Genomic DNA, 137,758 nt, shown 5'->3' on the forward strand with positions numbered 1-137,758 from the left:
CGAAAAGACTTTGAGCTGTTTTAAGGAGAATTTATTTACGTGTGCGAAAAATTAATCAATAGAAAATGAAAGATACGAGCATGAATGCGTCAAGATGTTATTTTCAATTACTCGAAGGAAGTATATAAATGCATCGATACATGCATTTATATATTTAAGAGGGAGCTTGCCATTTCTCACCATTTTGTCTCAGCAAAAGCTAAGGCAGAATACAAACGTCAGGGTAAAATTTGTGACGACGATAAAAATAAGTTGGGTACTGATGGTCAGGAGGAGATAACTTCTAACGATAACAAACATAAGTAGGGTTCTGATCGTCAGGAGGAGATAACTTCTAACGATAACAAACATAAGTAGGGTACTGATCGTCAGGAGGAGATAACTTCTAACGATAACAAACATAAATGGGGTACTCATCGCAAGGATATAACGTCTAACAGTAATGTCTGAAAAAATAATTGGAATACTTGGCCAGACACAAACTAGCCTTTCAGTGTACTAGGAATAATTTTAGTATCAACCTGCTGGCAATGCCTGAACTAAACCACAGAGCCAAACTTAATGAAATTAATAATTCTCTAAAACACGGGCATAAAAGAAGAATACATGTATTAGATAAAATCACTTTGATAAAGTCACTTATCATTCCCAAACTAACATTTATTTACAAGCATTCCAAATCCTGACGATAAATGTTTGAAAGAATCGGAAAAGATTTGTTTTAAATTTGTATGGAATTCTAGAGATAGAGTTGCCAGGAGTCAAATTGTACAGGACTACAAAGATGGTGGATGTAGAATGACACATATCTCTTCATTCATAAAATCCTTGAAATTAACTTGGATACGTAGAATTGTTAACTCGGATGCCAGATGGAAAACATTGCTGTTAGATGTATGTGGCACAAATATTAACAAGTTGTTAGTGTTTGGAGACAAATAATATATAAACCTTTCACGGAAATACAAAAGTCCATTCTGGAAAGAAGTATTTTCAACCTATGTGGAGTATATTAGAAACATTGAGATTAAGCCACATGACCTAATGAAAATGCCAATCTGGTATAATACCAGTATCAAAGTGAATAATACATCAGTTGTTTTTATCAAACTTGGTTTGATAAAGGAGTAAGATATCTGTCGGACTTGATTTGTAAAAATAATAACTGTTTTTATTCTTATGAAGAGTTTTGCAAAATATACGATTTTCCCCCACCTCATACACTCTTTAACGGGCTGAGACAATATATTAGAAATATATGGTCTGAGTTTAGTCAAAACCATACAATAGTCGACTTTGCACAACCTTTTATTCCAATTTATTTGGAAGCTATTATAAAAAAACAAGAAAGGCTGTAGAGATATGTACGACATTTTTATTTCTAGACTCAAGTTTAATACAAAGTACATTGAAAAATGGTCCAATATATTAGAAACTTGTGAAATTGAACTAAAAAAATTCAAATAACAGTGTTTAAAACAACGAATGATGTCTCGTTGAGATGGCTCCAATACAGGCTTATACATAGAATATTGGCAACAAATGACTACCTTGTACCTTACTAAGATAAATATATATGATGATCCGTCTTGTACATTTTGTAAAGGAGAGTGGTATATATTAATCGGGAGAGTGTACGATTTTGACGCAAAATACGAAAAAAGTTACGAACACCTTTAAAGAGGTATGGTCGTTTTCCGCCTATCCTGACCTAGGCCACGTACATCGATAGTCTGGGCTAAAAATACAGGTAAAATATCACGTGACCCCAGTGATTCCCACACTTCCAAAATACATCGTCATGGTCCATTGGCGCGCTGTGTGGTGTGAACGGTTACATGTATGTAGTCAATCAATACCATGTGAAATAAAGTTAAATTGAAATGTTAAATATGAATTTTACACTACTCATCCATGAAATAATATGCCTGTTGTCGACACTGCAGTTCATTTACATTTTACTTTGAATGATACCGAGTAAATCGGCTATGATTTCACTCAGGCTTTTTTTTATCTAAGTGATTTTTTTTATCTCATCATTTCTATCATCTTAATACTAAATATTTTATATCAAATATGCATTTATTTATGAAAATATCTTTCAAATATGATATAAAAATTTAAATGGTATTACTTTTAGAAACATAACAAAATATGAATATAATACCTCTTGGTGATTCGAACTCCGAACCTTCGTGTAGCTTAGGAATGGTTTTATCATATGAGCTATGCGGACTTACGGCAATGTGAAGTTTATGTTATCACTTATAGTCAGTCTAGTTAATGCTAAAATTATAATATTTTATCAACTACGTTTTTTCAATTTTTCGATACCAGCGCATCGGAGGACCACTTTTTAAGAATAGGATTTTAGTTGTCTTTCTGTACATAGAATAAAATAAGACATTGTAAAAGTTGGTCTTCCGATGTGCTCTATGTCAAAAAATGATACGAATGCGGGAAAACCCCCCTCGAAAGTTGCAAATAGTCCGATGATGCAACTTTACGGTCATTTAATGAAATATCCATTGCAATGAACAAGCAAATTTTTCGCAAATAATAATTTTTATATGTTATAGATATAAGGTTTGTATTCAAAAACTGAGTTTTAAACATTTATTTTTTTATTTGGAAAACGGTCATCGTTAGGTCGAAACAGTCCAATATGCGCCATACCTCTTTGTAAAAAGGATTTACGAACTTCGTAGTTTTTCGTAACTTGCTCATTATCTTACTTATGTGTGAATGCGAGGGTGAAAATGTGTTGTATCGTATCAGGTCTTTTTGTGAATTAATAATCAGAAAGGATCACCTAAGATTTTTCTAACCGGTGACATAAATTCTTTGTTGTTTTCCAATCTGTTTATTTACCAGGAAATTGCAGGCAGTTTTCACATTGCCTTGGCTTGCTTTTGCCTCATACCGGATAAATTTTCCGAAGTGATTTGGCAACTTAGATTTTACACAGTCTGGTCAAATTAAAATGACTGTTCTTTCTAAAAGGACAATTGTTTTCGCTCATTTCTTATTCATTGTTTTCATTTATAAAACTGCTGAAGAGACACCATCATACAGACGGCCCCCATCTGGGAATCCTAGAGCATCTCCAGTACTCCAATGGAGAGAACATGCAAAAGCGAGAACAGAGATTTGGTTTTGTGAAGAAAAAAATGTCTCACCTTATTTCAGCCTTTATGTATATGTACAACAATAAAAGATGGTAAATCTTGCTCAGTTTACGGAAGGTCACAGAGCTCTTAAAGGTTATTTCAAAGTTATTGTCCAGACAAAAAGAAATTATTTGGACTAGAATACCACAGTGAAAAGATCTTGTCCTGACAAGAAGAAATTATCTGGGCTAGAGTACATGTGAAAAGTTATTTTCAAGACAAGAAACTATTTGGGCTAGAGTGTCACATTGAAAAGATAATTGTCCAGACAAGAAATTGCTTGGGCAAGAGTACCATAGTGAAAAGATGGTGTCAAGACAAGAAATTATTTGGGATAGAGCACCACAGTAAAAAGTTATTGTCAAGACAAGAAATTATTGGCACAACAGTGCATAGTAAACAATAACATTTCCAGAAAAAGTCCAATCAAAACGCCTTTCATTGAAACAACTATATATATGTAATGATTATAAAACCAAAGTTTCAAAGAAATTGGTCGAAAGAATGCAGGAGCTAAATCTTGAAATAAACAAACACCAGTAACTTTTGCAAAATATATATTTATTTTTTTAGGAAAGCAACTTCATATCATAATTAACATGCATACAGATTTTCATACAATGTAAGATTGGTAAAAGATGTATATCGTCTGCAGACAAACAGAAAGCATTGCTCTTCGTCGATGGAAGATATAGAGGTTACACAACGAGTGATTGTTGGATATGGTATTTATTTCACACGAGTTAGTTATTTTTAAAAGTTAAAAAAGACACGAGCTTTAGCTTTGAGGGAAAGTCAAAATACACATAAACTGTCACCAATTTTCAGGTCCCTGTGGTTTATCTATCATCTCAGCAGCAGTGAATTGATGACGTCGCAATGGATCGATGGTCTCGGCGCAATCGGAACTCCTCGGGTATTCTTTTCCTAGCTTGCCGGAAAGGCCCGAGGTTATCCGATCGGGTCTCGGCTGACACAACGTCTCACCGCCAAGACGATTAATATACGTGCGTATAGCCAAGTGATTCTGTATGTGTATTTAGAGAAATTAAAAGAGGGGTGGATGAGTACCGTATTATGATATACAGTTAAGTGTATGCACAATTCAAGTCCGTCATTTAACGATGTCAGGATAATTTAGTTGTCCCGTTTTAAACGACGAGCCGTGTACAGCATTTAGAATGATAATTTGTGTTGAATTTACCTTACATGTATTTTGCACGCTTTGAACATTTTTCATAATGTCAATGTGTTCAATAACCATACGTACATTATCACACTCCATTGGACAAAGCAATAACTTTCCTGTGGGAAGGGCTGTTCAAGAAAGAAATCAAAGCCAAAAACCTGAAATCCGTAACGTGACGTTTAAGGCATCTTCGCTGCGTTTAAGGATGACCACTGCGACAAGGGGCGATACTTTCATGACGGCATGTGTAGATAATTTATTTATATATTTAGACATCAAAGTACAGTTTAGGTTATAAAAGTTCCAGAAAAAAATGAATTTAATTTAATAAAACTGATGCTTTCAACTGTACCGGTGATCATGATATAGCACATGTTTTCTAGGGTTAAAAGTTGGGATTATAATGTTTATCATTATATTCAGATAGGGGTCAGAGTTCAGAAGCTTAAATACTAGGAATCTTTGTTCATATGACAACCCATGCCTTTTTTAAGTTTGATAAAAAGTTTATTTACATATTTACAAGCAAAATCAAAATACAAACAGAAAACAAGTTTAACTAATATAGCATCAAAGGTAGTGCATGCTGAAGTAAGAAAGGTATTACAAGAAAGTACAATATTACAAGATTACACATGACATTACAAAGGAAGTTTATTCTCCTGGATAGAGCATAAAGTACCTGCAGAACACCAATACTCGGAGAAAACGTTCTCTGGGAAACAGGGAAAAATCAGATTGCATAGGCATAGTTACATTATTGAGAAAGTGGCAGACAAGTGATTCAGAAGTAAAAGACTTTTTATGTAATTTCCTGGAGCAACAGGTATACCAAATAGACGATAGGGATTCTGACACCAAATACAATACAAAGGACTTTACTTTTAGAGTTAGACTAACAGGGGCATGGAAACGCCAAAGTTCCGAATCAGTAGGGACCTTTTTATCCGAGATATTGTGTATCCAAGAGTTCACTAAAGATACTAAAGGCTGAATGAAAGAACATTCATAAAACAGGTGTGGAATGGTTTCAATACCATCACAAAAAGTACTTTTTTTATGAATCAATTCCAAATTTATGCACCCGGTAATTCACCGGTAGAATATCATGAACAATTTCAGGCAAGCCAGGAAAATCACACTAAGCCTCGTTTGGAGACGTTAATTTGACCACTGTGTAGCAGCCTTGATATATAAGACAAAGGTTTCGTGACAGCGTTGGTGGTGCAAACCTATCGATTTAAAAATACATTAATTTACAAATTCCATCGAAGATCAGACAAAGGGTAAATATGTAATATCAAAATTTGTACATTTGAAAATTTGATTCCTGTGTCTTTCTGCGTTCAGAAAGCTATGTTTCATTATATTCAATATCATTCCTTAGCATACATATATATTATATATGGACCATCATTTGGAAAATCGTGCCAAGCCCCTGTGGTAATGCTCACTTTACGACTTCCTTAAAAATATAAATTCATTTGCATCTTACCAACTGCCAGGTATTGAGGAAAATTCAAATAGTGTAGTTTATACTCTGTGCGCATATATAACTCCGGACCAGTTCTTTTGGTAAATATTTTACAATTTATTTTAAGATAACAGTAACCAATTTTTAAATCAGACTTCACCCTGGTTTCCGGTTGTAAGTAGTCCTTTATAGGAATGGCACCAGTGGGAGGATGGTGGGCTAGATCAGACCACAGCAAAAAATATTTCGACGTTACTATGCCCAAATTGTACATCATATCCAAATGATCAATTTAAATATGTAAATGAGATATTATCTCCAATTTTCCCTATTCGCTCATTCACTACATGTACGTTTAACAGTAGATGATATAGGCCCTTAATTCAAGTATCGGTATTTTTTCTACAAGTTTCATGCAATTTGTGCCTCGTGAAATACGCACAGACATATTTGAAAAAAAATGTTTTCGTTGTGTATAATTATTATAATAGAATGAGTTAATTTCTAATTTTATTTTGTATTGTGTTTCGGTATATTATTATGATTTGAACATAATTTATTGTTTAGACACAATTGGATTGGGCACAAGTTTTTAACAACTTATAAAAGCCCTCTCCACAAATGTATATTACAAAGATTGTGATAGCGACACAGTATACTTATAATTATTATGAGTATATGTCTTATATGAGATAAGCCCAGTGCATTTTTAAATGGATAGCAGGTCTAACAATGGTATATAGTTTAAATTCAGCACGTATCTGAGTATAGTAGCTTAGAGTGACTGATGTGTAAAGAGATTTTCAGATATCCCATTTCCCCATGGAATCAATTGAAATCTGCTTTTACCAGAGGCTGAGATGGTTTTACATGTACGTCTAACTGCAGCAAAGCAAATACATGTACTTGAGACACATTTTGAAAAATAATCTGTATTAGGAGGTTGGAGGGTAGGAGGGTAGGAGGGTAGGAGGGATAAATAGGATAGCGAATCTTGGGAGTTTGGAGAGAATGCCACCCCAAAAGCCAGAAGAAAATTAAGAGAATTTAGAAAAATAATTTGCTCTATTTTGAAGGTAGACCGATATACCAAATAGACTGATTGATCAAGGCAATCCGAGATGACCTTCTGTCGGCCATTTTGTTTTCCACTTATTCTGACTCAAAATTGAACGGATACAACAAGGGACGCTTAGCTTGGCCATTCACAACAAGGGGTCGAATTGTATCGTCTTGTTCATGTAAGTGAATTTACTAGAATAATTGAGCGTTAATATAAACTTTATCTTATTTATTCAATTCATACATATACAATACACAATCATAATTTGAATGGTATTTGTAATCAAGTATAAGACTTATATTAATCCGTCTCCTTTTATGACACATTAAGTAAACGACAGCAAGTGGGAGAATACATAAGTGAGCAATGTTATACGTGTATAGATGAAAATTGGGAAAATTGTGTACTGGACAAGAAAAAAAAACAATCATTCAAATCTTTTAGAAATAATCATAAATTCTTGAACACTGGGGAAAAAATCAAAAGATTTTCATCATACGTGAGTTCGTTATCACCGAAGAGTAGTATTTCAGTTGATAAGGGATAGTTTAGAGCACTAAAACAACGTAAGCGAAACTGCGCGAAAAGTGGACAACGTAATAGGAAATGTTCGTTGGTCTCATCTTCTTGATTACACGTGCATAGAGGACTATCTATAAGATTTTTATGAAATAGATAAAATTTTAGTGGACTGCACTCCATCCTTAATCTTTGAACTTTGAACTAGATCTATTACATTTTTTCATTATTATTTTTTTTCTTTTGATTTTTCCTATGTTTAGGATTTAACGGTTTACATCAAAGTTCATCTTAAAGTTATCGAGAAACGTTTAAGTCTATACCCAGATAGCATGACTACGTTGGGCCAACGTTGGCCCACAGATGTTGACTACGTAGGGCCAATGTTGGCAAACTACGTTGGCCCAATGTAATTTTGCTCATCGGCCCATCGTTGGCCCAACGTGTTGGCCCATCGTTGGACCAACATTGTATGTCAGATAGCCAATGTTGGCCCATCGTTGGACCAACATTGTATGTCAGATAGCCAACGTTGGCCCATCGTTGGTTTCAAGTGTGTATTTCCAACTATTGGTTTCACCTTCATAGGCCCAACACTGGCCCAACGTAACAAACAGTAGATAAAGTGATGCTTATGTGTAATGCTGGCAACATAAAAATTAATCAGTTGTCATATTGGCAAGTGCTTTACAATTTATTTGTATATGATGACAATACAGTGATTAAATGTACATTATTCTCTTTTACAATCAACAGTTTTAAATACAGTATGTTATTGTATCATTATAAAGAGTCAAAACTGATAAATGATTATCAGATGTTAATTTTAGTTATCTGTCCCAGATCAGTCATGTTCGGAATTGTCACTAAGCATAGCATTGATAGTTGCAGTAGCTGCCTGTTGTGTCCTTTTTTGTTCCTCTCTCCTTTTCCTGCCACCATCGCGATCACAAACAAATCTGAACCAATCTTTTGCAATTGCTGCAATTTCCGAATCTGTTGCTGTCGCACACAGGCGGTTCTTCCTTACTGTAGCTGTTGGAATAAATAAACAATATATCAAATCTACACAGAATGTAAAAATCAAGCGGCACAGATGGCCTGAATCGCTAACCTGGACATTTCTGCAGTTATGGCATTATGGCATTAAAGTAATTTACATTATTATATATAGATTATATATATATATGAAATTTATCAAGTAGTAATAACGACAGTACAGACAAGTATTTTCGAGGCAATCTGCCCCTTTATCAAGAAACAAGGGAATTACAAACGATCTGACATTGAACATGGAACAGCTACACAAATTTTGTAGATAAATATACTTAGTATATATGTGTGTGTGTGTAAGAAATGAAAAATAAATTCTGAAAACTTTATGACCCCGATATCTAGCAAGCAAAAGTGTACGTACGGTAGTGTACGTACGGCAGGTGGTCTTGTGGAATTAATTAATATACTAAAATTACTTCAGGAATTGAAACATATAATTAAAAAGCAAATCATATAGCCTACTTACATTGTCTTTTGATCAAAGAAATGCTCTCTTTCTTCTTCGTGATTAATCCAAATATCTTCTTTGTAAGTCGAAATAGCACGTGTACTGTGTACAACCAGTTGAACAGCTCGGACAAGGTCCCTGATAAGAATGTAACATCTGCAGGCAGCTTGACCATCCCTAGTATCAGATGTCACGGTTACCAAGGGAACTGGTCCGACCCTTGCTGTGAGAAGCGCTGACCCAGTTTTGTGGGCAGTAAACATGCATAGAAAATGGTATCCTTAAACCGGCCACTAAAATATTTACCAAAATATGTATGTCCTTGTTCCTGTTTTACTACAGTATAAAAGACTTTAATGTATGATTAGTTATTCTCACGCAAACAATACATTTTATTATATAGTGATTTTGAAAAAAAATCACTATTAAAAAATCTTATGAAGTGTATTTTTAAAAATGATTGATAATATATATATCAAATTTGATTACAGATAATCACTTTTGTTTGAATTTGTTGTAAACCTGCTTGGGCTTACAACATCAGGTCAACGTAGGACCAACGTTGGACGAACCTAGGTAATTCAGCACTGAAATGTACTAACAGGGGGCCAATGTTGGGCCAACGCAGTGTTCCCAACTTATCTTCACTTGCTGTCGAGTAAAACAAGTTGTTGTTGGGCCAACGTCGGGCCAACGTTGTATGACCAACGCCAACCATTGGCCAACCGTACAACCATATGCCAACGTTGGCCCAACGTAGTCATGCTATCTGGGTATTAAGTTTTTAAGTCTATGTTAAGTATATACCTTGTAGATCTATATCTGTTTTTTTTTTATTATTATTTTGATTGACATATTGACAGCTCTATCTAAGTCAGTCTGATTCTATAGTTAAATAACTAGTTTTGAAATTATTTGGATTTGTTTTCATTTTCCCATATTTTGTGTAAACCGTTGCAAAACTAATTTTGTGTGTTATTTGGAATTTGTTTCAACTTCTCATATATACATGTACCTTGGAAATTTTGTATATAAAATGCATAATTTTTGCATTGATATTTTATGTCCTGAATGTTCTAAAATGTTAGCGGAAGGCAGCTAGCTACATGTATAAGGCCTACTGAAACAGTACAGTAAGTTCTATGACTAACGGAGTTGTCTCCAGTTTGTTAGTGTTTACGACATATCCCGGAAGTGTACACATTCATGAACGACCAACTTTTGGGTGGAGGTGATTTCGTGTAACCCGAGCCGAAGCAGATGGGTTACTTTCGATTTTTTCTTTAAGAGCTAAATAGATTAGATTTTTTCCCTACAACCATTCTTGTTGATGTTTTATCCCGCACTCAAGCGTGTCTATTTACGTAGTATTAGCGGTTTTCACGACTTAATTTATATAATAGATGGTAGATCTATTGATTCCTAAATCTTGATTATGGTGTTTTTGGATGTTGACACCTTTGATTATCATAAACCGTGAAATACTGAAAACTTGACACTCAGAAATGACAATTTGCAAAGAACACGCTACAATTTTTTTTCTGATTACTCGAGATACAGTAGAGTACTGTATAGATCTAGATCTACATTTTCATTTTTTGAAATCATTTACACCAGAGACCTATATACTAGTATATAGGTCTCTGTTTACACATACAACAAGTTAACCTAGCTGGTTTCAAAAATATAAATTTCAATATAATGCAAAACAGCAACAAGAAAAGCTGTAGAAAAAATGACTTCAATCTTTTAAACCGTTGAATAGAAAATCGAAAATAACCAAAGCCCTGACTCGGCTCGGGATACACGAAATCACCCTCGCCCAACTTTTGGCATACTCATGTTGAAAATTGTTCGTCGGGTTGCCGTCATAAAATCGGCACTTAAACCCATTTCATCAGGTAAGTCACAGGCTTGATCATTCTTTTGGTAACGTTTTTCTATTTGTCAATCGCTTATTTAACTGTCACGAGGAAAAAGAACCTGAGAAATTTTTGCATAGGCCATGGTCTGACAGACAGTGGTTGTAATTTGTGTGCGATGTAGCCATAGACACATGTGTACCTCGTAACTAAGGTCCATGTCCACACTTCTTCTGACATAAAATCTCCGTTCAGATTTATTCTACGTGTAAACCCAGAGTTTCTTACGAAGCGACTACGGTAATCACACGCCCACAGCTACTGAGACAACGCTCTCGGTGAAGGTCCCCGTGATTTCGTGTACGCCGTACCCGGACTCATTTCCGTACCAGGAATATTGATATAGTTTTTTTCTCAACAACGACTCAATAAATGATTATCATTTTTTCTTATAAATTCATATTTGAAAAATCTGACAGTTTACAATCCCAAAAACTTTAGTAATCGTCGATTAAAAATTTCAGAGCGTGGTTTTGTGTACTCCGCAATCAACTGTGAAAAAATAAAGTTTTTGGCTATCAATTCGTCAACAAAAGGTTTATTTTTATGATATTTTCGATTCCACTTCTTCAAGTAAACCGATAGATGTTGATACCAATATAATTTTTTCTTTTAAAATCTTGCTTTTTTCAAGATTGCAGCGAAGATCGCGGGGGGTTTTGCTTATGCTTTTGGTTTGGTTTGTTTTTTGTTTAACGTCCTATTAACAGCCAGGGTCATTTAAGGACCTGCCAGGTTTTGGAGGTGGAGGAATTTGAAAGCCGGAAAACCTGAAGAAAAACCACCGGTCGGCCTACGGTCAGTACCTGGCAACTGCCCCACGTAGGTTTTGAACTCAGACCCAGTGGTGGAGGGCTAGTGATAAAGTGTCGGTACACCTTAACCACTCGGCCACCGCGGCCCCTTTGCTTATGCCCGGTCTCGTACCAATGCAAGGGCAGATTACTCCCGATCCACCGCCCCGTGCTAATACTACTGGTTTATGTGTAGCTTGCATTGCTTGTGACATTGCTCATATATGAACTACAATAAAGACAATACAGAATGTCATTATTATATAGATAATTTAGATATATAACAATTTATATATATATCGCAGCAAATACCTGAGGCTTAATTGACTAATAAAATTCATATTAAAAATATTTTCCTCATATGCTGACGGTACCTGTATTTCTAAAGAAGCTGACAAATGGCCCTTATGTTTATAATTAGTTATACTTCGTTACCATCTACCTCTATTAGTGACACCACTCAATGGTCCTCACCTGTATGATGGATTTGTGCTGCTGATGCTGTAGATGGTTTAATTCAAAGTGCATACCCAGCAAACACACAACATTTTCGCAACGTTGCTGGAAAGTTGTATAAACGTTATGTCGGACACAACGTATGGTCGATGCAACGCTTCTCTTGGAATGTTCTTTAGATGTCAAAATATGTTTTTATCACCTTTTTACCTCCCTTTGACAAACTTAAGGAAGAAGTTATCTTTATCATGGGCCTCTTGCTAGCTCACCTGGTCCGAAGGACCGGTGAGCTTATGCCATAGCGTGGTGTCCGTCTGTCAACAATTGACTCCTTCTTCATAACCGCTGAACAGAATTGAACAAAATTTGACTGGTAGCATCATTATGGAGCGGGAACTAGAAATTGTACAAATAGTGGGGACGAACCCCTGGGGGCTGAGGGGCAGGGGCCAAAAAGGGTCAAATGGCTTAATTGATATAAACGACTTCTTCTCTGGAAGTCGTAGCTTTGGATATCGCTCTAATGTCTAAAGTCTAATTTTAATTAAATTGTGATAATATTGACATTTAATTATCTCACAATGCAATAATAATTTGATTTGATAACTATACAATTCAACGATCACACGTTTTAACAATTAATTGATCAGATAATCAATTGATCACATTATTTAATGATTTCAGCCCGCCTTTGTAGCAGCTCTGCTCCACTCGAGTATCACTCCAAACCACTCACATTTAGTCAAGTCGACATGAAAATACTCCTCCTTCCAGCTCTTAAAGACAACTACATGTACCTCCTTATAGATGAGGATACTAAGGAATGTGCGTGTGTGGACCCCGTAGAGCCAGATAAGGTTAATACCCATAGGCGGGTGACACCTGACAAGGAGTGTCACAGAAAGAATGACGTGTAGTGAGGGGAGATAACTCTGTTTGAGCATGAAACACAGATAAAACAAATACTCAAGATGATATACGGTGTATTCAGAATGTCCGTCTGGAGTTCAGAGGTTCCATGCACGAGTCCTGGTTTTCATCAGAATTGCTCTATGTCAGTATTTTGACCAATAAGAAGCCTAAGCGTGGTTCTTTGGCAACAAAACCCATGAGGTTGAATTTGCATCTAAAATTTGACCAATTGGATGCCTCTATGTGGTTGCTATGGCAATGAATCCCATGTGGTTGAATTCAAACACCCCTATTAAAAACACCCCTATATTTGCCATTTTTTCATCCAAATCCAATATCTAAACTTCAACCAATCAGAAGCATTGGTATGACTGATATGGCAATGATACTCATGCAGTGGAATTTGCAATCCCCTAATGCCTCTTTATACCAATTTTGATAGAAATCAAACAATATCTAAATTTTCACCAATCAGAAGTAAGTATAAGTCTGTGACGGTCATCTTGGTTGACCGATAGGAAAATAAAGGGTCAGTTGCACACCCCATGATGTTGATGAACACTTGCGTCAAGTTTTTTTAAGTGGGGGACTTAATTATGTGATGGTTATCTTATAACTTTACTTTACCTTAACCTTACTTTAGCATTAATAACCTCACTAACACTTAATAGCCTCACACAACATTTATAACCCTCAATTACGTTTAAAAATCAATACAGGCGCCAGGAAATTGAAGGTTTTGGGGTTACCAGTGTGATAATTCTCACAATTCTACAGTTTTCTGGAATATGACACTTTAATTAATTATGAACCATCCTTTGGCATCTTTCTAATCATAAGTTCAGGGCCTCTTGTGTGTTGTTCAATGAGGTAGTTACCAACTTCTGCATGCAAGAAGACCCAGCCTCAAAATGATCCTGACTGAACAATATACACTTGGTGATAAAACAAACAAACAAACAAACAAAACTAACCTTAGTTCAGCTTATTAACAAGGAGACCCAGCCTCAAAATGATCCTGCATGACTGAACCATATGTGTGGTGATAAAACGCTGGTTTTAAGCAAACCATCCTAAGTTTAGCTTAGTAACAAATGCACTTGCAGTGTTCTAATTGATAAATAGTGACATGCCATCAAAGTTTGAAAAAAGTCATGCATCATATATGACGTCAAAATCATCCCCCCTGGTAATACAGGTCTATAACAAACAGATCACGACACAAGATCATCGCACAACGAAGGACAAAGGGCAATCGGGCCTAAATCATAATTACGAGTGTGTTTCCGCTAACATGCCTGAAAAAAATAATGGAGATAGGTAGGGAAATCTTGTTATTTCTAAAAAAATTTTACTATGGTTGTATAGACAAGAAATCTTGACTTTAAATTCCTTCCTTGAAAATGACCAAAAAAACTTCGAGGTAGGCACACAAATACAGGGTGGGTTGGGTAAATGGAAAAACAAGATTTTTTTGTTTTAGGCCTTAGAATAGGTTCAGACTCTCAGGTGACCTAAAAAGATTAAGCTCTTGCTGTAATAAAATGATTTATAATTTATGCATACCGGTATATTATTGTGAAAATCTGTTGAAAATAGTGGTTTCATCAGAAAAAAAAATAAATAGAAGAAAAAAAAAAGCTTTGTTTTTTAATTTGTTTCCATGGATACTGTTATGGGTTAACAGAGCGGGTAAAATAAACCAGGATTCAGTTAATAGGGATTGTGCGATACCCAATCAGTTATTTTGGGTCTGTTATAAAAAATTTAATAATTATTCAATTATCACTTCATTATAATCTATCTAATATCAATGTTTAGCAAGTTTTAAATTATTTTTATGTGATTTTGAGCAATAGTTTAGGTAAGTGATTAAGTTTTTAATACATTTTTCAACCTCTTATAATTAAGGAAGCAGGGTAATATTTTGGCCTGTTTCTGAAAAGCAAGTGACATGTCTTACTCTTGCATATGTTTAATTTGTTATGTTTGCTTGGTTTATCAATCCTTGAACAGCCAAATATATATTTGTAATTAACTAATTCATGAAATTTCGAAGAAGACTATTCTGTAAAATTGTGATAGCTAAAACCTATTAACTCTTCGATTTTGTCAAAGAATTTTCCAATAATTCTCGAAACACTGCTATTCAACATAAACAAATATCACCTGATCAAGATATCAAAACATCAACATGCAACGAAACAGTTATTTCCTTTAAAGAACAAACAATAAAGAAAATGAATATTACATATTTAAACATCGCCTGTCTAAAATGAACACATAGGCGAATTAGCTCGTATTATCATTACGTTCCATAAGGAATGATAACTCTAAAAGAGTTATCGCCCCTCACTACACTTCATTCTTTATGTAGGAATCATAGGTCTTGAATCTAAGGTAATTCTAGACCAGTTTTGATAAATACTAGTAAAAAATTCCACTGACAATACTTCCTTGATTATACCATTATAAGTCTGTTGAAATCTACACCCGACTTGTTATTGGTGGTCATTACTTATATATATATACAATGTATGAGTAAAAGTTTAATGTTACATACATTTGACTTGCTCGTTTCCTGTATTTAAGTCTTATTGCATGAACTTGGTTTGAAATTCAACTGAAAATGGTCAAATGCTTAATGTATAATTTTGAAATATATATTTTTCATTACAATCTGCTGTTAGGTTGTGAATGCGGCTATTATGCTTTCCAAATCATTACCGGTAATCAAAAAGATTTGCCAAAATCATTTTATATGTGTATCTAGATATTTACTTTTCAACATCATTTTAGGTTCTAAATGCGGTGAAGGAGCAAGGGGTCAAACTGACGACAGTGCTGACAACACACCATCACTGGTTTGTATACGTACTGTCATCGTAATTTGTTCATATCAAACTTCACAATGTTGTAAATAAGAAGTCTTACAGGCATTTTAAAACATTGCCACCATGATAAAGCATCAGAAAAATGCATATAATTCTATATTTAGATTGCAGTCCTTTAAAAATAACTTTGTTACTTTAATCAAAACATCAATGTGTTCATCGAAGTCATAGATCTAAATTTCATTCATTAGTATCTTTGTATACAATGGAATTGGGCCTTGAAGGGCCGGTGAGCTTATTCCATGGCACAGCGTCCGGTGTCCATCAACATTTCCTTTAAAATCTTAATAGTGGTGAATGCTTGTTGATTAAACGGAGCATTATTTAGCTAATTAGATCAAACTTGGTATAAATGGAAGGTGCAGCTCCCCTGGGGTTGGCCGGCCGGGGCCTAGTAAGGGATTTATCCACATGGATTCAAAGCATTCATGGGGGAGGTAGATCAAATTTTGCATAAATGATGACTGCACTCCTGAGGCACAAGAGTCAGAGCCTAATAGGGAAAATAGTCCTTTGCTACTTGTCCTAATGGATATAATGGATATGGTCTAGAAATGGAATCAATGTTGTTTAAAATGACTGTGCCTGTACGGAAAATATCAAATTCTCTGAAGTCCTTAATAACCCTTATACATTGTAGATACATGTGTGTAATCTATATCATGTTGTAATTTTGTGGTTACCATGGTAACCAGGTCACTATACTTCGTTTTTTGGGTGAGGGGGAATTTTGTCCAGTCAACTCCTCATAAACCTGTGAACTGATTCAAGTAAAACTACACAGCAGTGCTAGGGACCATGTGTAAATGTGCATGCATGATATTTAACTCCTATATATATAGCTATCAACCGATTTCATTTGTGTGCGTGCATGTGTGCGTGCGTGAGAGAGAGAGAGAGAGAGAGAGTTATGTATTCTACATTGTATTGATGATGAAAAAACTGAATAAAAAAGTAAATTATAAAAAAAAATAAAAAACACAAGTTAGTGAACACACTTGTTTCTATGGGACATTGTGGTATTATTTTAGCGAGGAGAAATTCAGAGAAAATATGGAAAATTTGCATGGTAATTTGGTTATGACGTCATCATCATAGCTCATATTCAATCAATATCAATGATAATTTGTTCAGGTAAATGACCTGTTCAGGTTAAATAAGGTCTTCTGCCTGTAGTACACTGTACATGTACATGTAAGAGTTACGAAATTATTAAGCAAATAAGTGATTAATATTTGTGTTGATAATGAATATTATTTCCTCACAGGGATCATGCTGGCGGTAATAAAGATTTGATTGAAAAGGCTGCAGAGCCCAAACTCAATGTTTTCGGTGGGGATGAGCGTATTGATGGCCTTACCAAGAAAGTTGTTCATAACGACAAATTCAAGGTTAGTCGGCTATATATGAATCAGTACCTTCAGGATAAGACTACATGTTACAGTTTATCCATCAAAGATGTTCTGCAAAGCTTGCTAATGTTTCTTGTTCACCAAACATATATTTGTAATTTTACTCCAGGAAAATCTGACATCAAGGGGTCTTTCCATTAGTAGTATGCCTTGATTATCCACTATCATCAACTACAGTTTTTGGTCAAAGTAGCAAATATATGTGTAAATATTGATTTTAAACACTTTAATCATGTTTGTTTAATCTCTGGTTTTATTTCAGGTTGGCAATTTAAACGTACGCTGTTTGTATACACCATGTCACACAACCGGCCATATCTGTTATTTTGTCACCAAAGATGGTGGCAAAGAACCAGTGGTCTTCACAGGTAAATATCAATAGAGTTCACAGGTGGAAAAAAACCTTTAAAAAGTTTTACTGCTAATTGATACAAGAATAACAGGTAGAAGAATGTATTAATCCCCTCAGGGGCCTGACAAAGAGTCCTAAATCTATAATATAAATATATGTATGTATTATAAAGTAAATGGAGTATGGGAATTGGGGCTAAATCCCTGTGATTATAGTCCCCAACCAGTTCAAGGGGGAGGGCAAGGGACTGTTTTGTAGTTTTGCATTGTGTCCGTCCGTCCGTCCGTCCGTCCGTCCCTCCCCACATGATCTTGTCCCTGCTCTATCTCCTACACTACTTGTGACTGGAACTTTATACTAGGGTCATATATATATAGCTACATGAGGCAATGCGATAATGTGTAATACAAGGGATGATTGATATGTTGTGATACTTGTTTGAAGGAGATACTCAAGGATGTTCTTTTTAAGTCCTATTATTCTCTGACTAAGGGCCGTGTACCCAAGGACTGGTCTCATTTGGTTAGTTATTATTGGCAAGGTAGCACTCTGAAATAAATAAGACAAGCAGCTTTTGCAAAATGGACAAAATCGGTGAAAGAGCAGTGATCCAACATTTGCATAAAGAAGGTTTAACACCTAAGGATATCTATAATGATATGGTAGCAACACTAGGGAAAGATGCCCCGTCACAGTGAAAATGTCGGTGGCAAAATTTTAGCGCAGCCGACAGAGCCTTGAGGATGACCCCCCCCCCCCCCCGTCCTGGAAGGCCTGTCAATGTGCAACCCTGGAAATGGTCAATAAAGTTCATGATATCGTTATAACTGACAGACGAGTCACAGAAAGATATACATGTATAGCCAGTAGAGTTGGCATTTCACAGGAGAGAGTACATTCCATTCTGACCAAGGATCTTGCAATGAGAAAACTTTCGGCCCAAAGGGTACCAAGACTTCTGACAGTTGATCAGAAGCAAACCAGGTGCACTTCATCGCGCGCTAATCTGAACCTTTTCGAGGAAGATCCTGCCTTCTGAGTTTGTCACTATTGATGAAACATGGGTCCATCATTGTACCCCAGAAGCCAAACAATAATCAAAACAATGGAAGCACCTTGGCTTTCCCCCACCAAAGATTTAAGCCAAAGATTGTTCCATCAGCTGAGAAGATTATGGCCTAGGTTTTCTGGGATGCAGAATATGGGAGGCTCACAACATATCAATCAGCCCTCGTAAATGTTAATATACAATGTTCTCTCAGGTCTGAATCGTTTTTAATGCGTTTGTTGAGGATAGTAATTAGATGTTGACAGCAGAACAATTTCATCGCTAATCTGGTCAATCTCCCGTAGACTTTAGGTTCAATGTAGGTTGGAATATTTTGATTATTTTATTCATTTTCCGTTCTTGGTTTTTTCTTGTAATTGTAACCATGGTGCTGTATCGATTCCCATACCATTAAGGGATATATAAAAAGTTTACGTGATAGTACATTTGTAATCCCAGAAATTACATAGAGAATACCAAGTAATGTCATTTGTAATACCACTGTGGCATAGCATATAGTCTGAAGCATTATTGGGCAAAGGAAATCCAATGTTGTATAATCGGAGGATGTGACTTGCCTGGGGCCGGAGGGGGGCTGGGCCTAAAGGGGAAATATAGCAAAAAACTTCAAAATCTCTCGTCTTCTTCAAGAATGACCGAATTTGGTAGACATTTGGTTTCAAACATGTTTGGGAGAGACAGTACAAAAAGTAGGTAATATTTTGTAATTAGTAATATAACTTATATGAGAGTATAATGTATTTTGCCATGATTACGGGAATATCCAGGTTAGTGATGCAGGCCATCTGGGCCTCTTGATAGATCAGTTATGCCATGTATACTCAGAAAATTGTTAAGCTGCACTACATATCTCAAGTCTATCATGAATTTTTCAGGAGACACCCTATTCGTGGCAGGTTGTGGCAGGTTTTTTGAAGGCACACCCACTCAGATGAAAGAGGCTCTCATCGACATACTGGGAACACTGGACCCCAAAACTGTAATGATTTCATTTATCCAGTAAACAGAAATATTTTATTAATTTTAGTCTAGTATGGCCACCATGCAGCTGCCATCTTCAAAATACTTTTTCTGTCAACTTCTAAAAATCACGACTAGTCATGAACATGAATTTTACCAAATTTGGCCAGAAGCAAAACAGTGGGTCTTGTGCCTCAGGGGCCTAAGGAACAAGGCCAAATAGGAGAAATTGTTAAAAGCAAATTTTTCAAAAATCTCTTTTTCTGTTTGAATGAAAGGAATTGGTCCAAATTTGATGTAAAGTATCCTTGGGTGAAGGGAAATCAATTTTGTATTAACCTTGGGTTTAAGGTCAAAGGCCAAAGGTCGTGGTCAAGGTAACATTTGTCAGTATGACCTATAGTCATTGTGTTTCATCCGTTTTCTGTCGTCTGTGAACTTTTCATGTTTCAAACTGCAGCTCAAACTTACCTGAAATGATCCTGAGATGGTCCTGACCAAGTGTTGTTATTTTCGAGTCAGTCCGAAATCCAAGATGACCGCCATGATAACCATCTTGAATAACACATTTTAAGCTTTCCATTCATTTTGAAATTAGTGTTAGCTCTAACTTACCTACAATGATCTTAATATTTAAGTTGGTCTGAAATCCAAGACGGCCACCATGACACTGTTCATGCCCATGGGCCTCTTGTTTTCAGTGCTGATTGGAAATAAATTATGGTACCAAGTTATAACTTCTGATCTTCTTACCCATTAGTGTTTGCTCTATATGAACATCGGTTTAATTTGTTTTCCTCAAATTAACGGTAATGACATCATGTCTTGAACTGTTTTTTTTTACACATGTTTTTCTTGTCCTGACAGAAAGTTTACTGCGGCCATGAATATACTGTAAACAATCTCAACTTTGCTCTCCATGTGGAACCAGACAACCAAAATTCACAGGAAAAGATGGCCTGGGCAAAGGTAAGTGAACATTTGAAATAAATGTTGAACACAGGAAGGTTAAAGGGAAGGAAGGTCTTTGATAAATGGCTTGGTCACATGTAGGTCAAGGTTGAAAGGTCATTGTTAATAGGTCATTGTTAATATTGCCTGGACACAGATCATATATGAAATTATTCAGACATTATCCATTGGGTTCTGGTACATACATGTATGAAGGTCAAAGTTTAAAGGTGACAGAATAGAAAGGTGAGATTTCAATGAAAACTTCTGTATCAGTGATACCTTTTAATTGTTTATAATTTTGGAAAAATCATAATTCAAGCAGAAAAGCAGTCATCTTCTCCAGTTCCACTGGTGCCATTGAGCTGGAAATGGGTGAGGGTGTTAAGGGAGGGTAGCCAACAAAGTGTTGTTATTTTTCAGCCTTGTAAAACCTTTTGACATGGCAGCCATGGTGGCCATTTTGTAACATGATTGCGCAATCAGTATTATTATGAACATCATCTATTTCAAACATCTTCTCAAGTTCCACTTGTGGGATTGAGCTGATACTTGCCTGGAATGATTCTGAGATGGACCTAACCAAGTGTTGTTATTTTTCGGATCGGTTCAAAATCCAAGATGGCCGTCATCTTGAAAAACCCTTTTTTAGGTCACCTGAGACAAAGTCTCACAAGTGACCTATTCTAATCGCCTTTTGTCCGTCGTCATCCGTCGTCCGTCCGTAAAAAATCTACATTTTCGACTTCTTCTCCAAAACCCCTAAACCAAATTCAAGGAAATTTGGCAGGAAGCTTCTATGGCTACAGGTCAACCAAAAGTGTAAATTATATGGTCCCCAACCCCCAGGGGCCTGAGGGGCGGGGCTAAAAAGAGTCAAATTAACTAAAACTTCAAAAATCTTCTTCTCTACTCTCAGATATGGTGGAATCAAACACTCTTCATAGATGGAAGGGTCTTAAGGTGCTTTACCAAAAGTGTGAATTTCATGACCCAGGGGTCTTAAGTTTGCCCCTGTGGAGGCGGTAAACTTTACTATAGTTTATATAGGCAAATCACATTTTTGACTATAACTTGTTTGATTTCTATTTGAATTCAATCTAATTTGGTTAACATTATCAGCATGGGTTGACAGCTTAATGGTATGCACATGCTGGTCCTGACTGACCGCTTGTGGCTGATGGGCGGGGCCAAAAAATGTCATTTAAATTAGCTGAAATATTTCAAGCCTGTTAAGACCCATGGGCCTCTTGTTTAATTTCTTCTCCAGTTTCAATGCTGCCATTGAGCTGGAAATTGGTGAGGATGTTAAGGGAGAGGAGTCAACAAAGTGTTGTTATTTTTCACCCTCGTAAAAATTTGTAACATGATTACGCAATCATGGTTTTCATGAATATCATCAATTTCAAACATCTCAAGTTCCACTTTTGGGATTGAGCCCTAACTTACCTGAAATTATCCTGAGATGGTCCTGACCAAGTGTTGTTATTTTTTGGGTCAGTCCGAAATCCATGATGGCTGTCATGGCCAACAGTGCTACTATACTTGCTACTGAGTATGTATACTACAATGTTACATGGGTTTTTAGAGTCAGATGACCGTCTAGGCCCATGGGCCTCTTGGTCTTATCATTAAATGTAGTTGTTTAATTTTTATCTTTTCAGGAGCAAAGGAAAAATAATTTGCCAACTATTCCATCCACAATTGAAGAAGAATTCAAATACAACCCTTTTATGAGAGTTAGGTATGTAATTACAGTTAGAAATAGATACATCTCTCATCCCTACTAGTAAAACCAGGAAAAATAGTCAATATTGGTTCAAAGTTGATAAATAACACTGCTCAAATTCTCTACAGGATTGAGTTAAAGTTGATATAGAGAACACCTCAAACACGATGAAAAGATTGAACAAAAGTTGAAAAATAGAACATGTGAAACTCTCGTCAAGGTTGACTAAAATTGATTAATATAATACATGTAATGATCAGCTGTCCTCAAGGTCATCTTCGCTAGCCAAGGCTTCTGATTACGTTACACTCCACGAACCCTTGGCAGATATAGGCATCAGTTCTGGCCCTCTAGCGGTGATTCGAAATTACCACCCTTCACGCATGAAATTTTCGACCAATCAAAACAAGCGTTACCGATTTACTTCATCCGTGATGTTTACAAACACACATCGAGGTTTGGTGTCATTTCGATGAGATATGTGATCAATGACTTATATGAATTGATCAAACACTGCGAATGTTCCCCAAAGATTGCGATTTTTGTATTTAGGTAAAATGCCATGACACAGTCGGCAATGTAGCTCTGTACTGGGTGCCGCATTCTTTGTTTACTGTGAAACCAAGCCAGAATGTAAAACGCGATTTGATTGGGTGCCCTGGGATTCCAGGGCGCGACGGTTTGAACACGACTATATCCGCCAAGGGTTCGTGGAGTGTAACGTAATCAGAAGCCTTGGCTAGCGAAGATGCCTCAAGGTTGGCTCCAAGTAATTAGAATAAATTCCAAAAGATTTTAATAATGTTGACATTTACTACCAAGATTAAGGAGACTTTGAACATAACTGTTTTTTATATTTCCTACATAGGGAGGCTGAAGTAATGAGTTTCACCCGTACATCAGAACCAGTGAAGACTATGGGCTTCCTCAGGCAGACCAAGGACAATTTTTAGTGTCAATAAATTCTACTCAATTACCTCCCTTTGTGGTTCTATATTTTTAGTCATCTTGCTTCATGCTTCTCCCTCCGTCATGCGTAAACTTTTCAAATTTCAACCTTCTCAAGTTTTTGATAATGTTCACATTTACTACCAAGTTTAAGGTGACTTTGTACATTGGTTTGATGGACTTTGTACATTGGTTTGGTGGACTTTGTACATTGGTTTGGTGGACTTTGTACATTGGTTTGTCGGACTTTGTACGTTGGTTTGGTGGACTTTGTACATTGGTTTGATGGACTTTGTACATTGGTTTGGTGGACTTTGTACATTGGTTTGGTGGACTTTGTACATTGGTTTGTCGGACTTTGTACGTTGGTTTGGTGGACTTTGTACATTGGTTTGGTGGACTTTGTACATTGGTTTGTCGGACTTTGTACGTTGGTTTGGTGGACTTTGTACGTTGGTTTGGTGGACTTTGTACGTTTGTTTGGTGGACTTTGTACGTTGGTTTGGTGGACTTTGTACGTTTGTTTGGTGGACTTTCTACGTTGGTTTGGTGGACTTTGTACGTTGGTTTGGTGGACTTTGTACATTGGTTTGGTGGACTCTGTACATTGGTTTGATGGACTTTGTACGTTTGTTTGGTGGACTTTCTACGTTGGTTTGGTGGACTTTGTACGTTGGTTTGGTGGACTTTGTACGTTGGTTTGGTGGACTTTGTACATTGGTTTGATGGACTTTGTACGTTTGTTTGGTGGACTTTGTACGTTGGTTTGGTGGACTTTGTACATTGGTTTGATGGACTTTGTACGTTTGTTTGGTGGACTTTCTACGTTGGTTTGGTGGACTTTGTACGTTGGTTTGGTGGACTTTGTACGTTGGTTTGGTGGACTTTGTACGTTGGTTTGGTGGACTTTGTACATTGGTTTGGTGGACTTTGTACATTGGTTTGGTGGACTCTGTACATTGGTTTGGTGGACTTTGTACGTTGGTTTGGTGGACTTTGTACATTGGTTTGGTGGACTCTGTACATTGGTTTGGTGGACTCTGTACATTGGTTTGGTGGACTCTGTACATTGGTTTGGTTTGGTTTGGTTTGGTTGGTTTTGGTTTGGTTTGGTTTGGTTTGTTTGGTTTGGTTTGGTTTTGGTTTGGTTTGGTTTGGTTTGTTTGGTTTGGTTTGGTTTGGTTTGGTTTGGTTTGTTTGGTTTGGTTTGGTTTGGTTTGGTTTGGTTTGTTTGGTTTGTTTGGTTTGGTTTGGTTTGTTTGATTTGGTTTGGTTTGGTTTGGTTTGTTTGGTTTGGTTTGGTTTGTTTGGTTTGGTTTGTTTGGTGTCGGGACACCTTAACCACTCGGCCACCGCGGCCCCTCTTTGTACATATTAAACTGTTTTTATATTTCCTACATAAGAAATTGCAGCCATCTCGAAATACACATGTTAAGCTTCTTCTCCAGTTCCACTGGTGCCATTGAGCTGGAAATGAGGATGTTAAGGAAGGGGAGCCAACAAAGTGTTGTTATTCTTCAGCCTGGTAGGAAATTTGACATGGCAGCCATTTTGTAAGAAGGTTGTGCAATAATGGTTTTCCTGAACAACTATTTCAAACATCTTCTCAAGTTCCAGCAGTGGGATTCAGCTCTAACTTACCAGAAATGATCCTGTGATGGTCCTGATAAAGTGTTGTTATTTTTTTTGGTCGGTATGAAATTAAAGATGGTTGCCATTCCAGCCATACCAGCCATTCTATTGAGCGGGCTGAAGTTAGTAGCGGATTCGTTATTCCTTATTGGGGATTCGAATAACGAGATTGGGAATTCGAGTAACGAATAATGAATCTGCTGCTGATTTTAGCCTGCTGCTATATATAGGAATACCTTAGTGAACGTCTATACAACCTAATGTGTGTGACCAATCAGACGAATTCTTTTGTAATAAATTGTGTAGACATGAAAGTACATTTTATGTATGTTTGATATTTTTTATTCAACATATAAATACTAAAAAACATATATTCATTTTATGTTGCGAATTAAACCATATATACAAGCCCTTCCCAATAACCACCCTTTCTCCTCGGCAGTGTTTGAGACAATATTCAAACCTTATGGTTAATAATAACAGAAATGGTTGTCCGTGTCCGTAATGATGAAGTATAGTCCATTGCACCGCCAATAATTTACGAAGTACATGTACGTGTTTATGTACATTACGTCATGAGAGGTCACTCAGTCGGCTCTGACGACGAACATTTTCGATTTGACGTCATCCGACACCTCGGTCCTTTTTGTGAGAACGGCGAAACTGAATTGGTCTGTTTGGTAAGTTATACTTCTCTGGTAGTCTTCGTCATCGTTTTTCCGGATCAGCTTGTCAATGCTGTAAATAAAATTATGAAAAGTGGTTAGAATTATTTCCCAAGTAATCATTAATTCCATCAATGGGGTAACTGGGTAAATACCTCAATATTGCCCTCTGATTTTTGAATATGTTAACTCTTACTTTCGAATATGTTACTAGTGCCTTAATAAGATAAATATTGCCTGTAATTCGTTAATTGTCACTCCTGGATATTACATCTTTCGCCCTTGGATACGTCATCTGTTACCCTAGAATACGATAGATATTGCCTTAAGCTATTGTCTTAAATAAGTTTTCAATTGCCTGGAATAAGTTATCTATCATCCTGGAATATTTTTATTATTGCCTGGAAAACGTTAACTATTGCCCTTTAGTACGTTAACTATTGCCCTACAGTACGTTAACTATTGCCCTATAGTACGTTAACTATTGCCCTATAGTACGTTAACTATTGCCCTATAGTACGTTAACTATTGCCCTATAGTACGTTAACTATTGCCCGATAGTACGATAACTATTGCCCTATAGTACGTTAACTATTGCCTATAGTACGTTAACTATTGCCCGATAGTACGTTTACTTTTTTCCTATAGTACGTTAACTATTGCCCTATAGTACGTTAACTATTGCCCTATAGTACGTTAACTACTGCCCTATAGTACGTTAACTATTGCCCTTTAGTACGTTAACTATTGTCCTATAGTACGTTAACTATTGCCCTATAGTACGTTAACTATTGCCCTATAGTACGTTAACTATTGTCCTATAGTACGTAAACTATTGCCCGATAGTACGTTAACTATTGCCCTATAGTACGTTAACTATTGCCCGATAGTACGTTAACTATTGCCCTATAGTACGTTAACTATTGCCCTTTAGTACGTTAACTATTGCCCTATAGTACGTTAACTATTGCCCTATAGTACGTTAACTATTGCCCGATAGTACGATAACTATTGCCCTATAGTACGTTAACTATTGCCCTATAGTACGTTAACTATTGCCCGATAGTACGTTAACTATTGCCCTATAGTACGTTAACTATTGCCCTATAGTACGTTAACTATTGCCCTATAGTACGTTAACTACTGCCCTATAGTACGTTAACTATTGCCCTTTAGTACGTTAACTATTGTCCTATAGTACGTTAACTATTGCCCTATAGTACGTTAACTATTGCCCTATAGTACGTTAACTATTGTCCTATAGTACGTAAACTATTGCCCGATAGTACGTTAACTATTGCCCTATAGTACGTTAACTATTGCCCGATAGTACGTTAACTATTGCCCTATAGTACGTTAACTATTGCCCTTTAGTACGTTAACTATTGCCCTATAGTACGTTAACTATTGTCCTATAGTACGTTAACTATTGCCCTATAGTACATTAACTATTGCCCTATAGTACGTTAACTATTGCCCTATAGTACGTTAACTATTGCCCTATAGTACGTTAACTATTGCCCTATAGTACGTTAACTATTGCCCTATAGTACGTTAACTATTGCATTGGATACGGTTACTATGGTTATTGGTTGCGTTAACATTAACCTGGCGATGTGTTTGCTTATTTTGTTATATTCTTACAATTCCTCATCCATAACTTTCTTTGTGAACAACATTTCACTCAGTCCGGGTATAACTCGATCCAGGAATTCGATCATGGCGACAAACAAATCACAGCTGTCCTCCAAGTCGATGAGGAAAGGTTTACCATACCTGAAAAATGAGGCATTAGTATATAAGTGGTATGAATGCAGTGGTTAAAACCAAGTTATCTCCCCTGTATCATTTTACGAAAATCAAATTACTGCCGTTGTCAAAGTCTGTCAGCTGCTCTCTCGCTCTCTGACGACCCATGAAAAAAAAATCTTTCAATTTGGAAAGTTTGTTGTTAAATTAATTAATATATGACTATGATTTGAAGAGTTGAAGAATGGGCATTTAATGCTAAAATCAGATATAATTTTTTTAAATTCATATAATAAGGTTTAAACTTGATTATTTGTAGACTGTTGATTAATTTATTTTCTTTCCTTTGATAATATCTCTGTGAGTTATAGTCCATCACATTCTTTACATTCCTTTCTGTTAAATATCTTCAAAAGTTTTTTCTCATCCCTTTTAAGCTCCCTGATTTCAATACACAGATTTTATTTTTAGATCTGTCAACCCCAATTAACTTCTTACAGGTCAAGGACCTTTAATGAGACTAATAAATGAGTAAATAGATTTTCCTCTGACACCAACACCGGAAGTTAGACACTGACAAACTTGGGGTAAAAAATGCCATATTAAGGTAAATTTTCAGAATTTGTTGTTTTCCGAAATTTGCTTTTTTGTTTTGCAATACATTGTACATCAATGTTTTGCATGTCTCTATAATATACACAGACATGCTCTGCCACTTTATTCTCAACAATAATTTTAGTTAATTTTCGAGTTTGCTTAAAACTTCCCATACTGACTATGTTGGGCATGCAAAACATATCGTTGTCAAGTTCTTTATAGCTAACTTGATGATCACAATGTTTTTTTAAACTTGAGGTGGAGCATTACTTGGCTAGACTACATGTTGTTTAAGAGATTTGAGTTTCTCTCGTACCATTCTGCTGGCTCCCAAGGGGGGAAGGGTGGGACCCAAAAGGGGGATTCTACAATGCACATTTTGAAGTCATGATCCCAAATCATGAAATGTGGTGCCCTAAAGTAAAAAGGGTTCATGTCTGTCTGTCTATTTTGAACTCATTCGCCTGCCCGAAAGCTTAAGGATGCCAAGTTTGTTTGAATGAATGACCTTTACCTTGATTAAAGGCCACAGGGGCCAGACATGCAAAAATTTTGAAAATTTTCTACTCAATAACCCAGAGGCCAAGAAACATGATATTGGGACATTAGTATACTGTAGTGAAGTGATACAAAGTTTATTTTAAAATGAACGACCTTGACGTACATTCAATGTCACAGAAGTCAGACATGCTGAAATGTTTAAACACTTTTTTTCTAAATACCCAAGAGGTCCAGAGAAGCAGGTGATTGATGCAGGCCTATAGAGCCTCATGTTTGGTTGCTGCACGATACCTGAAGTACTCTTTCAGGCCTAGGGTCAAAGGTCAATTAATGTCATTATTTCTATCAATTGAAAATCAGTTTAAATAAGTTAATATATAAATACTTATAACCGGTTAGCTTGTTATAATGACAATAATAATAGTAACAATGATTTTATTAATTTATGTCCCTTATATTATATTGATGAGTCGGAAGACCCAAAGTTCGTGGAGAACTTGACCTTCAGCGGCTGTAATATGAAAAATGTATTTGTGTCCTGAATTATGGTTGGCACGGCATTTGATAGAGTAATGAACACATGATACACATTCTTGAACCGACTTTATCTATTTTCTCTCAAAGACTATCAGTTTTACGTGAACATGTAAATTCGTCTTTGATATGAAACTGTTCGCGCATGTGCATTACCGTTTTGAAGACAGTGATTATATCTTTCAATTTGGATGTTTAATATTTCAATAATTTTGCCGACCAAGTGGTCCATTCCATAAAAAAACACCACTTTTCACAAGTTTGAACAGAAGCTAAATTTGATAATATTTTTAGGGAAATTTTGTGAATAAACTTGAAGTCATAGGTAAATCACAAAATGTACATGTACACTAGCAACTAATTTTACCTGAGCGCCCCAAGTAACGCCTTTCGGATCATTTCGGCCTCCATCTCATGTTGGTCCATTACTCGGAGAACGTTGATATTCCGGTACTTGACAAACGTACTGAGGACCCCGGAGGGATTCACAATATAAGGCCATCTGTAGAAGAACAATGAAATCGCTTTTAAAATCACTGTGATTCTTATATGTTTAAAAAATCTTTACTCGTCATTCGGACCAAAGAAATCACCTTGTAATGAGTATAAAATCTAGTTATTATCACTTTAAATGTCTGAACTAAACCTTTACTGTGATCACTTTTAAATTGAAACATCACGGTAAAACTTGTATGTAATACTTTGCGTCATATATGATAACTCATGCGCACAGCACTTCCAAATTCTGTAAACAAAAATGTATGGAAGCAAAATATGTAGAAGATGGGGCCTGTTCAAGCAAGCCGCAGCTATCTCGACGATGTACCTTCTTAAGACGCATATTCCAGTAATGCCTGGTTAAGAGGTGTCATTATCATTACTGGAATATGCGTCTTAAGAAGATCTCCCATAATAAGATATGTAAAGATGAAAGGAAGTAAAACCCTCGAACGTCATTTAAACTGTTGCATATCCTACATGGCTCTTCTGTCAGGGAAAGGTTAACACGACAGGTTACTCTGCTGAATTATAACTTGAGGTCTTAAAATGATGATAATTAGTACATATTTAGCAGAATCCGTACATCGTCGAGATAGCTGTGGCTTGCTTGAACAGGATATTGTAACATATTGTTCTACATATTGGTCGGATGTACTCCCGACCTCACTAGAACATGTCCCATTGGTCGGATGTACTCCCGACGTCACTAGAACAGGTCCCATTAGTCGGATGTACTCCCGACCTCACTAGAACAGGTCCCATTGGTCAGATGTACTCCCGACGTAACGAGAACATGTCCCATTGGTCGGATGTACTCCCGATGTCACTACAACATGTCCCATTGGTCGGATGTAGTCCCGACGTCACTAGAACATGTCCCATTGGTCGGAAGTACTCCCGATGTCACTAGAACAGGTCCCATTGGTCGGATGTAGTCCCGACGTCACTATCCCATTGGTCGGATGTACTCCCGACGTCACGAGAACAGGTCCCATTGGTCGGATGTACTCCCGACGTCACTGGAACATGTCCCATTGGTCGGATGTACTCCCGACGTCACGAGAACATGTCCCATTGGTCGGATGTGCTCCCGACGTCACTGGAACAGGTCCCATTGGACGGATGTACTCCCGACGTCACGAGAACATGTCTCATTGGTCGGATGTACTCCCGACGTTACTAGAACATGTCTCCATTGGACGGATGTACTCCCGACGTTACTGGAACAGGTCCCATTGGTCGGATGTACTCCCGATGTCACGATAACATGTCCCATTGGTCGTATGTACTCCCGACGTTACTAGAACAGATACCATTGGTCGGATGTACTCCCGACGTTACTAGAACATGTCCCATTGGTCGGATGTACTCCCGACGTCACTAGAACATGTCCCATTGGTCGGATGTACTCCCGACGTCACTAGAACATGTCTCATTGGTCGGATGTACTCCCGACGTCACTAGAACATGTCTCATTGGTCGGATGTACTCCCGACGTCACTAGAACATGTCCCATTGGTCGGATGTACTCCCGACGTCACTAGAACAGGTCCCATTGATCGGATGTACTCCCGACGTTACTAGAACATATCCCATTGGTCGGATGTACTCCCGACGTTACTAGAACATGTCCCATTGGTCGGATGTACTCCCGACGTCACTAGAACAGTTACAATTGGTCGGATGTATTCCCGACGTCACTGGAACATATACCATTGGTCGGATATACTCCCGACGTTACTAGAACAGGTCCCATTGATCGGATGTACTCTCGACGTCACTGGAACAGATACCATTGGTCGGATATACTCCCGACGTTACCAGAACAGGTCCCATTGATCGGATGTACTCCCGACGTCACTAGAACATGTCTCATTGGTCGGATGTACTCCCGACGTCACTGGAACATGTCCCATTGGTCGGATGTACTCCCGACGTTACTAGAATATGTCCCTTTGATAGCAATAAAATTTACTTTGGAATACGATAACAGTGTTTTAGGTTGAATAAAAAAACAAAATGAATTTAAAATGGCAATATAACCATGAAATTCCATGTTTTGAAAGTTTTTGACATTCTTAAGGACTACAGATGTCTTGAAATGGGGTATGCTACACACGAAAATACACTGTCACGACTAAGTCACCTTGGTGTTTTCTTTATGATTCCATCTGTGTCCTGCAGTAAAAGGAAACCAGGGATGTCTTTCACGCCCATTTCTATTTCTGGTAACGGTTTTGGTTTTGCCGGCTCTGGAAAATAAATCAGTTTAAAATTATAATAATGTCAACAATTTCACACAACGATAAGATTTGACCAACTAGAACTACTATAGCACAAACACGCATTTTCTGGTTTTATTTTGTTGTTAGGTATATAAATCACTATTCATAAACTGTTAGTCAAGTGTGATATCGATTTAAAATGATTGAAAATGGTTGCCCTCCCAAAACGCGGTAACATGTATGCATGTATATATGTAACAGTATATTTAGCTGAATCGACTGTGTCTCTAACATATGTCCACCACCAGTTTGACTTTCTATGTCATTAAATGATGTTGCCTTTTCGAATAAGTGGAAATTGCAGAATTACTTCGTACTATTTGAGTAATTTATATCCAACGAAATCAAAAGGAAGAGTAATTTAGGCGGTGTTGTAAATTGTTAACGTTTTTCCATTTATATTGTTTCTAGTTCTTTGTTTAGCTACAATAAATATTTAACAATCGATATTGTAAATTATTACTAGTCTTTGTTATATATAAACTGGATATCGAACCATTTACACTGTAAATGTTTTCTCTTCTCTGTTTTGTATCAAATGGACATCCTACTATTTATACTGTAAATGTTTTCTCATCCCTGTTATGTATCAAATGGACATCCTACCATTTATACTGTAAATGTTTTCTCTTCTCTGTTTTATCTCAAATGGACATCCTACCATTTATACTGTAAATGTTTTCTCATCCCTGTTTTATCTCAAATGGACATCCTACCATTTATACTGTAAATGTTTTCTCATCCCTGTTTTGTATTAAATGGACATCCTACCATTTATACTGTAAATGTTTTCTCATCCCTGTTATGTATCATATGGACATCCTACCATTTATACTGTTAATGTTTTCTCATCCCTGTTATGTATCAAATGGACATCCTACTATTTATACTGTAAATGTTTTCTCTTCTCTGTTTTATCTCAAATGGACATCCTTCCATTTATACTGTAAATGTTTTCTCATCCCTGTTATGTATCAAATGGACATCCTACCATTTATACTGTAAATGTTTTCTCATCCCTGTTTTATCTCAAATGGACATCCTACTATTTATACTGTAAATGTTTTCTCATCCCTGTTTTATCTCAAATGGACATCCTACCATTTATACTGTAAATGTTTTCTCATCACTGTTATGTATCAAATGGACATCCTACCATTTATACTGTAAATGTTTTCTCTTCTCTGTTTTATCTCAAATGGACATCCTTCCATTTATACTGTAAATGTTTTCTCATCCCTGTTATGTATCAAATGGACATCCTACCATTTATACTGTAAATGTTTTCTCATCCCTGTTTTATCTCAAATGGACATCCTACTATTTATACTGTAAATGTTTTTTCATCCCTGTTTTATCTCAAATGGACATCCTACCATTTATACTGTAAATGTTTTCTCATCCCTGTTTTGTATCATATGGACATCCTTCCATTTATACTGTAAATGTTTTCTCATCCCTCTTTTGTATCATATGGACATCCTACCATTTATACTGTAAATGTTTTCTCATCCCTGTTTTGTATCATATGGACATCCTACCATTTATACTGTAAATATTTTCTCATCCCTGTTATGTATCATATGGACATCCTACCATTTATACTGTAAATGTTTTCTCATCACTGTTATGTATCAAATGGACATCCTACTATTTATACTGTAAATGTTTTCTCATCCCTGTTTTATCTCAAATGGACATCCTACCATTTATACTGTAAACGTTTTCTCATCCCTGTTTTGTATCATATGGACATCCTACCATTTATACTGTAAACGTTTACTTGTCACAGTTATAAGTACACTGTATATTTATACATACTACCATCCTTTAAACACAGGAATTTGACACCATTTCCAACACATTGTCCGTATATGCATGTACATGTACTTGAATTAAATTAGATTCCAAGTTCTAACAAGCCACTATTACCATAAAAAGGGCAGAATCATGGGGTTTTGGTACATGTATAAATGTTTAACCAGCAGCTATATATGTATTATACGTCTCCCACAACGATACTTTCTAATAGGATTTTTATTAAACAGATCGAATCACAGGGACGCTAAATCTAATCATGTTAACCGGTTCATGGCTATATTGTACACATAGATAAGACCGTATCGATTGTGGATGTTTTCAAATACTTCGATATCTAGGTAAATCTGCGGTCGTGGACTACATGTATTTATTCTTTCATTTAATAAAATAACAGTGAAATCGTCTTTTCTGTCAATGAAGTAGCTGAATTGATGTTTCGGGAAAGTCTTCGGTCAAAAATATTCTTAATTTAATGATATCATCATCAAATTGATACAGTAGATTGTACAGGATGCCATTGCATTATTTAAGTGATATATATATATACTTTAAGTTTTGAGCTACATCTTACCATCCACTGGCTTGATTGGGGGTGGGGCCTTCGCTGCCCCAGCGCCCTTCGCACCCTTCGTGCCCCCCGTGCCCTTGGCTCCTCCCGTAGATTTCGTCCCGCCAGCAGCAGGAGCTTTGGTGGCGGGCTTGGAATTAGCTGCCCCTTTCGTTGTCGCCGGTTTTTTAGGTGGCATGGTTCTATGTCGTCTGCTCTGTGACTGTGTATGCTTTCTACGAGTCTTCAACACATATATATATATATCTAGTCAGTAAGTGGGTTTCCCGATAAAGTGAATCTCCCTGTATGACACCAGTGGAAGGTTATTTTGTGGTATTTCCAGAGTGACCTCCCAATATACCAGTCCGTTCTTATTATTGACCAAACACACACATGTCTACGTGTGTAGGTATATTGAGGTATACATATAGGGGTTTCCATTGTAGGTGATTTAATTCAAAAGAAATACGACTGAGTCAGTGAACGGCTAACGTGTAATTTGTATGACGGCCTTGGAAAGGTGACAAGGGTATGAACATTTCCAGATTTAAACTGGCCATGCGTTACGCATGAAAACACGTCAGACCCTAATAAGAGTGTGTTTACCCGTAACTAAGGACGCTAGCTCACAGTGTAAACATACTTGGGGCTAAGTCGTGTCAATACCTACCCTATTTATGAGTCATATTTATCTTCAGACTTTTAAAAGTGGAGTTGTGACGGCAGTCTGCTATAGGTCAGGAAGGTTTAGTGAAAAAAACAATGACAAAAAGTTTAAATTTCTCAGAACTAAACAGTACATGGTAGAATAGAAATAATCAACTTTGACTCGTGTATTGTTGCAGGATATACAACTCGGACTCGGATATTTTGCAATTTTAATCAATAAATTTCTCAGAACTAAACAGTACATGGTAGAATAGAAATAATCAACTTTGACTCGTGTATTGTTGCAGGATATACAACTCGGACTCGGATATTTTGCAATGTTAATCAATAACTCAGGCCTGTGGCCTTCGTTATTAATTTAATTGCAAAATATCCTCGTCCTCGTTGTATATCCTGCAACTATACACGAATCATCGTTAATTATTTCTTAAATAATCACACGCGCTGGCTTATTTACATGTACTGTAGGTGCTAAGGAATCGGAGTATACGGGGAAACCAGCGTGGTCGGATAGGTGACCCCAACATATACAATGACAGGGAATAGTAAACAAATTGTTAATTGATAAACGAGACAAGTGAACGTTGAACAGGAAACAAATACAAAACAAAAACAAACAAGAAATATCTTTAAAAAAAATAAACGGCATAGTTTTAATGCTGGTGGTTATAATGTAAAACTACTGGTGAAATAAGTTAACGAACTACATTGTAATTAATAAATGCGCAGTTTCAGCACGGATAACAAAATTATATCAGTTTGAATCATTTTTGGTGATAATAAGACTGCAAATGTATCATTTGAATAGATGCATCCACTTATTCAGCTTGCATTCAATTTAAAAGGGACATCACGGTAAAAACGTTGGAAAAGAAAATAGGAACGGAAAATATCAGATCATATGCAGATTCAGAAGTTGGAATGTGAAAAACGAGGTATTTAAAAGCAAAAGAAATCTGAAAAATAATAGAGAGAAAATGTACATTACTGAGGACCTAACAAAGACAAGACAATCAATCGTGCAACTCCTAGGAAGGGCAAAATGGAGTAAAGAAATTGACTCTTTCTGGACGTCAGATGGTAGAATTTTCGCAAAAAAGTCTCCATCCAGTGACAAAATCTTAATAAAAAACATTCCTCAACTTCTCCAGATCGTCCCGTCCCTTGGAGCTGAGGATTCAGCAAAAGTCCGCAATTAAAAAATGAACAAATTAATCTCCCAAATTAATGAGAGTCATCATATAATCATGAACAATTGGCGTGTATCCTTAATAACAAAATAGATCTGGTATTATATTGATACAAGTATGGTATAATAAACACATACCAAATTAATGTCAGGTATTAATTAATGTCTGGTATACATGTCATACACACATGCCTAAGTAATGTCTGGTATCATATACACATACCTAATAAATGTCTGGTATCATATACACATACATATTAAATGTCTGGTATCATATACACATACCTAATTAATGTCTGGTATCATATTAATGAATGTCTGGTATCATATACAAATACCTAATTAATGTCTGGTATCATATTAATTAATGTCTGGTATCATATTAATTAATGTCTGGTATCATATTCAAATACCTAATTAATGTTTGGTATCATATTGATTAATGTCTGGTATCATATACACATACCTATTAAATGTCTGGTATCATATTCAAATACCTAATTAATGTTTGGTATCATATTGATTAATGTCTGGTATCATATTCAAATACCTAATTAATGTCTGGTATCATATTCAAATACCTAATTAATGTTTGGTATCATATTGATTAATGTCTGGTATCATATTCAAATACCTAATTAATGTCTGGTATCATATTCAAATACCTAATTAATGTCTGGTATCATATTAATTAATGTCTGGTATCATATTGATTAATGTCTGGTATCATATCAATTAATGTCTGGTATCATATCAATTAATGTTTGGTATCATATACACATACCTAATAAATGTCTGGTATCATATTCAAATACCTAATTAATGTGGTATCATATTGATTCATGTCTGGTATCATATTCAAATATCTAATCAATGTCTGGTATCATATTCAAATACCTAATTAATGTTTGGTATCATATTGATTAATGTCTGGTATCATATTCAAATATCTAATCAATGTCTGGTATCATATTCAAATACCTAATTAATGTGTGGTATCATATTGATTAATGTCTGGTATCATATTCAAATATCTAATCAATGTCTGGTATCATATTCAAATATCTAATCAATGTCTGGTATCATATTCAAATATCTAATCAATGTCTGGTATCATATTCAAATATCTAATCAATGTCTGGTATCATATTCAAATATCTAATCAATGTCTGGTATCATATTCAAATATCTAATCAATGTCTGGTATCATATTCAAATACCTAATCAATGTCTGGTATCATATTAATCCATGTGTGGTATCATATATATTCAAATACCTAATCAATGTCTGGTATCATATTAATCCATGTGTGGTATCATATTAATTAATGTCTGGTATCAAATTAATCTATGTGTGGTATCATATTCAAATACCTAATTAATGTCTGGTATCATATTGATTAATGTCTGGTATCATATTCAAATACCTAATTAATGTCTGGTATCATATTGATTAATGTCTAGTATCATTTCAAATACAAAATTAATGTCTGGTAATATATTAATTAATGTCTGGTATCATATTCAAATACCTAATAAATGTCTGGTTCCATATTCAAATACCTAATTAATATTTGGTATCATATTGATTAATGTCTGGTATCATATTGATTAATGTCTGGTATCATATTAATTAGTGTCTGGTATCATATTCAAATACCTAATTAATGTCTGGTTCCATATTCAAATACCTAATTAATATTTGGTATCATATTGATTAATGTCTGGTATCATATAAATTAATGTCTGGTATCATATAAATTAATGTCTGGTATCATATAAATTAATGTCTGGTATCAAATTCAAATACCTAATTAATGTCTGGTATCATATACACATACCTAATTAATGTCTGGTATCAAATTCAAATACCTAATTAATGTCTGGTATCATATACACATACCTAATTAATGTCTGGTATCAAATTCAAATACCTAATTAATGTCTGGTATCATATACACATACCTAATTAATGTCTGGTATCAAATTCAAATACCTAATTAATGTCTGGTATCATATACACATACCTAATTAATGTCTGGTATCAAATTCAAATACCTAATTAATGTCTGGTATCATATACACATACCTAATTAATGTCTGGTATCAAATTCAAATACCTAATTAATGTCTGGTATCATATACACATACCTAATTAATGTCTGGTATCAAATTCAAATACCTAATTAATGTCTGGTATCATATACACATACCTAATTAATGTCTGGTATCAAATTCAAATACCTAATTAATGTGTGGTGTCATATACACATACCTAATTAATGTCTGGTATCATATATATATACCTAATTAATGTCTGGTATCATATACACATACCTAATTAATGTCTGGTATCATAAACACATACCTAATTAATGTCTGGTATCATATACACATACCTAATTAATGTCTGGTATCAAATTCAAATACCTAATTAATGTCTGGTATCATATTAATTAGTGTCTGGTATCATATTCAAATACCTAATTAATGTCTGGTATCAAATTCAAATACCTAATTAATGTCTGGTATCATATTCAAATACCTAATTAATGTCTGGTATCATATTAATTAATGTCTGGTATCATATCAATTAATGTTTGGTATCATATACACATACCTAATAAATGTCTGGTATCATATTCAAATACCTAATTAATGTCTGGTATCATATTCAAATACCTAATTAATGTCTGGTATCGTATTCAAATACCTAATTAATGTTTGGTATCATATTGATTAATGTCTGGTATCAAATTCAAATACCTAATTAATGTGTGGTATCATATACACATACCTAATTAATGTCTGGTATCATATATATATACCTAATTAATGTCTGGTATCATATACACATACCGAATTAATGTCTGGTATCATATACACATACCTAATTAATGTCTGGTATCATATACACATACCGAATTAATGTCTGGTATCATATACACATACCTAATTAATGTCTGGTATCATATACACATACCTTATTAATGTCTGGTATCATATACACATACCTAATTAATGTCTGGTATCAAATTCAAATACCTAATTAATGTTTGGTATCATATTGATTAATGTCTGGTATCATATCAATTAATGTCTGGTATCATATTCAAATACCTAATTAATGACAGGTATCAAATTAATCTATGTTTGGTATCATATTCAAATACCTAATTAATGTCTGGTATCAAATTAATCTATGTGTGGTATCATATTCAAATACCTAATTAATGTCTGGTATCAAATTAATCTATGTGTGGTATCAAATTCAAATACCTAATTAATGTGTGGTATCATATTGATTAATGTGTGGTATCATATACAAATACCTAATTAATGTCTGGTATCATATCAATTAATGTCTGGTATCATATTCAAATACCTAATTAATGACAGGTATCAAATTAATCTATGTGTGGTATCATATTCAAATACCTAATTAATGTCTGGTATCATATTGATTAATGTCTGGTATCATATACAAATACCTAATTAATGTCTGGTATCATATCAATTAATGTCTGGTATCATTTTCAAATACCTAATTAATGTCTGGTATCATATTCAAATACCTAATTAATGTCTGGTATCATATTAATTAATGTCTGGTATCATATTAATTAATGTCTGGTATCATATTAATTAATGTCTGGTATCATATTCAAATACCTAATTAATGTCTGGTATCATATTAATTAATGTCTGGTATCATATTCAAATACCTAATTAATGTCTGGTATCATATTAATTAATGTCTAGTATCATATTCAAATACCTAATTAATGTCTGGTATCATATTGATTAATATCTGGTATCATATTAATTAATGTCTGGTATCATATTCAAATACCTAATTAATGTCTGGTATCATATTGATTAATGTATGGTAACATATTGATTAATGTCAGGTATCATATATACATACCTAATAAATTTTAGGTATCAATAAGTCACCCGCTAAATATTAAATAAAATTTTTTAACAAACTGTAGTTAACCGAAAAATATGAAACATCTTATTTCATAACTCATGTATGTTGTTTTACTTGATATGTTCTTATCTTACTCTTCCTTTCCTACTTTTGACCTATGCTTCTCTGACCTTTCTCAACCTCCCCATGAGACTGAGTGTTCTAACTATTATTACAAATATGCTATGGTAAACGCGACCGATTGCCCCTCTTCATGTAACTTATTGTTTGATGACCATGGGTAATGATTTAGTTCAGTATCGGGCGGCTATCGGTTGTTTTTACCAACGTACTCACGGTTTATTGATTTCACAAACGTTTTTCGTCTATATTAAAATGTCCCATGTTCTCAATGGCTGTAGGTCTGGCGTGATGTTTATGTTTACAAAACTATTTTTAGTAACACGTGTTCTATTATGCAGCATAACAGATAACTCTAGTTTTCTCTTGATACTTCAGCTCCTCCTCCTGTCCTGTAATGATGTCCATCCTAACCCAGGCCTCCCAGATTATAACAACTGTATATCTATTTTCCACTTGAATATTCGTAGTCTAAGAAATAAGTTATCACATTTAGAAAATTTGGCTTCTGATTATGATATTGTTTGCGTCACCGAGACTCACCTTGATCCTTCTATTTCTGACGCTGATATACTCCTGGGTGGTTACGAGTTATACCGTAAGGACCGGGGAACCCCGGGAGGGGGGATAGCAGTATTTACATCCAGTCTCTTGTGCACCCGTCGTAGAGCTGACTTAGAATTTCAGGTGGGTGAGGTTATTTGGACGGAGATCAACTTTCCATATAAAAAATATCTTCTGTGTACTCTGTATAGGCCTCCTAACATCGCACAATCCTTTTGGAATCATCTACAGAATTCTATAGACACTGCTATTCAGGAAACCCCAAATATAGTATTAGTTGGTGATATAAATGTTGATCTTTTAACTGTAGGAAACACGCACGTTGTGAATGATATTATCCACACCTTTCACCTAACTAATGTAATCGACAAACCGACACGCATAGGACGCACGAGCTCTACCTTACTTGACCCCATTTTACTCTCCGACACGTGTACTTCTAACTTTTCTGACGTAATTGACATTGGCGATGAGGTATCTGACCATAAAGCGACGACTGTAGAACTGACTGTAGGCACAGTAATTATCAGGACGTTTAAACGAACCATAAGATGTTACAATGAAGCTAATTACGAACTTTTTAATAGTAAACTTGACGATACAGACTGGGTTGATTTATTCTCTACCTCGCACTCCCCAGATGACATGTGTGTTAAGTTTACAGAAAAATATTTGGACATAGCTGAGGAGTGCATTCCTACAAAAACTGTTACAATACGACCTAATGACAAGCCTTGGTTTAATTCTGACCTTCGACGTGAAATAAGGAAAAGAGACAGACTTTTAAATTTTTTTAAATCTAATCGCTCTATAAGAAACTTGACGAATTTTCGGAGACAACGTAATCACGTTAATAATCTAAAAAAGCACATAAAAGAACAGTTCTATGCGTACATAAATGGTATTTTAGACCGTTTTTTCTGATTCGAATCCTAGAAATTTTTGGAAAGTTGTCCGCAGATTAATAAAATCTACTGAAACTGTTAATACTATACCACCCCTTGTAAATAATAACGGAGATCTTGTAATGACAGATGTAGATAAAGCTAATATACTAAATGATTACTTTGTTTCCATTTCTACTATTGACGATACAAACATCGACGAGCCAGGGGTCGAACTTAGGACGGACGCTACTATATCAGACATACAATTTGAACTCAATGACATAATCAACATACTTAAATCTTTATCTATATACAAAGCTGTAGGTCATGATGGGATTAGTCACAGTATGTTAAAAAATACTGCAGTATCTGTAGCTTATCCTTTATCATTAATTTTTAGATACTCGTTGGATACTGGTGTCTTTCCAGAACATTGGAAATTAGCAATAGTTATGCCATTATTTAAGAATGGGGATAAACATGTTTCTTCAAATTATAGACCTATATCATTACTCAGTACTTTTGGTAACGTTTTTGAACGCTTAGTTGTGAAATTTTTGAAAAATTATTTACTTGAAAACTCACTTATATATAAATACCAGTCAGGTTTCCAACCTGGTCACTCTACCGTTCATCAAATGATAGAAATTTTTCATACTGTTTGTGAAAATTTGGAAAAAAAGCAACCAACGTGTCTAGTTTTTTGTGATATCTCCAAAGCGTTCGATCGTGTGTGGCACAAGGGACTAAATGTAAAATTAGCTAATTATGGAATAAACGGAAAACTTTTAAAATGGTTAAATAATTATATCAGAAACCGGAAACAACAAGTTTTCGAAGGAATTAGTAAATCTTCCGTCAGAACTACTAATGCTGGCGTTCCTCAAGGGTCAGTATTGGGTCCTCTTCTTTTTATCCTATATATAAATGACATATCAGATAACCTTGAAAGTCTTTCTAAATTATTTGCTGATGATACCTCCTTATTATGTTCTGGTCGATCGCTCTTGGAAATTGAAACGAAAATAAATAATGACTTAGTTAAAATTCAAAATTGGGCAGAAATATGGCTGGTGAAATTCAACCCTCTGAAAACGGAAGCTTTACTTATATCAAACAATGAACACGAACATGTTGTAGATATAAGCTTTAATAATGTGGATGTAGAATTTGTTGATAACCATAAACACCTAGGAGTTACTTTAGATGCAAATTGCAGATGGTCCACTCATATTGACAACATTTGTAAAAAGGTATCAAAACAGGTAAGTATCCTCCGAAAGCTCAAATATCTTTTAAACAGACAAACTTTAATTAAAATTTACAAGTCTTATATTCTGCCATTATTTGAATACTGTTGTGAGGTTTGGGACGGTTGTTCTCTCGGTGATACAGACAAATTGGAAAAACTTAACTTAGAAATAGCAAGAATAATTACTGGATTACCATCTTTTGCTAGCAGACTTTCGTTATATTCTGAAAGTGGTTTAGAACCACTTGCTACTCGTCGTACTAGGAGAAAACTGCAACTTTTCTATAAAGTCACAAATCACCTAACACCAAATTATTTATCCACTCTACTGCCTCCTTTAGTATCTGAAAACTCTCACTATAACCTCCGAGACGCCAATAACTACTCTTTACCAAATTTCCGACTTCATTTGACCAATATTTCGTTTTTCCCGGCTACTATTCGACTTTGGAACCAATTAGATTTAGAAACTAGGCAAAGTAACTCATACTTAGTTTTTAAAAAGTCTATCACTAATATATCAAAAGTCCCTTATTATTACTCTGTTGGAAATAGAAAATCTAATATATTGCATGCAAGATTAAGAAATAGTTGTAGTACTTTAAATAATGATCTTTTCCGATCTCATCTGATTGATTATAGTTACTGTCAATGTGGTCATCCTATTGAGGATACATATCATTTCTTCTTCGTCTGTAATAATTATGTTGAACAGAGAATCGAATTGTACCGAAATCTGAACAATTTCATACCGCTAGATCTGCAGCTATTACTGTATGGAAGCAGTGATTTATCCATAGAGGATAATGTTACAATATGTAAAAACACTCAGAAGTACATTCTTGATTCGTATAGATTTTAATTCCCCTTATCTTTCTATATATATCAGTGTAAATTTATGTGTGCTTATCATATCTATTCCGATGCCGATGGCAAAAGAGAATTGAATTTCCAGGAGGCATAGAAAGCGAACGGAGAGAGCTAACCATGGCACAGGATGTGATGAACTTTAGAAACAGCAGAGTGTTTTGAAAAGTGAATAGTGTGAACTTCTGCTATCGGCATCGGAATAGTTTATTGGAATAGTTTACTTGAATTGTTTATTCATTTGATAATCTATAGTCATAATGATTTTTTTTCTAATTATATCTTCATTATAACTCTCTCTCTCTCTCTCTCTCTCTCTCTCTCTCTCTCTCTCATATGTAAATATATGTCATCTTGTAAAATAAATGTATTATATGTATGTAAAATTATATAGGGAAAGGGCTTAATATAAGTTTGATAACGTGTGCCCAATTCCCATGTATATATTAAGATACAATAAAATATGTTTAAATCAAAACGTTGCAATTTTCACTGAATATACGCGTTTTGTTCCTTTCCAGTTATGTTTCTGTGCTGTCCCAATGTTCACAGTCAATCCCTATGTCCAGCTTGACCACTCGATTTAGTTGGGAATCCCCCTCTAAATTTAGCGCGGAAATTATTTTTAAATCATTACGTGACTGTTTTGAAATCGTGGCAGCACAAACACACGATAACCTGGGTTAGTTGGATAACGATATTATACACAGTGGTTTAAATGTTAAATAACACGTTCTGTATATATAACGGCACACATATTTATGTGTAAATAAGTGTAAACATTGTTCATATAGTATAGTGACAGTAGCGATGTACTGGTACAGATTAGGACGGATGTCAAGGGGGACATCATTTCGGGAAATCCAGACAATAGCCCGGTTAATATTTAGACGGGTGTCGAAGGGGACATCATTTAAAGAAAGTCAGAAAACAACCCGGTTAATATTAGAACGGATGCCAAGGGGACATAATTTCAGGAAATCCAGACAATAGCCCGGTTAATACTAAGACGGGTGTCTAAGGGGACATAATTTGAGGAAAGTCAGAAAACAACCCGGTTAATATTAGGACGGGTGTCAAGGGGACATCATTTCGAGAAATCCAGTCAATAACCAGGATAATATATCAGTGGGAAAAACCGCAAATTTATTTTCGATAGTTATTATTTTACCTGATCCTGATCATAGCTCTCAAACAGACTATATAGTGACAATGCCAGACAAATATAAATATTTCAAATTAACAGATATCATTTACAATGCATACATTCTTGAAATTGTCACAATTTGATGAAACAATATAACTACAATGTAATTTATAAATTATACAGAAAATAAACGATATACAATTAACATAATATTCAATTGTCTCACTTTATACCGCTCTTACCATTACTGTAATTCACTTACAGGGAGTATCGCTGTCAGGTGCTTATACAACTTAAATAACAATGAACTGACTGTTATCGATCGGGAAATGTCGGCGACTACCGTACATGGAACTCGTTTACGAAAACTGCCGATGATCACCATCTATTTGTTCCTGATGATATACGACGATAACACGTCATGCAGTTCTGTGACATCATTCACTCCACCCTGACCACCAGCATCTTCGATTTCATGTCATCTGACACTTCCTCTTTGGACGTTACAAAAGCTAAACTGAATCCGTCCTTCTGGTAAAACATGGCATTCTTGTAGTCCGGATCGTCTGTTGATTTTATCAGCTTTTCAATGCTGAAAAATTAAATGCAGAACATGCTTCTAGATTATCTTAAATTTACACATAAATATTTCTTAGCTTTATATTGTTAAAATGATAAGAATATGAAAAGGACGCCCACCCCACTCTCACCTCCACATCCCCTCCACCATAAAAAAATAAAAACAAAAACAAAATCCAAACATCAAAGATGTGACGTCATACGTACTATTCTTCTTCAATCACTTTCTTTGTGAGCACCATGTTGGTTAGATCGGGATGGATGCGATCCATAAATTCGTTAATGGCGGAAAACATATCCAGTTCCCCCATATCAAACACGACAGGTTTACCATACCTGTAAATAAAGCAAAATGTCAGTATATTAATATTATGAAGCCAAATATTTCTTATTTCTTATTTCCCCTTTTTCTTCTCAAGAAAGCCTGCCAGGCATACAATCGACAATCTTCGTAAAGGAACAGATCCTGTTAGACCCCTTATCAGTCCCAAAATTTAGAGAAATTAAACTGTGGCCTATTCGTTTGAATGTAATCCTAAACAAGAAGTTGAATAAACGTAGTTCTAGCTGAGATTTTGTTTTCTTTTTGTCAAAGTCTGGCAAAAACACGAACTCACCGGAAAGTCACAAATGCCGATTGGTCATGCTTAGCGACATACACATGTGTTTATTTCATAAATACCTCAGCGATCCTAGCAATGCCATTCGTATCCTTTCGGGTTCCATGTGTTCGGAGACCATTACTTCGAGGAGATTAACGTCACTATATTGGAGTAATCTAGGAATGAGTCCATTGGGATCGACAATGTATGGCCACCTACAAGTAAGAACAGAGAGTGTATGGTTAATTGGGATACCTCTTTCTTATAAACAAACAGATAATTATGTAATACGTTTCCCTGTGTGGCTATACAGACATGTTTCGTGAGTGTCAAGCTCACCTTTGAGATTTCTTTAGGATTTCCTCTGTGTCCTTCGTAAGTAGTGGCATGATCTGTTTCGCCCCCATAGTTACTTCTGGTAGAGGTGGTCCTTTAGGTGGCTCTGAAGTATTAACAAATAATAAGATTATTATGCAGCAAATAAATAAGTTTATCAAAGGGACATTTTAATCCAGTTAGGGGGACATGTATTGTTACAGACATTACATTGTTGGGCATTTTATCTCTAGTCGCAGTAAACAATTCAACCTGGGGGTGGATGTATTGTCCCAAACGGCGTAGGGCGTTTTTTCTTAAGTCGTGGTAATCATTTTAGGACTACGATAAACAGCGATTTCGGGGATTCAACTGCCAGCGGCTGTAATGCCACGTCAGATAATGATCCAGCGCCCAGAATTAGGCGTTTTTGCATTTGAATCGCCCCCATCATACGTTGGAGTAGCATCTTGTTTAGGTGAAAACATGCATGGAGCCTTGACATAAAAGGTATGGAAAATGAATATATAATATAATAGAGAAATGAACTAAGACATTCCTCATTTTTGCCAGTTTCTACATGTGTAAGTGTCCTGAAAGGCACCAGACGTTTTTGAAATACACGAGTATTGTCAGGTTCACTGCTGAGCATTTTGAGGGTGTAGGATGAAAGAATTTTGATATGCTGATTCGATTGAAACAAATACGCAAGCGTATTTGGTTTTGGGCCATTATAGATTCTGAGTTGTAGCAGCTTTTGGTATCTAGTTTACCAAGATGTACTTAAACAGTCATCAGTAAATGCTTCAGTTTTAATTACCAATGTCAGGGTAGAAAAAATGTTGCATGCATTAAGCGTAGTGGCGCTGTGGGCTTTGTTATAAACCTCTCCGCATTCATTGGTTCTAAATAGTAGTGTAACTTGCAGTATCTAAGTTACATTGTTCTAAATAGTAGGGTAACTTGCATTATCTAGGTTACATGGTGCTAAATAGTAGTGTAACTTGCAGTATCTAGGCTACATGGTTCTAAAAAGTAGGGTAACTTGCAGTTCTAGGTTAAATGGTGCTAAATAGTATGGTAACCTGCATTATCTAGGTTAAATGGTTCTAAAGTCGGTTCAGTTAATGATATTTAGTTGTCTGTGACACGCATTCAATTAACTCTGCACACGCACATGCTTGGGGTTTATTTCAAATCCTTATATCGAAAATCATTGAATTAAAATATTGGGTTAAAGTTCCTTCTCATCACGAAAATCACACTGACATGATATTATTAAGCTAAAGCTTAAATCACTTAGTAGTTGTATATTATAACATGAGTTCATATATCTACCAAGGAAATTGTTTCGCCTTCAAAATTTTACCAGGTGATTATGTATAACATGTAAGTGTATACCATTAGGCTGTCTTTTGATGTAGATCATGGCTTATACAGTGCATATACCTTGTCGGGATTTAAAGTGGAATGATAAGGTGTTAAGTTAACGCTTAATTTCTGTATGCATTTCGATAGATAACCACTAAACATTGGCAATGAGAGATTTCAAATTTCACATGAAAATATATTTCTTTCAAAATAAAGCAAATTCATGTTTTGTTTGATGCTCATTTTTAACGTTTTCTGTATATACAAGATGTATTAACTAAATGTGCTATTCACTCGAGATTGTCTTTAGTACATACCTTTTAATCGTGTTTAAATTAATTTTCATTTTGATGGAAGTATTTTTTCGACCTCAACTTTATCACCTTTTTAAAAGATTAAATGCGATTATAACTGATTGCAGACTGTATGAGCATTCCCCCAATTAGTTTTTTTCTAAATACTATTAGGAAGCAGGATGACACTGTATATGAAAAAGCAAATAGTGCTGACAAATTGTTACTGAATGTGAAATGGAATAATGATAACACGGATATGGTTTTACAAAAATTGGCAGAAAATGTACGTAATTTGTTAGAAATTTGTGAATCGCCAGACCTAAGTGAAAATAACATCATTTATGTTGTTGCCACATTTTCCACTGCACTTAACATTGTAATGTTACCATATTGTAAATTAAGATACAATAGCAAAAGTTTGTATACTTGTAAAACAGATTTCAAAGAAGACAAACATTGGTTTACAAAAGCATGTAAAATACGGTATCGAGATTATAAAAAAAGGAAATCTTCCTTTAATTTATGTAAATCTAAAGAGAATCGACTGGAACTCGTTAGAAAGAAAAATTTGTATACAAAACTAATACAACCAAAAACGAGAAGATGCAGGGTATCGGGGTAACATGCTAGAATATATGAGAAAACACAGCCAAGGGAATTTTATAGACATTTCAAGGCACACAAGATATACAGGGAAAGCGCCTGAACTAATGACGACTTTTATAATCATTTTAATTCATTAACATGGACTGAACAGGACGTTAATACGGATTGAACATAAACAAAGCATGTGGACATGATACTATTTTAAAAGAATATTTTAAAAGGTGTAGGTTGTACTTTTACCATGTTTACGAGTTTTATTTGATAATGTATTTAAATAACAGACTGGTTAATTGTGTTATCACCTATAACGTCATTACTGACGCGCAGTGTGGTTTCAGAAAAGACATGTCCACCATTTTCGCATTACAAACGTTAATTTAATTCAATGTTTGTTTACCATCATAATGCTGTAAAGTATTCTTAAGGATTGGTCGTTGTTCATGTTGAATGTTGAACTTGTTGACCTTATGTAACTTATCAGAATAATTGTAAAAGTAATTTGATGAAAAAAACCTGTGTATTACATAACCAGTAGCTAGCAACTAACATATGTGTTGTGTATAAAGTCAAGTTGAAACAATTTTTTCATTTAATGAAAGGAAATAAAAGTCTCGCCTTATAATATTAGTCTTGACAAGGGACGCTGACAACACCTTAGAAAACCTCCCTAATTTGCCTGTCATTCTTATTTCATATATTTGAAAGAGTGTGTCTCTGAACGTCAACATTTTGAATTTACCTGTAGGACAATTTTGTTTTTAGAGTGATGATAGTCTTTTTCTTTTTAAATTTCAAACAAGTTAAAGTTACCTGTTGATACTTACCTGTAGGTTAAATTAAGGATTAAAATGTAACATCATGTATTCATATGTATATCTATTATGTTTTATTATTTAAATAACGACGATTCAATATCATAATAATGCATAAAAATCATTTTCAGGTCCAAAATTATGATTTAATTTATCATATTAAAGTCTTAAAAACTCATTTAAACTGATTTTAAAAAATCATTCAGATAAATATAATGGTTAAACATATGCAGCTGTATCAATCAAAATTGGTACAAACAGCAATTTACTTGTGAATGTAAATTCCCATGTTCTATTACACAGCCAGGTACACATTTAATTACTAATCCATGGGGTAAATCTGGACTAAATTATGTCTTTAATCCCACGAAGAGTGTACATTGTAATTAATATGCGAATACACTTATTCATTTTGCATACAAAAAAGGTAACAGGTACGATGGGACCGGCTATACTTTTAATTCAATTATCAATAGTCTTTATTTATTCGCTTAGATTCTCTTTATGGCATATATTCATTAACACTTACAAGTTCTTTGATATACGGATACGAAATGACTTCCTATTAGAATATCACTGAATTCCCTTAGAAATCTGTATTTTTGTTTACATTTTACCCTCGTTTAATCGAACTTCAGTTTACATTTTTATCGCAATTCTTTGTTTTCCCTACCTGCGGCTGACTTGGCCTTCGTGCCCCCCGCGAGCCCCGCGCCCTTGGCCCCTCCCTTAGACTTCGCTCCACCAGGCGTAAGAGTTTTGCCGGCTGGCTTGGCTGCCGCTTTCGTTGTCGTCGGTTTTTTAGGAGGCATTGTTCTATTCCGTCTGTTCTGTGTGTATTCTTCTGAGTGATCTGTGTTGTGGACAACACACTATGATACCTGGCCAGTATGACGTTTTTACGTTAGAATAAAACTCCCTGAAAAACTCCAGTGGTATTTTATGATACTTCCAGAATGAAATTACCTGTTTCAGTCATTACAGGCTTATAACAAAGAAGGTAGTGGTGCAGGGGGATTAACTGGCGAAAGATTAATATAAACCGTAAATTAACAATATGTAATACACTGGTAATAAAGGCATTGGGGGTAGTAAGGGATTTCCGTTCGAAATATCAGTACGACTAACTAGCGGATTAAAGTAATTCAGGGGTAAAAAAAATCATCGATGCCTCAAGAATTGTAAATATCATATGAAGATTCGTAATTCTGACTTTAACAGTAGATAATTGATTACATTAGGTGTCTGCATGCGCACGCATTATACATGCACGTCTCCATGCAGACGACATATAAACTTATGTAGCTTTACTAGAGTGGTATTTTCGTATACACATAATTTCTGGTGGAATTTATCGCTGTAATTGGCTAAATTTACAATTGTGATTGAGCTATCGGAAGCAAGTGTAAGATTCCAGTGAGTGGATTATTTAGATCGTTGGATATAATGCCGGCATTTTAACGTATACAGGAAGACTGGTCTCTATTCTTTCGACCAATGATGTCATCCGTACAAGTGTTTTTTTTAAATCATAACTATGTCATACCTTTACCAAGAACGAGCACAGACCATGATATTCATTTTAAAACGCATTTAGTTTGTATTACCCGAGCACACTACTGTCTTTTTACACATGTTCTACACGTAGTTGTAGAAAAATGTCCACAGCGGCGTAATACTTTTTTTTTTTTTTTACATTATTTCTCATGGATATTAACACCGATTTATTCCAAGTGACAAATCTTAATATCTTTTTTTCTTCTTTTTTTTTTACGCTTTATTCGCGGTCATTACATATTTTCGCGCATGTAATTACCCAGCTAGTGGTAATATATATCCTGGAGAATATTTTTAAGGAGGCGTTGTATTGAATTAAATAATCACGAACTAGTTAAAACTGAGGCATCCGCGACATATAAGCCCCGTGCATATGGTATATGGTCCTTCGAATCAAATCAACCACGGAAGTGTTGCCATGCATGCGTAACATCAAATTGCACCCTGCGACAGTGATAAACATCGTATTGCTCGCTCGTGCGAGTGTTCCGTTTCAGCCAATAAGATTCCGTCAATATTCGCGAAGCTCGATATGGTGTTTTATAAAAGATACGGTATTGATGGCGTTGTTATGAATATTGCGAAATAATATGCATTTTTATGACACGGGACCATACCGTTAGCATTCTCTAGTCTGAGTTTCATACCGAAAAATGATAAAACAGTAATGGCGCTTTGTTTCTATCGATATGATATTTTATAGAGCGAAGATAACGAATATCGACCGAGCCCGGTATTTTTGGCTACGGGTTCACTGAGTGCATTTTCAAGACTGATCAATTCATAATACTGTTAGTCTAAATTTGACCTAACATGGCAGCAATAATACCCTGCAGATAGGGCTTTGAAAAGTTGAGATGGGGCTAGGTGGAGTGAGCTGGGGTGGAGCGATGAGAAGCCCTGGAAGGTATCTAGTGCTATTTGGCTTTTAATTTTCACAATATGGATCATGATAGTAAGACGATGCTGCATGTTCTAAGGAATAAGATCATGTCGTTGTCTTTCAAGCCCTTATTCTTGAAAAGAGGCCATAAATGATATCTGACTATATTAAAACAAGTGGGCCTGTTTGTCTAAAGCAAAGCCCCAAATAAACACTATATGACCTTTCTGGGACCCCTTCGAAACCCTTTCCACCCCAGCCCCATCCCTATCTAGCGAGCAAGGTGTGCCATATGATGGGTTTAGCTTAACCAGATTACTGGATATATACTCACAGCATCACAACCAAAAGATCATTACTACCTTGTTTGATAAAAATTAATTAGACTTGTGGTCACACAAATGAAGTTGATTTAATCTGAAAAAGCACATGACCTCGTTTGAGGCCCTGTCAATAGACCACTAAGGTTTTAAAGGGTCAGCAACTTGCGAAATATAGATTTGATCCCATTGCGGGGCAGGATTACTGTTGAAAAGTTACAAGTGGGTGATTTTTGGAAGTGTCTTGGTTATTTTTTAAAAGTATTTGCCACCAAAACTGACCAGACGTAAAATTCGGTCACTGTGACCTACTTTTTCAGTTTCTTAACATTTTTGTCAACTTTTGTTTCCAAACCCGACACCTATTAAACAGAAACTTCAATAATATCATTTTTACTCCAATATTGAATTTGTATCAGCCCGAAAAATGAAACTTGCATTTTACATCCTGTGACCTTTGACCCCTGAAATTTCTATGAACCCAGACAAATCTGATATTTTGAATAGCATACCACATGCAGCTGACTTTAAAATATCTTCTTGCAAAGTATTTGCAAAGTAGCCTTATCACTGATTGGCACCCCTCCTTTTTTTTACATCAGGAATTGTTTCATTTTGATAACACTACTTCATCGTGTCTTATTGTGCAACACGATTCGTATGTAACGCGTGTTTTGATTGGATATACGGACCTTGTTCTAATCTGCGATAGAACCAATTATGTCCTTAAGTTCGCCTCTTAACGAAATTTCAGATCATCGTTATGAGTCGTCACTGAAGCGTTATAAGAAAATGCAGTACCAACTGGAATGTATTTTGTTCAATGAATTAAATTTTGTTTCATGTATTGAAACGTTCATTCCGTTCTCGTGGCGGCATACAAAACTTCTCATAACGATTGGGTCTATAGAAACACATCAACGCTGTTTTTTTTTGTTTTTTGTTTTGAATGCACATATCGCTATGCATAATGTAGAGTAAATCCAAATATGTCGCTAAATCTTCGGTAAGATAACTTTCACAAGAATCCAATACACCGCTTCGTCAACATACAGATCGTAATCTCGCCAGCTTCTTTCTGATTGGTCAGTCCGCCACAGTCACGTCACTAGCGGGGGTGACAGTATACTGTAGAGCGTACTTGTAGCGATATAAATAATGTTTCTTAATATATTTAACAGTAAAAGGGTTGGAATGGGGAAAGTAATCTGTTTAAATTTTTAATCGTCAGTATATTTACTCAAAACAACGTACTTTCCCCTAAATATACACAGATATGTGTACATATATTAACCGTTGCCGTCTACCTAGTATAGAAAGGAGAGTATTCCAATATACACAATGTATTTTAAGTTTTAACAGAAGGTCAAATGTCACTGTTACTCATGAGTATGACCACTGTTTTGTAAAAACGTTAACTTCACTGTCTACGTATTTGAGGTCCGCTGGACTTGGTTCTGACTAGCTATAAAATACATACTTTGAGCCTGAATATATTGGCATCGTCCCTCCAAACCCTCCCAAAACACATTAGGCAAGCTAATATGGAGGGACCGCAACGCAGTCTGGGAGATAATGATACTTAAAAGAAATCTGATGATTGAATGAAAGCTTTCTTTAAGCGTTGATGGCCCAACTCTAAAACTCTTCTCCCAATAGTGTTAGGAGCGTAAACACCGAGATGAAGACATGCATGCTTTACTCTTGCCTAATTGTTATGCATAGGTTTTGATAACTCTTGGAAATTAACAAGCCGTTTGTTCACATTTATACATATCCATGTTCCGATGAACGTTCAGATTACATGCCGTCTTACGTTTAGCATCGTTCAGACAAGAACATTTATTCAAACCAGTGATATAGTTCCGTTTTTGATAATGCATTAACAAATTATTCTGAAAAATGTACATATTCAAAGAAAACATTCTCCATTCGAAATTTCCGTTGATATATAGACTGAGAAAACAGGACATTACGATTACCGTTTTTAGCGGCGGAATCTGTAAAACGACACATTTTGTACAATGAACCGGTTTCCCTACTTCTGTGTCTTCATGAGATTCCTTAAATCTGATGGACGGTGTGAATGTTTGCAGAGTGGGCCTTCCTCTATCTAATCACCACCGGTTATCAGCTTCATCAGGTGCATTTACGCAAGTCTTCAAGCTTTAATACCCTATGACTCGAGATTACCTGATACCGATAACGGATAACGGGCCTACCCTGATTGTGTGGTTAACGCGATCACAGTACACAGACTGACGTCCAATATGGCCGCATCATCTCCTGCCGTTCAGTTGCTGTGCCTGCTATGTTCTCAGACGTATGACACTCCTAGATCGCTTCAGTGTCAACACACATTCTGTAGTGGTTGCCTCCAAGACTATATAGGATCTCTTGGTATTGTAGCTGGAGACCGGGCATTTCCTTGTCCCGCGTGTACACTGATGACGAAAGTACCAGACTGTACAGTACCCTTGGATGAATGGGCAAGTCTATTCCCGCTAAACAAACTGTACGAGTCTTTAGTGAAAAAGTCATTGCCGAAGACGACTTCACAAAATGATACTTTGTGTGACCCGTGTAAAATGCTGAATGATAAGAATTGTGCGTTCTATCGGTGTTCAAACTGTTCTCAATTTCTTTGTAACTCTTGTGAAAGCTATCATCAACGAAATAGATTCACTGCCAGTCACACGATTAACCCTATCGAGACAAGGAACGGTCTGTCAGAAAGTTTTAATGTTGATATTTTCTGCGAATCGCACCCTAGAAAAGTTATCAATGCGTTCTGCCAAGATCACAAAGCGCTTTGTTGTTCTACTTGTACATCAACAATTCATAAAGGATGTAAAGGTATGACGCCAGTCGATGACGTCACACCGGATAGTGCCAGAACCGCCGCCGAAGCAACGAAGCGGAAATTGACTGAAATGGGAGAGCATGCAGAGGCTCTACGAAAACTCAAAGAAGAAAACATCAAAACACTTGACTGCGAAAACGCAAAACTTCTGACGGTTGTGAAGGCAACAGTGGAAGATGCGAAGACCAAGCTCGATGACCTGTTATCAGATTTTCAGGAAAACCTTCATTTGGAATGGGAAGACAACCGCAGCAAACTAGTCTCAGATTTAAGGCAAACAGAAATGTTCACGTTGGATATAGACAACAGCTGTGCCCTTGTTTCCGAGCTCCAAAAGAAATCATTGACAAGTCAAATGTTTATTGCACAAGAAATGGTGAAAGGCAAAATGAAATCTCACGTCCATGACATGAGAAAAATATTTGAAAGGGACATTAACGTGACGGAAGTGGATATGGATATGTATATAGATTTACTCGACGAAAAAGCGGTCAGCATTATTCGTAACTACGGCGGTGTTTCCGTCGAAGAGACAAGATCTCATCGTTCAGTAGAACTGACAAAGAATCTGGAATCAAACGTTACAGAAATTGACGCCACCTTTGACCTAATCGTCAAGGAGACTACAAACCTAACCGGGCGATCTGTATCAAGGGTCGTCGAGATGCTTGGTGGTAAGCAGGCGGCCAAACTGACAGGGGGGACTTATCTCCCTGGCGGTAAATGTCTCATGGCCGACCAGAAGCATCGCCGTCTGCTACTTTTTGACAACAGTTACAAGATCGAGAAATCTATGTCTATAGACAAACCTCCAAGTGATATCGTTTACAGCAAAAGACACCAGAGTGTCTTCATCGCTGTAGGATATTACTTCGATAAGGAAATATATCGCTACATCCTGGACAACGATATCATCCAGTACCAAGATAGAATCAAGGTTCCAAAAGGAACATGGGGTATATCTGTGATTGATGACGTTCTACTCGCGGGGTGTCCTAGCTCCATCGAAATGATTTCTGTAGACGGTTCGTCTCTGAATTCATTTCCAACCAACGGAGTGTGTACATACGTTGCGGCTTGCCCACAATCTAACAGTTTCTGGTTCAAAGATGGCGACAACGTTGTATGCATGAAACTGGACGGCACATCCGGTTTCCGTTACCAAGACAAGGATCTCAAAGGTGTGTCAGGAATCGCTTGTGATCAGTTCGGGAACGCGTACGTGTGCTCACGCGAGACTGGACACGTTCATCAGATATTCAACAACGGAACAAGTGGGCGTATTCTTATGAAAATGCATCATAACATAAGTCGCCCACACGGTATTGTGTTCCATCCGACAAGACACGAGTTCGTCATTACTTCGGACGGAGAATCTACAGCGTTCGAGGTCTATAAATTTGACTGAAGTGAGCCTTAGTCGAAAGACCATGTGTGTTTGTGGCACACTTTAATTAACATGTCCATAATATACATGTATAATCAATGAGCGTGGGTGTGTGTATACTTTTGGAACGAAAACATCCAAATGAAACAATCTCATTGACCATGGCAACTTAAACTAAAGATCCGCAATTCTATCGTCGGACTAAAGGACGTATATCGGTAACTGTGTTATTTCTATAGTAGTTGTTTGTTGTTATATTTTTTTTGTGGGGCATTGACGTGGCGAAAATTTGATCCGCGAAATAATAGGATACGGGTAAACATTATCCGTGAAATAAACTGCATGTAAGGTTTATTAATTATTATTAAGTCACATTGTATCGTCATTAGCCGACTCGGGAACCTCCAATCATCCAAAGTTATTTTGACAAATATAATTATTCTTTCTGATTGTGATATACTTTATCAGCACTCAGGGCCAAGTTGTTCAAAAGGTGATTAGGCTAATCACATTTTAACAACATCTTTCAAATCCTAATATAAAAATTTCTGCAATCTCGGCATATACAATGTACCTTTCGCCATTCAAAGTACATCCCGTAAAATATATTCAAGATATAGATAACATTTTCAACGTTTAGGTTTTCTTTTAAACTGTTATTTCGTTATTTCGGCGAGCTTAAATGAAATTTGGCTGACCACAGAGCTCATATTTGAGAACGAAAATTGTTTCATTAATAAGGCCCAAGTGTTCTGAAAAACAAACGTCTTCACCAACTAAACACCATGTAAGTCTAGGTCAAATTCAAACTCATACATATTTCAATGTTAGGTAAGCAAATCAAATAATCGTTTGTTTTTGGAAAAATTCTATTTCAAATGTATGTTTTGTAAGGGTTGCATTTGAATGTTCCTTAAAGCGAATAAAGAATATTTCTACCACAATAGGTGGGTGTTATTCACTCCCAGGGCATTAAATAATCATTACAACTATTGAATAACATTCAGTCTATACCACACATAGAATAAACTCTAAATGCGTTTTGATTAGTTAACACGGTGACCTTTGACCGGGATTTTTTTAAACACGTAGTTCAATGCAATTTGATAGGCTAACTCTTGAATGCCGCTTCACGATGCCCTGGAAATGATAATGCATAAGAAGTAGTTCGCAGTTGTGTTGTTATATTCTTGAAAATATATATAGATTCTGAACGATTTATTGCTTTGAAAAAACAAACCTACTAATAACTTTGTTATGATTTGTAATAAATTGTAATATTTTCATACATTTCCTGTCAGCTTTGCAAATTAATTAGCGGCATTTCAAATTGGGTCATATCCTTACACCGCACCTGATATTGTGAGAAGAACACACGTTGACACAAAACAGGCCACTTAATTCTCAAAATAGTTTTTTTTCTATTTTGGTATTAACAGGTCACTCAAACTCGTGGTTGGTGTATATGGTATTTCTTTTACTATAGTTAGTAATTTTTCAAAAGTTACAAAAACACTCGCTAAAGCTAGTTTTTTGCTGTAACTTTTGAAAAATAACTAACTCTAGTGACAGAAATACCATATACAACAACCAATCGTTGTGTAACCTCTATTTATACAATTTTATGCATTAGTCTCAATTTAGTAAAACAGCCACGTTTGAATTTAAGAGATATATAGGTCTTTTATTTCACAGGGACTTAGTTCCAATTCCTAACCCAATGTCTTCATAAACATAGGATGCTAGGCCCCTGTGGTTTATTAATATCGTGGACAGTCATGAGGATCGATTAAAAAATTTTTTTACTGTCGTTGATTTTATGCAATGACAACAATTTCATACTTCAGGCTGTTATAACATCCAAAATTGTGAGGGTCATTTTATCTTTAAAATTTAAAATGAATAATTTCATCGCCGAATCAAGGCTATCGCAATTAACCTCTGTATTTGGTATGTAACTTTTTAAATTATAAGCGACAGTTTCAGGACGCTGTTTTAATTTTTTCGTCCCATTTATTGGCAGTAAATTTATATATTTCTATACCGTGGGTGTCATTTTAAAATTGTGTGTGATAGGCAGTGTATACGCTGTCGGGGACGTAGCCTCTTCAAATATACAATGTGTTTTTTTTAAAGTGTTGCAGAAATCAACCAAAGAAAATCTGTTGTTTATTAATTACAATCAAATAATTAAGAAAGTTGTAAGCGAGGGAATTTAGTTTAAAACAATGTTCTGTTTGGCTTATCAATGTCATGGATAGATGTGTTTGGCTCTTTGATGAAGTTAATCGTACACTTCAATATTTCCTTGTTGCATACCAGTCTTCCATAGTGCATAGTTTCAAAATCACTTCAAAGTAATTTCGCCATACAAATTAATGTTATCGCTTTAACTTCATTCAGGATTTACAACAATCAAACACACCGCATGATGATACCGATGTCACCTGCTAAAATATTGTCTAGAGACACATTTCCAAGGAAATTAAGTGAATATAAAGATTTCATTCAAATATCGTCGACTTTATAAAGTACCAGGGGCTTATAAGTTCGAATAAGTCTAATACCGGGGTGGTCTTTCGTCGGTAAATACTCAGTGGGATACAGCCCCTTTCATACTCAAGGAGATACTGTCCCTCTAATACTCGAGGAAATACCAACCTTCCCATCCTCGGGGAGAAACCAACCCTCCCATACTCGAGGAGATACCAACTCGCCCATATCAAGGAGATACCAACCCTCCAATACTCAAGGAGATACCAACTCTCCCATCCTCGGGGAGATACCAACCCTCCCATACTCAAGGAGATACCAACCCTCCAATACTCAGGGAGATACTAACCCTCCAATACTCGGGGAGATATCAACCCTCCCATACTCAAGGAGATACCAACCCTCCCATACTCAAGGAGATACCAACCCTCCATACTCGGGGAGATACCAACCCTCCCATACTCAAGGAGATACCGACCCTCCAATACTCAGGGAGATACCAACCCTCCCATACTCAAGGAGATACCAACCCTCCAATACTCAAGGAGATATTAACCCTCCCATACTCAAGGAGATACCGACCCTCCCATACTCGGGGAGATACCAACCCTCCAATACTCAAGGAGATACCAACCCTCCCATACTCAAGGAGATACCGACCCTCCAATACTCAGGGAGATACCAACCCTCCCATACTCAAGGAGATACCAACCCTCCAATACTCAAGGAGATACCAACCCTCCCATACTCAAGGAGATACCGACCCTCCCATACTCAAGGAGATACCAACCCTCCCATACTCAAGGAGATACCAACCCTCCAATACTCAAGGAGATACCAACCCTCCCATACTCAAGGAGATACCGACCCTCCCATACTCAGGGAGATACCAACCCTCCCATACGCAAGAAGATACCGACCCTCCCATACTCAGGGAGATACCAACCCTCCCATACTCGGGGAGATACCAACCCTCCCATACTCGGGGAGATACCAACCCTCCAATACTCAAGGAGATATCAACCCTCCAATACTCAATGAGATACCAACCCTTTAATACTCGGGGAGGTACCCACCCTCCAATACTCAAGGAGATACCAACCCTCCCATACTCGGGGAGATACCAACCCTCCCATAATCGGGGAGATACCAACCCTCCCATACTCGGGGAGATACCAACCCTCCAATACTCGGGGAGGTACCCACCCTCCCATACTTGGGGAGATACCAACCCTCCCATACTCGGGGAGATACCAACCCTCCCATACTCAAAGAGATACCAGTTGACCATACCGCACTGGGGAAGATACTGCCCCTCCCATACCCGGAGATATACTATCCCTCTCACACTGAGGGAGATACTGCCCATCCCACACTTGGTGAGACACTGCTCCCCTCACCCAATACTAAAGGAGATACTGCCTCTCCAATGCTCAGAAAAATACTTTCCCCTCTCACACTCGGAGAGATAATGTCCCTCCCTCCCAGAAGAAGATATTTCCCTTACATATTCAGGGTGATGCTGTCCCTCCCATACTTGAGGAGGTACTGTTCCGCCTGCACTCGGAGAGATACTGCCCCTCCCACACTCGGAGAGATACTGCCCCTCCCATACTCGGGGAGATAGTGTCCCTCCTAGACCATACCGGAATATACAAGTCGCAAGAATGTTTCAGACTTAATAGAATGATGATGTATCCATACAAGTCTGGTCCTGGCTTCCAACAAAACAATGGCAGTGATTGTATCAACCACATTATTATCACGTTATGTTTTTCAATAATGATAATTTGGACACGTGCAAACCAACAAATATTCAATGGGAAATTCACATGTGTCAAGACATAAGCGAACATGACAACTGAATGTTGAACTTAAAAAGTGTTCAAGTGAAAACCTGGTATCGCCGCCAAATAGTTGAATCATGAGAATTTGTTGCTGCCTTGTGACATGTACCGGTCACAGACTTTCTTTTGTATTATGTACATGTAGTAAAAAAGTGATATTCCAAAGACTTGTGTCACTCAAAACAGTTTTATTACTAAATCACAACTTCAAAAAATTCACACTTATAACATTTTGAAGATTTTTTATCCATTGCGGATACATTCAAACAAATCAACGTCCTAGAATAGATTAATCAATATCAGAACACAATTGTAGATGATTTGTGAACCAAAACAGACGTATTATTTATTGGTGAATCAACGTAAGAAAGAATACATGAATCGTGAAACAATGTATGAATAATCTATGTAAGACACAAAGATTTGTGAATCAAAGAAAGAATAAATTTGTGAATGAACGTAACAAAGAAAGATTTGTTTAATCAACGTAAGAAGGAATCATTTGTGAATCAAACAATGATTTTGTAAATCGAAGTAAGAAAGAATAATTTTGTGAATCAACGTAAGAAAGAATGATATGTGAATCAAAGTAAGAAAGAATAAATTTGTGAATAAACGCAAGAAAGAATGAATTGTGAATCAACGAAAGAAAGAATGATTTGTGAATCAAACAATGATTTGTGAATCGAAGTAAGAAAGAATAATTTTGTGTATCAACGTAAGAAAGAATGATATGTGAATCAAAGTAAGAAAGAATAAATTTGTGAATAAACATAAGAAAGAATGATTTGTGAATCAACGAAAGAAAGAATGATTTGTGAATCAAACAGAATGATTTGTGAATCGAAGTAAGAAAGAATAATTTTGTGTATCAACGTAAGAAAGAATGATATGTGAATCAAAGTAAGAAAGAATAAATTTGTGAATAAACATAAGAAAGAATGATTTGTGAATCAACGAAAGAAAGAATGATTTGTGAATCAAACAGAATGATTTTTGAATCGAAGTAGGAAAGAATAATTTTGTGAATCAACATAAGAAAGAATAAATTTGTGAATCAACGTACAAAAGAAATACTTATGAATCAAAGTAAGAAAGAATACTTTTTGAATCAACGTAAGACAGAATGATTGTAAATCACTGTAAGACAGAATGATTGTATATCAATTAAGACAGAATGATTGTATATCAATTAAGACAGAATGATTGTAAATCAATTAAGACAGAATGATTGTAAATCACTGTAAGACAGAATGATTGTAAATCAATTAAGACAGAATGATTTCAGACATTTTGAAAACAAACAAAAAATATGCACTTTTTGTTTAGCAAATCAGGGACATACCTGAGCAAACACAGGCATATATACTATCAGATTTTTTTTTCAAGCAACTACATTTATATATTTTTTATAATCAAAGACTCGACAATGATCCTTACATAATTGTTGGATAAGGACACATATACAGTATATGGCTGTAGATGAAGAAGTTTACGAATATAAGCTACCGTTATCAAAGGAAGACCAGATGCATAATTGTTCAAAGGGCAATTACTTTTGTGAGACTGTCCTACTGACGAAATTCTCTTGTACCAGAGACATTATTTAATGTTCTAATAAGAATATTATTTTAAATTGCTATCATTATTTGCAATTAAAATCAAATAGGGATTGAACGGTGTTTTTATTGCGTTTACCAAACAGGGGCGTTCTAATCATTAAGTATTATTTTCGAAAAAAAACAAAAGAAAAAAAAATCATTGAAAAACCAATTTACATGTACATGTATTACATTTTCAAAAATATTATAGTAAAACTGTTACATGCTTGATGGCATTGTATATATTTTCTTATAAAGCATAGACTTGATAATAACAAAGCATAATAACTACATAGAAAATAGCAGAACGCGGCCATGGCCTCCAAATCCATACAGTATGATAGCCACAAGCTACTACTCTTTGGATCTGTTTTTACAGTAAGCTGCAGGGCACTGACGGTTGGATGGTATATTTCTTAGATCATTCATGGACATTTGATACATGTATAATGCTCCCTTTATCAAAAAATCTAGAAAAGTATATATTTATTGAATCGATCACTACCTGTCAACTCTGATCATTAATTTGTTATAACAATGAATTACAAACAAGATATAATATATAAGCTACCACATGAATTAAATCGATATACAAAACGTGTAAATACAATATGTGAATAAATATTACCGGTATTAAATGACACAAATGCAATCAATGTAATGATTGCATTTGGTCACCCTTTACAGCCATTGAAAAATGGTTATACTAAATTTTAATGAACTAATAATAGGATTTTGTTAAAATGCCAATGACAAATAGATTTGATACAAAAGCATAAGACAGTGATGTGGGCTTTATTCGAATTCTGAAAGTAATCTAACAAATTTAGGTCTGATTTCCCAAATCTAAAATCAAAGATACAAAATGTAATTCGAAATTCAGAAAAAATCCAATTATTTCACACATTCTACTGTCATTTTTTACCTAGACCTAAAATGTAAATGCATGTATTATACCAAATAAGAGCGGTATGGGACGTTTACTTATGAACTTAGAAGCCTTTAAAAACCTTTAAAGGAGTTTTGATGAAAAAAGGCAAGTCAACATCATGATAAATTTTTTAAAAATTACAAAATATTTCCACATTATGTTGGTGCGAAATCATCTTAAACCATCTAATAAATGAATACTAAATTGGAAGGGGGTAGGGAATATATATACGGACTTATAAGCTTTTAAAACATATACTATAACTTTTAACTTATTTTATCACTTCAAAAACTTATAAGTTGTGGGGTGTAATGCTGTCACAGGACAACAGAATTACAAGATAACTCAAGTTCTTTTTGGTCCTGCCATCCTAGTAATATGAATCAGTATCAAATGTATCAAATAATAAATTGTGAACAAGAGGCTCCCTACGGACCAGGATCACCGGAGAAAATGCATAGTGATAAGCCCTAAAGACTTAAAGTTATCTACTTTTTTTGTATTTAAAAATAGGCTCTTATATAATTATTATGTTTATTCAAAAATAAATTTTGATATCACATTGAAAGTTCAAATATCTTTCATGAGGCAATACTTACCATTACTTTAGTATGAAAAAAAAACATCACTTACACCCATCTTTGCAGCCCAAACAAACAAGATCAAAAAATCCCGCCCTCCCTACCGTCACGTGACCTGTATCTTAACCATAGTGCAACAGGGTGATCTCCCTTCCTCAAAACCTTTGTGGAGCGAAAGGGGCAGCCAGGATAATTGTTGTTGAGGGGATGAATGAAGGATGGGGGTCCATAAATATTACCTTATGAAAATTGGTTTTACTATGAAAGCCTCAATTTCATTTCAGTATCAGTGAGTAGGGTTACAGCATAAAAATACAGCCTAAAAATTCCTAGACCAATGGAGGCAAGATGTGTGAGAGGACAAGCATGAATTTCACTTGTCCTACGACTTGAAGCCAATGCAATGAGGAACACTTCCATGAAAGAAACAAACTTCAGGGAGGCCAAATCCATTTAAGCAATGAACAGTGGTTTTAATGCTGTTATAGTCGATATGGCAGCAAGATGTATGGTGGGCAAATGGCATGGGAACCCGTTAGGATCTCCGGAAACCAAGGCTGCCTCAGCCACGGGGAGCTATCAGAAGGGAGCAATGATGCTTCTGAAACTTCTGCCGTACTGCCCACCAGATTGAAGAGAGTGAATGCATATAAGCATGCATCAAGATAAACAGCTATAACACGATGTTGGGATAGCATTAAACCATGAAACGTATGCCAGCTGTTAGCCCGAGTTTCCTCTGGCCCTGACACCATGTACCAGACATGGTGTCAGGGCCAGAGGAAACTTGGGCTAGCCCTCTGTCAGTGCCATAAAGGAAAGAGGAGGTAACGATCACTCTGTTGGGTTATCGTTAAGATACAGGTCCCATGATGGTATGGAGGGAATCTTTAATCTTGTTTTGTGGTGCTACAAAAATGGTTGTTAGTGATGTTTTTGCATACTAAAGTTATTGTAATTATTACTGAAATGAAAACTGTTTGAAATTGTGCCCGACATTAGTCCACTTGGATGTCAGAAAATTTATGTAATGATAGAAATTATTGCATGTAAGGTACTTTTACTCCATAATAAATATGATTCACAAGGAGGTTTGCTACTTCACCACATTTTTTGTGTTTTCTTTTTAATTTTTTTATATTCATATTACCCACTCTTGAAAATTAGTTATTCTTAAGAAATAAATTAAGTTTCTCAGATTCGCAAGCTTCAAAACATCCTAACAAAATGAACCAAATTTTGCACTAGTAGAATTATATATATAAATCTATAACTACCAATATTGCTTTTGACAAAAAAAGGTTAAGGCAAATATGACACCCTAGTAATACAAAGTGTATCAAAGTTCATACAATATTGGTGTGTCAAATTCAATGATTTTAAGTAATTAAGGCCCTTCAAATTATACTCATAATTTAAAGCTTAATCACACTCCTAGGTTCTGCTGGAAAAAATGTGGCTTCAATTTATGTTGATTTGAAAATTTCTTTCGTGGTTTTCTTGTGAATATTCAAACAATAAGTCTTCACAGCCAGATTTTGTTTCACATAAAAGGAGTCCTAGAAATTATAATGCAAGACCTGATAGTGTTTTCAAGAATATTACCTATATTTCCAAGACCTGATACCTACATGCACAAAATTAAAGGCTAAATTTTACCAGGCCGAAAATCAAAAGTCAAAGTCTTAATTCACAAGAACAAATTAATAACAGAAGATTACAAAATGAAATTTGTAAATCAACACCTACTTAACTTATAAAACAAAATTTTGAAGATCATTCACAAACATGTAAAATTCAAGCACCATAATTCTAGGTATAGTGTTCTTGCAACAGCATTTTAATCAGATTCAATATCAGCAATTAGTTTAATCAAGAAACAAATAATGGGAATTTCGGAGTGCCATCCGCTATTTAAGTATTGAATGAAAACATTGAATCCAAAGAGTGATTTGGTACCTGTAAAGTACGAAACGAAAGCAAAATGAAACGAAACGAAATCAAACTCAATGAAAAATGAAAAAAATATTAGACTGTGTGTCCTGCATTCTCATCAGTGTAAAAACAGCACATAGGTAAGAATAACAGGCGTCATTCTATTTATCTGTCACTCGAATTGTATTCATATCGACTGTATACTACCATTTGGCAACAGTTCAATGCTTATATTTACATTCATAAATATATTTTTTTAAATTTACTGTAGGTTATGACGCTTTTAAATTTGCCGCTTACCTATCAATGACGTCAACAAGTTCAAATACTGGAACAGCCGAAATTTCCAGAAGGAATAATATAGTCCCTCATGTCGTTATTATTAGCAAACACATAAAATGATTTTTTACATGAGTGATGCGGCGTTGAACAGGTATTGCACAGGACAAATTTGATTCCTCGGAAAAACTTCTGTTTCTATCGACTGGATTTATGTCATATTCATAAGAATATCGGCTCTTAAATTCTGAATTAAAGTCGTCTTAACAGTATGTGAAAACGAATCCAAGGATATTACGTTCGAAACAGATATTCCAGTCAAACCGGTCACATCAGTGTCGCTAACTTAGCAAACGATTTCAACTTCGACTTGATTTTGTAAGGTAGGCCTTTGACATCAGTGAATATACCACACAACTAAAATCCAGTATACATATACAACTAGAAACCATGTCGATACTCCTGATTTTTTAAAGATTTTGTTTATGAATACTGGACTCGTGTCTTGCGTTATGAAAATTCGGAAACAAGCTCCTGCATTAGTATGATGACATTGATAAATTGATAATTTCGTATAGATCAAGAAGGGCGCTTATAATAATTTTGTGTTGACTATATTAAATATTACTCTCATAACTTGTAAAGCTTTTTTTTTGTTGTGGATTATAAAAAACTAAATGCTAGCATTCGAAAGCTCTCTAGGCCGAAAGCAACTGGCGGCCATTGTTTTAACCTGCAATACCTGGGGCTGTATTCATATACTGACCGAATCACTGTAAATTGCCAATGCAACACAGAAATATATATATACATGTATATATCACAAACTACTTGCATCAGGTAAATAGGTCAAGGTTCCATTTTAGTTGGACATGGTTAACCACTAACATATACAGACATGCATATATATAAGGAAGCTGTTCCTGACAAATGAAAAACATGCCAAGGAAATATAGGTCAATTAAAAAAAATTTAAATTACATATGCTGAAAAAGTATCATTATGATGAAACATTAGGAAATCATGTTGACTTGGTGACAAACTTAAAATTGTTTTATACAGTGTATTTTGATTATATGTTTCCTGAGCTCCTGGTTTTATTAAAATTCTGCAAGAACATAATCTGGTAGGTCAATGGCATCACAATATTGTTTGTTTTCGTGACATTAGCCTCACACATTTCACAACATCCCAACATACTGCATTTGGAAATAATTTTCAATGAGTCTAGCATGTCATTGCAGTCATTCAAAACTTACAAGCTTATGACTTTTACACAACCTCTGTGTAAAATGCAGGTCGATCTAAGCCAAACATACAGTGAACAAATGGAATTATGAAAGATATAGCCATACCAAGGCAGTAGAACATTACAAACTTGTACCCAACTTCCACTTGAGGGTGTTTCTTATCAGGTTTTTCTAGACCTAGCATGTACGAAAAAAACCTAACAAGGGGACTCTTTATTATGAATTGCATAGAAAACAGAATTACGGTACCAACAAAAAAACGCATAACAGACATCGCAATTATTTTCAAAGTAGGCAGCTCCACTTCAAAAGGCATTTCTGCTTTGTTATTGACAACATTGGTGAAACCTAAATGCAGATTGGTCCAGGCACCTAAGCCAACACCAGCGAGCACAGCAACAATCTGTACTGCGTCGCCACGAGTGTTATATGTATAAACATCTCCTGTTTTGCTGCTCGGATAGAAAACTGTACACATGGCCAGACTACTGATGAAGATGACTAAAGGAGCGAAAGGATGTGTCTGCTGATACCAATCAAAGTCGTCCACATACGGCGTTGTCAGGATAATGATTACCAAGGACATCACTATTCCTACCAGAATATCCTACAACAGAAAGAGTCAGTAATAGTGGTATCTGTTATAATGACATTGATTAATATTCCCTACCGACCCGAGAATAAGAACAGTCAGTCAGGCAAGTCTGAGCTGAATCTCACCGCTGAAATTTGAGAAGTTAAAAGTGTGAATCATCTGCATTGTCAGCATTTCCAAAAGATCAAAGGAAATATTCTAAATACCATGTTAATGGCAAATGTTACCAAAAAACTAAAGACACCTAGTCATTATCATTGGAATTACATACTGCATGCATCGATGAAAGAAAAGAAAACAATAAAAAAAGAGGCACAGAGGGTCTGTATTGCTCACCTGGTGAGGGTCAGCCTCACCATTTCTACTATTTCTAATCCCCATCCCATAATGATGCTACGTACAAGTCAAATTTTCAATTGTTGACGGACGGACGCCGGGGTATGGCATAAGTTCACATTGGTCCTTAGGACCAGCTGAGTTAATGAAAATATTGAAAATTTGGTGACTTCTGACCCCAGAGGAAACGTTTTTTTAGACCAGATCTGGTATTAAAACTTAATAAAAAAGGAATATGTCACAGATATCGCCTACCAATCATATACTTTCATGACCTCTATATAATTAATACTTTTGATTTAATTATGGCCATTATAAACTTTTAAGATTAATGTCACGGCAGTCATATAAGATTTTAGCACACACCTTCATAAGAGCAGATTCTTTAAAATAAGACAATAAATCATTGTTTCATCATTTGACTCCTGTGAGGCTGTGACCTTGAATAAATCCACCCAAACATGCTATTGATGTGCCAAACATCAAGCCTTTATGTGTACAGATAAATGAGCAGAAACCTTTTATCTGCAATTTTGGATGAATTTTCAATTTTGGCGGGAAAAAATTTGCTTCATTTTTTAAAATTACTCAATTTGAGATTTTTATTTTTGACCTACTTCTGACCCCCATAACAAGGCTTTTGATCTTGACATTCCCTGGTAATATGTCATTGAGAAAAATTAGCCCTGACCAAATGCTAACCAATTTCCAATGAAAATGAAACAATTTAAGCTAAAATATGTGAGTTTCCTATATAAACTAGAACTGTAGCCAGTATGGCTGACTAATACCCCCGCAATCTGCACGAGTCAATGGTGAATTGGAACTGTTAATTAGAGGCTAAATGAGATAACCCAGTAATATAGTGACCAGTTGCCATAGCAACCATAATTTTGAAAAAAAAAGTGGTATGCACGTCTACACATGGTCCTCTATATTTGTGTGAAGTTTCATTGAAATCGGCCCTTCAGTTTGGGAGGAGTTGTCCGGACAAACTTAAAGTTATGGTTCTTATCGGAAAACCTGTTTATAGTGACCAGTTGCCATAGCAACCATTATTTTGTGAAAAATAAAGCGGCATGCACATCTACACATGGTCCTCTATATTTGTATGAAGTTTCATTGAAATTGGCCATTTAGTTTAGGAGGAGTTGTCCGGACAAACTTAAAATTATGGTTCTTATCGGAAAACCTGTTTATAGTGACCACTTGCCATAGCAACCATAATTTTGAAAGAAAAGAAAGTGGCATGCGCATGGTCCTCTATATTTGTGTGAAGTTTCATTGAAATTGGCCATTTAGTTTAGGAGGAGCAGTCCGGACAAACTTAAAGTTATGGTTCTTATCGGAAAACCTGTTTATAGTGACCAGTTGCCATAGCAACCATAATTTTGAGAAAAATAAAGTGGCATGCACATCTACACATGGTCCTCTATTTTTGTGTGAAGTTTCATTTAAATCGGCCCTTCGGTTTAGGAGGAGTTGTCCGGACAAACTTAAAGTTATGGTTCTTATCGGAAAACCTGTATATAGTGACCAGTTGCCATAGCAACCATAATTTTGAGAAAAATAAAGTGGCATGCACATCTACACATGGTCCTCTATTTTTGTGTGAAGTTTCATTTAAATCGGCCCTTCGGTTTAGGAGGAGTTGTCCGGACAAACTTAAAGTTATGGTTCTTATCGGAAAACCTGTTTATAGTGACCAGTTGCCATAGCAACCATAATTTTGAGAAAAATAAAATGGCATGCACATCTACACATGATCATTAATATTTGTGTGAAGTTTCATCGGAATTGGCCCTTCGGTTTAGGAGGAGTTGTCCGGACAAAATGTGTCTACAGGCAGACGGACGGACGGACGGACGGACAACCTGATTCCAGTATACCCTCCCTAACTTCGTTGCGGGGGTAAAACTATAATTTTACCCCCTGCCCAGGGGGAATGTGGCATCCAGTGGCCATGATAAAGCACCATAAGAACCTTCCATCCATGAAGAGTACACCGTTCTGCCATATCTGGGTTTTGAGAAGAAGACGTTTGAAATACCAGTCAATCTAACCACTTTTGGCCCCACCCTTCAGGCCCCTGGGAAGTAGGGGCCATATAATTTACAATTTTGGTAGACATTTAGCCAAGGAAGGTTTCTGCAAAATTTGATAAAAAAAAGGTTCAGGAGTTGTTGAGAAGTCAAAATGTGATATGTGACCTACATGTAAAGACGTAAGACGGATCGGAAAAGGTCACTGAGCTTTACTCAGGTGACCTAATGATATACCGATCACTGTGCTGATAATTTCGGGTTATTTTGGCATTTCAACCATTACATTTTATACACATACTGAGAACATGCAGTTTCAATTGTACCGTATGTGTAAATCAAAATCAAAATTTTCATTAAAAAATTTGAAGATTATTATAAAGCCATGATTAGTGAGTTTCAGTGATGTACATTTGTTCCACATGATTAATACATTACAAATAACATCTAAAGTTAATTACACCTCTGAGGCGTTAAATCATGTTTGACTGACTGTTTGTGTAGAAATGTTATTTAAAAAAAATTAATTAAAATTCATTAAGAAAAGTGCAGATTGTATTTTAAATGTAGGGAAAAGACAAGCTCCACATGCTCTTTTCACGTTTTCAACAACTGTATTTTGTCACGTCAACAATACCATGACGTCACGGCAACAGTACAATGACGTCACATCGACAATTCAATCACCGGCAACAGTACAATGATGTCACATCGACAATTCAATCACGTCATGTCACCATTTCCTTGCATAGATGAAACGTCAATATTAGATACATATAAGAGGATTAACAGGGAAAGAAAAAAATAATCATCATAAGGTGTCTTAATTATGCCCTACATTCCCTCTTTGGAGTCCGCGTATCATCACATGCTTATAAACCATGTCTCTCATACTCCTTTGGGCCTATGACAGTAAACTGACACCATGTAATAACATAATAACATGGACTATTAATGATGCCAGACTACTGCTATACAAATCAAATCGGTCAATCCAACCCCAGAACCTAGGGTTAGCTGGACTGCATACATCAACTCTATCTGGCCAAGGGTAAGACAGTAAGTTAAACACCAAGCCTAAGTGATGTAACTCCAAACTCTTGCCGACTCTGGACATTTGAGCGACCAAGCTATGGTACCCATGAGCTTCAGGTCAGCCACACCTCCAAGTCATGTTCTCAAGGAGTTGTTTGCCATAGCTTTTCAGTACCATGCTTAATCAGCATTACAGGGTTCATATAGCTCTCAGCTATACCCCACCTGGTCCAAGGGAGGTAACTGCTACTTTTTAAGGTGATATGCACCCCTTAACTGCAAAATGTTTAATAGATACTCTCAATTTATTTTACATCATTTGTTATTTTGTTATGTAAAAGTTATTAATATGTTATTAATACTTCAGTTGGTAGGCAATTTTATTTGCATAAAATCTACAACTTGTATAGGTAGTCCAAAACACTGGTTACCACCTAACCTATATATATTATACAGAAGTCAGCTTTCTTTGTGTTATCAGGCTACAGCTATAAACCATATAGGTTCTCAGAATGTGTACTCCCAAGTCAGCAATCTGTATGCCCAGATTTGGTTATGACTGGTCAAACTGACCAGTAGGTGTCGTGTTAGCAGGATCGACACAGGACGCCAGCATCTGACCAATGAATTGTCTACTCCCTTATGGAGGAGAACTCCCAAGGCCGAAGTGGTGTCCCCCAAGCTGACATCTCATCACTTGAGAAATTCTCTGACAAGGCAGCAGCAGGCGATTCCTTACTGTTAAATTCCCTCCCAACCATACCCAATTTTATATTTGTAGTTAGTTTCTGTGTTATTTTGTAGTTATAGTCTCTAGCATGAGGACCATAGTGTAAGTTCAAACTAAAAAAAAAATTATACAGATTTATTGTTATTTTGCTGTTTGACTATTATGTTATATGCTAATAAATCACGGTCTAAAGTCCACTCAAGCAATTGTGCTTGTTTATCCTATGTAAATTGTTTCTTTAATTGTATAATTATATTTCAAGCTTTAGGCATCTATACCTGAGATTGGATTAATTAGATATATAACACTGTAACACAAATGATGAATATATGACATAGATGTGAATTGTACACACAATATTCATGTGTTATTTGAAAAAATAACTTTCTTGCAACAAAAATAACATTAGGAGAGAGAGTTTAAAGCCGTTTTATATAAAGCTCCGCTTTTTGCGCTGGAAGAATTTTAACTGGATCACATCATCTTCAAACATGAAATGATTTTTAAAATTATACTTAGTATTATTAATTGTAATGACTGTTTTTAGTGGTAGAGATTGATCAACATGGTAAAATCCTAGGCGTGTGGCCTACTGTGTGATTTCTCTACACTGATTGGCTGGCCTCATAGAACTCAATATTTTACCTGTACATTTTTGTAAGCACGCACTCGTCAGCTGAAAGGCTACAAGGCCGTAATAGCAGATATAAAACCTGTTAAATTTATATTCTCAGGACTTGCTAGGTAACACATCGGTCCCTTATGACTATGTTACACTGTATAGATAAATAGAATGTATATGTTGTGTTAGTGAGAGTGGAAGATATGATATACATTGTACTTATTAATTCTATGTGCACAGATTTTAATAAAACAATCTATTATTTTATAAATCTAATGTAAATATACAACATGTGTTGCTTGTGATTGTATAAAATAAAAACACAATTGAAAAGTGAGACAATATGTTTTGGATCCAACTACAGTTGGTCTATGTATAATGGTTTATAAATCCTTCAATTGAGCTTGAAATTTTCATGTTCATCCTAAATTCACTCTATCTTCAAAAATTAAATAGGGGCAAAATTACCAGGTATACATTGCACAGTAATTAAAAAGCAGAACATCAATAAACTATGTTAATAAATATTATATTGATGATCTGTATTTTTAATCAGGGCCCAGATGTTCAAAAGGTGTATTAGCTCAATCACATGATTAATGAAAATCTCATTCCCCAACTTACTTCAAAACCATTGTATGTGCAGTATTCCTTAAAATAGGCAGATATGAAGAGACTGCATGACAAGCGCTATAGTTTATCAAATTTTGTCAAGTTAATTTTAACACAAATTATTTGATAAGGATTTTGAAATTATTGTTAAACTGCGATTATTCTAATCTAAAAGGCTCCACTATACACTATCAGAATCTACTACACTGTATTAGTATTCCCCTCTTTTTGTGATTTCGCCCCCCGCGGCTCTGAAATATTGGAAATACATCTACGTCAGTGCATTAAAAATCATGTGAAATCCATGCATCAGTGTAATGAATAAGTCAGGACAAAAACAGACAACTAAAACTTCATTCTTGAATTAAAGGGCAGACAACTCACCAGTACCGAGTGAACTCCGAGGTAGAGACGGCTAAGGCTGACCATACTACACCACAACACTGCCATGACAATCAGTACTGGAACACAAACCTGCAATATATATGTTATTACTTTAGTTTTCAAAGTATTATTTTTTATGATATTAAATATGCATAATGCCTTCTGACTTAGAATCCTTGTTTATCAAACAATATGTTTTCCTTTAACAGTGATTTTAACATGGAAGTGATCAAGCTAGTGGATGGTGCAAAAAAAGCAACATGCACAGATATGTATTAAGGTTTCTAAGCCAATTACCTTTGTGCCTGTGGTATATCTGTGATTTGTGTTGAATTAGAGCTACAGACATATAGCACCTTTACCATTACCTACACTTACATAATGAGTCTTCTTCAGTATGCTACCATATAAATAATGCATGCGATTTAAGGTTATAAAAACATGTACACTGACTAAGGTTTGTATGAGAGTTAATTAACATGCTACCTTTGTCTGTTAATACAGTGACTAAGGTTTATCTGTTAATACAGTGACTAAGGTTCGTAGAGTTTAACATGCTTCTTTGTCTGTAAATACAGTGACTAAGGTTTGTATGAGTTTAACATGCTCCTTTGTCTGAAAATACAGTGACTAAGGTTCTATGAGTTTAACATGCTACCTTTGTCTTTAAATACAGTGACTAAGGTTCTATGAGTTTAACATGCTACCTTTGTCTGTAAATACAGTGACTACCTTTGTCTGTAAATACAGTGACTACCATTGTCTGTAAATACAGTGACTACCTTTGTCTGTAAATACAGTGACTACCTTTGTCTGTAAATACAGTGACTAAGGTTTATCTGTTAATACAGTGACTAAGGTTCGTAGAGTTTAACATGCTACCTTTGTCTGTAAATACAGTGACTAAGGTTTGTATGAGTTTAACATGCTACCTTTGTCTGTTTATACAGTGACTAAGGTTCGTAGAGTTTAACATGCTACCTTTGTCTGTAAATACAGTGACTAAGGTTCTATGAGTTTAACATGCTCCTTTGTCTGTAAATACAGTGACTAAGGTTCGTAGAGTTTAACATGCTACCTTTGTCTGTAAATACAGTGACTAAGGTTTGTATGAGTTTAACATGCTACCTTTGTCTGTAAATACAGTGACTAAGGTTTGTATGAGTTTAACATGCTACATTTGTCTGTAAATACAGTGACTAAGGTTCGTATGAGTTTAATATGCTACATTTGTCTGTTAATACAGTGACTAAGGTTCTATGAGTTTAACATGCTACATTTGTCTGTTAATACAGTGACTACCTTTGTCTGTAAATACAGTGACTAAGGTTCGTAGAGTTTAACATGCTACCTTTGTCTGTAAATACAGTGACTAAGGTTCGTAGAGTTTAACATGCTACCTTTGTCTGTAAATACAGTGACTAAGGTTCGCATGAGTTTAACATGCTACCTTTGTCTGTAAATACAGTGACTAAGGTTTGCATGAGTTAAACATGCTACCTTTGTCTGTAAATACAGTGACTAAGGTTCGTAGAGTTTAACATGCTACCTTTGTCTGTAAATACAGTGACTAAGGTTCGTATGAGTTTAACATGCTACCTTTGTCTGTAAATACAGTGACTAAGGTTCGTATGAGAATACATTGACTAAGGTTCGTATGAGAGTACAGTGACTAAGTGTAACTGAAATTTGTAGTATACAGTGTGGTAAATATGGTATGTATACAATTTAGATTACTAATAACATACAGGCAAATGCAACACATAATGTAGATATATAGTAATATGAAAGCCACCCTTTTATTTTCAATTGACAGATACTTATAATCTCAGGTATAGAATGAAGTTAAGGTGATTAGTCTGTAAGCTGAGTACAGGCATTAATATGGAAGGTATAATAGATCTATATAAAATACATCATGTCATTGTACAGTAGTGTCAATAGTATGGATTACTTTAGAAAATAACTTATATCCCTACAAAATAATCCAGATACCACATATATTACCACATTCAACCTAATAAGCACTCTGTGCACTTGCAAAAACAAAAGGGGTGAGCTTGAATAAAACCATGCATGTACTGAGGGAAATGTTCCATGTGAAATCTGGATGGGGGGAAATAACTTCTTTTTTTTTTTTTCATTTACATATCTTTATGTACCAAAACAATCTGAGAGTCTGTGCTTAAAAGACTGAAGATTCATATTGGCAGATCAGTGAGGGAAAGAACTTATTACATATTTCTATGAGGACGACCATCCTCCTGAAAAAGGTGTACTATTAAGTCTAATACAGTAATATGCTTGCTGTATTTTTCCTTTTATAATTAGCCTAGGAAGTCAGCACATAAACTTATAGGCTTCAAATAGAGACTATGGTCTCATTGAAGGACAATCAAATAGTATTCAATAGCATTTTTTGGACTGCATTAGATCTCAATAGTCTTATTGCCGAATAAAAACGGCAACTGCTAGCAAGAATCTAGTAATTGAAATATACACATTCAGATTAAACAGATTCTTGAATATCTGTGCAGGAAAACGTGTATATGTTGTTATATTAATTTTGATATCAATAAAATTCACTAAACTAGTTTCTGTAGGATCTTTAAACTTGTTATTGATGAGAGGTGGGATTTTCTATACAAATTAAAGCGTCAATCTTCACCTCTATGTGTTTTTTGAGAATATCAGAAAATAAAATTTAAATCACAATAATAATAGCAAATTTGTGGAATTTGGCTTAAATCTGAAATCATTTAAATTCATTTTGGAAAGCAAAAGACAAATGTACCTTTGTAACTGTCACTTAATTTAGTCTTCAAAGTCATTTTTGATCTAAGACAATACCTTAATGAATGCTTGTTAGCCTCAGACATGCCTGGGACTATTCTAATACAATAAGGACTATATATGTACATCCATGTGTAGTTTATATTGAAGAATGCATTCAACATTCAGTACAATAGGCAGTTTTGTGTAACCACTCTATTATTATCATGTGTGGAAGAGTCGTATCAATACCTAGACATACTTAAGTCACTCTAGATTCTGTTGATATCTTTTTTGCGTGATATTACAAGCCAATTTAAGGTGTATGCTTTGTACAATAAAACTTGGATAAGTCTAAGCCATTAAACCAAGTAAAATGTTGGACTTAATCTGGTGGTTCAACCTATAACCATGTTTCTATTTATCGGCAATGATATAACTGACCCGAATTCATCACTCACCTACATGTAGCTACTGTATGGAGTGACAAAGCAATAAATAAATTAACATTTGATATTCCATACCACCACTAGTTTTTTTAATGAAATTAGATTAACTACATGTAGATCTAGATGCCCAGAATACAATGAAAAATACTTTGGTGTTATAAACCTTAATTATAGGCCTGGTCATGCAACAAGCATGAAGATACCTTTACACATACAGTGCATACACATGCATAAGGAACATGTAGTGAATTAAATAGATCAAATGATACAGAGATTGTACTCACAATTATATATATCCCAGGCATTAAAAAGACCTGTTAAGCCTACATTAACTAAAAACTAAGCCAATGGCTAACTACATATGTAATACCCCCGCTACCCCTCATTTGCAACCATGGCAACTAAATGACCATTGTATTCACTATCCTTCAAAACAAAAAGCTGCATGTATATCTGCACATGTTTCCTAACATACTTGTGAAGTTTTGTGAAAAACGGTCCACAGGTTTAGGAGTTGTCTGGACTAGAAAAACATGCTGATAGTGACCAGTTACCATGACAACAAAAATTTTGGAATTTAAACATGCCGACCCGAATCAGTGACGAGAATTGGAGGATCTACTGCCAGAATTACACCTTCGCCAAACATGACTAGGAGATAGCTATAGGAATTAAGCCTCCAAGAGATAACTCGAAAGATTGACATTGGCTAAGAGGATCCAGTCAGACAGAGGATGAGAAGAACTCCAGATTAACAAGAGAGGAAGAAAACGGCATTTATCACTTTTAATGCCTATTTGAACATACTAAATTGGGGGAAGTCGAGGGTTTGGCCTCAGTAAACCCCAAAACTTACCACCTCTTTCTAAGAGCCGGAGGTGATGGTGGAGGAAGTCGAGGGTTTGGCCTCAGTAAACCCCAAAACTTACCACCTCTTTCTAAGAGCCGGAGGTGATGGTGGAGGAAGTCGAGGGTTTGGCCTCAGTAAACCCCAAAACTTACCACCTCTTTCTAAGAGCCGGAGGTGATGGTGGAGGAAGTCGAGGGTTTGGCCTCAGTAAACCCCAAAACTTACCACCTCTTTCTAAGAGCCGGAGGTGATGGTGGAGGAAGTCGAGGGTTTGGCCTCAGTAAACCCCAAAACTAACCACCTCTTTCTAAGAGCCGGAGGTGATGGCGGACCCCTTAATACCCAAAGGAGGGAAGTGCCTCCTAGGGTTCCAAATTATTGGTAGAACCTTAAGGGGGGGCGATTCCCAAATCTTTATGTAACCAGTAATGTGCACTGCGAGGTTCCAGTGGAACCTCAGCAGGCAGTATCCCATGGCCAGCTAGTACTCAAGAAGAAATTACTAGATCACAATTTGTAGCTCACAGCGTCATGGTGGTGCGGAACATGTGCCTCTCCTAAGAGATCCTCACCCGAGAACCAATACATAATTAACATTCCTTTCGTCCCTGAGTGAGGAAAAATGACCTGGTTATCAAATACTAAGTAGTTTTTTTATCAAGATCGAGTGCTCTCCAATAAAAGGGGGGACGGAATGGAGTAACTACACTCCAAGTATTTATATATGAGCACTCCTAGGAGACTTTTATCAGTTTGAGTTTAATTGATTAAAATACATGTATATAGGATCAGTTATGGCTCTAGTGATGCTCATAGAACTGTGGGGAACTTGGACCTACCACTTGGTAGCGGACCCCTTACTTGAGCTGGGGCCTAATAAGCATCCTAAAGCCTTTTCTCAGATGAAGGAATGTAAATATTGTACATATATCAGTTGCACAAGAAGTTATACTTCATCTCAGCAGGTGTAATTAAGTAAATTGTCACATTAATCCTCAATAAAAATCCCTCTCCAAAATTACAAAAATAGAATTTTAGAAATTAGGATTTCAGTTATTGTAAGAGGCCCACACCTTGCCGTCCCTCAGAAGATCATCAACCCTGGAATCTGGCACCCTCCATGCCAATGGATTCGTGAATGCAAGGACACCCACCGATTCTTCCCAGGGAGTTTACAGGGTCCAGGGGGCCTTTATAAAACGAGAGGAGTGTAGTGAAAATTGGGGTCGAGTTATCTCCCTTGGTTGAAACTCTCTCTACTCATGAACTAGAGGTGCGCTGTTGTATATAATCCTGTGAGGTGTCAGGGAGCGCTCTCTTTGACCCTGAACCTGAAGCATGACAGTTGTAACATGTGAGTACATGTATGTGTTTACTCACTGCATTGTTTGGGTTTTGGGTCCCGAGAGCATTCATTATAGTCTTTCAGAGAAGGTTGGTGTGTTATGTTACACCAGTTTTCTCTACAGTATCATTGAAGTAGTGTTAATATTTATAATGAAAGTTTTTTTTTTTTGAATTTTTTTATTTTTCAAGATTTTTTTCATATATACAAAACATTTGAAACATATATGCACACACATTCTCACTCTTACACCCACAGTAGCTATACTCATGATTCATCATCATCATCATACATAATCAAACATCATCATCATCATCATATCAGCATCATCATCTTTATCATCATCTTACTCCTCATCATCATCGGTTCATCATCACCACCATCATCACCATCATCATCATCATCATACATAATCAAACATCATCATCATCATCATATCAGCATCATCATCTTCATCCATTCATCATCATCATCATCATCAAAAGAATCACACTTAATCATCATCATCATCTATCATGATATCATTATCCATACATAAATTATTATCATTTTTTTCATCACAATAAAACATCATCATCCTTATCATCACACAAAAAACATCATCTTCATCACGATTATTTTAAGCTTGAACCACAAGCCTCACATCTACTTACATCATTTACATATTAATTAACATACATACATAACCTAACCTAAATTTATACAGAGTGAGAAGGAAGCAGACAGACATACCATCACACAGACAAGACAGACAGATAGACACAGACAGACGCACCATTACACAGACATACACACACACACACTTCGACACCGACAGACACACACATAGACGCACCATCACACAAGACAAACAGACACACGCATAACCGGACACACCATCACACATAGAACGCACACACACAAAGACAGACAAAAATAAACATGACTGAAGCATGGGAGAAAATTTCTTTAAATGGTAAAAATAAAAAGTAATGGAAAGGAGCTAGAACAGGCGATGTCAGTCTTTGGGGACCTAAAGCTATATATGCAAAGAGGAACTATCTTTTTCAGATGACTATAAATCTAGAACAGGTTTCCATTTCTTCCAATTGAGTTCAAATTGCCTTTTAATTTTCTCACTTTTACTGTAATTAATGTATTGTTGAATAGAAAAATGATCTTTGATGACATTAATAAGTGCATTAAGATTTAAAGAGTTGCTGAGACATCTAGTTTTATAAATATAATGCTTGATAAGAATTAAAATTTCGTTATCAACATTACTGCAGTACTGTGATACTATACCAAACAGGAAGGATTCTTTATTGTAAGCAAACGGAATTAAAAGTATATCAAGTAGTGCTTCAAATCTCTGTAATAGTGACTGAACCTCTTGACATTCCCATAAGCAATGCACTATTGTTTCACGCTCCATACAACATAAGTTACATAAAATACTAGGACTTAAGTTTATTTTAAAAAGGAACGTGTTTGTTACCAAAATATGGTGTATAATTCTCACTTGGAACCACTGTAATTTAGAACTTTTGGTAACTACATTTTGTATAAAAGGAAGTTTGAATATTTTGGCCCATTTATTTTGATCAATAATGAATTCTTGGTTCCATTTTCTTGTTCCAGTAGGTATGGATATTGGCGCAATAAGGCATTTGTAAAAATCTTTTGAACCCTTTTCACTCTTAAAAAATATGTCAAATAGAAAAGGTATAAAAGGCTGTTGAGGTCTTTGAATCAGGTAATCAAATTTTTTCAAAAAGCGCTTGATAGCTGAAACTAGTCCATGGTATTGGAGAAAATTTGTGTTTATAGTTCGAAAATTATGTCTGAACTCTTCAAAAGAAAGAAAAGCTAAATCATCTGAATCTTTAATTAAATCATTTATTGTTAATATGCCCACATCAAACCAGTTTTGATAAAAAACATACTTATTGTTTACCTTGATATCATTATTATACCAGATGGGTGATTTTAAAATTGAGTCTGGTTTTGGAAGCCTAATAGAATCTGAATTATTAAGCCTATTTAATGATTTAAACACATCCCTCCAAAAAAAGTTTTTACAATTGGATCTACACAAATCAATATATTCCTTTCCACAGTTACATAGTTTTCTAAAATTAACATATGTATTTAAAATTAATTTCCACTTACCAGATGAGTGAAATAATCTTCTTACCCAACCTAACTTTAGAGAGTCAATAAAAGAATGAACATCAATCATCTTTAAACCCCCATCAATATAGTCTTGAATAACAACATCTTTTTTTATTTTATGACATTTACTATTCCATAAAAAATCCAGAATCAGAGAATTTAACTGGGCAATCATCTTTTCTGAAGGGTTTGGCAAAGTAATGAACAAATAGTTAAGTTGTGAAATCAACAGAGATTTAATAATATTAATCTTACCTAATGGTGTCAAATTCCTTCTTTTCCATAAGTTAATAACAGATTTAAGTTTTACAATTTTTTTGTCAAAATTCATTTTAGGAATTTTATCCAGATCAACAGAAAATTCTATCCCTAAGAAAGTGAAATTATATTGTCCCCACAACAGATTTACTTCAGGCAAAAATGTTTCTTCACTATATTTCCTACTTCCTATCCATATCACCTGAGATTTATTAGAATTAATTCTTAGACCAGATATCTTAGCATAAGTAGTTAGTTCAAAAATAGATTCTCTCAGCGACTCTTTAGATCCATCCAATATCAAACCTGTATCATCTGCATACTGTACATTTAGAATAGGAGAATTTTCAATATTAATTCCCTTTATGAGATTATTATTTTTAATTTTTGCAGCTAAAACTTCGGCACAGAGAATAAAAATGTATGGTGCAATTGGATCGCCTTGTCGACATCCACGTTGAATCTTAATATGTTTTGATATGTTTCCACCTTGATTTATAGATGCACTTGCATTATTATGAAGAGTATTTATCCATTTCCTTATATCTTTCCCAAAGTTAAAATAGCCTAGAACCTTATCTATGAACGCCCATGAAACCGAATCAAAAGCTTTTTCGAAATCTACCATCAATAACATTCCTGGTATGTTGTGTTCCTCTGCATACTGCATTACATCATAGACCGTACGAATATTTTCCCCTATATATCTACCTGATAAAAACCCTGTCTGATCCTCATTAATAATTTTACCCAAAACTGCTCTTATACGATGTGAGATTACCCCAGAAGCTATTTTATAAGTTATATTTAACAGTGTGATGGGTCTCCAATTTTTTTAAAAATGTCGAGGTTTATCTCCCTTGGGAATACAAGTAATTATACCATGTCTTTGAGTTACTGAACATTGACTGACTGAAAACCCATAATTTAATGATCGAACAACAAAATGACCTAAATACTTCCAAAATACTTTAAAAAACTCAGATGTGAAACCATCAGACCCTGGACTTTTATTATTTTTCATCTCTTTCAGTGTTTTCCCAGCTTCATCAAATGTTATAATGGAAGTTAATGAATTCATAGAATGCAGAATCTATGAGAATTAAACAAACTACAGAATTAAATAAATAATATATCTAGATAAATGACTTAGGTGAACACAATGAAATTTTAAATATTTCCCTTTTTTATAAAATGCACACAGATACTACATTAGAAAGAAAAGAATAAAAACTTTATCTCATTGTTCATTCCAAAATTAAACAGCCATTTATAGACATTATAACCCTTTGTAGATTATGAGGTCATCAATATACTTATGATGTCATGAGGCATTGTTATATATATATATACCGTAATGCTAATAAGCATCTGAAGGGTTTTATAAATGAAAGAGCTCATGCTTAGGAAAGCCTTTTAAAAAATATCTCTTTGTTTTTTCTTTATTTTACATCGGACAATGTGAAAAATGTGTCTAAAATTGGTTTAAACATTTTTAGGGCAAAATTCAGGCTTAGATTCAAATGTAAAAAATACTTCATAAAACTGTCAAAAGAGGGGTAAACAGTGAAACAAGTAACACAAAATTTACAATTCATATCCTTGGTTCATAAAATTTAAAATTTCCTTCCAAAACTCATTAATTATTTCCAAAATTATAAAAATGAGGAAAAAAGGTCCCATATATCCCAATCCAATAAAACAAATTGAACTCTACTCAGACATATGCAAGATGACGTCATTTTATAATTTACAACATCAGCTCATACTGTACATCAGACTGAGACATTTTATTTTTGGGCAGTTAAAGAATATATTAAAATGGGTGAACTTCTTGATGAATTTTGTAAGAAAAGATCTTAAAATCTTTTGAACAATCTGCAGAACAAACACTGCCAAGTTGACAGAGACAAAATCCTGGTACCTGATGACACTTACAAGCATAAGACCATTTTCTGAACCAGGAAGATACTAAACTAGTGTTAGAATACATATAAGAGCTAGGTCAATTAAATGTCTTGATCAGGGGACCATGGTAAGGAAGATTTACTGATACCAGTTTGAGGTAGACCTAGTGCAGAGAACAAAGACAGAGACCTATAGATTAGCATACAATACCTTGGTCTTCTCAAAATGTTTTATTGTTACCGTGAGTACCCATACAGCTAGGCATAACCACAGGTAAATATCACAGGTAACATATTATAGAGACACCTATCGGTACACCACATTTAAACTACTGGAAAAGTCTCTGTCACCTACAGTGTCCATTATTGCAGATAGATAGCACCTCAGACTCCAAATGAGGCAATACATTATCATTTTAAAGATATGCCTTTGCATTTTTGAAATCAAACAGGTTTCATTGATTATTTGAATTTGATACATTTTTGTCCTTTTTAAATAGCTACTCATTACTAGTTTTTTGTTTCACGACCCAAAATTTGTTTTGTACAGACTCGTTGTAGATCACTTAACATTACAAACTTATCTTTCTAAACCAATTCCTTCTAATTACAAGAGGCCCATGTGCCTTAACAGTCACTTGATTTTTGATATATTTTAGCATATTTGACCCCTGGGACCTTGAATAAATGTTAAGGTAATTCATTTGAACAATCATTATAGCCCTTTACCCATGAATGCTTCAAACCCAATAACAGGTCTCTGGGCCCCTTGGTTATCAAGAAGAAGTTGTTTAAAGATTTTAGCATATTTGACCCCTTTGACTATGAATGAATGAAGGTCAATGTCAATCATTTGAACAATCTTTATAGCCCTTCTTCCCAGCATGCAACAGACCTAATATTAGGTTGCTGGGCCTTTTGGTTATTAAGAAGAAGTCCTTTAAAGATTTTAGCACATTTGACCTCTGTGATCTTGAATGAAGGTCAAGGTCATCCATTTGAACAAACTTGGTAGCCCTTCATCCCAACATGCTACAGACCCAATATCAGGTCTCTGGGCCTGTTGGTAACTGAAAAGAAGTTGAAAATGTAAACTGTTTATGACGGACGAAGCATGAAGCCTGACAAAAGGCAATCGCAATAGGTCAACTGAGACTTTGTCTCAGGTGAACTAATAAAAAATGCATGCATTGTTAGATTACGTTTATCTTCACACTGTCTTCTCATTGAATCAGACAGACACAGAAACGTACACTATATGTCAGCTTCAAACCTGCCTTGTGTGTCTTACTGACATCGAGGACGAATATCATTTTATTTTTAAAGGCCCCTTGTACAATGATTTGACAACAAAATATATTAAGCCCTATCCTATTGTCGAATAATTCCATCCTTTGAATTACAAATGTAGTTAAATGTCTGTCTTCTGGTAATATGAAAGAATTAGGTGTATGTATTTCAGGAAAATTTGTCCATCAAGCAGACATATATTACGAAGAAGTTATTAGTAGACAATTAAATATTGTATAAATGACCCTAGAAATATTTATGGAAATTTTGTATCTACAAATAAGTATAAAATATATCAGTTTACGACTAGTAAAAGGAGATTATCCACCCAGGCTACCTAGCTTTCTAATTTGTTGTCATAACTAGCTCAACACTTGTTGGAAAGATGAAATATTTTGCTTTGAGTTGATATATAATAAAGTGGGATTAGCGACTCATAACAGGGCTCAAAGTGGCACCTATTTTAGAGGCCATGGCACCTTAAATTCACCATTGGCGACCAGTTATTGACCTATAAGGCGCCTACAAGGCCACCAAAAATTTGTGAAAAGTTGCAATTTGGTTAATCTTTCAAAGTTGCAGTTAATGCTAAAATGACGTTCACAATCAAAAAAATTACAGACATGTAATACTGATCTGAAGAATTAAAGATTTTTTTTTTTTTTAAAACAACTAGGCAAGGCGACTAACTTTTCCAATTAGCGCCTAGATTTTATGACTTGGTAGCCAAATAGGCCACCTGGTAAAAATATCCACTTTGAGCCCTGCAAAACATAATAAAAGTCAACTTTAAATGCACTTGTTTAGTTTTCTCTTTTGGAGAGTAAAATAGTTTTATTACCCTTGATTATATACACTTATAAGGGCCTTAGGGTGGGAATTCATGCCAATTTTAAACCCCTGTAGTATGATACAATGATACAGGTGTCCTATTTTTCAGGCATGTAGTGATACAGGTGTCCTATTTTTCAGGTGAGTAGTGAGACAGGTATCCTATTTTTCAGGTGTGTAGTGAGACAGGTGTCTTATTATCCAGGTGTGTAGTGAGACAGGTGTCCTATTTTCCAGGTGTGTAGTGAGACAGGTGTCCTATTTTTCAGGTGTGTAGTGTGACAGGGGTCCTATTTTTCAGGTGTGTAGTGTGACAGGTGTCCTATTTTCCAGGTGTGTAGTGATACAGGTGTCCTATTTTTCAGGCATGTAGTGGGACAGGTGTCTTATTATCCAGGTGTGTAGTGAGACAGATGTCCTATTTTCCAGGTGTGTAGTGAGAAAGGTGTCTTATTATCCAGGTGTGTAGTGAGACATGTGTCCTATTTTCCAGGTGTGTTAAGTGAGACAGGTATCCTATTTTTCAGGCATGTAGTGAGACATGTGTCTTATTATCCAGGTGTGTAGTGAGACATGTGTCCTATTTTTCAGGTGTGTAGTGAGACAGATGTCTTATTATCCAGGTGTGTAGTGAGACAGGTGTCCTATTTCCCAGGTGTGTAGTGAGACAGGTGTCTTATTATCCAGGTGTGTAGTGAGACAGGTGTCTTATTATCCAGGTGTGTAGTGAGACATGTGTCCTATTATCCAGGTGAGTAGTGACACAGGTGTCTTATTATCCAGGTGAGTAGTGACACAGGTGTCTTATTATCCAGGTGTGTAGTGAGACAGATGTCCTATTTTCCAGGTGAGTAGTGACACAGGTATCCTATTTTCCAGGTGAGTATTGAGTCAGGTGATACTCCAGAGCACAAGATTTTTTTTGATAGGGATTGAATGGATTTTTTTTTCCATTTTTATGTCAGCTATATATATATATATATATATAATAGCACTTAGCAATCTACATTTCCTGTGTCAGGTGCACGTTGGCACACTTTGGAAGATATATAGATAGCTACTGCTATTCATAGCCACCATGAAAATGAAAAAATATCCATTCAATTCATATATTTACATTATAAGGGTTATTTTCAAACTTTTAACTTTTGATAACTATAAACAAAAAGATGCTAAATTAATGGAACAGCTGTTAATCGCGCCAATGCACCATTGTTTACCACATCCTCCCGCTCCGCAAATTCCAGTCAATATTTTTGTTTTACCTTTTATTCAAAAAAAAAATTGATATAGACATATGTAACAGGAGAAGGAGAAAATGTAGCAGCCAGACCGGCGTTTGAACCCAGGACCCTCCAAAGTCTTAGACGGACACTCTACCACTGATCTACCTGGTCGCCAATGATCAAACAACACCAAATTTAATAAATCGTATTAGATTAGAATTATTTTATGTGAATAGATGGTAAAGAAAACACAATTTACAGAAATAACATGGGGACTATTTTGTAGGCATATTAATATTCACCTGTTGTAATATGTGGAAAATCAGCACTTGATGCAATGTTTTCATACTGTATTCATAGTGTTTTCATGGTCAAATGTTTGTTGTTTTCACTTGGCATGTTCATATAAAGAATCAACACTCAGAATCTTGTATTGCAGTGCATTGTAGAGTATCATAGACTAGAGGAGCGGGAATAACAAGACTAATTCTAATTAGTTTGTAATGTATTTTGTTGAAGTGAATTAAGACAAAGGCTGGCACTGTTCCCTGTGGTACAGCTTTAGTATGTACATTGTATGTAACAAAGCGGATTAATTTAATTTAAATCACTGCCTCCGCTAGGAATCGAACTCAGGACCTTTGACTTACTAGTCTTATGATCAACCGATCAAGCTAAAGAGAAGATATCTCTAGCCGAGCGGTATATTGCGGCTAGTATTAACCAGGGTTACATATCTACATGTATACATGTATACATTTTGATTATTTAGCACATGTTCTTGTTTCTTCTGCAAAAATCATGTTTATATAATGATAACAGGGGGTCAGGATCATGCTACAGTCACAAATGCAAGATAACTTGTTTACTAGAGCCAATAAAGAAACAGGAAGCGAAACTTCTTTAATCTCTTTCAAATAATGATATCTATATATTCAGGTAAAAGGCGGATACACGATATCAAATTTTAGAATCAACCTTATATACATAATTCAACACAGCTGATAGATCTATAAAAAGATTATTTTGTAGAAGACTGAATTTAAAAAAAAAAAATCCCGAAAATCACAGCAATTTTCTTTTAAGACCAAAAATTTTGAAAAGAGGCTAATACATTGTAAAATTGGGCAAGTAAATGAAATATGTCTCAGGTTTTGGGACAAAATAGGACACTAGATTATACTCTTTATGAACAGTATTTACCAGTCAATTAAGGTTTTATTAAGTACAACACATTTCTGAAATCCAAGGGTCCTGATGTTGAACCCTTTGAAATTCACTACATCCTTGATATATACCATAATCAACCTAAAAAACACAGTCAACTGACCCTATAAGCACACTCCCACCTTTTCCTGGAAAAGAGTATGAGTGTGCTAACTGAAACGATCTGCCAATTTAATCTTCAGTTTATCACTTCATAATTTTGGTATGTAAATAGAGATAATTATTTTTACATGGAAACTTTTCCATGTACCTTAATTATGAGCATGTGTTTTTGTTTCTGTTTAAGTATGTAGTGCATTTATTAGGTCAAATATTGTATACCAGTGTTATTTCTATCTGAAATTTGTAATAAAGCAATGATTTTTGTAAAATTGACAAGATCATTATCCATTTTTTTTCTGTTTAAGAAAATGACTTTTTTAGCTGTGGACAAATGCCTCCGTTTTCAGGTGTAAAACTGGACAAAAATATCAGATATTTAATTGATGGCTCTGTTTATAATGTACCAACTTGCAGATGGAGTACACAACAATTATTCAATGTTAGACAAATTCTTCTAATTGAATATGCTTCTTTCGAGTGATAGCCTACATGTACTATGTTCACTCAACTAAGATCCAATCTCACACTGATATATCACTGCCTCTAAACCAAGTATACCTGAGGTGTACAGTTTCAGGTGTGGTACAGGTAAATCTACCTATTTGACCTCATTCCCAGCATACTTGGAGAAAGACATTAATGTATCTGCCTATTGTAGAAGGGCAGATCAAGAGCTACGGGGGAGGGGGAGGGGGGAAGGGTTCAAAATGTTACACATGTACTGGGTGGATTGATAATGAGGGTCCGATATGAGATATGATCGATCGCTATATTGGGGTTGATCGACAGGTGACGTATGCGCATTGTTCAATGTCTTTGTCTAATTATGTGTATATATTTTTTTGTAAGTTAAACTTTAATCAGTGTTAAAGGTTCTTAAATCTTATTAAAATATTTCTTACCTGGTACCTAGAAATGATGAGGATAGCCAGAACGACTGGTATGGCTGTAGCCGACATCGCGTGGGTGGATGGCATTGCATATTCTTGTAAATAATAAGTTTCTAATCGCACCACCGGCGGGGAAGAAGGGCGGGGCAACATCAAGTAATCCTTCGTACCTTGTCCGACCCACATACACAAACACCAAACTAGAGCAGTTTGACGGATCAGTAGGGAATCACAGTTCCACATACAACACGGGTAAAACAACAGGTAGAAAGCCTCATTCCCCAATGAAGATGCTGTGGTAAAAAAATGGAGTAACAATCTGTATGTTATCGTATATTCTGAAACATCTGTCACGGGAGGGTCGTTTAATTTTTCCCAATCGTCTTCATTTTTATGTTCTTTCTCTCGTTTTCTTTGCTGCAATCCGCTACAAGATAAATGTTTATTGTCGGATGTCGTCTGCTCCGTCAAGCAAGTTGACATATCAGCCGGTTTAAATGTTCCGCCTGAACGAACTGTTGTGTCCCCAGCATTGCCACACCTTCTAGTTTTCCTTGCATAATGAACACCGCAAAACTGTTGAAATCTCGCCGTGAGTTCAGGATTATTGAGATCTTTTAACAAATCCATCCTGAAAGTATGGTTCCGTTTCGGTCTTCACCTGTGTCCGGTACGTACTACCACGAGCAGACAGCGGCTACACACAAATCAATATTTATAGACCGTTTCATGTAGCGTATAGTGCATGGTCATGTGATTAAAATTGTTACCTAGATTAGAACAAGAGGTCCCAGTACGGGGGTTTTCTGAACTGGCGTGACATATACGCTATCTCGGCGAGGTTTAGTCTGGCCCGAAAATTACGAAATATCACAGCCTATATGTTTCAAGAGCGCGTGATCATATACATGCGCTAGACATTACAAATGTACATTAGAGTGATATATTATAAAGATTCATGTGTGACAACAAGGCCGGCATAAATAAAAGTATATTGCAGTGCAATGTATAACAAGTTGTATGTATTAATACACGTGTAGATCTATAGCTGAGCGTAAAAAAACAAAATCTGAATAAGTTTTAATATTTTACTCAGAGCCACAAGGAGCTTAGGAAATGGACCTTCCCTAGTATGTATACCATATTTTCATACGTTTAGCGATTAAGCGGGGTATCGTTTGCATATCAAACAGACGATGTGTGTATTTATAATGAACATGTAGTTAGAGTGCACGAATGAGGTAGATATCTACAGTGTATATATTCTCTGAATGTTTTCAAATATTGGAAATAAAATTGTGTCAATGTATAGAATGTTTGAGTGAATATAAAGTGGTGTGTATTTGTGTGGTGTATGTTTGAGTGAATATAAAGTGGTGTGTATTTGTGTGGTGTATGTTTGAGTGAATATAAAGTGGTATGTATTTGTATGGTAAATGTTTGAGTGAATATAAAGTGGTATGTATTTGTATGGTAAATCATTGAGTGAATATAAAGTGGTATGTATTTGTATGGTAAATGTTTGAGTGAATATAAAGTGGTATGTATTTGTATGGTAAATCATTGAGTGAATATAAAGTGGTATGTATTTGTATGGTAAATGTTTGAGTGAATATAAAGTGGTGTGTATTTGTGTGGTAAATGTTTGAGTGAATATAAAGTGGTATGTATTTGTACGGTAAATGTTTGAGTGAATATAAAGTGGTGTGTATTTGTATGGTAAATCATTGAGTGAATATAAAGTGGTATGTATTTGTATGGTAAATCATTAAGTGAATATAAAGTGGTATGTATTTGTATGGTAAATCATTGAGTTCATATAAAGTGGTATGTATTTGTATGGTAAATGTTTGAGTGAATATAAAGTGGTGTGTACATGTATTTGTGTGGTAAATGCCATGTTGTGTTCTCTAATAAAGAACTTGCATACTTCAGGGCGTGTGTTGTTGTTTATTCAATCACGGCCGTTCGCCCTGATGCTACATAAACATGATAAAACACATGATAGAGTAGGTAAGACTAACCGATAAACATGATAGCACGTTATACTAATTGATAAAAACGACATGCCACTCACTCAGCACGAAGGGAAACCGTTATCATACATACTGGTCTCCGTATACATGTATATGCCATAAGTAATCGAGTAAAAATACAAGATATGATATACAAGTTCTTTCTATGTTACATGATCTACCAAGAACAACAATTACTTAGTATCTACAGAGACCTATATACTAAATTAATATAGGTCTCTGGTATCTATATACTAAATTAATATAGGTCTCTTGTATCTATATACGCTTCTATATACTCCATCATCCGAGAAACCCTGGAATAGATTTTAAAATAAAACGCTGTGATCTTGCTAGCATTGAAATTCAACTTTTTGGTAGACACCACTATTCACACCCATAAAGTGCCGAAACGTAAACTTTTGATTTAATTATTTTACCGATAGATAGACGATTTAACGCACATAGTTGAGCTCCACTTTTATTAAGGTCATGATACCACTTTTAAATTAAATTACAAACACGTACTGTGCGTTCAATACTATTGAAATTATAATTTTAACATCATACCAACATGTGTTATATCTTTAACCAATGGGAGAAGATGCTCGTAAAGATATAAATTCGCATCAATATTGCGTTTCTATTTTGTGTAAAACGCCACAGTTTACTATACAATTCACATATCTCGAGCATATTCTGTAAGCTTTTGCACTGTGTACTAAGCAGACACATGTCATCAACTTGTGTTGGTATATTGATTTTAAATCGACAATAACTGCATCATTGCAATATTTTTCAACACTATCTAATAAACTTTTTATGGATACAATGTACATTTTAGCAAAAAACGCACTCCCTTGTAATCCCTCTCTCTATACGGATCCATCTTGAATTAAAAATCATTAAATTTGCTTTCTAATCCATTTAAAGGAATACGTTCTGGCGTCGTGCTGGTTCAGTGGTAATTTAAGAAATATACTACTCAATTTATTTTCATTACAAATACGATTCATGATTCCAAAATCGTGCCATTCTAAGTTTGACACTTAATTCGACCGAGTTCGCCATAAACCATAAAAGATGCAGTGCTAGATCTTACTTTTAACATTCTCTTACAAAATTTCAAGTGGATTTGTTCCAATGTATTTCAGCTTTCAAATCCCCATACTTCGAAGCCGTACAGCAAAATTGGCTCAACTACAGTAAAAAATAAAGAGCTGTATATGAATTGGAATAAAAAGTTACGAATTTGCATACAACGCAAATAATGATGTTTGTGCTTGCTTAATAAGTCTATTCCTTGACTTTACAAAGTTTCCATTATAATTAATTACTACACCCAGGTATGTAAAACTGTCGACATTTTTGTCGGCATCTTTTAGACGAAGTTCAAGATTTAAGGTACGGTTAGGTTTGCAAAAAAAAAAAAATCATAATTTTGGTTTTGTCAACAATTACTTTCAATTTCCAAGTTTCACGATATTTCTGGAAAATATTCATTGCTTTTTGTAACAGTTTGGCGTTTCAGCAAAGAGAAGAGCATCATCAGCGTATACTTTGACAGGACAAACATTTCATCTGAAAATTTTTCAGAGATCATTTTTGTTAAGGAACACTTTTCAGAGATTTGAAAAACATTTCTAGATCATTTTAAAACATAGAAAATAATATGGACGAGATATTTCCCCCTTGTCTAACCCCGATTAAGCAGGAGGGGAATCAGATATCTCCCAATTGTATTTTACACATGATTTTATATTTTGATACATATTTTATAACTCTACAACATTTTCCCGAAAATTATATATTTGCAGTTTCATCAATAGCCCAGCTCTCGAAATGGTTTCGAGCGTTTTTACGAAAATCAATAAATGTACATTACAATTTTATCGCTATTCAGGTACAATGAAATTAACATAAGCAAACTATTGTCGACTGTTGAGTGATTCTTTTGAAATCCTGCCGGACTAATATAGACATTATATGATTTTGTGTTTCAAAATTTCAAAATATATGTAGACTTTAACAAGTTCTCAAGTCCCTGTGACTGACATATGTAGTAATCATCTGAAAAGTTACTGCTGGGATCGGAGGAGGGGCGGGAGCTGGAGGTACATGTACAGTAGTGGCGTCGAAGAGGGTCGTGGTTGAGACGGAAAAGATAAGGGAGGGGGTAAATTGAGCCCCGTTAAATACATAGTTCCCGCCATGGTGGACCACCCGTCCCATTCGGCGTGGTCTGTTGGAACACACTTGGCAGTTTGCGTGCGCTTACCTGTGCAGCTTGTTGGGCAGGTGAATGACCGTGTATTTTGCATAAATTTTTAGAAGCATTTGGTCAAATGTTCAAAATCCAGGTAATAAAGGCGAAGTTCCATAGGGATCTCCAAACAGCATATTAGTGAACTATTGCACGTGCCTGTGACGTTTGCATTTGCATACGCGTACAAAGAATGACAGGTAGGCCGAGTAAGTTTCTTTTCAAGTATACCGACGCGGCCTGTCCTGGTTAAAACCAACATGTCCAGTCTGAAAAATAGCCATAAATAGCTATGTACTGTATATATAAAGATAAGGAATCCACGATCGCCAAATTTTGACCCGTTTTTTAATTTTTTCCCACATACAAAATCTCCACATCAAGACCAAAGGTCACGCCACTTCAAAGAGGACATGTCAGTAGATTTTGTTTTCTATCGTAGCTGATGCTATTTCTTATACATGTCTGCCCCTGCGACTAGACACGGTGACTTTTGACTGTCAAATGCATTTTCGTATACTGTATCAGTAGCTAGATATCGGGCCGAGCATATAAATGTTACACGATATAATGAAGTAAAACTTATCTAAAGTGGTGTTTAATCAGATACAATTCAACGCAAATACATATACCAATGACAATCCGGAATTGCTTTTAAGATAAAAACAGAACAAAAACAGGAACAAACACTAACAATCAACTAAATATTAAAATTGCTATGCATGATGCTGAAAAAAACCTTGACTCTATTCTCTATAGTCTTTAAAATTGTGTTATGTGTTGGGTGGTCGGGTGGCACATTTGGTAACACACTTGCATTTCACCTAGGCGGCCGGGGTTCGATTCCCCGATCGGACGTGACAAGTGATTTGGTCACCTGCCCGACCACGTGGGTTTTCCCTGGATTCTCCGGTTTCCTCCCACAGCAAGACCCCTCGCGCGCTTCCATCCGGGCCAACAAGCGTGATTATGTAAGTTGATATAACTTGTTTCGCAATTGTTGTAAAATAAATTAAGTTTGCATTACATTGTAAACAAAGGCTAAAAACTGTCATCAAAATATACAAGATCGAATATTGAAACCCATATTGATGTACGACAGTGAAATCTTGGGATTCACCGACGTACATGTATATATAATATAAAACGCTGTTATTCAAAATTTATTGCTCGGATATAAAAAGTACTGTAACAGCAAACTAGGGACGTACATATACGATGTATGTCCATGAGCAAACTACACGGTTTCTGGGGAATAAGGTACCAGTCCACTTTTAATTGACATTTCCCGGATTTTGCCCGACGCGAACCACTGACACAGACACTGATACTACATGTAACTCCGAACTTGGAGAGATGCCGAACCCACAGTTACATTTAATATATAATAGTGTATTACATACATATGTATCACACGTGCACACATAAACACCGGCATATATGGTTGTGATTTTGTGTCAAGTTCCTGTGCTAAAATGCATGAACACAGTGTTGCGAACATCAAAACCTGTATATGAATATAATTTGATTATAATCGAGATTTGCTGAGTTTATATCTTGAACTATCCCCCAAACGTCGAAGTCCGTGTCGGTGCTAGTGGTCCTTGTCAGGAATAAAATCTAGAATTATTAGTTACTGGTCAAGAATGTTGCGTGGTCGGTGGCACAGTGGCAGTACTCTTGCATTTCACCAAGACGATCGGTGTTCGATTCTCCGATCGGAAGCAAAAAGGTATGGGGTCACCTGTCAGACCACGTGGGTTTTCCCCAGGCACTCCAGTTTCCTCCACACTAGCCATAGTTTTTACCATGACTCCTCTATCTACTTCCATTAAGGAACACCGACACAAATACGTCATTTGCCGACCAGCCTGCCGCGTAGAGTAGAGCTTGTCGTGTTATTATGTGTTGTTGAGCAAATTACAATTGCAATATGACCTTACACTAATATATACCCGTCTCTCACCTCCAATCATATTTTTCGGCATAGCCGTCTAATTTTGTTTTGGCCCCGGATATGACGCGACAGGTGGCGTTTCTGTCAAGATGAAGTACGTGATTGGTCAGTGTAGCGGTCAATGCAAAATGCAGATATACAGTTTAAACGAAACAAAGTTAAAGGGACCTCACGGTAAACCAATATTTATTTTGTATTTTCTATCATATTATTGGGTATATCTTTTAAAAAATAACCTTCTGAACAATAACCATTATAATTTGATGATGTATGTACATAAAAACATCAATTATCAATTATTAAAAGGTTATCACTCTGAATATGCAAATTTTGTTACATATACGATAAACGCATACGCACAACAAACTAAAACATATGGAAACAAAAATGGCTTCCATTGTGAATCGACTGCGGTTGGAAACGATAACAGCTTCCGCAATGAACAGAATATATATATATAATAGGGAAATGGGTCAAACACAATCCTAGAATTAAACTTGGGAAGCAGTACAATAGATTGTAACAGTTCAAATATGAAAACAGCAGTAATACGGACGCCGCTCGTATTCTGCTTGATTGTTTGATAGTAGGTCATGACAATCTCGGTAATATTTACACAAACTCTGTAATATTAACACAAACTCTGTAATAGTTCCACAAGCTCGGTAATATTTACACAGTCTGTACCAGTACATCGCTACTGTCACTATACTATATGAACAGCGTTTACGCTTATTTACACATAAATATGTGTGCCGTTATATATACAACGTTATCCAACTAACCCAGACGGAATATAGATATCGCCTTGTAAACTATCGTCTGTTTGTGTTGCCACGATTTCAAAACAGCCACGTAATAATTTAAAGATAATTTCCGCGCTAAATTAAGAGGGGGATTCCCAACTAAATCGAGTGGTCAAGCTGGACATAGGGATTGACTGTGAACATTGGGACAGCACAGAAACATAACTGGAAAGGAACAAAACGCGTACATTCAGTGAAAATTGCAACGTTTATCGTGATGTCTGTTAAATTGAATGCAAGCTGAATAAGTGGATGCATCTATTCAAATGACACATTTGCAGACCTATTATCACCAAAAATGATTCAAACTGATATAATTTTGTTATCCGTGCTGAAACTGCGTATTTATTAATTAAAATGTAGTTCATTAATTTATTTCACCAGTAGTTTTACATTATAACCACCAGCATTAAAACTATGCCGTTTATCTTTTTTAAAGATATTTCTTGTTTCAAATAAAGTTTATTGTGAAAAAAATAAACTAAATATAGTTCTAGGCTAAAAAGCAGAGATAAAAACATTTATCATTTTCTTTGTGAAATATGCATGGAAAAAATCTCTGGAAACCTGGGACTGATCCGGAATGGACAAAATACCGGAAAGAAATGTATTACCTCTATTCAATTTCAATTCCTTTATTAACTGTGTGCCATATTGCCCATTAGTACATATTATATACACAATCGTAATATACGTGAACAACAGCTATACAAAATACAAAGTGGAGAACGAGTTAAGAATCTGTACATATATCCTGGATCTTATTGGCTTCGAAAATAAATTTACATGGTATGATTTAATTCACTGACATAAGTTACACTCAATAACTTATATATAAAAGTCTATACTTAATATCAAATAATGTACTATTGTAAACATATAAAATGATATACATGTAACAGTATATTAAAAGCTACATATTTTATTCAAATGGAATACTGAGATCCAACGGTGAGGGAGATACGAGAGTGGTTGGGGATATCCCTACCAGAAACTCGCACATCCCCCGTTGAAATCAGGCAGATCCTAAACACTAAGATGAACAGCACAGGAATAATATATATTCTGAAGATATACTGGTACAAACGAATACAAGTGCAACTTCTATAATAAGTTTTTATGTTGACCGTACCGGTGGGTATCACTCTATTACACGCATACAACGTCATGCATGTATGTATTGTATGTATGTATGTATGTATGTATGTATGTACGTACGTACGGAAACTTGAACACAGTAAGACCCCTAGCGCGCTTCCATAAGGGCAAACAAAAATGATTATAGACGTTTTTAATAACTAAAGTTTCTTGTAAAAGAATGGTGTTGTCTATAGAAAATAAACTTAATTTTGTAATGGATATATTACACATGATATCTCGTATCTTTATAAACGAAAATCGAAAAAATTCCATATCTATATTTCCTACAATCTTTTTTAACTGGATGTGGATTGCGTTGTATTTGAAATTCCCAGTTACCATGTGTTAGTCACAGGTTTATCACCTAAGTGACTCCGCCTATCCCCCTAGGTTTCGTCTCGCCAAATTTTAAGTTGGTGTTCTGTCGGCTTTAGTTTGTTTTTGGTTTTATCGCCTACATTAATCCACCTACCGCTAGATTTCGTCTCGCCAACTTTATAGACAGAGTTCTCTCAGTGTCCCAGTTACAGGTAAATTTTAATCCATTATGGGTAAAACTGAGTTGTCAAGCAAACTCGAAATCTTTGTGTTTCAAAATTTATAACAAGAGGCCCAATGACCCTGTATCGCTCACATAGCATTCATCCGAGAAGTGGGTTTATAGAGTGAAACATCTTTGACTTCAATGACCCTCAAAACATGTATTTTTATTTATTGATTAGCACTGATCACATATTCAAATATATGTGGAAGTAAATGCTATCCAAGAATATTTCCTATTTCCTTACATTTCAAAAAAACAAAACAAAACAAAAAAACGCTTTCACCGCTGGTTACTAGTATATCTGACATATTGATATATTCACAAAAATGCACATAAATAAAAAAAAATCTAAAACAAATTATCTAAACTTCATTTTTTATGACACAGGGAGTAATCCTCTATATATTTTCTCGTGTTTTGAAATCATTGTATATTGTTAATGTGCCACTCGAATGTAATTTTAAGAGTTTAAGGAATGTATTATGTCAAAATGAAACGTACCCAGCTGGTTATGGATTTTGATTTGCCAGTGATCAATTACACAGAAAAAAACAAACACACAAAACACACACACACAAATACATTTTTCACAGCGACAAAGGCACTGCAATTCAACTGACAAAATTATGTAAAATATTCAAACCTAAAAAATCAGTACTCGATTTTTCATATAATTTCGTAACATACTTTAAAATTTATTTCAACAGGATGTTTAATACCAATATAAGTTTAGAATTACAGGCCGTACAGTATCGATTGATTCCATGAAATATAATCATATTTCTTCAAAAAACATCGATGGATAATACCCCCATCATCAATACTATCTGTCCCTGTACACCTCACTACGTGTACGTGGCGCCAAATTTAAAGGTCAAGTCCATCTCAGGCGCACCATCTGCACGCGCAAATACACAACATAAAAAAGTTGAGAGAAAATAATTGGGGTTTTTCACAGACGCAAGGCTACAGTCTTCCAAACCTACATATACTCATTCTATGAATGGTTTCCTATCATTCATATCATCAAATTTCAGGAAATGTAAATTATAAACAGACAATTAAGGCGCATTTTGTGCGCACTTTATGATAACTATTGTCTTCACAGTTGTAACAATGCGCGACACAGGGGACCAATATCACGTGTTTGCGTATGAATTCATTCCAACGTGACCATATTGACCAGTGAAAATATTGCTTACAAACTGTCCATATGTAACCAGCATTTTTACTGGATGCCCGTCATCGGATTAGAAAAGATTGAAATTTGTTCAGAGTTTTGAAGTTTAGCGTCACTTTTGCTCGAGTCTATGTGTTCAGAAGATGGGGGTTGATCCAGTGCTGGGTGTGAGTATTTTGTTGAGTAGAAGCCATTGTTCCTGTATACTAAGAACTTGAATGTTTTATTACTCGTGGGGGAAGGGGGGTCCTGTATAGTAAGAATTTTAATGTTTTATTAATCGTGGGAGGGGGGTTCCTGTATAATAAGAACTTGAATGTTTATTACTCGTTGGAGGGGGGTCCTGTATGCTAAGAACTTGAATGTATTATTACTCGAGGGGGTTTTCCTGTATACTTAGAACTTGAATTTTATTACTGTTGGTGGGGGGAGGGGACCTGTAAACTAAGAACTTCAATGTTTTATTACTGGTGGTGGGGGGTCCTGTATACTAAGAACTTGAATGTTTTATTACTCGTGGGGGAAGGGGGGTCCTGTATAGTAAGAATTTTAATGTTTTATTAATCATGGGAGGGGGGTTCCTGTATAATAAGAACTTGAATGTTTATTACTCGTTGGAGGGGGGTCCTGTATGCTAAGAACTTGAATGTATTATTACTCGAGGGGGTTTTCCTGTATACTTAGAACTTGAATTTTATTACTGTTGGTGGGGGGAGGGGACCTGTAAACTAAGAACTTCAATGTTTTATTACTGGTGGTGGGGGGTCCTGTATACTAAGAACTTGAATGTTTTATTCCTGGTAGTGGTGGTGTTTGTGGGGGGGGGGGGGGGGGGGGGCCTGTATACTAAGAACTTGTATGTTTTACTACTCGTGGGAGGGGTGGGGGGTGGGTCCTGTATACAAAGAACTTGAATGTTTTGTTATTGGTGGGTGGGTGGGTGGTCCTGTATATTAAGAACTTTTATGTTTTATTACTTGTGGGAGGGGGAGGATCCTGTATATTAAGAACTTTTATGTTTTACTTGTGGGAGGGGGAGGATCCTGTATACTAACAACTTTAATATTTTATTACTGGTGGGAGGTGGGGGGGGGGGGGGGGGTCTTGTTTACTAAGAATCTGAATGTTTTAATACTTGTGGGAGGGGGAGGTCCTTTATACTAAGAATTTGAATGCTTTATTACTCGTTGGAGGGGGGGGGGGGGGGGTCCTGTATGCTAAGAACTTGAATGTTTTATTATTGGTGGGTGGGTGGGTGGTCCTGTATATTAAGAACTTTTATGTTTTATTACTTGTGGGAGGGGGAGGATCCTGTATATTAAGAACTTTTATGTTTTATTACTTGTGGGAGGGGGAGGATCCTGTATACTAACAACTTTAATATTTTTTACTGGTGGGAGGGGGGGGGGGGTCTTGTTTACTAAGAATCTGAATGTTTTAATACTTGTGGGAGGGGGAGGTCCTTTATACTAAGAATTTGAATGTTTTATTACTCGTTGGGGGGGGGGGGGTCCTATATACTAAGAACTTGAATGTTTTCTTATTGGTTTGGGGGGGTCCTGTATACTAAGAACTTGAATGTTTTATTAGTGGTGGGTGGGTGGGTGGTCCTGTATATTAAGAACTTTTATGTTTTATTACTTTTGGGAGGGGGAGGATCCTGTATACTAACAACTTTAATATTTTTTACTGGTGGGAGGGGGGGGGGGGGGGGTCTTGTTTACTAAGAATCTGAATGTTTTAATACTTGTGGGAGGGGGAGGTCCTTTATACTAAGAATTTGAATGTTTTATTACTCGTTGGGGGGGGGGGGGGTCCTATATACTAAGAACTTGAATGTTTTATTACTCGTGGGGGAAGAAGGGTCCTGTATAGTAAGAATTTTAATGTTTTATTAATCGTGGGAGTGGGGTTCCTGTATAATAAGAACTTGAATGTTTATTAATCGTTGGAGGGGGGGGGGGGGGGGGGGGGGGTTCCTGTATACAAAGAACTTTACTGTTTTATTATTGGTGGGAGGGGGGGTTCCTGTATACTAAGAACTTGAATGTTTTATTACTCGTTGGGGGGGTCCTGTATGCAAAGAACTTGAAAGTTTTATTATTGGTGGGTGGGTGGGTGGTCCTGTATATTAAGAACTTTTATGTTTTATTACTTGTGGGAGGGGGAGGATCCTGTATATTAAGAACTTTTATGTTTTATTACTTGTGGGAGGGGGAGGATCCTGTATACTAACAACTTTAATATTTTATTACTGGTGGGAGGGGGGGGGGGTCTTGTTTACTAAGAATCTGAATGTTTTAATACTTGTGGGAGGGGGAGGTCCTTTATACTAAGAATTTGAATGTTTTATTACTCGTAGGAGGGATGGGGGGTGGGTCCTGTATACAAAGAACTTGAATGTTTTATTATTGGTGGGTGGGGGGGGGGGTTCCTGTGTACTAAGAACTTGTATGTTTTATTAATGGTGGGTGTGGGGGGGGGGGGGGGTTCCTGTATACTAAGAACTTGAATGTTTTATTACTCGTGGGGGAAGGGGGGTCCTGTATAGTAAGAATTTTAATGTTTTATTAATCATGGGAGGGGGGTTCCTGTATAATAAGAACTTGAATGTTTATTACTCGTTGGAGGGGGGTCCTGTATGCTAAGAACTTGAATGTATTATTACTCGAGGGGGTTTTCCTGTATACTTAGAACTTGAATTTTATTACTGTTGGTGGGGGGAGGGGACCTGTAAACTAAGAACTTCAATGTTTTATTACTGGTGGGAGGGTGGGTCCTGTATACTAAGAACTTGAATGTTTTATTCCTGGTAGTGGTGGTGTTTGTGGGGGGGGGGGGGGGGGGGGGGGGGGTCCTGTATACTAAGAACTTGAATGTTTTATTCCTGGTAGTGGTGGTGTTTGTGGGGGGGGGGGGTCCTGTATACTAAGAACTTGAATGTTTTATTCCTGGTAGTGGTGGTGTTTGTGGGGGGGGGGGGGGGGTCCTGTATACTAAGAACTTGTATGTTTTACTACTCGTGGGAGGGGTGGGGGGTGGGTCCTGTATACAAAGAACTTGAATGTTTTATTATTGGTGGGTGGGTGGGTGGTCCTGTATATTAAGAACTTTTATGTTTTATTACTTGTGGGAGGGGGAGGATCCTGTATATTAAGAACTTTTATGTTTTATTACTTGTCGGAGGGGTGTCTTGTTTACTAAGAATCTTAATGTTTTAATACTTGTGGTGGGGGGTGGGTCCTGTATACAAAGAACTTGAATGTTTTGTTATTGGTGGGTGGGTGGGTGGTCCTGTATATTAAGAACTTTTATGTTTTATTACTTGTGGGAGGGGGAGGATCCTGTATATTAAGAACTTTTATGTTTTACTTGTGGGAGGGGGAGGATCCTGTATACTAACAACTTTAATATTTTATTACTGGTGGGAGGTGGGGGGGGGGGGGGGGGTCTTGTTTACTAAGAATCTGAATGTTTTAATACTTGTGGGAGGGGGAGGTCCTTTATACTAAGAATTTGAATGCTTTATTACTCGTTGGAGGGGGGGGGGGGGGGGTCCTGTATGCTAAGAACTTGAATGTTTTATTATTGGTGGGTGGGTGGGTGGTCCTGTATATTAAGAACTTTTATGTTTTATTACTTGTGGGAGGGGGAGGATCCTGTATATTAAGAACTTTTATGTTTTATTACTTGTGGGAGGGGGAGGATCCTGTATACTAACAACTTTAATATTTTTTACTGGTGGGAGGGGGGGGGGGTCTTGTTTACTAAGAATCTGAATGTTTTAATACTTGTGGGAGGGGGAGGTCCTTTATACTAAGAATTTGAATGTTTTATTACTCGTTGGGGGGGGGGGGTCCTATATACTAAGAACTTGAATGTTTTCTTATTGGTTTGGGGGGGTCCTGTATACTAAGAACTTGAATGTTTTATTAGTGGTGGGTGGGTGGGTGGTCCTGTATATTAAGAACTTTTATGTTTTATTACTTTTGGGAGGGGGAGGATCCTGTATACTAACAACTTTAATATTTTTTACTGGTGGGAGGGGGGGGGGGGGGGGGTCTTGTTTACTAAGAATCTGAATGTTTTAATACTTGTGGGAGGGGGAGGTCCTTTATACTAAGAATTTGAATGTTTTATTACTCGTTGGGGGGGGGGGGGGTCCTATATACTAAGAACTTGAATGTTTTATTACTCGTGGGGGAAGAAGGGTCCTGTATAGTAAGAATTTTAATGTTTTATTAATCGTGGGAGTGGGGTTCCTGTATAATAAGAACTTGAATGTTTATTAATCGTTGGAGGGGGGGGGGGGGGGGGGGGGGGTTCCTGTATACAAAGAACTTGAATGTATTATTATTGGTGGGAGGGGGGTTCCTGTATACTAAGAACTTGAATGTTTTATTACTCGTTGGGGGGGTCCTGTATGCAAAGAACTTGAAAGTTTTATTATTGGTGGGTGGGTGGGTGGTCCTGTATATTAAGAACTTTTATGTTTTATTACTTGTGGGAGGGGGAGGATCCTGTATATTAAGAACTTTTATGTTTTATTACTTGTGGGAGGGGGAGGATCCTGTATACTAACAACTTTAATATTTTATTACTGGTGGGAGGGGGGGGGGGTCTTGTTTACTAAGAATCTGAATGTTTTAATACTTGTGGGAGGGGGAGGTCCTTTATACTAAGAATTTGAATGTTTTATTACTCGTAGGAGGGATGGGGGGTGGGTCCTGTATACAAAGAACTTGAATGTTTTATTATTGGTGGGTGGGGGGGGGGTTCCTGTGTACTAAGAACTTGTATGTTTTATTAATGGTGGGTGTGGGGGGGGGGGGGGGGGGGTTCCTGTATACTAAGAACTTGAATGTTTTATTACTCGTGGGGGAAGGGGGGTCCTGTATAGTAAGAATTTTAATGTTTTATTAATCATGGGAGGGGGGTTCCTGTATAATAAGAACTTGAATGTTTATTACTCGTTGGAGGGGGGTCCTGTATGCTAAGAACTTGAATGTATTATTACTCGAGGGGGTTTTCCTGTATACTTAGAACTTGAATTTTATTACTGTTGGTGGGGGGAGGGGACCTGTAACTAAGAACTTCAATGTTTTATTACTGGTGGGAGGGTGGGTCCTGTATACTAAGAACTTGAATGTTTTATTCCTGGTAGTGGTGGTGTTTGTGGGGGGGGGGGGGTCCTGTATACTAAGAACTTGAATGTTTTATTCCTGGTAGTGGTGGTGTTTGTGGGGGGGGGGGGGGGGGGTCCTGTATACTAAGAACTTGTATGTTTTACTACTCGTGGGAGGGGTGGGGGGTGGGTCCTGTATACAAAGAACTTGAATGTTTTATTATTGGTGGGTGGGTGGGTGGTCCTGTATATTAAGAACTTTTATGTTTTATTACTTGTGGGAGGGGGAGGATCCTGTATATTAAGAACTTTTATGTTTTATTACTTGTCGGAGGGGTGTCTTGTTTACTAAGAATCTTAATGTTTTAATACTTGTGGGAGGGGGAGGTCCTTTATACTAAGAATTTGAATGTTTTATTACTCGTTGGAGGGGGGGGGGGGGGGGGTCCTGTATGCTAAGAACTTCAATGTTTTATTACTGGTGGGGTGGGGATGGGGTGTGATGGGGGGGGGGGGGTTGTATACTAAAAACTTGAATGTTTTATTACTGGTGAGGGGGGGGGGTTGGGGGTCCTGTATACTAAGAACTTGAATGTTTTATTACTGGTGGGAGGGGGGTCCTGTTTACTAAGAACTTCAATGTTTTATTACTTAATGTTTTTTACTGGTAGGGGGGGGGGGGGGGGTCTGTATACTAATATCTGGAGATTTTTATTACTGTTTATATTTGTTTTAACTGACTATTTTAAATACATAGAATCGGATCGTTGCTCTTGTGCTTGAGCCTTTACACTAAGAACTCAATATTTTATTACTGTAACCATGTGTATTATGTATGTATGTTTTAATTTGACCGTTTTCATTTTTTTCAAAAAAACAAATGGCAGATCATGGAAGCAGAGGACCTGAACAACAGGAGTGACAATATGAGCGATTGATGGCCTGGTGTTGTACTACCTTCAAAACTTAATGTCTGATTCTGTTTTTTCGAAGAGTTACGAAAAATCTCAATTATAAAACAATTAAATTTGCTTCACAAAAATTACAGATAACAACAATTAAACAAAAGCAAAAGCAATAAAATTAAAACAATCAAATAAAATCAACCTTAAACTAAACTACAATAAACTGTTGAAATAACACAATAACAATAAATAAATGAAATAAATAAAATAAATAAAAAATAAAAATAAAAAAAAACCCATCAAAAATAAATAGGCAAATAAATCAATAATTAACATCAATAAGTCAATAAATTGTAGACAAATTAAAAAAAAAACAAAAAAATCTGAATAAATATCAATGAAAATAAATCAATAAAATCTCAATAAATCCCGGTAAAATCAACGTATTAATAAAACAACACTTTCAGTCATTAAAGATGTTAACTCTTCTTACATACATACATCATTGTATGGATGACTGCAGCGACAACATGGCCAATCCAATAATTTGGTAAAACGATACTTTCTTTCAATAATTTCAAATTATAATGCTTCTTAGATCAATAAATTGCAGATCTCGGAAGGACCAGCCGCCCATTGGACCACGACGACGGAGATATGGCCGACGGATATCCGGTCAGGTATTTCCGGCCAGTCTAGGTAATGATTTTTTTGCTGTGTTATTCCTGTTGTAGGATTGAAGGGCAGATTATTTGTCTGATTCAAGTTCTTACAAGGCTACATTCAAACCTTAACGGGTGGTTATGAATGCACCAAGTTTAAAAGATGTTTCTGTACATTTGCTTCCCTTTCCCTACAAACAGTATCTTTTGATACAAGTGATAGTGCCTTGTAGCATCAGTGACGCGGCCTGGTGATACATTTGTACAAACCTGTCCAAAATTATCTTTCGATTTGATCGCGGTGGTGTTTATCAAGTATCGCTGATTTTACCGAAACGATTTGGTAAAACGGTACTTTCTTTCAATAATTTCAAATTCTAATGCTTCTTAGATCAATACATTGCAGATCCCGGAAGGACCAGCCGCCCATTGGACCACGACGACGGAGATATGGCCGAATGATATCCGGTCAGGTATTTCCGGCCAGTCTAGGTAATGATATTTTTCGGTCTTTTTCCTGTTGTAGGATTGAAGGGCAGATTATTTGTCGGATTCAAGTTCTTACAAGGCCACATTCAAACCTTAACGGGTGGTTAAGAATGCACCAAGTTTGAATGATGTTTCTGTACATTTGCTTCCCTTTCCCTACAAACAGTATCTTTTGATACAAGTGATAGTGCCTTGTAGCATCAGTGACGCGGCCTGGTGATACAAATCTGTCCAAAAGTATCTTTCGATTTGATCGCGGCGGTGTTTATAAAGTATCGCCGATTTTACCGAAACGACTTGGTAAAACGGTACTTTCTGTCAATAATTTCAAATTCTAATGCTTCTTAGATCAATACATTGCAGATCCCGGAAGGACCAGCCGCCCATTGGACCACGACGACGGAGATATGGCCGACGGATATCCGGTCAGGTATTTCCGGTCAGTCTAGGTAATGATTTTTTTTTCTGTGTTTTTGCTGTTGTAGGATTGAAGGGCAGATTATTTGTCAGATTCAAGTTCTTACAAGGCTACATTCAAACCTTAACGGGTGGTTATGAATGCACCAAGTTTGAATGATGTTTCTGTACATTTGCTTCCCTTTCCCTACAAACAGTATCTTTTGATACAAGTGATAGTGCCTTGTAGCATCAGTGACGCGGCCTGGTGATACAAATCTGTCTAAAAGTATCTTTCGATTTGATCGCGGCAGTGTATATAAAGTATCGCCGATTTTACCGAAAGGACTTGGTAAAACGGTACTTTCTGTCAATAATTTCAAATTCTAATGCTTCTTAGATCAATACATTGCAGATCCCGGAAGGACCAGCCGCCCGTTGGACGGAGATATGGCCGACGGATATCTGGTCAGGTATTTCCGGTCAGTCTAGGTAATGATTTTTTTCGGTCTTTTTCCTGTTGTAGGACTGAAGGGCGGATTATTTGTCAGATTCAAGTTCTTACAAGGCTACATTCAAACCTTAACGGGTGGTTATGAATGCACCAAGTTTGAATGATGTTTCTGTACATTTGCTTCCCTTTCCCTACAAACAGTATCTTTAGATACAAGTAATAGTGCCTTGTAGCATCAGTGACGCGGCCTGGTGATACAAACCTGTCCAAAAGTATCTTTCGATTTGATCGCGGCGGTGTTTATAAAGTATCGCCGATTTTACCGAAACGATTTGGTAAAACGGTACTTTCTTTCAATAATTTCAAATTCTAATGCTTCTTAGATCAATACATTGCAGATCCCGGAAGGACCAGCCGCCCATTGGACCACGACGACGGAGATATGGCCGACGGATATCCGGTCAGGTATTTCCGGCCAGTCTAGGTAATGATTTTTTTCTTTTTCCTGTTGTAGGATTGAAGGGCAGATTATTTGTCAGATTCAAGTTCTTACAAGGCTACATTCAAACCTTAACGGGTGGTTATGAATGCACCAAGTTTGAATGATGTTTCTGTACATTTGCTTCCCTTTCCCTACAAACAATATCTTTTGATACAAGTGATAGTGCCTTGTAGCATCAGTGACGCGGCCTGGTGATACAAACCTGTCCAAAAGAAAAGTATCTTTCGATTTGATCGCGGCGGTGTTTATAAAGTATCGCCGATTTTACCGAAACGATTTGGTAAAACGGTACTTTCTTTCAATAATTTCAAATTCTAATGCTTCTTAGATCAATACATTGCAGATCCCGGAAGGACCAGCCGCCCATTGGACCACGACGACGGAGATATGACCGACGGATATCCGGTCAGGTATTTCCGGCCAGTCTAGGTAATGATTTTTTTCGGTCTTTTTCCTGTTGTAGGACTGAAGGGCGGATTATTTGTCAGATTCAAGTTCTCACAAGGCTACATTCAAACCTTAACGGGTGGTTATGAATGCACCAAGTTTGAATGATGTTTCTGTACATTTGCTTCCCTTTCCCTACAAACAGTATCTTTAGATACAAGTAATAGTGCCTTGTAGCATCAGTGACGCGGCCTGGTGATACAAACCTGTCCAAAAGTATCTTTCGATTTGATCGCGGCGGTGTTTATAAAGTATCGCCGATTTTACCGAAACGATTTGGTAAAACGGTACTTTCTTTCAATAATTTCAAATTCTAATGCTTCTTAGATCAATACATTGCAGATCCAGGAAGGACCAGCCGCCCATTGGACCACGACGACGGAGATATGGCCGACGGATATCCGGTCAGGTATTTCCGGCCAGTCTAGGTAATGATTTTTTTCTGTCTTTTTACTGTTGTAGGATTGAAGGGCAGATTATTTGTCAGATGTATGTTTTCTGTTCTTTTTCAGGACCAGCATCTTTTTGAACTACCGCTGATCAACATAGTTATGTCATGTATTTTTCTACGTTTAATTTAAGTTAAATAAAATTAACAATAATCATCTCATTAAAACTGAAATAAAATAACACCGATAAAAATTCAAAAAGAAATATACAGAATAAGTTTAATATAAAAAAAACCGCAAATAAGAAATTAACTAGATTTAAAATGTCTAAAAAAATAATTCAATTGTAAGTGAACAACAATCAAGCAATTTAAAAGTTATATCAGTATGAAAACAAAGTAGATATAAAAACTCAAATAAAAAAACAATACAAAATGAAATAAAAATTAAACCAAATATGAAGTTAAGATAGTTCAAAATAAACTAAAAAAAATATCTAAAAATTAAATGTAAAACCAAAATTGAATTGATATAATACCAATATTTTAAAATATGTGCAAATCGAATGAAATAAAATCATAAAACGAAAATTTTACAGAATTAGTTAGAAAAACATTTGTGCGACAATATCGATTTGAATCTAATATCATTGATTTTACTAAATTATTTGGTAAATGATATTATATTAAATATTTTGAAATAACACTCTTTAGATTATGCTTTTTCAGATCCGGAAAGGAGCAAAGACCATGGCGGCTGGAGCGGTAAAGTGTTTAATTGGTCTATTAAATAACGTTTTGATTTGATGCTTTAAATATTTTCAAAAAATGTGTTGAAATGGGTTTCTGAATTTTTGATATACATTATAGAAAAAATAGATTTTTAAATTCATTCTTGGGGTCAATTTTGTTTTCTCACTTTTTTGATGTAATTTTTCAAATATTAACCAAGATTTCATTTTCAGATCGATGTTAAATTAATTATTCAAAATAATTTGATAGAATTTTAATTTTGAAAATTCTAAAATATATGTTGTAAGCTTAACTTTTTTAATGAGTTCAAGCATCAGATCAATAAGCTACAAAAGTTTTCAAATATAAATTTTTGAATGCATTCCTCAAATCATTATACTCACTAAATATTTATTTGATTCTTTGAAAAAACTTTTTGAGTTCAAATATTTTAACGTATTTTTTAAAAAGTTTTTCAATTCAATCTTCACATTAATTTTTGACTTGTAGATAAAACTTTTAAACTAGATTTTTTATATATAAATTTTTAGATCCATTTTTCAGTTCATTGTTGAATTAAGTCCTAAATATTCTTTAATTCTTTTGAATAAATGTTTGAGTTAACTTATTCTAAAATGTATTTATTATTATTTTTTTTTAATTTAATTTTCAGATTAATTTTGACAAGGAAGTCTTAATATTTTTTACTTATTTTCCAAAATACTAATTTTTAAATTCAATTTTGAGGTAATTGTTGAATTAAGTCTTCAAATGCTTTTTTGATTCTTTGAAATAAATTTTTGAATACTTGAAATGTTTGGAAAAAAATATATTATTTACATCAGTATTTTGATATTAAGTATTTGAAATATCTTTGAGTTCCCTCTTTACATCAAATATGTATCTATTCTTGAAATAGATTTTTGAATTCATTTAAATAATTTAATATCTATTTTTTTTATAGAATATTTGAATTCAATCTTAACATTAAATTTTGACTTGTAGAAGAAAGTTTTTAAGCTAGATGTTTCGTATATGAATTTTTGAATTCATTCTTGACATCAGTATTTCAATATTTAGTCTTAAATAGATTTTTGAGTTCCTTATTTACCTCAATAATGTATCTATCCTTTAATGAATTTTTTAATTTAATTTTCACATTTTTGACTTTAAACTTTTTAAACTAGATTTTTCTGATTTTTATATTCATTTTTAAGCCATTGTTGAATTAAGTCCTAAATATTTTTCAATTCTTTTGAATAAATTTTTGAGTTAAATTGTTTTTAAATGTATTTTTAATATTTTTTTAAATTTAATTTTCAGATTATTTTGCCATGAAGTTAAAGTATTTGTTTACTTATTTTCAATACTTTTTTTATATTCATCTTTCAGGTCATTGTTGAATTAAGTCTTTAAATACTTTTTTTGATTCTTTGAAATAAATGTTTGAATACTTGAAATATTTTAAAAACTTATTCTTTTAATTTTTTTTAATTCAATCTTAAGATTTACATCTTTTACATCTGTTTAAACATAATTCTTCAGATAATTTTTAAAATTTATTAATAAAGTTTTGAATTCAATCTTTACATCAATGTTTAATTGCAACTATAAAAATATTCAAATATAAATGTTTGAATACATTTTTCAGGTCATTGATGAATTTAATGGTCTTTAATGTTTTCATTTTTTTAAATAAATTTTGAATGAATCTTTTGAAATTTTGAATGAATCTTTTGAAATTTCATTAAGTTCATTATCATTTTTTTTTTAATTTCAATTATCACATCTATGTTTACTTGCAACTATAAAAAAAATCAAATTTTGAATGCATTCTTCAGATCATTGTCAAAACCAGTCTTTAAATATTTAATTCTTTGAAATAAATTTTTGAATACTTAAAATATTTTAAAAACTTGTTTAAAAAATTTTTTAATTCAATCTTAAGATTAATTTTTAACTTTTACATGAAACTGTTTAAACCTAATTCTTCGGATAATATTCTTTTAATTTTCATTCTTTTACACCGATGTTGAATCTATTCTTAAAATAAATGTTTGAATTCATTTAAATATTTCAATATTTATTCTTTAATGATTTTTTGAGTTCAATCTTCACATTTTTTTTTCACAATTAATTTTTTGACTTGTAGCCATGACATTTTTCAGAATTTTTTTCATGTATAAATTTTTGAATACTTTTTCAGATCATTGTTGAATCATTTTTTTGATTCAATTTTGACTTTTCTTATAAATTTCTTCAAATACAATTTTTTTTCTTTTTTTTTCTTTTCATTGTTGAATTTATTCTTTAAATTTTTACTTGCAACTATAAAAAAATCAAATATTAATTTTTGAATACATTCTTGATGAATTTGATAGTCTTTAATGTTGTCATTTCTAAAAATAAATTTTTGAATGCAGATATAAATTTTTCAACTCGTTCTTTTTATCAATATAAAGTCTTTATTAGAATTGTTTATTCAATCTTCAGATTAATTTTTACTTGTAATCTTAACTTTTTAACAAAATTTTCAAATACAAATTTTATTATCCTTTTTTCAGGTCATTGTTTAATTTAGTATTTAAATATCTATTAATTCTTTTAAATAAATTTTCGAGTTGAAATATCTTAAAATACATTCTTCAATAAATGAATGTTAACATTGTTTTATAGATTTTTTTAAAAACATATTTTTGGATACATTTTCCAGGTCATTGTTGAATTTAACGGTCTTTAATTCTTAGAAATAGATTTTGAATACTTGAAATATTTTAATTCAATCATCAGATCAATGTTTACTTGAAACTATAAACAAAATCAAATATAAATTGAATGCATTCTTCAGATCATTGTTAAATTTAGTCTTTATTTTTTTAAATTATTTTTGAAATAAATGTTTGAATTTAAAAATTTTGAAATGTATTCCTGAAAATATTTTGGAACTATCAGATTTGTTGACTTGTTTTTTATATCATTTTTCAAATGTTAATTTTTTCTGTATATTTACATCAATGTTGAATTTATTAAAACAAAAATTAATTCATTCAAATATTTCAATATTCATTGTAAAATATTTTTTTGAATTCGATCTTCCGATTCATTTTGACTTCTATCCTTAACCTTTTTGTATCTTTTTTTAATATAAATTTTTGAATTTACTAAACAGATCAATTTTTAATTGGCTGTTTTTCTGTTCAGATCAATTTTTGAGTTTTGAAATTCATTCTTGAAATTGTTTTTGAATTTATTGATAATTCTTTTTAATTGATTCCTTTAGATATTATTTCAAAAATAATTCTTAATTGATTTCAGATCAATTTTAATTATTTTTTTCAATAATTCTAAAATAATTTTTATAAATTTATCTTTCTGCCTCTCAACTGATGAAGCCCGGGCAAACTTGTAACTTATTATTAAAGGGCAGAAACTCAATTGCCATATCGATTTCATATCATTCACTTTCTGTAATTGACTTTCGCTATGTGTTTTGCTGTTGTTATTATGACAACAAAACTTTATTAAAAGTAACAATCCAGAAAAAGAAACATTTTCCAAAATGTATGAAATTATTTTGGCAGTTGATTCTTGAGGTCATTACACACCTCTTCTAACATTATGGAGCAGTTATCTCCGTTGTCAGTCCATCAATATCAATTATTCATTGTTAATTAGAGTTAACGTCACAGCATGATAGGAACATAAAAAATATTCATCGAATCTTACAGTTGTGCATCTATTCCTCAAGAATAAAATAATTGGGCGATATAGCTTTTGTGGCGAAATGACACTTGGGGATATATGGTTCCAAGTGGCTAAATGGTTTTAAAATTTGGGCGATAGGAATCAAATGTGTGGCAAAATATTTTGTTTTTTCTTTTCTTTTTGGGGCGAGTCTGTAATCCGTTTATATAGTAGGGAATGGCAAAACAGACATACAGTGAAAGCGCTAGTGAAAAATATAACTCTTTTGTCAATCATCATTTTTATATATAATTTACTTGAAAATTCGTTAACTTCATCATGTGTGTATACATTTGTATATAAAGAAAAATAAAACAAAAGCCAAGATTTACCTTCATAGGCGGACTTTATTTGACGTTGCCGGGATAAATGACGTCAAAAATACTGATAACGCCATAAGTTAACAGCTGTGACGTCATAAACAAAGTAGGATTATTGTGCATGTAGGTTAGGTTTTAATATGTTGATAAACATTTTTTTCTTTCAGTTCTTGAGCGACCAAATACATGAAAATAATTCCTTGAACACTGGTGCATATGTGTGTGTGTATATGTATTAACAAAAGAAGCCGTATACATATCTTTGAATGCATTCTTCAGATAATTGTTAAATTTAGTCTTTAAATATTTTTTATTTTTTAAAATAATTTTTTGAATTAAATATTTTGCAATAATATTCCAGAAAACATTTTGGAATTCAACCAGCAGATTTGTTGACTTGTATTTTTATATTATTTTTGATTTTTTTTTTTTCAATACATTCTTTACATCAATGTTGAATTTATTAAAACAGAAATGAATTAATTCAAATATTTCAATATTCATAGTTAAGTAATTTTTTGAATTCGATCTTCGGATTCATTTTGACTTGTAGCCTTAAACTTTTTGTATCTGTTTTTAATATAAATTTTTGAATACATTTTTCAGGTCGTTGTTGAATTTAGTCTTTAAATATTTTTAAATTCTTAATTTTGTTGAATTCATTCTTGAAATGCTAAGAAATTTATTCTTGAAAAATATAAAAAATTTATTTAATAACCTTATCAATTTTGACCTGTAGCTTTAACATTTTATGTAGGTTTCAAGATTATTTTTTAATTAATGAAATCGTTTTTAAATGTATTTAATATTTTTTAATTAATTTTTCAGATCAATTTTTAATTGGCTGTTTTTCTGTTAAGATCAATTTTTGAGTTTTGAAATTCATTCTTGAAATTGTTTTTGAATTTTTTGATAATTCTTTTTAATTGATTCCTTTAGATATTATTTCAAAAATTATTCTTAACTGATTTCAGATCAATTTTAATTATTTTTTTCAATAATTCTAAAAAAAAATTATAAATTTATCTTTCTGCCTCTCAACTGATGAAGCCCGGGCAAACTTGTAACTTATTATTAAAGGGCAGAAACTCAATTGCCATATCGATTTCATATCATTCACTTTCTATAATTGACTTTCGCTATGTGTTTTGGCTGTTGTTATTATGACAACAAAACTTTATTAAAAGTAACAATCCAGAAAAAGAAACATTTTCCAAAATGTATGAAATTATTTTGGCAGTTGAGTCTTGAGGTCATTACACACCTCTTCTAACATTATGGAGCAGTTATCTCCGTTGTCAGTCCATCAATATCAATTATTTATTGTTAATTAGAGTTAACGTCACAGCATGATAGGAACATAAAAAATATTCATCGAATCTTACAGTTGTGCATCTATTCCTCAAGAATAAAATAATTGGGCGATATAGCTTTTGTGGCGAAATGACACTTGGGGATATATGGTTCCAAGTGGCTAAATGGTTTTAAAATTTGGGCGATAGGAATCAAATGTGTGGCAAAATGTTTTGTTTTTTCTTTTCTTTTTGGGGCGAGTCTGTAATCCGTTTATATAGTAGGGAATGGCAAAACAGACATACAGTGAAAGCGCTAGTGAAAAATATAACTCTTTTGTCAATCATCATTTTTATATATAATTTACTTGAAAATTCGTTAACTTCATCATATGTGTGTATATATAAAGAAAAATAAAACAAAAGCCAAGATTTACCTTCATAGGCGGACTTTATTTGACGTTGCCGGGATAAATGACGTCAAAAATACTGATAACGCCATAAGTTAACAACAGCTGTGACGTCATAAACAAAGTAGGATTATTGTGCATGTAGGTTAGGTTTTAATATGTTGATAAACATTTTTTCTTTCAGTTCTTGAGCGACCAAATACATGAAAATAATTCCTTGAACACTGGTGCATATGAGTGTGTGTATATGTATTAACAAAAGAAGCCGTATACATATCTTTGAATGCATTCTTCAGATAATTGTTAAATTTAGTCTTTAAATATTTTTTATTTTTTAAAATAATTTTTTGAATTAAATATTTTGCAATACTATTCCAGAAAACATTTTGGAATTCAACCAGCAGATTTGTTGACTTGTATTTTTATATTATTTTTGAAATTTTTTTTTCAATACATTCTTTACATCAATGTTGAATTTATTAAAACAGAAATGAATGAATTCAAATATTTCAATATTCATAGTTAAGTAATTTTATGTAGGTTTCAAGATTATTTTTTAATTAATGAAATCGTTTTTAAATGTATTTAATATATTTTTTAATTAATTTTTCAGATCAATCTTTAATTGACTGTTTTTCTGTTAATATCAATTTTTGATTTTTGAAATTCATTCTTGAAATTGTTTCTGAATTTATTGATAATTAATTTTAATTGATTCCTTTAGATATTATTTCAAAATTTATTCTTAATAGATTTTAGATCAATTTTAATTACTGTTTCAATAATTCTAATAATAATAGTAATAAAGAATTTTGAACTGATCTTTTTTTTTAATTTTCTTTATTTTTGTTTTATATATATATAAATTTATCTTTTTGCCTCTTAACTGGTGAAGCCCGGGCAAACTTGTTTCTTATTATCAAAGGGCAGAAACTCAATTGCCATATCGATTTCATATCATTCACTTTCTATAATAGAACACTGGTGCATATGTGTGTGTATATGTATTAACAAAAGAAGCCATATGTATATAATTGTGTGTGTGAAGCTATTGTAGTTATCACAATCCAAGATGTTTACCTTATATTGTGACAACTACATTAGTTTAGAAAGGAGATACATGTATATTCTTTGTCAGAAGTTTGGTTCGCTGGATACGTGAAATATTGGGTTCGAATAATCTTAAGTATTTCTGATTCATAAAAAACGGCCATTTAAAACCCGTGAAACCATTTATTTATCTAACGCTCCTGACGATATTTGCTAAAATCAATTTTCAATATTCAGAACTGTTGCTTAACTTCGAATTCCGAGCCACTGAAAGTCGGACAGAGAGGGAGAGAGATCGGTAAAGTCTCGACAAAGTGAATGAACGAGTAACTACCGTGGTGTTAGGTAAAGTATCAGCTTACAAGGAAACGAAAGCACCTGTTCCGATGAAAAGAACGTGTTGTACATGTAGGCTTTGTGAGATAACTTTTCATGATTATTTTCGTCTTTATTGTTGGAAGTTACATGCAGAGTTTTGCTTCTCAGAGTTAAAATTGCAATACTGTCTTGTGAAAAATGGATGTGGATTAAATCTTTTATAACTTTGATTTTCCATCGTACGTTATCCAAAAGACGCTTGCATAAGTGTTAAATATAAATTTTGAAAATGGCAGGGGTCTGGGTACTGTCTAAGCACAAGGGTTCGTTACAAATGACATGATATGCGAGATGGTTCGCACTCGCATATGTATGCTTATAACATATATATATTGATTCATATTGGCATGCAGCTAACCTGATTTAACTTCCATATTGGATGAAATAAATAGAATGCGTACGTGTTCTTTGCGCTACTCTTCCAGATGTAACAGTGCTGTAATGGCATTGACTGCGGTAGACACCTATGAAACGTGATAAATTGACAGGTGTTGGATTCAAGATAAACACAAAGTAACATAGAAGTATGGGGCGCCGTTTTACTATTTATTAACAAAACTGGATATCTATAATTCGAATTTAGGATATCCATAATTCATTTCTGGATATCCATAATTCGAATTTAGGATATCTTAAAATGTTTTGAATTAAGGATATCCATAATTCGAATTTTGGATATCCTTAATTCATTTTTGGATATCCATAATTCGAATTTAGGATATCCATAATTCATTTTTGGATATCCAAAATTCGAATTATGGATATCCTAAATTCCATGTATTTTTGGATATCAATAATTCGATTTTGTGATATCCAAAAATGCTCAGTGTTATCAAATTGGATTGCTCCCGGCACTACTACCGGTCAAAACCGACCCTTGTTACGAACTTGTAAATACGCGTAATGGACCAGAAACAACGTTTACGAAATAGAATACAACAGAGGAGTTCCAAAGGACAAACTTCCCCAGACAGTTAGGCCCTTACATACAACATTTACCAAAAGTTACTACTTAGGGTGCTCCGACAAGTCAACGGAGGTACAAAACAGAACATGGCGACAGACATACTGCGGCACTTGACACCATTCGCTCCATCTTGGATTCGCACTGATTCGTATAGTGAAGTCCGAGGACTTCCGATCCTACGAAAAAACGCGCCCGCGGGAACAGGATGTAGCAGGGAGAAATCATTAGACAGTAAAATATTAACATTTCCCCGATTTATGGATATCCAAAATTCGAATTATGGATATCCTAAATTCAAAGCATTTTAAGATATCCAAAATTCGATTTAATGATATCAAGAAATGATATTTGGATATCCATCCATAAATGAATTTTGGATATCTTAAAATGCTTTAAATTTAGGATATGCATAATTCATTTTTGGATATCCATAATTCGAATTTTGGATATCCATAATTCGAATTTTGGATATCCAATATTAATTTTGGATATCCAAAATTAATATTGGATATCCAAAATTATTTAATGATATCATAAATTCGAATTTTGGATATCCAAAATTCGAATTATGGATATCCAGTTTTGTTAATAAATAGTAAAACGGCGCCCCATATAGAAGCTGCCATGTTGCTGAGGTATCGCTAGGACTACTCCTATAACATAAGAGGCCGCTGGTCGGCTCTTTTTCTATCGGATATTATTTTGCCGACTGCGGAAAAAGTATCTCGCCGTGTAAAACCTCTAACATTGTTGGAGTACGCTAGGACATGTGCTGGATCAGCAGCCCTTGTAAGATTTACCTCCCTTGTGTGTACAGGATTACCACCCCTTTTGTCACTCTTCACGCACAGAAGATTTCCAGAACACATTTCGACAGACAAGATACAAGAAGGTTGGTTTATAGTCGTATATGTTAAAACAAAGATCATGAACAGACACGGAGATAATCCCGATATTCGCTATTTAGTATATTCCACCAGTGTTACACGCTGTTTGGATTGCGTCAGATGAAAAAGTTCGTTTTGCGCCAATTATAGCTTACGACTGTGTAGCCATGCCCTCATCTGTATGGGGCGCCTTTTTTCCTATTTATTCCCATTTGGTGATATCACCTATTCAATCAGTGATATCACCTATTCGAATAGGTGATATCACCAATTCATTTTTCAAATAAGTGATATCACCTATTCGAATAGGTGATATCACTTAATGAAACGAATAGGTGATATCACTTATTCGAATAGGTGATATCACTCATTCAAATAGATATCACTTAATGAAACGAAAAGGTGATATCACTTATTCGAATAGGTGATATCACTCATTCGAATAAGTGATATCACTTAATGAAACGAATGGGTGATATCACTTATTCGAATAGGTGATATCACTCATTCGAATAGGTGATATCACCAATTGGAATAGGTGATATCACTTTAAAAAAAATTAAGTGATATCACCTATTCGAATAGGTGATATCACCTATACGAATAGGTGATATCACTTATGAAAGTTTATAAGTGATATCACCTATTCCAATTGGTGATATCACCTATTCGAATGAGTGATATCACTATGGGGCGCCGTTTTACTATTTATTCCCATTTGGTGATATCACCTATTCAATCAGTGATATCACCTATTCTTATAGGCGATATCACCAATTCATTTTTCAAATAAGTGATATCACCTATTCGAATTGGTGATATCACCTATTCGTTTCATTAAGTGATATCACCTATTCGAATGAGTGATATCACCTATTCGAATTGGTGATATCACCTATTCGTTTCAATAAGTGATATCACCTATTCGAATAGGTGATATCACTTAATGAAACGAATAGGTGATATCACTTAATGAAACGAATAGGTGATATCACTCATTCGAATAGGTGATATCACTTAATGAAACGAATAGGTGATATCACCAAATGGGAATAAATAGTAAAACGGCGCCCCATACATCTGGGGCAATGTTTTGAGGTATTTTATTGTTATAGTGAAAATACTGCCACTACTTGTGCTAAAAACTTAAAATATAAGCATACGTACTTTAATGATACATGTATGTCAATGTTAATAATTATAACATAAACATTGTTTTGCTGATAAATCAAATAATTAAAGAAATCAACATTCACAGGCTTCGACCACAGGTCCTGTGCTTCGACCAAGGAAATAGAATATTATTGAGGAAGCTATCTTATTATTTTAACACGGTCAATGTTATTAAATCATCTTTTAATACAAAAAACGAGATAATCTGCCCTAAATATTAGTTTTTCGAAATATATCCATTAAAACGTGAATGTGGTATGTGTTTAGGCCATCATTAAAAAAAATGTTTGTTTGTGGTTACCCTACCCACAATTTTCTCACTGTGTAGTTTTGTTGTTTTTTTTAATACATAATCTCGTATTTTCATATATCAATTCAGTTTATAACAAGAAAAAGAACTTTCAAACTGATAGATAGTGGATTTAACGCACATGGTTGAGCTCCACTTTTAATTAAGCTCATAACACCACTTTTGAATTAATTACAAGCACGTACAGTGCGTTCATTACTATGAAAATTATAGTTTGACATCATACCAACATGTGTTATATCCTTAACCAACGGGAGAAGGTGCTCGTAAAGATACAAATTCGCATCAATATTGCGCTTCTTTTTTTCTCGAAAAACACAATATTTTTCTTTTTACTGCAGAAAAACGTAAATTTTGAATATCCATCAATCGAATTATGGATACCATAAATCAATTTTGAATATCTAAAATTAGGATTTATGGATATCCATAATTAGGATTTATGGATATCTAAATTTGATTTATGGATATATATATATAAATCAGGAACTGAAAAAATAACTTTTAGTGAAAATTAAAAAAAATAATCTGTTACGCTTTTTTCTGACTTATCCAGAGTGAGAGCATACATATATCGCGGCGAAAATCAGGTTTTTTGATAGTTATCAATAATCCTTCAAGTTTGAAATATTAAAATATCTTATAATGGTCTATTAATCTACGGTAATTGTCTTTAATGAAAGCAAGGGCATTTCTGTGTGATATGTAAAATAGATACTGTACATGAGTTAACACAGGTAAATGGTCACCTAAGAATCAGCTACTTTTCCAAACAGGCTATAACCTTGCCTATAGCAACGTAAAAAGTCTATGCCTGGTATTTCAACTATTATCCATTCAATTTGGTATATTTATCAGTTACTTGTAAACGCACTGAAAAAACGTTTATCCAAAAAACGACAAAAAGAAGCGAGTAAAAAGAAACGTACCTTAAATTATGGGTATCCATAATTCGAATTTTGTGTGATATTTGCTGATATAACATTGTACTGCATAAAACCGTAGGATACATGTCATTTGGGTCAATTTCTCTCTTTGTTTTCAAACTGTAACAGCAGCGCCACCTTACAGGTTTTGATGGAAGTCCACAATTCTAACCTTGTCAGGTTGTTTTTTTTATCTAACCCAAAGATTTTAAAAGTTTGTTTATTTCCAAATGCAGAGAGCATAAAGGTAGCATTGATACATTATTCAATATATGTTAAGATTTAAAAGGAGGCGGAGGACATACAGTTGATTTGATATCTTGGTTCCTGCATACGCCCCATGTCACAAGCGACAGCGGTACGACTGCGGGGACATTTGGGTGACTTCTGTAAATGTTTCCCATTACAATTAGTAATTGTTCTTAATTTTATCATACCAGAAAATTGGCACTAGAACACGTTAAAGTGCTCGAAAGGCCTATAAAACAAGAAATATCTTTAAAAAAAGATTATAATGTAAAACTGCTGGTGAATCAATCAACGAACTAATGCGTTTCAGCACAGATAACAAAATTATATCAGTTTGAATCATTTTTGTTAATAATAAGACTGCATTTGAATCAGGAATATAATTTTATTAAGTTGTCATTTAAAAAGATACATCAACTTATTCAGCTCGCATTCAATCTTAACTTTGTTTCGTTTTTAAATGCATATCTGCTTTTTGCATTTACCGCTACAATGACCAATCACATACATCAACTTGACCAGTAACGCCACCTGTCGCGTCATATCCGGGACCAAAAGAATATCATACGGATACGAAAAATCAGTTGGTACCTGAGGCACCACATCTGCGTACACATCGAAACAGGTCTAGCTACGCCACTGATACGAAATATATATTTGTCAGTGCTCTTACATAGACAGTTAATCTATAGAAGGATTTGACGTGAATAAACTCACATTTCAAATTTTTGAACACTGGTCGAGTTTAACTGCATGGTGACGTTATATAACCGTCATTGGTTAATTAATTCGATCTCGTGTATATCTACTTTTAATGTTGGAAATGTAAATGTTTATAGTGTCTCGTAAGTCTGATAAGTTTGGACATTTTAATGTATTATATCTATGTGCTTTTATGTATTCAAAAATGAGTGACACTTAAATGAAATATATCTTATATTCTTTAAAATTATCTTCAATTTAGATGTGTTGGTAGTTAAATCAGATGACACATGTGTAATACGTAATTTCCTTTAATTGGCTTCGTATTATTCTCTAGCTGTAGTCATTTAATTGGTCGTCTACTAATGTAGATAATTTCACTTACTTGGGAATTACTTTTAATTACAATGGCAATTTTGTCAACGCGAGACGTAGACTGATCGATCAGGCACACAAGTCAATAGTTTATATATATATAAAAAAAATCAGGAATCTTTCTCTTCCGATAGATATACAATTAAAACTTTTTGATTCTTTAGTAGAGCCGATCCTATTTTATGGGTCAGAGGTATGGGGATTCGAAAATTTGAAAATGACTGAGCAGGTTCACCTTAAGTTTTGCAAAAAAAAATCTGAAAGTGAGGTCTACTACCCCAAATTTTATGATTTATGGTGAGCTAGGTCGTGTGCCGTTAGAAATAAATGTTAAATTAAGATTAGTATGTTTTTGGAATAGACTGCTAAGCAATGATAATAAACTAAGTAGCATTTTATTACAATTAGCCTTACAATTGCAAAATGACGCTAGTTTTTCTTTTAAATGGATTAAATGTTTACAAAATATTTTTAACGAAACTGGATTTTCTTTTATATTCGATAATATTACAGATGCCTGATAATTTCTACAAAGATGTTTTGAAACAACGTCTGATTATACAAAGATGGTTTTCCGACTGTGCTAACTCATCTCGTGGACAATTCTACTCTGTATTCAAAACAGAATTTCGTATAGAAAAATATTTACTAAATCTGTCAGAACATGCCAGAATACAAATAACAAAACTGCGCACTTCGAATTTTAAATTCCCAATAGAAACGGGTAGATGGTATAATATCTCTAGAGAGAATCGTTTATGTAATTTATGCGCGGAAAGTATTGGCGACGAATTTCATTACTTGTTTGTATTCAACAATATTGCTTTATCTTCCCTAAGAAACAAATATATACCTCGCTATTATTATACAAACCCAAATATCGATAAGTTAAAAGGTTTTTTTTTATCAATATGCAACCAACAAGTTCTGACAGGTTTATCTATTTTCCTAACTAAAATGTCTCCTCTTTTGTAATTAATTCTTGTGCAAATGTTTAACTGTTCTGATTTAAATACATGTATTAAGCTATTTATATGTATACATTGAATGAGTTATATGTAGGTGCGTGTGCGAGCGCGTGTCTAAATTGTATAATTACACGCTCATGTATGAGAATATTATGTTTTTGAACGTATGCATTGTGTGTGTGTGTGTGTGTGTGTGTGTGTGTGTGTGTGTGAGTGTGTGTGTGTGTGTGTGGGTGTGTGTGTGTGGGTGTGTGTGTGTGGCTGGTGTTATTATATACACACATGTACATGTAACTGTTATTACCAAATTTAACTGTCCATTCTGTCAAATGTATTTGTATGTCTCCTCATGTTACACATATCTTATGTGTCTGAGTGTTGAATAAAATCTAAAAAAAAAATCTACTAATTTCCAAGAAGATGACACCACCAAAGTGTAATCAACCAGTATACTATACCGGTCAGTTGAACCAACCATGGCATCTTTGCTGCTAGACAGTGTGTCGACGCAGGTTGTCGTTGAAATAATGAACACTAGTACTGTATCGATAAATCTTTACCTAAATTAAACAAACAATTGCAGCATACATTTGTGTAATATACTTTGATGAATATCTCGTTTTGAACATATTTCTCAAGTAGTTGAATTTCTTTCTTCTTCTTTTTTCTGTAAAAAATTGACATCAAGTAATTCTTCCTTTTATTTTCCTTTGGTAAATTAAACCGTGATATTTAGTATGTTGATTTGTTTTGAAGATTCACTCCATGCAGATGACCTTTCCTCGCGAGGCGTATTCCACCTTTCTCTTTCAATAAGAAATTTAGAATGTGAAATTCTTAATAGCTTACGTTGTTTTTTCGTCCGTAGCAAGCTTTGATTCAATTGGAAATTTAATGCTGGATAATTTAAACTCTTGGATATGACATTCTGGTATCAAAATGGTATATGATAAGTCGGTATTCATATGAATCGCGTGCAATGTATGTAAAAAAATAGCCATTGTTTCCATGAAAGAATTTAAACTTCAATATGTCTCAGTATTACGTATAATAATATATTCTAATCAAATACACTGACTACCTGATCACGTACTAGTAGCCGTCACGCCCCTTTGTTTTTCCATTGGTTGTGACACTCATCATAGAGCGCATCAGAAGACCAACTTTTACAATGTCTTATGTTATTCATGTACCAAAAGACAGCTAAAATCCTGGAGTAAAAATCATAACCGACTTACCTCGTATCATTCAAAGTAAAATGTAAATGAACTGCAACGTCGACAACAGGCATACATGGATGGGTAGTGTTAAATTCATATTTAACATGACAATTTTACTTTATTTCATATAGTATTATCCTTTCACAAAGCACAGCGCGCCAATGGACCATGAGGATCTATTTTTGTATTGTGGGAATCACCGGAGTCACGTGATATTTTACCTGTACTATCATCACCAATCGAATCTTCATTGTGCGGTGATTAGTTGTAGACGCTAATGAAAGTATCGTAATCGAAGACAGTGTTCTCTTCAAAGACGCTACATCATGTACGTTCCCCCACAGTGTTACATGTAGTACTCGATTGATTGTCAGATTTGCTTGAGGTTGATATCAGGCCTTCCGTTTCAACCTCAATTTCCACTGAATATTATAAACACACTACATTGCATCATTGCGCATCGCGGTTGGGTTTGAGGATCTAAAATTAAAAAAAAAAAAGTTTCACAAGGGATTTTCCTCTTAACTTTGGTAATATCTGTAAAATTTCAAACTGAGCGAAAATCTGTTCGTAGCTTATCGTTAAAAACTAAATGTACGCAATTCCGCAATTCCTGACGGTACATGTATCGTTGTAGCCGGCGTTGCTACTAAAATTAGCCTAATTGTAAATAGTCAGGTAAAAATGAACATAAAATTTAATGTGAATCTAATTATTTTTTCCTATGGTTATTAATTCAATCGTTTATTTCAATGAATCATGTATGCCGGTGTTCAGAACTTCGGAAATAGTCCGACATTTGTACAGTAACATGTGACACTACTGCAGTGTACTACCAAACATCAGACCGGTCAGTCGTCTCAACGAGATGGAATTGGAAAGTTAAAACCCTTTAAGATATAGAAGGAAAAATAATTAGTTTTAAAGTAAATATATAGGTTAATTAAGAAATATACAAAAAAACAAAAACAAAAACAAAAACAAAACAAAACAACAACAAAATTATAGAATGTAACAAAGTTACATGTACCTGTGATGTCGATTCCATTTATCTAAATGCAACATCTTTAATACACTATAAAATATAGAAGGTAAAATAATTACTTTTCTTCCCTCGTCTTTTTGTTACTATGTTACACATTTAATTTTTAGCACAATGTATCATACATGTATGTGTACTATGTGTTGCCGGAAGGTTAAATATTTGAATTCCCTGTCATAGTTGTACTGCGTTAAATATATATACAATGTATGTAACGTACTTTTGAGTATATTATTCATGTAATATGGCCTGACGGTCTCATGGCCCGACTGTCTTATGGCCCGACTGTCTCATGGCCCGACTGTCTTATGGCCCGACTGTCTCATGGCCCGACTGTCTCATGGCCCGACTGTCTTATGGCCCGACTGTCTCATGGTCCAACACTCTCATTGACCGACTGTCTCATGACATAACTGTCTTATGGCTCAGCTGTATTATGGCCCGACTATCTCATGGCCAGACTGTCTCATGGCCCGACTGTCTCATGGCCCGACTGTCTCATGGCCCGACTGTCTTATGGCCCGACTGTCTCATGGCCCGACTGTCTCATGGCCCGACTGTCTCATGGCCCGACTGTCTTATGGCCCGACTGTCTCATGGCCCGACTGTCTCATGGCCCGACTGTCTCATGGCCAGACTGTCTCATGGCCCGACTGTCTCATGGCCCGACTGTCTCATGGCCCGACTGTCTTATGGCCCGACTGTCTTATGGCCCGACTGTCTCATGGCCCGACTGTCTCATGGCCCGACTGTCTCATGGCCCGACTGTCTTATGGCCCGACTGTCTCATGGCCCGACTGTCTCATGGCCCGACTGTCTCATGGCCCGACTGTCTCATGGCCCAACTGTCTTATGGCCCGACTGTCTTATGGCCCAACTGTCTTATGGCCCGACTGTCTCATGGCCCGACTGTCTCATGGCCCGACTGTCTTATGGCCCGACTGTCTTATGGCCTGACTGTCTCATGGCCCGACTGTCCCATAGCCCGGCTGTCATATGGCCCGACTGTCTTATGGCCCGACTGTCTCATGGCCCGACTGTCTTATGGCCCGACTGTCTCATGGCCCGACTGTCATATGGCCCGACTGTCTCATGGCCCGACTGTCTTATGGCCCGACTGTCTCATGGCCAGACTGTCTCATGGCCCGACTGTCTCATGGCCCGACTGTCTCATGGCCTGAATGTCTCATGGTCCGACTGTCTTATGGCCCGACTGTCTCATGGCCCGACTGTCTTATGGCCCGACTGTCTCATGGCCCGACTGTCTTATGGCCCGACTGTCTTATGGCCCGACTGCCTTATGGCCCGACTGTCTCATGGCCCGACTGTCTTATGGCCCGACTGTCTCATGGCCCGACTGTCTTATGGCCCGACTGTCTCATGGCCCGACTGTCTTATGGCCCGACTGTCTCATGGCCCGACTGTCTCATGGCCCGACTGTCTCATAGCCCGACTGTCTCATGGCCCGACTGTCTTATGGCCCGACTGTCTTATGGCCCGACTGTCTCATGGCCCGACTGTCTTATGGCCCGACTGTCTCATGGCCCGACTGTCTCATGGCCCGACTGTCTCATGGCCCGACTGTCTCATGGCCCGACTGTCTTATGGCCCGACTGTCTCATGGCCAGACTGTCTCATGGCCCGACTATCTCATGGCCCGACTGTCTTATGGCCTGACTGTCTCATGGCCCGACTGTCTTATGGCCTGACTGTCTTATGGCCCGACTGTCATATGGCCCGACTGTCTCATGGCCCGACTGTCTTATGGCCCGACTGTCTCATGGCCCGACTGTCATATGGCCCGACTGTCTCATGGCCCGACTGTCTTATGGCCCGACTGTCTTATGGCCTGACTGTCTCATGGCCCGACTGTCATATGGCCCGACTGTCTCATGGCCCGACTGTCTTATGGCCCGACTGTCTTATGGCCCGACTGTCTTATGGCCCGACTGTCTCATGGCCCGACTGTCTTATGGCCCGACGGTCTCATGGCCCGACTGTCTCATAGCCCGACTGTCTCATGGCCAGACTGTCTTATGGCCCGACTGTCTTATGGCCCGACTGTCTCATGGCCCGACTGTCTCATGGTCCGACTGTCTTATGGCCCGACTGTCTCATAGCCCGACTGTCCCATAGCCCGGCTGTCATATGGCCCGACTGTCATATGGCCCGACTGTCTCATAGCCCGACTGTCTTATGGCCTGATTGTCTCATGGCCCGACTGTCTTATGGCCCGACTGTCATATGGCCCGACTGTCTCATGGCCCGACTGTCTCATGGCCAGACTGTCTTATGGCCCGACTGTCTCATGGCCCGACTGTCTTATGGCCTGATTGTCTCATGGCCCGACTGTCTCATGGCCCGACTGTCATATGGCCAGACTGTCTCATGGCCCGACTGTCTCATGGCCCGACTGTCTCATGGCCCGACTGTCTTATGGCCCGACTGTCTCATGGCCAGACTGTCTCATGGCCCGACTATCTCATGGCCCGACTGTCTTATGGCCTGACTGTCTCATGGCCCGACTGTCTTATGGCCTGACTGTCTTATGGCCCGACTGTCATATGGCCCGACTGTCTCATGGCCCGACTGTCTTATGGCCCGACTGTCTCATGGCCCGACTGTCATATGGCCCGACTGTCTCATGGCCCGACTGTCTTATGGCCCGACTGTCTTATGGCCTGACTGTCTCATGGCCCGACTGTCATATGGCCCGACTGTCTCATGGCCCGACTGTCTTATGGCCCGACTGTCTTATGGCCCGACTGTCTTATGGCCCGACTGTCTCATGGCCCGACTGTCTTATGGCCCGACGGTCTCATGGCCCGACTGTCTCATAGCCCGACTGTCTCATGGCCAGACTGTCTTATGGCCCGACTGTCTTATGGCCCGACTGTCTCATGGCCCGACTGTCTCATGGCCCGACTGTCTCATGGTCCGACTGTCTTATGGCCCGACTGTCTCATAGCCCGACTGTCCCATAGCCCGGCTGTCATATGGCCCGACTGTCATATGGCCCGACTGTCTCATAGCCCGACTGTCTTATGGCCTGATTGTCTCATGGCCCGACTGTCTTATGGCCCGACTGTCATATGGCCCGACTGTCTCATGGCCCGACTGTCTCATGGCCAGACTGTCTTATGGCCCGACTGTCTCATGGCCCGACTGTCTTATGGCCTGATTGTCTCATGGCCCGACTGTCTCATGGCCCGACTGTCATATGGCCCGACTGTCTCATGGCCCGACTGTCTTATGGCCCGACTGTCTCATGGCCCGACTGTCCCATAGCCCGGCTGTCATATGGCCCGACTGTCATATGGCCCGACTGTCTTATGACCCGACTGTCTCATGGCCCGACTGTCTCATGGCCCGACTGTCTCATGGCCCGACTGTCTCATGGCCCGACTGTCTCATGGCCCGACTGTCTTATGGCCTAACGGTCTCATGGCCCGAATGTCTCATGGCCCGACTGTCTCATGGCCCGACTGTCTTATGGCCCGACTGTCTCATGGCCAGACTGTCTCATGGCCCGACTGTCTCATGGCCCGACTGTCTCATGACCCAACACTCTCATTGACCGACTGTCTCATGACATAACTGTCTTATGGCCCAGCTGTCTTATGGCCCGACTGTCTTTTGGCCCGACTGTCTCATGGCCCGACTGTCTTATGGCCCGACTGTCTCATGGCCCGACTGTCATATGGCCCGACTGTCTCATGGCCAGACTATCTCATGGCCTGACTGTCTCATGGCCCGACTGTCTCCTGGCCCAACTGTCTCCTGGCCAGACTGTCTCATAACCCGACTGTCATATGGCCCGACTGTCTCATGGCCCGACTGTCTCATGGCCCAACTGTCTCCTGGCCCGACTGTCTCATAGCCCGACTGTCTCATGGCCCGACTGTCTTATGGCCCGACTGTCTCATGGCCCGACTGTCTCATGGCCCGACTGTCTTATGGCCCGACTGTCTCATGGCCCGAAAGTCTCATGGCCCGACTGTCTCATAGCCCGACTGTCTTATGGCCCGACTGTCTCATAACCCGACTGTCATATGGCCCGACTGTCTCATGGCCCGACTGTCATATGGCCCGACTGTCTCATGGCCCGAAAGTCTCATGGCCCGACTGTCTCATAGCCCGACTGTCTTATGGCCCGACTGTCTCATAACCCGACTGTCATATGGCCCGACTGTCTCATGGCCCAACTGTCTCCTGGCCAGACTGTCTCATAACCCGACTGTCATATGGCCCGACTGTCTCATGGCCCGACTGTCTCATGGCCCATCTGTCTCCTGGCCCGACTGTCTCATAGCCCGACTGTCTCATGGCCCGACTGTCTCATGGCCCGACTGTCTTATGGCCCGACTGTCTCATGGCCCGAAAGTCTCATGGCCCGACTGTCTCATAGCCCGACTGTCTTATGGCCCGACTGTCTCATAACCCGACTGTCATATGGCCCGACTGTCTTATGGCCCGACTGTCTCATGGCCCGACTGTCTCATGGCCCGACTGTCTCATGGCCCAACTGTCTCCTGGCCCGACTGTCTCATAGCCCGACTGTCATATGGCCCGACTGTCTCATGGCCCGACTGTCTCATAGCCCGACTGTCATATAGCCCGACTGTCTTATTACTCGACGGTCTCATAGCCCTAGCCCGGCTGTCTTATTACTCGACGGTCTCATAGCCCTAGCCCGGCTGTCTTATTACTCGACGGTCTCATAGCCCTAGCCCGACTGTCTTATGGCCCGACTGTCTCATGGCCCGACTGTCTTATGGCCCGACTGTCTCATAGCCCGAATGTCTTATGGCCCGACTGTCTCATGGCCCGACTGTCTCATGGCCCGACTGTCTTATGGCCCGACTGTCTTATGGCCCGACTGTCTCATGGCCCGACTGTCTTATGGCCCGACTGTCTCATAGCCCGAATGTCTCATGGCCCGACTGTCTTATGGCCCGACTGTCTCATGGTCCGACTGTCTTATGGCCCGACTGTCTTATTGCCCGACTGTCCCATAGCCCGGCTGTCATATGGCCCGACTGTCATATGGCCCGACTGTCTTATGGCCCGACTGTCTTATGGCCCGACTGTCTCATGGCCCGACTGTCTCATGGCCCGACTGTCTCATGGCCCAACACTCTCATTGACCGACTGTCTCATGACCCGACTGTCTTATGGCCCGACTGTCTCATGGCCCGACTGTCATATGGCCCGACTGTCTCATGGCCAGACTATCTCATGGCCCGACTGTCTCATGGCCCGACTGTCTTATGGCCTGATTGTCTCATGGCCCAACTGTCTCATGGCCCGACTGTCATATGGCCCGACTGTCTCATGGCCAGACTATCTCATGGCCCGACTGTCTCATGGCCCGACTGTCTCATGGCCCGACTGTCTCCTGGCCAGACTGTCTCATAACCCGACTGTCATATGGCCCGACTGTCTCATGGCCCGACTGTCTTATGGCCCAACTGTCTCCTGGCCCGACTGTCTCATAGCCCGACTGTCTCATGGCCCGACTGTCTTATGGCCCGACTGTCTCATGGCTCGACTGTCTCATGGCCCGACTGTCTCATAGCCCAACTGTCTCCTGGCCCGACTGTCTCATAGCCCGACTGTCTCATGGCCCGACTGTCTCATGGCCCGACTGTCTCATGGCCCAACTGTCTCCTGGCCCGACTGTCTCATAGCCCGACTGTCTCATGGCCCGACTGTCTTATGGCCCGACTGTCTTATGGCCCGACTGTCTCATGGCCCGAAAGTCTCATGGCCCGACTGTCTCATAGCCCGACTGTCTTATGGCCCGACTGTCTCATAACCCGACTGTCATATGGCCCGACTGTCTCATGGCCCGACTGTCTCATGGCCCGACTGTCTCATGGCCCAACTGTCTCCTGGCCCGACTGTCTCATAGCCCGACTGTCATATGGCCCGACTGTCTCATGGCCCGACTGTCTCATAGCCCGACTGTCATATAGCCCGACTGTCTTATTACTCGACGGTCTCATAGCCCTAGCCCGGCTGTCTTATTACTCGACGGTCTCATAGCCCTAGCCCGGCTGTCTTATTACTCGACGGTCTCATAGCCCTAGCCCGACTGTCTTATTGCCCGACTGTCTCATGGCCCGACTGTCTCATGGCCCGACTGTCTCATAGCCCGAATGTCTTATGGCCCGACTGTCTCATGGCCCGACTGTCTCATGGCCCGACTGTCTTATGGCCCGACTGTCTGATGGCCCGACTGTCTTATGGCCCGACTGTCTCATGGCCCGACTGTCTCATAGCCCGACTGTCATATAGCCCGACTGTCTTATTACTCGACGGTCTCATAGCCCTAGCCCGGCTGTCTTATTACTCGACGGTCTCATAGCCCTAGCCCGGCTGTCTTATTACTCGACGGTCTCATAGCCCTAGCCCGACTGTCTTATGGCCCGACTGTCTCATGGCCCGACTGTCTTATGGCCCGACTGTCTCATAGCCCGAATGTCTTATGGCCCGACTGTCTCATGGCCCGACTGTCTTATGGCCCGACTGTCTTATGGCCCGACTGTCTTATGGCCCGACTGTCTCATGGCCCGACTGTCTTATGGCCCGACTGTCTCATGGCCCGACTGTCTTATGGCCCGACTGTCTCATAGCCCGAATGTCTCATGGCCCGACTGTCTTATGGCCCGACTGTCTCATGGTCCGACTGTCTTATGGCCCGACTGTCTTATGGCCCGACTGTCTTATTGCCCGACTGTCCCATAGCCCGGCTGTCATATGGCCCGACTGTCATATGGCCCGACTGTCTTATGGCCCGACTGTCTTATGGCCCGACTGTCTCATGGCCCGACTGTCATATGGCCCGACTGTCTCATGGCCAGACTGTCATATGGCCCGACTGTCTCATGGCCCGACTGTCTCATGGCCCGACTGTCATATGGCCCGACTGTCATATGGCCCGACGGTCTCATAGCCCTAGCCCGACTGTCTCATGGCCCGACTGTCCTATGGCCCGACTGTCTTATGGCCCGACTGCCTCATGGCCCGACTGTCTCATGGCCCGACTGTCTCATGGCCCGACTGTCTTATGGCCAGACTGTCACATAGCCCGACTGTCTTATGGCCCGACTGTCTCATGGCCCGACTGTCTCATGGCCCGACTGTCATATGGCCAGACTGTCTCATGGCCCGACTGTCATATGGCCCGACTGTCTTATGGCCCGACTGTCTCATGGCCCGACTGTCTCATGGCCCGACTGTCATATGGCCCGACTGTCTTATGGCCCGACTGTCTCATGGCCCGACTGTCATATGGCCCGACTGTTTTATGGCCCGACTGTCTCATGGCCAGACTGTCTCATGGCCAGACTGTCTCATGGCCCGACTGTCTTATGGCCCGACTGTCTCATGGCCCGACTGTCTCATGGCCCGACTGTCATATGGCCCGACTGTCTTATGGCCCGACTGTCATATGGCCCGACTGTCTTATGGCCCGACTGTCTCATGGCCAGACTGTCTCATGGCCAGACTGTCTCATGGCCCGACTGTCTTATGGCCCGACTGTCTCATGGCCCGACTGTCTCATGGCCCGACTGTCATATGGCCCGACTGTCTTATGGCCAGACTGTCTCATGGCCCGACTGCCTCATGGCCCGACTGTCATATGGCCAGACTGTCTTATGGCCCGACTGCCTCATGGCCCGACTGTCTTATGGCCCGACTGTCTTATGGCCCGACTGTCTCATGGCCCGACTGGCTCATGGCCAGACTGTCATATGGCCCGACTGTCTCATGGCCCGACTGTCTCATGGCCCGACTGTCTCATGGCCCGACTGCCTCATGGCCCGACTGTCATATGGCCAGACTGTCTCATGGCCCGACTGCCTCATGGCCCGACTGTCTTATAGCCCGACTGTCTTATGGCCAGACTGTCACATGGCCCGACTGTCATATGGCCCGACTGTCTCATGGCCCGACTGTCTTATGGCCAGACTGTCACATGGCCCGACTGTCTCATGGCCCGACTGTCTCATGGCCCGACTGTCTCATGGCCCGACTGTCATATGGCCCGACTGTCTCATAGCCCGACTGTCTTATGGCCAGACTGTCACATGGCCCGACTGTCTCATGGCCCGACTGTCTCATGGCCCGACTGTCTCATGGCCCGACTGTCTCATGGCCCGACTGTCTTATGGCCCGACTGTCTTATGGCCCGACTGTCTCATGGCCCGACTGTCTCATGGCCCGACTGTCTCATGGCCCGACTGTCTCACGGCCCGACTGTCTCACGGCCCGACTGTCTCATGGCCCGACTGTCTCATGGCCTGACTGTCTTATGGCCCGACTGTCATATGGCCCGACTGTCTCATGGCCCGATTGTCTCATGGCCCGACTGTCTTATGGCCAGACTGTCTCATGGCCCGACTGCCTCATGGCCCGACTGTCTTATAGCCCGACTGTCTCATAGCCCGACTGTCTTATGGCCCGACTGTCTCATGGCCAGACTGTCTCATGGCCCGACTGTCTCATGGTCCGACTGTCTCATGGCCCGACTGTCTCATGGCCCGACTGTCTCATGGCCCGACTGTCTCATGGCCCGACTGTCTCATGGCCCGACTGTCTTATGGCCCGACTGTCTTATGGCCCAACACTCTCATTGACCGACTGTCTTATGGCCCGACTGTCTTATGGCCCGACTGTCTTATGGCCCGACTGTCTCATGGCCAGACTGTCTCATGGCCCGACTGCCTCATGGCCCGACTGTCTTATGGCCCGACTGTCTCATTGACCGACTGCCTCATGGCCCGACTGTCTCATGGCCAGACTGTCTCATGGCCCGACTGCCTCATGGCCCGACTGTCTCATGGCCCGACTGTCTCATGGCCCGACTGTCTTATGGCCCGACTGTCATATGGCCCGACTGTCTCATGGCCCGACTGTCTCATGGCCCGACTGTCTCATGGCCAGACTGTCATATGGCCCGACTGTCTCATGGCCCGACTGTCTTATGGCCCGACTGTCTCATGGCCCGACTGCCTCATGGCCCGACTGTCTCATGGCCCGACTGTCTTATGGCCCGACTGTCATATGGCCCGACTGTCTCATGGCCCGACTGTCTCATGGCCCGACTGTCTCATGGCCCGACTGTCTCATGGCCAGACTGTCATATGGCCCGACTGTCTCATGGCCCGACTGTCTCATGGCCCGACTGTCTTATGGCCCGACTGTCTTATGGCCCAACACTCTCATTGACCGACTGTCTTATGGCCCGACTGTCTTATGGCCCGACTGTCTTATGGCCCGACTGTCTTATGGCCCGACTGTCTCATGGCCAGACTGTCTCATGGCCCGACTGCCTCATGGCCCGACTGTCTTATGGCCCGACTGTCTCATTGACCGACTGCCTCATGGCCCGACTGTCTCATGGCCCGACTGCCTCATGGCCCGACTGTCTCATGGCCCGACTGTCTCATGGCCCGACTGTCTCATGGCCCGACTGTCATATGGCCCGACTGTCTCATGGCCCGACTGTCTCATGGCCCGACTGTCTCATGGCCAGACTGTCATATGGCCCGACTGTCTCATGGCCCGACTGTCTTATGGCCCGACTGTCTCATGGCCCGACTGCCTCATGGCCCGACTGTCTCATGGCCCGACTGTCTTATGGCCCGACTGTCTCATGGCCCGACTGTCTCATGGCCCGACTGTCTCATGGCCCGACTGTCTCATGGCCAGACTGTCATATGGCCCGACTGTCTCATGGCCCGACTGTCTTATGGCCCGACTGTCTCATGGCCCGACTGTCTCATGGCCCGACTGTCTCATGGCCCGACTGTCTCATGGCCAGACTGTCTCATGGCCCGACTGTCTCATGGCCCGACTGTCTTATGGCCCGACTGTCTCATGGCCAGACTGTCATATGGCCCGACTGTCTCATGGCCCGACTGTCTCATGGCCCGACTGTCTCATGGCCCGACTGTCTCATGGCCCGACTGTCTCATGGCCAGACTGTCATATGGCCCGACTGTCTTATGGCCCAACTGTCTTATGGCCCGACTGTCTCATGGCCAGACTGTCTCATGGCCCGACTGTCTCATGGCCCGACTGTCTCATGGCCCAACTGTCTCATGGCCAGACTGTCATATGGCCCGACTGTCTCATGGCCAGACTGTCATATGGCCCGACTGTCTCATGGCCCGACTGTCTTATGGCCCGACTGCATTGACTTTTGCCCGTCACCAGTTAGTTTCCTCACACAAAAGTTGATGTCTGCAGAGAATATTTTAATTCTAAATGATATTTACTTCCTTTCCGTTAAGAACAAAGACGACCTAAATTGCAACCTTTTAATAATTGTGTCACCCGTCTAAAATAGAACGAATGATGTGTATAGGGCTAAAACGCACTCAGAAGTATACATGTATATCTTGTGTCGATAAAGGTAGATATGTGTGTACATTGTTGATAAGTTATCAAAGTTACCTGTGATGTCGATTCCATTTATCTAAATGCAACATATTTAAAACCCTATAAAATATAGAAGGTAAAATAATTAGTTTTCTTCTTTTTTCTTTTTTGTTACTGTGTTACATATTTAATTATTAGCACCATGTATCATACATGTGTGTTCTATGTGTTTTCTGTCATAGTTATACTGCGTTGAATATATACAATGTATGTTACGTACTTTTGAGTATATTAATTCATGTAGTATTGCCTGTATAACAATCGATGTCATACAATAGAAATATAATGACAATCAGAATGGCGTCGTTTTCTCGGTTAGCCTAGAGTATGTGACCGGATGGATTCTGTGACCGGATGGGTTGTGTGACCGGATGGGTTGTGTTGTGTGACCGGATTGGTTGTGTGACCGGATGGGTTGTGTGACCGGATGGGTTGTGTGACCGGATGGGTTGTGTGACCGGATGGGTTGTGTGACCGGATGGGTTGTGTGACCGGATGGGTTGTGTGACCGGATGGATTCTGTGACCGGATGGATTCTGTGACCGGATGGGTTGTGTGACCGGATGGATTCTGTGACCGGATGGGTTGTGTGACCGGATGGATTCTGTGACCGGATGGGTTGTGTGACCGGATGGATTCTGTGACCGGATGGGTTGTGTGACCGGATGGATTCTGTGACCGGATGGATTCTGTGACCGGATGGGTTGTGTGACCGGATGGATTCTGTGACCGGATGGGTTGTGTGACCGGATGGATTCTGTGACCGGATGGGTTGTGTGACCGGTTGTGGCATTTCGGAGTGATGGCACTATAAAGACTTCCGTAGTAAATTTATAAAATCAGCAACTATCTTATAGCCCTACACTCTCATGGCTCAACTGTCTTAAGGCCCGACTGTCCTATAGCTCAACTATCTTATAGCCCGACACTCTCATGGCCCAACTGTCTTAACGCCCGAATGTCCTATAGCTCAACTATCTTATAGCCCGACATTCTCATGGCCCAACTGTCTTAAGGCCCGAATGTCCTATAGCTCAACTATCTGATAGCCCGACACTCTCATGGCTCAACTGTCTTAACGCCCGAATGTCCTATAGCTCAACTATCTTATAGCCCGACACTCTCATGGCTCAACTGTCTTAAGGCCCGACTGTCCTATAGATCAACTATCTTATAGCCCGACTGTCTCATGACCCAACTGTCTTAAGGCCTGAGTGTCCTATAGCTCAACTATCTTATAGCCCGACTGTCTCATGGCCCAACTGTCTCATGGCCCAACTGTCTTAAGGCCTGAATGTCCTATAACTCAACTATCTTATAGCCCGACACTCTCATGGCTCAACTGTCTTAACGCCCGAATGTCCTATAGCTCAACTATCTTATAGCCCGACATTCTCATGGCCCGACTGTCTTAACGCCCGACTGTCCTATAGCTCAACTATCTTATAGCCCGACTGTCTCATGGCCCAACTGACTTAAGGCCCGAATGTCCTATAGCTCAACTATCTTATAGCCCGACATTATCATGGCTCAACTGTCTTAACGCCCGACTGTCCTATAGCTCAACTATCTTATAGCCCGACACTCTCATGGCCCAACTGTCTTAAGGCCCGAATGTCCTATAGCTCAACTATCTTATAGCCCGACATTCTCATGGCCCAACTGTCTTAAGGCCCGAATGTCCTATAGCTCAACTATCTTATAGCCCGACACTCTCATGGCCCGACTGTCTTAAGGCCCGAATGTCCTATAGCTCAACTATCTTATAGCCCGACACTCTCATGGCTCAACTGTCTTAAGGCCCGACTGTCCTATAGCTCAACTATCTAATAGCCCGACACTCTCATGGCTCAACTGTCTTAAGGCCCGAATGTCCTATAGCTCAACTATCTTATAGTCCGACACTCTCGTGGCTCAACTGTCTTATAGCCCGACACTCTCATGGCTCAACTGTCTTAAGGCCCGAATGTCCTTTAGCTCAACTATCTTATAGCCCGACATTCTCATGGCCCAACTGTCTTAAGGCCCGACTGTCCTATAGCTCAACTATCTTATAGCCCGACACTCTCATGGCTCAACTGTCTTAAGGCCCGACTGTCCTATAGCTCAACTATCTTATAGCCCGACATTCTCATGGCCCGACTGCCTCAAGACCCAACTGTCTTATGGTCCGACTGTCTTATGGCTCGAATGTCTCATGGTCCAACTGTCTTAAGGCCCGACTGTCCTATAGCTCAACTATCTGATAGCCCGACATTCTCATGGCCCAACTGTCTTAAGGCCTGAATGTCCTATAGCTCAACTATCTTATAGCCCGACACTCTCATGGCTCAACTGTCTT

At 36.9% G+C, this 137,758-nt stretch overlaps 5 protein-coding genes across 6 annotated transcripts; 1 reads left to right on the top strand and 4 right to left on the bottom strand.

Moving 5' to 3' along the window:
• Positions 1-7,740: 7,740 nt before the first annotated feature.
• On the bottom strand, positions 7,741-9,224 carry LOC117343828. Its single transcript, XM_033906349.1, has 2 exons — positions 8,938-9,224; positions 7,741-8,450 (listed from the first exon to the last, which is right to left on the bottom strand). The coding sequence occupies exons 1-2, from the start codon at positions 9,092-9,094 to the stop codon at positions 8,260-8,262; spliced, it is 348 nt and encodes a 115-aa protein (XP_033762240.1). The 5' UTR covers positions 9,095-9,224; the 3' UTR covers positions 7,741-8,259.
• Positions 9,225-10,118: 894 nt separating this feature from the next.
• Positions 10,119-23,348, top strand: LOC117343827 (hydroxyacylglutathione hydrolase, mitochondrial-like). 2 transcript variants are annotated; one of them, XM_033906347.1, is made up of 9 exons: positions 10,119-10,820; positions 12,776-12,948; positions 15,803-15,867; positions 17,165-17,288; positions 17,572-17,677; positions 19,606-19,709; positions 20,558-20,659; positions 22,306-22,385; positions 23,239-23,348. In XM_033906347.1, exons 1-9 carry the CDS (start codon positions 10,760-10,762, stop codon positions 23,321-23,323), a joined length of 900 nt encoding a protein of 299 aa, XP_033762238.1. In that variant the 5' UTR covers positions 10,119-10,759; the 3' UTR covers positions 23,324-23,348. The 2 variants fall into 2 exon arrangements, with proteins under 2 accessions (XP_033762238.1, XP_033762239.1); XM_033906348.1 differs by lacking the exon at positions 10,119-10,820 and adding an exon at positions 11,618-11,639.
• Positions 23,349-25,276: 1,928 nt separating this feature from the next.
• On the bottom strand, positions 25,277-34,572 carry LOC117343962. The gene is made up of 5 exons (XM_033906530.1): positions 34,175-34,572; positions 31,644-31,749; positions 29,364-29,498; positions 27,260-27,391; positions 25,277-25,688 (listed from the first exon to the last, which is right to left on the bottom strand). The coding sequence occupies exons 1-5, from the start codon at positions 34,347-34,349 to the stop codon at positions 25,538-25,540; spliced, it is 699 nt and encodes a 232-aa protein (XP_033762421.1). The 5' UTR covers positions 34,350-34,572; the 3' UTR covers positions 25,277-25,537.
• Positions 34,573-44,753: 10,181 nt separating this feature from the next.
• On the bottom strand, positions 44,754-50,354 carry LOC117344266 (putative IQ motif and ankyrin repeat domain-containing protein). Its single transcript, XM_033906954.1, has 5 exons — positions 50,037-50,354; positions 46,303-46,405; positions 46,044-46,178; positions 45,569-45,697; positions 44,754-45,374 (listed from the first exon to the last, which is right to left on the bottom strand). Exons 1-5 carry the CDS (start codon positions 50,173-50,175, stop codon positions 45,224-45,226), a joined length of 657 nt encoding a protein of 218 aa, XP_033762845.1. The 5' UTR covers positions 50,176-50,354; the 3' UTR covers positions 44,754-45,223.
• A 10,532-nt stretch (positions 50,355-60,886) lies between these two features.
• LOC117343501 (sphingosine-1-phosphate phosphatase 2-like) lies at positions 60,887-89,670 on the bottom strand. The gene is made up of 3 exons (XM_033905873.1): positions 88,960-89,670; positions 73,647-73,736; positions 60,887-67,897 (listed from the first exon to the last, which is right to left on the bottom strand). Exons 1-3 carry the CDS (start codon positions 89,575-89,577, stop codon positions 67,313-67,315), a joined length of 1,293 nt encoding a protein of 430 aa, XP_033761764.1. The 5' UTR covers positions 89,578-89,670; the 3' UTR covers positions 60,887-67,312.
• Positions 89,671-137,758: the final 48,088 nt, after the last annotated feature.

The sequence above is a fragment of the Pecten maximus genome, chromosome 15 (assembly GCF_902652985.1).
Source record: "Pecten maximus chromosome 15, xPecMax1.1, whole genome shotgun sequence".
In the NCBI taxonomy this organism is placed as follows: domain Eukaryota; kingdom Metazoa; phylum Mollusca; class Bivalvia; order Pectinida; family Pectinidae; genus Pecten; species Pecten maximus.

What these genes read in the sequence shown, in the direction of transcription:
- LOC117343962 (XM_033906530.1), bottom strand. Translation starts at nt 34,349, where the DNA reads ATGCCACCTAAAAAACCGGCGACAACGAAAGGGGCAGCTAATTCCAAG. An exon ending in ATCATAAAGAAAACACCAAG is followed by an intron (nt 29,499 to 31,643) that starts GTGACTTAGTCG and finishes GTTCTTCTACAG; the next exon opens with ATGGCCTTATATTGTGAATC. An exon ending in AAAGTTATGGATGAGGAATT is followed by an intron (nt 25,689 to 27,259) that starts GTAAGAATATAA and finishes TTTTATTTACAG; the next exon opens with CATTGACAAGCTGATCCGGA.
- LOC117343501 (XM_033905873.1), bottom strand. Translation starts at nt 89,577, where the DNA reads ATGGATTTGTTAAAAGATCTCAATAATCCTGAACTCACGGCGAGATTT. An exon ending in TCATCATTTCTAGGTACCAG is followed by an intron (nt 73,737 to 88,959) that starts GTAAGAAATATT and finishes TATATATTGCAG; the next exon opens with GTTTGTGTTCCAGTACTGAT. An exon ending in TCGGAGTTCACTCGGTACTG is followed by an intron (nt 67,898 to 73,646) that starts GTGAGTTGTCTG and finishes TTTCTGTTGTAG; the next exon opens with GATATTCTGGTAGGAATAGT.
- LOC117343828 (XM_033906349.1), bottom strand. Translation starts at nt 9,094, where the DNA reads ATGGTCAAGCTGCCTGCAGATGTTACATTCTTATCAGGGACCTTGTCC. An exon ending in TTCTTTGATCAAAAGACAAT is followed by an intron (nt 8,451 to 8,937) that starts GTAAGTAGGCTA and finishes TTATTCCAACAG; the next exon opens with CTACAGTAAGGAAGAACCGC.
- LOC117343827 (XM_033906347.1), top strand. Translation starts at nt 10,760, where the DNA reads ATGTTGAAAATTGTTCGTCGGGTTGCCGTCATAAAATCGGCACTTAAA. An exon ending in ACTTAAACCCATTTCATCAG is followed by an intron (nt 10,821 to 12,775) that starts GTAAGTCACAGG and finishes TAATGATTTCAG; the next exon opens with CCCGCCTTTGTAGCAGCTCT. An exon ending in AAAAGATGGCCTGGGCAAAG is followed by an intron (nt 20,660 to 22,305) that starts GTAAGTGAACAT and finishes TTATCTTTTCAG; the next exon opens with GAGCAAAGGAAAAATAATTT.
- LOC117344266 (XM_033906954.1), bottom strand. Translation starts at nt 50,175, where the DNA reads ATGCCTCCTAAAAAACCGACGACAACGAAAGCGGCAGCCAAGCCAGCC. An exon ending in ATCCTAAAGAAATCTCAAAG is followed by an intron (nt 46,179 to 46,302) that starts GTGAGCTTGACA and finishes TCTTACTTGTAG; the next exon opens with GTGGCCATACATTGTCGATC. An exon ending in GCATTGCTAGGATCGCTGAG is followed by an intron (nt 45,698 to 46,043) that starts GTATTTATGAAA and finishes CTTTATTTACAG; the next exon opens with GTATGGTAAACCTGTCGTGT.